General features: G+C 32.1%; 4 protein-coding genes across 7 annotated transcripts; 1 reads left to right on the top strand and 3 right to left on the bottom strand.

Moving 5' to 3' along the window:
* Positions 1 to 8096: 8096 nt before the first annotated feature.
* Positions 8097 to 12006, bottom strand: LOC143230539 (uncharacterized). The gene is made up of 3 exons (XM_076464287.1): positions 11803 to 12006; positions 10451 to 10574; positions 8097 to 9426 (listed from the first exon to the last, which is right to left on the bottom strand). Exons 2-3 carry the CDS (start codon positions 10554 to 10556, stop codon positions 8750 to 8752), a joined length of 783 nt encoding a protein of 260 aa, XP_076320402.1. The 5' UTR covers positions 10557 to 10574; positions 11803 to 12006; the 3' UTR covers positions 8097 to 8749.
* Positions 12007 to 17895: 5889 nt separating this feature from the next.
* Positions 17896 to 36817, top strand: LOC143230538 (type-1 angiotensin II receptor-associated protein-like). The gene is made up of 7 exons (XM_076464286.1): positions 17896 to 18509; positions 23502 to 23536; positions 24851 to 24962; positions 26776 to 26848; positions 28207 to 28243; positions 30445 to 30557; positions 33249 to 36817. Exons 1-7 carry the CDS (start codon positions 18483 to 18485, stop codon positions 33368 to 33370), a joined length of 519 nt encoding a protein of 172 aa, XP_076320401.1. The 5' UTR covers positions 17896 to 18482; the 3' UTR covers positions 33371 to 36817.
* Positions 36818 to 39013: 2196 nt separating this feature from the next.
* Pex5 (peroxisomal biogenesis factor 5) lies at positions 39014 to 86946 on the bottom strand. Of its 4 annotated transcripts, none has more exons than XM_076464281.1 (16): positions 86641 to 86943; positions 73062 to 73243; positions 68851 to 68895; positions 68278 to 68313; positions 66047 to 66176; positions 65765 to 65960; positions 61790 to 61919; positions 57234 to 57362; positions 53970 to 54106; positions 52987 to 53038; positions 52314 to 52460; positions 50396 to 50466; positions 49697 to 49900; positions 46831 to 46996; positions 44892 to 45049; positions 39014 to 44141 (listed from the first exon to the last, which is right to left on the bottom strand). In XM_076464281.1, the coding sequence occupies exons 2-16, from the start codon at positions 73155 to 73157 to the stop codon at positions 43934 to 43936; spliced, it is 1905 nt and encodes a 634-aa protein (XP_076320396.1). In that variant the 5' UTR covers positions 73158 to 73243; positions 86641 to 86943; the 3' UTR covers positions 39014 to 43933. The 4 variants fall into 4 exon arrangements, with proteins under 4 accessions (XP_076320396.1, XP_076320398.1, XP_076320397.1 ...); XM_076464283.1 differs by having other exon boundaries at positions 73062 to 73186; XM_076464282.1 differs by lacking the exon at positions 86641 to 86943 and adding an exon at positions 86445 to 86581.
* An 11243-nt stretch (positions 86947 to 98189) lies between these two features.
* On the bottom strand, positions 98190 to 105685 carry ND-SGDH (NADH dehydrogenase (ubiquinone) SGDH subunit). Its single transcript, XM_076464280.1, has 4 exons — positions 105524 to 105685; positions 102012 to 102223; positions 99377 to 99483; positions 98190 to 98547 (listed from the first exon to the last, which is right to left on the bottom strand). Exons 1-4 carry the CDS (start codon positions 105627 to 105629, stop codon positions 98409 to 98411), a joined length of 564 nt encoding a protein of 187 aa, XP_076320395.1. The 5' UTR covers positions 105630 to 105685; the 3' UTR covers positions 98190 to 98408.
* Between the last annotated feature and the right edge of the window lie 1341 nt (positions 105686 to 107026).

Here is a 107026-nt window from a genome sequence, read left to right as displayed (position 1 = left end):
TTGTACAAAAATTAAAAGGAAGAAATTAAGTAATTTGTTTTTGTTACGAGGACTGCGTTGAATTATTTTCACCAAATAATTTTAGAAGAACATGCCTACGAAAGAACAATGCTACTACTTTCGGTGTCAGAAAAGGGGTAATAATCTGATGAACCCGAAATGAAACGTTAAACACACTAAAGAACTTAACTTGTTAAAGATGTCAACCACGAGATCAAAGCGAGAGAACTATTACTTCAGAATAATAATTTATTACGACAAGATAAGAAGTAAGAAGATAAAACTTAAAGATGATTAAGAAGAGCCCAAAAATAAAAAAAACAACAAGAAAGTTGAATAATGATCAGGAAGTCCACGATAGAAATTTAAGAGAAAACGTATTTTTTTTTAAATGGGCTTAACTTTTTAAAGAGTTGAAATTCAAACTAAATCTGATTGAAAATAGGGTTAATTAAACTATTGGAGACGTACATAAATGTTGCAAAAGTAAGAATAAAAATGCCCTAATGGCAAAATTAACAGAGTCAAAAATGAAGTAAAAATATCTTTGAATTGGAAAATAACATCAATACAAGAATAAAAGATGTAGAGAATGAATCATTAGATGTCATGATTAAACCAGTCACAACTCTTCCTACCTTGGCTCAGGAGTTTCAACTTAGCATGTCATCTGCTACTAAATATGGAAAAAAAAAAACTTATCTGATCTACACCTGTTACTCAATTGCTGTGTCTGTTAGTGAAAGGCCTCACTGGACTGCTCCAGCTGTGACACAATCAAAGGCCTGGAATGGCTAGGTGGTTAGGGCGCTCGACTCATAATCTGAGTGTCGCGGATTCCCTTTCAGCCGTGGGGCCGTTACAATGGTACGATGAATCCCACTATTCGTTGGTAAAAGAGTTGCCGGTGGGTGGTGATGACTAGCTGCCTTTCCTCTAGTCTTACATTGCTAAATTAGGAATGGCTAGCACAGCTAGCCTTCGTGTATCTTTGCGCGAAAATTCAAAACAAACAAACACTACCAAATCCAGTTCCAGAATTCAGCCGGCCAATTCAACATTATCCCAAAGAAAAACAATGAATTATGATAGGAAGGTATCATGGGAGTCATAGAATGGTAATTGGAAATAATTTTCAGTGAATGGTCGGAATGGTGAATAACAAGCAATTCCTCTTGCTGCCTATCTGAAAAGACAAGCTTTGACAACGTTAAATAACTTTACAGCTTACAGTTGTAATAACTATCAAACATTAGTAAGCTACCTTGTATAACAGTTCAGAGTGTCATTACGGATAGCAGTAGCCACAAAAAAAGTGATTTTGAATATGATAATACTTAATAGTAAGAATTAACAAGGATTCCTTATAATTCACATACCGAAAAACCGCCCCATCGAATTCCTAAGCAAAAAAAAAAAAAACACCATTCAAAATATTGTTTATGATACATGCATATATACCAATAATGAACTCAAAGGGTCACTAACTTTTCCAGTGTAACAATAAAACATTTCTAAAACTTTTTCTTTTGCATAGTGCCCACCTACTCATCTGCTCACACCAGCAGTAGTCCTAGACAGCTCAGACTATCAGTAAAAGATTTCTACAGCTTGCCTAACTGGCCTGAGGATATTTCCTTTTGATATCCCGATGTAAATATATATATACACACACACATACAGGTACAAGTGGTAAACATATCATGCACGTACTTGAATATATTTTCAACCCAACAGATGGTGATACGTATCGATGGATAGAGATGTAAGTTTCTAAAGGTAAAGTATATGCTTGATACAGGTATAACATAAAAGTTTGTTTTGGAATTTCACACAAAGCTACTCGAGGGCTATCTGTGCTAGCCGTCCCTAATTTAGTAGTGTAAGACTAGAGGGAAGGCAGCTAGTCATCACCACCCACCGCCAACTCTTGGGCTACTCTTTTACCAACGAAAAGTGGGATTAACCATCACATTATAACGCCCCCACAGCTGGGAGGGCGAGCATGTTTAGCGCGACTGGGGCGCGAACCCGCGACCCTCAGATTACGAAGCGCACGCCTTAACGCGCTAGGCCATGCCTACATAAAAGTAAACAAACAAAAGTATTAAACATTAAAATGAAGTGGGGATTATGCTATAAAAACTAATAAAACTAGAATTGAAATTAAAATCACAAACTTATTAATTTAATCCCTAGTTTGGCAACTTTATATCTGTAGACCGAAGTAATAATTACATTTTAAAAATTTGTTATTGTAGTTTGAACTTTTGATTCATTACTTTTTGTAGCAAGGTCCCTATTTCATCTTAAAATTCATAATTTTTAATATTTTGTGGAATAAGGTCAAAGGAAAAAAATATATTAGCCACACTTGTTGAATACTTAGAAATGTTTACCCAATTATCTTACCGAAATACTTCTACGAAACAATGGGTGCTTTGGCGTGTGACCAATTTATAGATGCCATAGCAGATGAGGATATGAGAATCAGGCTGAAGTAAAGTAGGCATTTACATAGTTAAAGAAGGCTTTGATGGAAGTTGAATACATTAATTTCATGTACATAAAGGCATCATCTAAAAATTATTATAATGTAAGAATCTGAAGAATTTAAACATCAACTCTCCCCTGAATATAATGTGAGAGAATCGAAAAAATAAATTACAACACAGATGGTTATACCCAATGGAAAAAATATCCACAACTTTCAAGGATATATGGTCACAAACTGCAGGCAAAAACCAGCATGGAATAATAGTTCTCCTCAGAGGACACCAGAAATGTGTAACTGTTATAACTGTTTGGATGAATCGTCATTACAACCAAGACTATAAAGAATTAACTCTGATATCAAGCTAAATGAACAGCAAAGGGCTAATGAAGTATCACGAAAACATAATTAGTTGGATTTGTAGAGTTCTGATGGAAATACTCCATCTGCATATAACAAGAAAAAAAGTTCATTATTTGAGAAAAATAGTCACGTGTACGTGGGCTTATTAATGAAAAGTCTTACAGTATGCTGATGCTACAGGTACAGTTATGAAAACAAAGATTCCTCAAAGATGAAGAAAGAAGAATTGATGCAAAAATGAGATGGATATAAAGCTTCAGCACAAAGAAAGTTGGAACTTATTCTTATTGTAGAATGTTTCTCTGTGCCTCATAACGTGTGGGTAATTGATATTGAGAAAAAAAGTTTCGGAACTGATTTTAAGAATTGGCTTGGATGTGAGGTTAGGTTAGCTTCGCACAATGACGGATTGGTGGTTGGAATAATTCTCCTGGATGTATAAAACAAAAGTGTTATACACAACCTTTCCAAGGATAGACTCAAAATTTGCTTGGGATAAAGCAAATGGTACTGATAAAACTGGATTTCACTGAGGTGACACGGTATGACGAAAAGATCTCGTCGTGAAAGAGGACAAAATCTGAAGATAAATGTTTGGAGTGGTAATCTGAACCAAAGGTCATCCCCTATGATCATTTTTCAAAGTGCCCTGGTGAGAGAATAGCCAAGAAAAGAGCTTGTTAGCAGAAACAATCTGCTGAAAGAAAATAGAATTCCTATGAAGACTTAGAGAATCAGAAAACTTAAAGAATCGCCAGTGGATTCATCTCACCATCTACCTAGTAAGCACTCTCACAGTGACAAAATTAGATGCTTTAGAAGAGAAAACCACCAAAAATACTTTGTAAACGAGCAGGTTAGTATAGTATTTTATTTTTTGTTTGGAAAGCTTGAGAGATTTCACAATAAAGATAGAGAGTAGTATTATAAACTATATTTTCAACATTGTAATACAAGTGTTAACTAGAGGGAGCTGCAGGTTCTCATAATGATGTTCAGATCAAAACGATTAATAACATGGGTTTGTTTTTGAATTTCGCTCAAAGCTATACGAGGGCTATCTGCGCTCGATATTTGGTGCGACAGGGATTCGAACCCGCGACCCTCAGATTACGAGTCGAACACCTTAACCCATATGGCCATACTAAGCCAATAACATAGAACGAGAACACAGATAATGTTCTCAGAATACAAGATAGTTGATGAAGTTTGTTGAATTGTATTTGACTTTGTCTTAGTCCTAGTATTGTTGAAGTTCTGAATAAAATTTGTAACCTACAACATACAACTGTTAAAGGGAAAATATAATCTGTCCTTTTGCGTGGACTGAATGTTGAATTATTTTCACTACACAATTCTAATGGGCTGGTTTACTGCATAGTGGAGTTTATTAGTTCAAAGGAACGTGCGTATCTATACCAAACCACCAGTGTAAAAATAAAACCAAAAGATAGAACTTTGGTGAAAAGTAAAAACAAGTTAAAGGCTAAATAGTATCAAAAAGTCAGTAAGAAAATAAAATAGATTTTAAACACGATCAAGCTGAACAGTGTCACTATCGCTTATAACCCATTCCACATCAGGGACAAGTCTGTAGAAAGCATATGTCTAAAACGGTGAGTCTGCTCACGGTCGTAATGACGGCATGAAAGTAAAACGTGGGCTACTAGGACCTTAATGCCACCAAGACTACCTGTTCAAGGGTGAGTGTCAGATTTAAAACGAGTTATAAAACTGTGACAAATACGTAGATCAACCAAAACAGTCCTTCTGATCCTTACCAAAACAAGATGACCAGAGAGCAACAGGTTTAATCTGGAAAAGCTTGTTGTGATATAGTTCATCCCAAACATACGGCTAACTGGAACCTTGAATAGAGGCTCATAATCTACACAAAGGAAAGACACAGCATCAGAACAGACAGGCTTAAATGCAGCGTCAGCGAGTTAGTTTCCGTGAATACCAACATAGACAGCTTAGATCGATAAAGAAGACTAAAATGGTCCAGTCGTTGCTGAATATTGACGAAAACAGGGTGAGAACTAATCACTATGCAATTTCAGTACCAGTAGACAGCTAGGAGAGTCCACGTAATAGGTACAGCCAGTATACTATGTAGCATCTTTACGATCCAAGACAAGAGAAATAGCAAAAAAAAAATCGGAAATGAACACAAAATTGTAGATGTGATTCTGCAGAGACAGTTAAAACAATTGTATAATAATTAGAGAGAATCATCCCAAGATAAGAAAAAGGTAAGACAGACAATAGTTTTGTGCCAAGCATCAGAAAAAAAATATGTTCTCCTGTCAAATCTGGTTAAAAACAACCAGAAAAAGAGCAAGGTAGGAGTGTTATGGCACAGCATCTCATAGTGAATGTCATTGGGTCTGACCAATGTACTGTCAGACAGATAAAGAGCTAGCTTAAGTTCCATCAGTACAAAGGGTAATTATAATAACAGAGATGATCAGCCCAAAAGGAAAGAATTACTCTGCTTAAGACTTGATCATCAAGAAGGTGGGGGAAGGTAACAGAAATGCTAGAAAGATAAGCAAAGCACTCTCTGAGAGTACTGGGGATTTTCTGCACATCAATTTATTAGTCATTGAAGATTGATAAAGAGGATAGGAAGCACACCAACCACTGTCCTTGCGAATTATGCTTCACGTGACTTTGGAACTGGTAGCTGAAGAGATATTGTTTGTGAACTTAATCCAAGATTCCTTTTGAATTTGATATCAGAACTGCCAAGATCAGACATGCTGGAAAGCAATGTGGTTGGGAAAAGTGGGGTACTTGCAAAAGATATGCCAGGCATATTTATAATCATTACATGCCTGCTAACAGGCTGGAGATCACCATAAGTGACGATACCATGGGAAACTATAAAGGTTTTAAGTATAGTCTGAGCAGCTGTTTTAATGATACAATCCGTTACTACCTCCATACAATCGTTAATTAACAGATGAAAGATTAATGACAGCAAAATTAAATCCAAAGAGAAAGAGAACCAATCAGACTGGTCCAACTTCTACAGTGGAGCTCGGGTAGGATGAATTGGACGATGGCCAATCTCCGTCAAAATGATAGGAATATGGATCATTATCCTGTGGGTCACTGTCAACTTTCCAAAAAAAACAAGAGAAAAATGAAGGATAACAGATATAGATCAACAGCAGTAAAAGACTGGCTAGGTGCATGGAAATTGGTAAAAACCACTACTGAAAAAAAAGGTTATGATCTGAAAGTATATCCTCCACATAATGACCATTCCCATACATAGAAGCACCACCACAGAGAATTGTGTCCGTTAATGTCGCCCAAGATGAAAAATGGACAGGACAACTGCTCTATAAGAGCATCAAGGTCTGACTGATCATAAGTCTTTTCAGGAGATGGGTTAAGATGGTACAAATCAAGGAGATACAGATGGCTGCAGCCTCCAAGAATGTATATCCAGTGGTACAGACAAGGCAGATAAATGCTGGTCAGCCACCATTGTCACCCCTCCATCACACAACCTATCATTCTGTAACAAAAAACTGCCAAAAGGCAACAGCATTGGAAAATTTCAGGAATGTTTCCTGTAAAGAAATACATATGAGATGATAGAAATTGATCTAGGCCTTAATGTCATCCAAATTAGAATGAGGACTTTGACACATCCGCTATATCAAAATGAGTGGCTATTTTTATTTAGGTGGAGGAGAACTGGGAAGGAAACCTCTTTTCTTGCAACCATACCATTTTACTTCAGTACAAGGAGTACTGTAAACCTCCAAGGAACTGTCTTGGGTCAATCTCAGTCAGTTGAAGCAGACTCCAATAACTTAAGAGGTGAACGAATAGTAATTCTACATCTCAGGGCTAAAAAAGGATTAACCCAAGCAGACACTACAAACCACAGACAAAGAAGATGGACCCAAACAGTCAGTAAGAACAAAGATAATAATAGGCTTTGACTTGTCACTTCTTTTATCCATTGAGAGCAAAAAACTCTTTACATGGTGTAAGGAAGGCTGTTAAAATCACAAAGATCTGTCTGCACCCCCACTGTAGTAGTGGGATGTAGTACAGCAGTACATGTCCATGATGGAAAAGGTGACAACAAGTTCTGGTCTTCTGGAGAAGAAATGTTAATAGTTTTTAAAGCTGTACCTCCTTTTTCTCTACACAATTAGGATAAGGAGGAAAATAAGATGAATGAGAATCATCACAACTGACACTTGTAGGTATCATGGTCTTTGCCACCACAACAAGCATACATCACAGAACCATGACAAGTCTTCAAATGACTGAACTACTGACACTAAAAACATACAGGAGGGTTAGGAGTATATGATACCTAAAAATACAAATAACCTGCCTTCACAGTAACAATATGAATATCAACATAAGAATATTGGTAGGCAGCATAATTTCTCGTTTATTAGTAGAGATACACTGTTGGCCAAAATCTTAAGGCCAATGAACATAAAGAAAAAATATGCATTTTGCATTGTTAGACTCGACCACTTATTTTGAGTAGAGCTTTGAAAGATGAAAATAAGAAAAGGGAAAATAAAAAAAAAACTTTTTAGCATTTAATAGGGAAAATGTAAACACTATGAAATTTGCCTAAATACTAGCTGGTCAAAAGTTTAAGACCATACCAAAGTCTTAAACAAGGTTGGAAATGCCCAACAAGAGGTCTCAGTAGTGAGTTGCACGACCGTCATTGCGAATAACTTTAAACATTCGCTTTGGCACGGTCAATATAAGCGTTTGCAGAAGGCTGGCTGGAATGTTATTCTAAGTGTTGAAGATGGCTTCACAAAGATCATGCACTGTTTGGAAATGACATCCATTTCTATAGACTTCCCTTGCCATCCACCCCCAAACATGGAATAACATGTCCAAAGTTAATCACAAACTAGTTCTAGTTGTCCAAATATTTTATCAGTTTTCAAAAAAATTTGCAGTCAAATCACTAAACGTCTCACAATTTGACCTGAAGAGGGTGAGCCCAATATTTATGTATAGCTGGTTTAAAGACTTTCAAGTACTAGCTTCTCATGAACCTATTAATAATGTGACACTCAGTATGCACACAACTAACTAATTTAGATGTCTATTTCTCAGACCTTACCAACATGTGTTGGTTTATGCCTTTATTGGATCAAATATATTCCTTGACATGCCAAAAGTATTAAAATTTGTATACCTCAAAACAATGTTTACTTTTTGGAATCACGTCTTTGAACATAAATTCTTTATTCCAAAAACTGACATAAAGACAGAATTGAATTTTCTAATGCACTGTAGCTTCTAGAGCAATAATAATTATGGCTAACTTCATGTTTCGAAAACTACACTTGTGATTCTCTGTTCAACTTCCTTTTAGTTTAACATAAAGTTACACAATGCAAGTACAATCTGTGACTGCTACAAATTTGAATCCTGAATTCTAGCACTATAAGCCTTAAAACCCAATAATGAAACACCAGGTGACCATAACTAATATATAATATTAGACAAAAGTGAAATCAATTAAAACAATTCACTCCAAAATAATTTTTGTCTGCAGTGTATATCTAAAACCTGTCTCCTGTACCTATCTGTTAAAAGTCCATGTGAACAACTTTAAGAAAAGCTTAAGCAAAGTTGAAATTTCAGAATCAAATAAGTGCAAATGATATTTTACTTTCATTTTGAAATAGTCTCAAATCTACAACTTAAAGTTTACTGACAGAAAATATTCTGCTACAAATGCATCACTATTTATACACAATGTCTGAGTTTGAAACCAACTTAAACTTTTCCATACACAGATGTCTCAACTATTAGACAAAAAACACACACAAATATTTGCAGATGTGCACTGAAACTTTAATAGCTAATGTTAATAAACTAATCAAATTTTGGCTTGACGTAGTTAATCTCACCACGATTCTTTCTTATTAACTCTCTAATTCTCTCCTTTTTTTCTTCATAGGTTTCAGGTTTCGGTTTATTTTGGATTCGATGAAGAATGTCATGAACATATTCTTTAGCATTAAATGATTCTGCTTCACGAACTTGACTCAGAAGTTCTGCTTGAAACTGTTTCTCTTTACGCTTCTCTCTCTTCTGTCGAACTCTTGCCCAAACAAAGCGCATACGTTTGCGAAGCTTTTTCAACTTGTGCTTTTTCATTTTCCTTTTTCGTATTTGAATCATCACAGCTGCTCGTTTTACAACCTCTTGATGTGACAATGGTGGTTCTATCATATTTGAGGCTCTATCAGTTGGGGCTTCCTTTGGTATAATCTTCAGAAATGGGAGATCATGGTAAAAAATTACATCCTGGTTTTTCATAGATGGTAGAGAAAAGTTCTCATATCTGTGATTCCTGTACTCAGGTAAAATTAAGCAGGTTATTTTAGACTCAAGAGCTGAAATACCACAACAAGTTAAAGCACTGTCCATAACCAAGGCACTTTTGCTGGAATTGGTCTTTGACAGCTGAAGGTTTGACATAATGCTTGAAAACAGCAACCTATCTTTCACAAGATAGCTTTCATTATGTTGACCAAAGACATTAGAAACTGGAAAGAATTAAGAAAAAAAATTCAAATAATTTTTATGTATGTAACTTAAGCACAATTTTTAATTTGTTACATCAAAACAGACACAGAAATAATCACAATACAGATTTAAAAACAAAACAGACCTACGTTTGAACTTGATTTTCTTCCATTTATAATTCCCATATATGAACACCTGAAGAGAGAACTAACTTTGTAAAGTAAATATTCATTTTTTTTAATATCCTTTCAATAAAGATTCCATTGAAATTCAAATAGCAAATATGAGAACTTCATTCATCAAAAAATAAAATATCCAAAACAAAGAAAAATTAGTATGGTCTTTTTGTTTCTCATTGAATAATAACATGTGGTACAACATGATGAATAATCATACTTGTTTTAAAACATTTCTACATGTACATTCTTACCTTAGGCTGCTTAAAAAGGTATGAGTGAAATTGAAGCAACTGACCATAAGGTTTTTTTTTTTGTTGTTGTTGTTTGGACACACATTTCATCAAATTTTGATGAGGCTTTCCATAGCAAACTGAGATGTTTCACCAAATAACCCCCCCCCCAAAAAAAAGGAGACTATTTAATTTAACAAAGTATATATATAGCTTCATTTAAATTAGTACTTTTAAATCAACATAAGACATTACATAATACAAACACACTCACACATACCATGAAAAATATCTGAATTTTGTCTAAATCAAAAATATTTAATTTTCAGATAAGAGCATTTTAATCCAATTTTATTTTTTGAAACAACAAACACCACCACAAATCACAAACTTACTTATATTTTCTTTGTCTATAAAACAACTTCCCAATGAAAAATCTTAAAACAGACCTGTACAATTTTACTGTGATGAAAACAAGCACCACACCATCAGTTGATGCACTAATGAAAATATTTATTCTTTAACTCAGATATCACTTTGACAATAGTCAAAAAGAGTCAGCTAAATAAAGATATTTTGAGTGTATTTCTAAGTAGAATAACCTATCAAGCATGTCTCTGAAAGAATGGGTGTACCTCTTTGAGTGCTCATCTTGGCATTTCTTTCACCATTCCATACACAAGGTTTTGTAAAACACTGAGGAACTCCACGGCAAAACTTTAAAAGTCTTGAAATGATCATGTCAAACTAGAAGATTTCCTAAAAAATAATATTCTTATATAAGAATACATAAAAAGTGTTTATGTATTTTCTTACAGCAAATCCACATCAGGCTACCTGCTGTGTCTTGTAAGAAGAATCAAAGCTCTAATTTTAGCATTGTAAATCTGCAGACTGCCAGCTTTCCAGCTATGGAACATATAACAAAGAATAAACATTCATTATTAAACAGAGATCAGTATTAGAATGAAAATGCCCAATTTGACATAAGAAAACAAATCCAAGTGTGTAATGATTCTTGTTTTGCCTACTTGGGATTCAAAGTCCTGATAAATTGGTAAAGTATCACTTTAGACCACTAGTATAATATTAGCCTAAATGTGAATTTGTGACCCACTTGAAGTAAAAACGTATTCTCAAGGTGGTTGGTATGGTTATTGGTACTTTAGTTAAAATAAAGTACAAAACAATGTTTCAACCTTCTTGGGTCATTAATAAGGTCGAAACATTCTGTACTCTATTTTAATTGAAGTGCTAATAAATATCCATACCAGCCACCTGAATGCAATATTAAAGTATTCTTGAAATACAACTCTCAGCAGCAAAAGAAAAAAAAACTACAAATTTTTTGGTTATTACTAAGGAAATTGAACATGAACAGTTTCCTCCTGGTTTGTATTCATTTATTTTCAGAAATTAGGTTTCCAAACAAGCATTTTCACGTTTGAAATTTAAAACCAAATTATATTGTAACAACAAACAATAACAATGAATTAATAAACCCATTCAACTCATTTGTTTCTAACAAGCAAGAGATAATTTTGTTTCTCGAAATCAAAGTTTCAACTTCAAAGCTGTCTTCGATAAATTCCTGGAAAAATAATAGGTTGGTTGAAGCCTTTACTTTTTCTCAAAGTTGTACGTGCAGAATCAGCTCTTAAGACTAAAACCCAAATCGACATTTTTATCCGCATGCTGAATTTTGTAGGTAAACGGTGTAAAATTAATACGCCTAATTAGGCTTAGTCAACCTTTTTAACCTTCTTTAGTTTTGTTATACTTTACCATTTATACTGAATTACGGTAAACAGTATATGTATTGATACCAAATTATTGGAAATATACTAATATTATGAACAACGACAAATTTCAGATTCTAACTGTTATGCTTACGCTGAAACTACCATAACTAAAGCCAACTTAAAAAAAAATAGTCTTCAAGGGTTTTTCTCAAACGTTCGACACATCTCACTTTTACAGTACTTACCAATACTATTAGTAAGTATTACTACTTGGCTTAATTTAATAACGCCTTACTGTTTCAATTACTTCTTTTCTAAGTTACAATTTTAACATAGTATATTTATTTTCACAATTCCATATCAACTACAACTTCGAAATCATATTTTTGAAAATTTCAGTCACATCCCAATCTCCCACAAAAAAGTGACATCTGCACATCTTTCGTATAGGGAATAATTTAATTACTTGTTGCTATATAATATATATTTAATACATAATAAATTTTGGCTATTTATTCAAATAAATCTAATGTAAGAGCTGTTTTTATGCATATAAAGCAATTTAATAATTAACAATTTATAATCTAGAAAATTATGTCATTTTATTACTGAAAATTAAAAAAAAAAGTTATATTCCCTGTTAAACATTAGAAACTTGTTTAATGTGGATATTTAGAAACATAATGAACAAATTATAAATAGAAAATAATAATTTCATCTAAACTATTGGTTTTATCACTTCATTTGTAAAGAGAAGTAAACAAAAGCAAACCATTGCACAGTGACAAAACATATTCAATAGGTGACAGCACTTTAGAAACACTACCATAACAGCAACAAAACATATACAAAAAGAACCATTTGATCCTTTAAGGCTGTTCTACACACCTGCTATTGACTAAAAAAACTATAAACCCACCCTTTATTTTTCAGGAACTTATCAATTTTCCTTTTAAAGTCTCATAATACATCAGCCTTTATTACTTTTGAATGTAACTCATTCCGTAAGCCAACCATCCTGTTGAAAAAGTAAACCATTTTATCTGGAGTCTATCTTGTTCCTTTCAATTGTTAAACTTATTTGTATCCCTTTATTAACTTCAAAACATAGCATAGAGAGATCAGAATCCTTTGTCCTATCAATCTTCTGGCTAAACTTGTAAATTTCTATAGGTTCATCTTTTACCCATTTCTTCTCGAGAAAAAATAAGTTGGTCTGTCTGGTATGGCCTTATGGTTAGGACGTTCGATTCGTACTCTGAGGGTTGCGAATTCAAACCTCGTCACAGCAAACATGCTCGCCCTTTTAGCTGTTGGTAAGTTATAATGTTATGATTAGTCTCACTATTTGTTGGTAAAAGAGTAGCCCAAGAGTTTACAGTGTGTGATGATGACCAGCTGCCTTGTTTTTAGTCTTATACTACTAAATTAGGGACGCCTAGGGCAGATAGCCCTCATGTAGCTTTGCGCGAAATTAAAAAATCAAACAAATAAAACATAAGTTAAAAGACCTTCACAAGGCCTCATAAGAGAAACATTAAATCCCAGTAATCACCGTAGTAGTTTCCATCTGAACCTTGTTCAATAAGTCAATGATCTTTTCTAGATAAGGAGACTAATGTTGTGCATAATATTCCAACTGAAGATTTTATTTGTGTTTTAATTAGAAATATTGACTTCCTTTTAAAGGACTTATAATCAAAATGTCTACAGGTATGGCTTAAAATCCTACTAAATTACTGCTAGCAACAGAGCACTGATTCGATAGTTTGAATGATTTATATACAACTTTGCTCATATCCTTTTCTTTAGTCACGCTGTTGAATGAGTTACCATTTATACAAAAAGTATAACCAAAATTATAATAAACGAAATGCTATTGAAAATCGTTTGCCAGATATTTGTCCAACAAAGTAACAAATAATTTTGTAGTGCTTTGAAATCCTCCTTACAGTTAAAAATAACCAATAGTTTAATGTCATTCATAAATATTTTAATTATAACTTTTTTATATCATCAATTTAAAAAAAAAGCCAGGGTCAAAGAACGGACTTATGAACTACTCCACTAGTAGCAAGAGTGAGTTCAACCATCCTATAATCCACTTTTCTAGTCTTACCCCAAGCCAGCATGGCCAGGCGGTTAAGGCACTCGACTCGTAATCCGAGGGTCGGGGATTCGAATCCCTCTCACACTAAATATGCTCGCCCTTTCAACCGTGGGGCATTACAATTTGACGGTAAATTCCACTATTAGTTGATAAAAGAATAGCCCAAGAGTTGACGGTGAGTGGTGATGATTAGCTGCCTTCCCTCTAGTTTTACATTGCTAAATTAGGGACGGCTAGCGCAGATAGCCCTCCTGTAGCTTTGCGCGAAATTCAAAAAACAAATACGCTATTAAATTAGGAACGGCTAAAAACAGACGTATACTCCGCAGACAGTACATTCAAAATCGCAACCCCACACTTAAAACTCAGATAAACACAATAAGGAATAAAATACGAAACTTAATCAGACAACAGAAACAAGAAAACTGGGACACTTTCTGTTCCTATCTAAATCACAAAACTGATCCTAAACAATTCTGGACACATTTGAAAAGATTTACAAACACAGGAACAACAAACACAGTATATCCACCACTGGAACTGGATGGAGAAACAGCATACACTAACACAGAAAAAGCCGAGATATTTAAAAAACACCTAGAAAACACGTTCAAAACACATCATGAACCAGACATGAACAGATACTTTTATAATACAGTCACAAACTATATTGATCAAAACAGAAGCATTTTACACCTAAATTTCCAGTCAACACTATTACACACCAAGAAAAAACAAAAGACTGGAGCACTCATCAACTGGTAAAACATATCACTGTAACAGAAGTAGTAACTGCTATTAACAACACAAAAAACAAAGCCCCTGGAGAAGATGGTATTCAAGCTATCCTCCTAAAACAAGGCACTCGGAGATTATATGAACACCTAACAGCGTTATTTAATCTCTCATTATCAGCTGGATATATCCCCGTTTCTTGGAAGGAAGCAATAATATTAATGTTCCAGAAAGAAGGAAAGCCAGCGAATAAACCAAACAACTACCGCCCGATTAGCTTAACCAGTTGTATTGGCAAAGTATTAGAGAGGATAATTAGTAATCGTCTGTCAGTTTACTTAGAAGAAAATTCAAAATTACCAGAAATTCAAAACGGATTTCGAAAAAACCGTCAAACTACAGACCACCTGATTCGACTTACAGAATCAATTACCGACAGCTTCAACAAAAAAGAATGCACTGTAGCTTGCTTTCTCGACATTGAGAAAGCATTTGACACAGTGTGGCATAACGGCTTACGACATAGATTGCTTGAAATGGCATTACCCCAGGAAACTATTCGCTGGCTGTCCAACTTCCTGGATAACAGAATGTGTAAAGTAAATGTAAATGGGGCCCACTCAGGGTCCTTTTCACCCGAAGCAGGAGTCCCGCAGGGAGGGATTGTTAGCCCTATATTATTTATCATGTACGTGAGTAATATGCCTCTGTCGGACCTAAATTTAGGTTATGCATCACAGTTCGCTGACGAGGTAGCAGTATGGAAAAGTGCCCCCACTCCGTCAATAGCAGCAACGAACCTACAACCAGTCCTAAATAACATCGAAGAATACTGCCAGAAATACAGAATCAAAATTAATATTCCAAAAACCCAAGTCATAGTATTCAGCAGACTGTATAAGCTGAAAAAAGATCCACCAAAACTCTATATGAATGGATCACTTTTACTGACTGCTACTTCTGCTAAATTTCTAGGTCTAATCTATGACTCAAAATTAACGTGGCTACCACATATTAAAAATGTACTGATACGAATCTGGAAAAGAGCAAACTATGCAAGAAGTCTTTCAGATAAAATCCAAGGAACATCACCAGACAACATACTTAAAATCTACAAAACGTACATTAGACCAACAATAGAATATGCATCACCTGCCTGGATTAACATAGCACCCACACATGTACAGGAACTTCAACGTATACACAATTCTGTACTAACTTCAGCATATAAAGTACCACGTAGCACCTCAACCACATTCATGCACAAGTATGCAAACATAGATACAATAGCTGAAAGACTCTTGCATAATTCTCTAAAATATTTCAATAAGAATTGGCATAAAAATGACTTAATGTGTGATCTCGACAAATATCACGTACATGATGTAAATGGTCCTAAATACCTCTTCCCTTTTAACATATATTTAAGAAATGTAACACAAGCTGGCCACTATGCACCAGACACTTAGTCCTTGTTTCTTTTTATTTTTATAATTATTATTTTCTTTTTTAATCATTATTTTTTTATTATTTTATTTTATTTTTTTCTCTTTTTGAATTATTATTCAAGTATTGAATAATAATAGTTATTATTACTTTCTTTTCTGTGTGTGTGTTTGTGTTACTACAAGTAGTAGTAGCATTCTCTCAATCGAGAAAAAAAGGAGAAAAATACAAAATATATATATATATATGAAAATTCAAAAAAAAATATATGAAAAAAAAATTAAATGAAGAAAAAAAACCACAAAAACTTCTTGTTTGTCCATGCATGGACTGAGCCCTGAAATCGACCTGAGTATGATATACTTTTACTCTGGCCCAAAGCTCTAAAAAAAAACAAAAAAAAACCCTAAAGACAGACGCTATAATCGTTCGGGAGGGAGGAAGAGGTCAAATGTACCTGACCCTCCTGGGTATTTAACAACATCAATACCCAAATACCCACACAGTCAAACTAGGAACGGCTGGAAGAGGTCTAATGTACCTGACCCTCCTGGGTATTTAATATCAATACCCAAATACCGACACAGTGAAACTTAGGAACGGCTAGCGCAAATAACCCTCGTGTAGCTATACGCGAAATTTAAAAACAAACAAACAAGATCATAAGGTATAGGTCCGACTTTTCTTTACTCTAACGCAAAGTAAGTGAGTGATCGTTAAGAAGCACAAATCAACATATTTATTAATCACACTCTACTAAAAAATATAAATTGAACAAAAACAATTATTTATAGTATGTTGAAGAATTGGAGAAAGAGAAACCTTTATTAAGTCTCAAAACAACGAAGTCCGCAGTCAAGCTGTGAACCCAAAAGTATAAGCAACTAGAAAGATATCACAAGGCTAAACAAAATGCCAAAGTTCAAAATTAAACTTTGAACATATCAAGCTACACAAATTAATCTACTGAAAACATTAAAAACTAGCTATACCCAAACTGAAAGCTTACTAAGAACAGTTACACCTCAGCTAAAAATATAACCTTTTTTAAAACTCAAAATAAAAGTCAGATGTGGCAAAATATCCTTAAAATCTAAATAACAAAGGAAAACAGTAATATGTACAAACAAACACATTCTCTCTTTAAATGCCTGAGTCGTCCACTTGACTGGGGGTTGTTTTTAAATCAACTAGGTGTATTAAGCCTTCAAGGCATCACCCTGTTTGTTACGAGAAACAATCGCTGTCATTATCTACAAGGTATATCATAATCGCCAGATATCACCTACCCCACAAGTAGAAATATCGCTGTCCATCTTCACTTTGAATATACTATCTTACGCAGTCTCTCCCATTTAGAAAACTCATGAGAACTTAGTCATATTCCTTGACCAACGTTTTACTAGACACGTGGCTAGAGGCATACACTTGAAAATTCTGGGTGAACTTGAAAGCTGATCTTAGTAGCTAAAGAAGATAAGAAACAGTTAATAGTGGAATATAAAAGTATGTAAAGTTTTTTTTTTTTCTTCAAAAAGCTGTGTTATAAATGTGTAAAGTATATAAATTACCACACAACAGAAAAGTGAAGTTTGGAAACCTAGATGAAAATGTGTTTTACGAAAATTTTACTTTTCATGCCTCGAAACTTGTTATTTCTAAAAAATGCTGGTTCCTTAGTGAATTTTATTGAAAGTGCATGTAAATATATTTGTATCCGTTAGGTAAGAGTGATATTTAATTATTGAGAAACTTGATTTTTATATTATATATGTTAATTTATTTTTACTAGTATTATGTAAATGAATTTGTACGTTAAAATAACATGAATATAACTTTTGGAATTAAATATTTTATTAACACAAATTGTTTTTTTTTTATTAATGTATGCACTACTTAAACAATAAAATTTCTGTCTTGATAATCGTCCAATGGATCAACAGTAAGTTTACAGTCTTACGATATTAAAATACGAGGTTCGATTTTCCACGATCTCTAGAGTGCAGATAGCCCATGCCCTGAGAAAATAACAAAATATAAGAATAACTATGTAGACCACTGTTTAGCCTTGCACTTAACAAACAAACAAAAGACTTAATATAATTTTTTATAATGATTTTTGGTGTTATTATCGCCCTCTGTTGATCATACTTATTGTAGTCACAAGTTTTGATTATTTTAGGCAATGATTCGGTAATTTGTGAAAGTAAAGCAAGGGTTGTTTGTTTCGTTATAACATTTATTAAACTATACCAAGCTTATTCCTTTGCTAGTGGTTAAGAACTGTTTCAGCAATTGTATTATAAACAAATATAGCGTTTCTGTGGGTTGAAACTGTTTTATATCATTAGTGGTTAATGTGTTAAAATATACAGCGCAGTGGGTTTTCTCGTCATCAAGATTTGGACTTTGTTACAAAGTATTATTATTGCAGCCTTTCGGGTCATTCTAATTCAAGTTCTCCAACTACTACTGGATCATCGCACAGTGGTCTACTGAAAATAAGACTAACTTGTGAGTGTATTTTGTGTAAGAATCTTGAAAGAGATAACGTATTGAAATTTGAAGTTTAATTGGTAAATAAGACTCAAGCCGCGACTACCAAGCATTTTCTAGGATTTGAGTCGTTTCAAAATGAATATTCCTAATGCACCTCTGAAGGTAAGTTTCAATGTATTTCTGAAGTTAGTTATAAATAACAGTAAACAAAAAAAATCTATTTCGCTTTAACTTTGTTGGTTTATCTGTATAATGGGTAATTTTTTGTTGTACATTTTAAAACTTTCAAAAGGTAACCACTCATGAAGGCCAACATCCTGTGTACTTGTATGTGTTTGTTTCCACAAATGAATGAAATCAATTTTGTATTATTTTGAAAATGGTGATGCTACTCCAAGAATATTCAGCATAAATATTAATATAAGAAAATGGAAATTAAAGTAATTGAAAAAAAGTTTCTGTAAATTCTTTTTATCTGTTGCTTCTCAGCCTTGGTTATGCTGGCTGATTTTCTACTTATTACTTTAAAGAATTTATTTTTCTTGAATATCCAGTCCTGATTCCTAAAACAGTGTTTCAATCTATGATGGAACATTTAACACATTTGATGGACAAATTATTTCTGTTAGGGAAGAAATAGCACTTCCTTAACTGGAATGATGTTTGTGTATTCTATATCTTGAAAATGGATCCCTTAGTTTTCTACCTGCATATTTTTTGAAAGCTTTCTTTGGATTTATGAACTCAATTTCTAACAGACATAAAAACCTTTTCTTAATATTTTCTTTAGAAAACAAATGTTATTTTAACTTGTAACTCAGCAAAAATCGGTTTGAATCTAGTTCTTTAAAACTACTCCAATTATTTTATATTCTCTCTCTAATAAGGCAACCAGAACTTATAACATATATTTCTAATTAAATCTAACCAGCATCTTTTAAACTGAACTGATGAATTATTTCAATTTGTATACATTATATATCCATACAACATAAAATCTTGTTTTTATTATTACTAAATAATATACATTGTCTAGCAGGCTTTAGAGATTTTATATAGTGAGAAACTTTTGCATTGAGTATACTAGTAAAGGTCTTTGTAGCAGAAGTATGAAAAGTCTAGGAGAATAATTTCTTTGTCAGATACTAAAGTGCAGGATGTTATAATTCATATTGACAGTTTAGTTGTTACCAAGGTGTTTCCCTTTTTGTAGTGCAAATTAGAAGAGTTTAATATGCATAAAGAACCCATTCAGATATAGAAGTGTGGCCCTTTTGGGAATATTTCTTGTAGTCTCATGTATATTTTGGAGGCTATTGTCCATAACATAAATGAATGTCAAGTACTGGGGAATGAGAAGAGGAGGGGACATTGAATAGGTTTCTTTATTAGGCTTGTGGTGATAGTTTTAAGTTGGTTAAGTGTAGGGTGTTTGAGAAAGCTTTCAATATGTTAATAAATTGGCTGAACAGTCAGGGTAGTCAAAAACATGGAAGTAGGAAATTTAAAGCATAAGTGAAAGATTAGTTTTAAAGGTAAATATGTTTATAGATAAGCACAGTGAGATTAAGAATAATCTTAGTTGCTGTTGTTCTAATGTTAGTTTTATAAGAAACAAAATAATGTCCCAAGACTTAAAACTAGGTTTCAATACTCGTGGGGGTGCACATTACATATACATCATTCTTTGGCTCTACTTTACAAGAAAGAAAGAAACAAATGTTTTGGGGAAATTACTGTAACTTATTTATATTTGGGGAGTATATTTTGATATTGAGGTATTTCAGGTTACATAACAGTTTTAGACTTTAAAAAAGGGGTAAAGGAGCTCTTTGTATAAGGGATGAGTTACTTTTACAAATCAGTACATTGTAAAAGTTGCAATAATTGAGTATTTGAAGCAACATACTCTGATAAAATATTTGCAACATAGATTTCAACAAGGTTGTCACATATTGGTGTTTTTAATTGTTGCAGCTATCTCCAAACCACCAGTTCTTTGTTAGGACAGATGCTTACAGTGGTGAATAATGTCACCAACACATTTATAGAAACACAATAGAATCAGTAACATTTGTCAATAGTGTTCATTTGAAATGCAGGAAATGTTTGGAATCATCTGACATTTAGTGTAGCTATATAACTTAATGTTGTCACAGTAATTAGCACACCATCAAGCATTTGTTTTGTTATGATGTATTATGGGTATACACTTTAGTAAAATTTAAATTTTAAGTTTCTTACAATTTATATGCAGTAAAACCAAAAGGTTCATTATAAAAGAAGTCTATGTTAAAAAGGAGGTCACAAAAAAGGCTTAGCAGTAGTGTATTTTGTAATTATGGATAAAACATTTCATAGTAATCATCCCTTAGTAAATGACATCTTTTTTGACAAATTGTTTAAAATTAAGTAAAGTGATAGGTTATCTTTCAAGGACAGTCCTTCTAAGTATCACACTTCTAACTTGTGGTTTTTATTTTAAATGAAATTCTGAGTCCCTGTTCTACATCAGTTGTATTGATAGACAATCGTAAATTTATGGCAAACAACTGCTGTATGAAAATTCTCTACCTGCTGCTTGATAACAAACTGATTAATGCCCATAAATCTGCTAACTGTTAGTATTTTAAACTGATCAAGTTCACCTCCACAAGCTGTTCCACTAAAGGCCTCCAAACTTGTAAAATGATCTAACAGCCCACATGTTTCAGGCCTTCTATGGGGTTCAAAATCATTATCTTCACTGATTTAGGACTTGAGATTAAATACTTAGAAAAGATTTCAAGAAACCTTGCTGGTTTTAAATATAATTAATCAAATGAGATATCAAAGTTCTTTGTTTTTTGTTTTTACTTGTACAATAATTTATTTATAAAGATTAAAAAAAAAAGCCAAAGTAACTACACATGTTTTGGTGTAAATAATTCCACCATCTTCATAAATATAAACCACAAAGTGCACATGAAGTTTTTATAAACCATGTGTATATATAACTAGCATATTTTTACACCAGTGTCACTTACAACAACAACTTCTAAAAATTTACTTTCAGGGCTCATGGGCCTAAATCTTTATATTCATTTTGTTTTTCACAATTTTTAAGGATTCTCTTGTTTATTTCACCATTTCCAATCTCTGTTTAAATATTTTGATATTATCTCAGTGAATAAAATGTGCAGAATTTGTCATATGTTCTGTCAAAACTGACTCACCCATTTTTAATTTATCCACCACATTGATATTCTTTAATTCTAAACTTAATCCAGTTTTATCTTTTTATTTTGCACAAGAACTGTCTGTTTTATGTGGAGAACTTGTTGGTTTTCTCTAAATGAACCTTCTGACAGGTTCTTCACAAGTTGACCAAATATCATTTGCATGCACCCTTGTCCTTCCTTTCACCTTTACCACTAACTTTCGTTTTATGTTCCTCAGTTTTAAATTATAATAGCTCATTTTCATTACATATTAGAAATTCAAGCAAAGGGCTTTAAATTTAGAAAACACTCAATCTGGTTAAAGTTTGTTTGTCCGCTTTTCTTACCGTCATCCTCAGTAAGTATACAAAGAGATGATAAAATAACATGATCAATTCTCTCAACAATCCTGAACACCTTAATCAGCTCTCTCTCTTTAACCTGTCCTCACAACAAACTTTTCCATCACACATAACATAGACTTCATCTGAATCTGTTTTAGAAATCAGTGTTCTTCCCTTAGACCTTTACCCCAAGATTGAACACACTTTAAATGAGACTGAGTGAGTGATCTGTAAAATGAAAGTATAACATTTTTAGATGTAGATTCAATATTTTTGTAGATACAACTTAAAATCACTATTTTCCTTACCACTAGTAACACTATGTTGTTTGGATTGCTTAAGAGACTGATCAACCAAAAAACCAAGTTCATATTCTACTGACCTCAGCATGAACAGGTGGTTAAGGGGGCTTGACTCATAATCTTAGGGTTGCAGGTTTGAATCCCTATCACACCAAACATTCTCGCCCTTTCAGCTGTGGAGGCTTTATAATGTGATAGTCAATCCCACTATTCATTGGTAAAAGAGTAGCCCAAGAGTTGGCAGTAGGTGGTGATGACTAGCTGCCTTCCCTCTGATCTTACACTGCTAAATAAGGGATGGCTAGCACAGATAGCTCTCTTGTAGCTTTGCACAAAACTCAAAACAAAGAAATCATTCTACCATAATACTTGAGGTTATTTTAATCAAATTTTTACTTAAGTCAAATTTTAACCTATATGCGTCACCTTGCATTTATTATAATCATAAGCCATCTGCCATTTGTTTGCTCAACTCACCAAATATTCTGAACCCTTCTGTAAAGCAACAGATTCTTTATCTGAGCCAACAACATCCTTGACCTTTGATATCTTCAGAAAGTTTAAGCTATTTATTAACCAATATTTTGTCATTGTCATTGGTGTGAAACAGTCATTAATTTTAAATATATAATTTGCCTCCTTCATTTTCTTAGAGCTGTTTATGAGAATGTTGTATTTCTGTTTTGAGTAAATGAATAAACTCTGAGAAACTGAAAGAAATATTGAGTATTAACTATAATAACTGCTGTTTTATTTAGGAATCTAAATATTGGTTTTGTTCTGTGAATTACAACTGTCCTCTTAGCTCTCATGTTAACAGTATTTAAATAAATGTTTTTTGCAATAAGTGCAGTTTGTTATAGAAGCCTGCTACTAACATAACCATTAAAATGTATTGATAAGTGAGCAGTTAGTATGGTAATTGTTACAAGGTGTTTGAAGAAAGAATCTTCGGTTATCAATGTTAAGTAATTAATTATATTAGGCACTTTATGTTTAAAAAATTTACAGTTGTGTTAATGAAATACATTTACCATATGTCTAATGTTTCAAAATTTTCGAACTTGTGAACATGTTAGCAAAATATTTACACAAGTATCTAATGTTTAAAGGTTATTAAAAATTCACTACCATATTTGTTAACTATTTATTGCATATGCATAATACACCAAAATATTCTGGAATTCACCATAATGCTAGTACAATATTGTTAAAATAAATGTTTGATATTTGTTAGGGTTTCATCATTATGTTAGGGAAGTATTTATTACATGTCTGATACTTTTGTTTTATTTTTTTTCTGTTTAGGGAGTTTTTTTTATGCACTTCATCCTATCACTATGGTAAGTATTTTTTATAAATTTTTTTTGTTTTGTAAACAAACATTATTTTAGCTGTGATGTAGTGGATCATAGAACATTATTTTTATTTTTCAGTTTAAACTTTTAGCTTATAACTCTGTCATTTCTTGACCAATTTGAGATATAATTACAGTTTTGGACTCTGAAGTTGTGGATATAGGATAATAGTCATGGTAGTATTGGATCTTTGCCTGGTAGAAGTTGCAAATGTTTGTTTTTTCACATAAATAAAAGCTAATTCAGATTATTAGATATCAAGTCTTTTTGATGCACCTTGCAAATGATATGAAGTATGTGAGACAACATGAATGCTTGCAACTTGCAGTCTGGCAGGGCTTGCTAGTGACACATTAGGTATTTTCTATTTTTATCAAAATACACACTGATGTTACTATTGTAGAGTTTATATTTAGGCCTAACTTGAACTCATAAGCTGATTGAATCTCAGACACAGTATGGATTAAGACCAAGTGTGCAGTTAACAATGATAATGCTCAACTAGCAATTGCAGATTTTATATCATGATGGCCACCAGATATGGAAAATTTGATAGTGTCAGAAAAAATTACTCATAATTTGAGGTCAAATTGCTTGATTTATAGTTTTACACTATTTGAACTTAGAGAAAATGAAAGTTTGTTTTTTGTAGCCACCTTGTGTATAGTGTTAAGTATTTTTAGCCTGTTTTTTACATGAGATTGCCCTCCTTAACCCTTTCAGTATAATATACACATATGTACACATTAAGTATTTATACTATAACTTTTGATGGAGTGTAAGTATTTTCACAAAATTTGGAATATATTTAGTGAAGATTAGATTGTAAACAGAGAAAATTGTATTTTTAATAAGGTACTTTTACTAAGTATGTTTGTGAAAATATTGTTACTAGTCCAAATACAAAGTGATTTTTTAGTTAATAAACATTTTATATGTATATAGGTTATCACTATTTAGAAATAGGTTATTAAACTTACTTTTCTTAAAATATAGAACAGTAAGTAAAGAAGTAAACAATTACTTTTTCTAGTTATGACCTTTGAACTCAGTAGCTAAGTTTTTTTGAGACCCCCAGTTGCGAGAAACTGACCCAAATTTAAGAAAAATGTCAAAGCTGGAAAATGGATTGGAGGTGCCAGACTATCCAGTGTATCAAAGAGATAACTCAATTTGAATCAGAAGACTAGTGTATCATAAGTTTGTAGGAAATTGTCATTGATAATTTGAAAAACATACACTGTACTTGTAATAAAGACAAAAAACAGTATTACTTGATATAGAGATTTCCAATTGCAGGGCTTTGCAACATTCATGGCTTCCAATGTCATACATGTACTACAATTTGATCTTCATGGCAACGTTGCTGTGGAGTCTTCACTGTAAAGACTCTGAAGAACCTGTGTTTATGGTGAGAAAAATTTTGTTTTTAAAAGAATCTTGTAGCTTATTAAACTTGAGCTGTGAACCATTGAAAATGTTTATATGAACAATCTTCCAGATGAATTAACAAAGTCTGGATACCAATATTAACAGCACATTTAAAGTATTAGTTAACATACACATTATTTCTGTAGCTCAGTGCCCTAAATGAACAATGAAATTAATTCTGTTGGTTCTTCAGTTGAACAGTTACTTATGTGTAATATATCCATTTATAACTTACAACAATAAATTTACAAAAAACCTTTTTTAGTATAATATAGGCACATTTAAGTAAAATTTTCCAAAGAAAACGTTTTTTGATTTTTGCCATATTTTTTATACTATACAAAATTAACTTAACTTAAAGATGTTAGCAAACATTTGATAAACCAAGAACTATCACAAGGAAGGTTTACAGTGTAAAAAGTTTCAGGAAAGTGAGTTTTTTATATATTTTTTGTATCCTACATGTAAATCCTTTTCTTCATGGATTTGGATTGAAATAGTTCATTCCTGCATTCCAGAGGAATTTCATTGTTTTTAGTTGTTTTTTGCAATTAGGAATCCATAGTTCATACACAGTCCTTTAGTTATGGTTGCCAAAAGTGAAAGTTTCCTCATTTCTGAGGAAACATAACTTTACATGAGGGAATGTAATCTTCCCAATAGCTTCCCATCAAGTGAATGTTATTTTATTTTATTTTTCTTTCCCTGATCTTGTATACAAATATGTACTTTAACATGCACAAAAGCCATGGTACCTTAAATAGTGTATGTTAAAATTAAGGTTTTGATTGTGAATACACTTACATTGCCATACCTAAAAAACTTTGTAGCAGTCTCTTGGATTAATACTAGTTTTTTCTAAACAAGCTATTTCCATAATAGCCTATAGCTTTTACAATATAAAAAAGTTTTAAGAGTAACAATTTTTGGAATGGCATATATATTTTGGACCATTGATTGGTAGGTGCTAATTCTAATGTAAATGCTCAAGAAAGTTCTCAATTTTGATTTTGAAGACACATTGGAAAAAAAAGATTTATATTTGTGAAAAATTCCATTTATGCATTGTTTTTGAAGTTACAAGTTTAAAAAATCCTAATTTACAAGGTAACATACTTCTGAGACACATCTTGTTTTAGAACTGTAAAAGATCTGATCATGGAGTACGTGCAGCAATGTAAAACAAAATTGTATGTGTGTGTGTGTGTATATATATACACTGTATACAGGCACTAGCTAATTTGTATTCTTTGACTTTACATTCATATTAAATTAAATTTGTTATATATTCAGACTACAGATATTACCCACTTATTAGCATAGACTGATTTTAAAGTTGAATAAACATTCTTTCTGTGAAATTGAGAAAATATTTTTTCATAGAAGACATGAGATTTTGATGTTGGTTGCTACAAGTGTAATTTAAGTGTGGTGTATATTTAAAAAAAAAAAAAAAAAAAAAACAAAGTTGCCCATGTTTGTAAAAGTATTCAATTTGGTTGCAGAATATTATTATTACAATGAAACTTTGTTCCCAGTAGTTTTACTGCATGTATTACTTGCTTGGAAATTCTGATCAGAAATAAGATTTTTAGTGGAACAAACAAATCCAACAAATGGCATTAACTCATGTGACAATGTATATTAAAGCAATTGACCTTTATCATCAATAATTTTTACAGCATGTTTTCTGTATAGTACAAATGCTCATTGTGTCACTGAACAGCTTTGTTGTGAAGTATATTACTTTGTTTTTTAATGGTTCTTTACAAATGTTTCTTTGGATTACACAGGCCCTAGTGATTGATGGAGCTTCTGTTCTTTTGGACATCATTGTTATTTCCATTTATTATCCATTAACTCATGGTAAGTGTAGAACTTTGTTCATTATGACTGTTATGGTGGCTTTACAAAATTTATTTTGATATTTCATGGACAACTTTCAAGATGTTTCATCTGCTTGTTCTATCGTGCAGTATATACTGAAGGGTTAACATTTTTTTTAAGAATGATGTTTCAGATTCTGTGAAACATTTAAACTTCTTTCATCATTAATGATGGTCATATTGTTACCTGACATCATGATAGTTTTTATTGCAACAAGCTTTTGCAAAGGATGAGTCAGTTTTAAAATGTGTATTGAAAGACTTCAGAGACCATGACTAAACACACAAGTATTTATTTATTTTATTGGAGGACTTGACAAGGAGATAAAGGAATTGCTGTGATTCCAGTTTCTTCAGCCACCTTTTTCTTAACAAAAGAACACACACAGTTGTTTATTTTGAGATGTGGTTGGAAACTTGTGAAATTTTGGATTGTGAGCCTTTACCAAATTCAAATCTTTGTCTTCTGTCTTGTTAGTGACCTTTTGAATTGAAAGCTTCTCTTCTGTAACCATAACCTTTATTTGATAGCATTGCTTGAAAGTGATTTGAGGTTTGGTTTGAGAACCTGTTGCTTTCCTAACTACTGCTATGAAAGATTTTTGTGTCCACAGGGACCAGTGAATTGTCTTGCCACCTCATTAGCAATCTCACTCTGTGAATATCCATCTTTTGAAAGAATCATGATACCAGTTAATCTGCACCAGGATTTTAATCCAAATGGTTGGAAACCTGCAATTAACCAAACAAAAAGATAATACAAACTGCCAGAACTTGCATCTGTAGCTAGATGCTTTGTAAGAATGGAGCTTCTGTTCAAGTATCTCTGTGTTTGTAACAGAACTATAAGATTGTCCTCGAGACATTCACACCCTTCTTTATTTAAATGTGTGAACATGATTTGTTCACAAATCTATATTTAGTGTATATTTTCTAAACAAATACATGATTGTTAATGAGCATGCATCTACTAGATTGTAAATTAATGTAAGCTTTCTTCTTTTTCTGTTTGTTTGTTTACCAGATTATAAAATGCTTTATACATCATTAACTTTCAAGTTTATTTTGGTGAATGTTTTGTGTTTTTATTAGTTTTTCTTGTAACAATTGTAATTGTACTCCACTTATTCTCTTACTAGTTTCCTACATTAATTTGACTATATTTTCTTCACCAGCACTGTTTTTAAGATGGCTTTCAGGAGTGTGCAATTTGCCTATAATAATAATAATAATAATAAAAATTGATGGTCATTGAAATAATTCCTTACTGAACTAATTTCTTTAGAAAATTATAAAAAGTGTGTATTTTTTAAACTGTATTTTTTTTTGTCTCTCTAGATTATGATGATGGAGGCAATTTTCTCTTCTGTGCTGGGTATCTTTTTTGTGGAGATTTGTTTTCAAAAGTGACATAACTTGGTTTATTATATACCATTTGATTAACATTATTATGATAGTATATGAATGCAAGAAGTTTGGAAGAAATGTTCATTTGAAGCTACCAATGATTATTAAAACTTAAACTGTGCAGAATGAAAAGTTATTTTATTTTAGGCAACATCCTAGTGTATTTGTGAATATTAATCGTAACTGATGAAAATATATGAAAGGGAAACAAAGTGTCGCACAGTTAGAATCTGACTAGTTATGTTGTCCATTTTAACAACTGGCAATTGTTTGGTTTCTGCTAATTATTTTCTCATAAACAACGTTACACTAGATGATATATAAGGGAAAAAATACAATTAGATACAACCTAAAATCTTAATTGCCTTGCCACTAGCAACAACACACTGCTTGGCTGGCTCTGTGGATTGTGAACAACCAGAATGCTAAGATCTCTTTCTTCTATAACACCGTTAAAGTTTTTCTAATCAAAATTATACTCGTAATTCAAATTGTGATAACCAAGATTCATTATATTGCATTTATTATAATTATTAAGTTGTCCAGAAATAAATGTTTTTGAACTGCAGAGTTTAGAAGAGCATAAACCAGTGTTGTAAAACATGCTTTAATTAAAGCATGCACCATTTTATTTCAACACACTTGCCAATATGTACTGATGCTGTTTTTATGGTCAGTTAACACCCTGAAAGCATATTCTGCAGCTGCCTGGTTTTGAAAACTTTTATTGTTCAAAAAGTTGTCAACGTGCTTGAAAAAATTAAAATCTTTAGAGGAAAGGTCTTGGGAATAAGGTGGATGAAGCAGAACCTCGATTCCCAATTCATTCAATTTTTGGAGCATCATTCTTGACAGGTCTCATAATGCCAATTTTGTTGATCTTCAGTTAGCTCATGCAGAACCCACTTATCCAACTTTTTCTTATTTCCAAATGCACTTGGGTGATTGGCAATGCTGGATTTAATGTGTTTTCATCTAAGGATGGCTTCCTTCCATGACCTTTGTGGTCTTGAAGACTTTCATCTCCACGTCAAAACCTTTGGAACCAATGCTGAACTGCATGTTCAGTAACAGATCCATGGTCAAATGCCTGGTTTATGTTCCATGTAGTTTCGGTAACTTTTCATCCAAGTTTGAAGTTGTAGAGTAAAATCAGACAGAAGTCCTTCTTGTCCATGCTGCCTTGGGGCTTCAAAATTTACTCCAAGTAGAGTTGAAACAGCAAGCAATTACAACACCTTCTAAATGTCAAATGTTGGATTAAACCAACCAATCAATGATAAGTTACTCAGAATTCAGCTTCTAAATGTCATTGTGAGAATTTTGACATTTATTTCTGGACAACCTAATAAAATCCATCTACCACTTATTTGCCCAACTCACTAATTTATCTGAATCCTTTTATAAATCAGCAGCACCCTCTTCACAGCTATCAACACCCCAAACTGCAATATAATTTGTGAATTTAAGTAACTTACTGAACATTCCTTCATCTGTCCCATTTATTTCAATCAAAAAGTTGTTATAGTAAACTCAAATATTTTACAAAATTCTTACCATTTGTGTACTTTATTACTACACATACACACATAAATATACTGTTTTATTGTTTATTGTTGTTTTGGATTTTTGTAATATCAATTTCACCGATTCATTCTTTATTCCTAGTTGTCAAGAAACCACAAAGGTTGGCTGCTCAACAGTAATACTGCAACTGTAGTTAGAAGTCATGATAAAACTCATAGATGGCACTCCAGTAGATAGCCATTAAACTTTAAAAATTTTCGAGTTTGTAGGAAGAAAGTACGAATAAATTCTTTGCAAATTTATGAAAAATGAGTTATTAAAATAATATATAAAGCAAAACTAACCAGACCACATTAAAGAGAAATTGGTTGTACAACTTGCTTTCTTCTTTTCAAGTTGAAAATTTTAAATGTAGCTAAAAAAACTAAAAAAGATATTATAATTGAAGGTTAAAAAAAAAAAATAGTAATAAGCAGTTATGCCTAATGTGTGCAAATTTAGAAATTCCAGGTAATATTTGGTTGGAGTTTCAATGTTTCACATTTATATCATGCTTAAATTATAATTGTTTCTTTGCCAACTTAAGCTGAAAAGTCCAACCCAGAAGGTTTATTGCAAAAGTTCCTTAGCTTATGAATTTAGCATGTGCATCTTAAACCTCATTCTGAGGGTAGTGTCAATTTTTGTCTTGCTGAAGATCTTTCATGAAAGAGGTGGTCGCTACGATGACCTTGGTATTCCAGGATTACCATCAGGTTAGTGATTTATTTTTCATATTTGTTCATCTCCAGTGTCTTTAAAAATACAAAATAAACCCAGTATTAAAGAAAAAACACAATTATTACATTGGTTGTGATTTAACTTTGGTTGAATCATGAAACAAATTGCACAACACTTTTAGTATAATAGCAGTCTTTGTAAGTTTTCTTTATTTGTAGTTGTTTAACTCCTTATTTTTCTTGTCTGTAAATAAACAAACTGTTGAATTATTGAAAAAATACTTTTAGAATACAACTAATAATATAAAAAAATTGGCTCTTCAGATCATCCAGATGCAAGTCTGTTTTATATATTATAACCTGTATCCTGTGGATTGTCTCAATTGGTACAATGTTTATTTTTATTTGGGCTTGTTTTTGTTTGTAACAAATTATCATTAATCACAGGTTTGGATTTGCTGTTTTTCATGCAGTCCTTCCTTTTAATTTTGTTTTATTTGATTGTACGTAACTGTTCAATATCAACTCTCTCTGGATGATAAAAACTTGAAACGCGCAGAAAAAGTACCCACATGGAATAAGTTAATTGAATATACCTTGCCATGTATACATAATTATTAATGTTTGATTCTAGAGGTTTTATTCTTTAATGTGTACATGCATAATAGTATAATTCTAGTTCATTACTTCTTCACATGTACACATAGAAGATAAAGTTTAGTTATGGTTAATTATTTCTTGCTATATACACATTCATGTTAATCTTTAGTTCTTGTTTTTATTCTTTAACATAGGCACATGGAAGGTTTCTCAGAGGGGGCTATACAGTTTTTGTGCTAATGAAGATAATTGCTCACATCATATTTTCTGCTTTTAAATTTTTACAAATGGCTCTGTGTATTACAAGCTAGGGGGCTACCACTCCTATGATGTAAGCTTTGTTTCTCTTCTTGATGTTATTTTTGTTCTGGACATATGCTCTTGTACTGCCTAAGCTGGTGAGTATTTTGTCACATTTTTCCTCCATGTGGTTTCTCTCACTCTCTTCATATAACTGGGATGTTTCCTTCAGTTGGGGCCCCCCTTCTTACCCAATTACAGATTGTATCCACCAGCTCATATATGTTGTATAGTTCCTCCTGATGGCAGATGATTTATTCTCTTTTGAGTCTCCTTTCTTCAGCTTTCCCCTCTTATATGGGCTGCCATGTGGACTAACTTACAATCAATCATCTACTATTTGGCTGTGTCCTCTCCATTAGCATACAAGCTTCCACTAATGGCCATTCTTCAATAAATCCTACACCTGCAACAAATATGAGTATTCATTTTTAATTCCTTCCTCACTGCATCAGGTTCCACAACATCAGTGGAGTTATACTTGTGGTACTTATATATAACTTTTTCCACTCTGATCTAGACAATATCCATGGACTCTCAAGAAAAATTCCAACACTGGAGTTTTGCTTCTGTCCACTTCTCTGACTAGCACTTGCTGGCTTTCAAAATATGTTTACCCATTGCATTGTCTTCAGTAAAAGACCTTTTCAGACTGATGATCTGATGACAATCTGGGCTCATTCTGTGTGTTTTCCCTGTGTGAAATCCTCTCCTTCCCTCAATTAGAGCATGGGAAACCCTTGACACTCACCAGTTCCCAGTCACAATGGAAAATCTTCAGCATTTGGAATCTGAAAGGTGCTAAAACACAAAGCCCTTCAACACTGAGAATTGGGCCAGGGATATTTGTGTATGGACAATCCCAGTTTGTCTAGATACATCACAATATTCATTTGGATTTCAAACTCTTACTTACACTATTCTTCTTTACTTACTCCTTCAAACACATTATTCCATCAATTATGTTTGCACAGTTATTGATATTTCTTAGTATTCAATTGTGATGTATCACCTATTAATCCATTTCCCACAGCTTAAAATGGCTAATGGCTGAGCAGTAGTTTCAAAGTATCCTTATTTTGTGTTTACTCTAATGTCCTTGTCCTGAGACTTGCATGAACTTTTAGTATCTTATAGGTAAGGAGCTGTGCACAGATACTTCACACATCTCTCCTTCTTTTAGAGCTGGTATTGATCAATATGGTCATGGAGGTAAGTATACTTTGTAAGGTGTGTTTGTTCCCAAATTTCTCTACATGTGTACAAACTCTCAGATGGCTGTGTCCTCTTCATTAGCATACAGGCTTCCTCTAGTGGCCATTATTCAATAAATTCTACACCTGCAACAAATATGAGTATTCATTTCTAATTCCTTCCTCACTTTTCTTCTCTCTCTGGATTAATATCCCTAGAGCAAAGAGTATAACCTGATTGAAATAAAGATGCAATCTACCACAAATGTTCCCATATGGAGCACTTGCTATAGGGTTTTGCACCCCATGGGTTTCCTTTTGGTACTCTTCAAAGTAGTTTCATCCAGTTCCTGCAACATTTAAACATGAGATCCTAGCTAATGTATTCACAAAGGTGAGTTGTTGTGTCAAAGTTAACATTTTCCTTACATGATAATCTGTTTCCGATAGATATCTCAGTGTCATGTTCACACCCTTTCTCTTTACTTTCTTGGTGTACTTTGAATAAGGATTTTTCACTCATGGGTATAGAAGGAGCATTGATGAAGGGAGGTACTCCTTGTAAAAGTCACACAACAGTGATATCTTGAACCTTGACAGTTAGATTACAAATATAAATATTTTTCCTTTTCAGGAAATTACAATGACATTGATCAACATAACCAGCAGAGTGTACCTAAGACAACAGTCGATACCGGAAGTCCCACACATGATTACATGCCAGCCAGTATGCCACCTCCATACCAAAATCCTTAACTTGTGAATCTTTATGCAGCTTGCTTTGGGTTTGTTATTTGCATACATGTACTCTTTAAATACATTGTGCAAACCTAAGCTTTTCACATCATTATTATAAAGATATTGAAGTGGCAAAGGCTTCATTGATAACTATACTGATTTTATTTGGTTCAAACCATTTGATTATGTTAAAGATATTTAACTCAAACTTGTTATAAGATAAACATATTTCAAGAACATTATATGAAAAAAAATTGTAATCATAGACTTATCCAAAATTATTTGATTTCGTATTAGGCTTATCTCCATTACAAACAATAATTAGCTTTTTTTGATATTAATACTTAGGGTCAACATTGATTTGATATTATAATATGGTAAGCTGAAACTTGGTACAGTGTCACCATAATAGCACTACTGAGACCACTGCAGTAAGTAAGTAATATACTGTGAACAGAACTATTCAAGCTCTAATAGTGATCTTTGCAGCAAGCTTGTGATCTCACAAAATTTCTTCTGCAAATGAGTTTTTTTTTTAACATGTTTAAGAGGCTCTTGGTGTTAACACTTCTCAGAAATAACAGGATTTATTTTATCAACACTAAATAGTTGCTAGTTAGATCATAGAAATGTACAAGACTTGTGTTGTAGGTATTAATTACTGTTGCTTAATAACCAAAATTGCAAAATTGTCACTATGTAAGCACCTAGTCATGTATAAAAACTTCTTATATTGTAGGTATTAATTACTGTTGCTTAATAACCAAAAGTGCAAAATTGTCACTTTGTAAGCACATAGTCTAAGACTTTTTATATTGTAGGTATCAAGTATTGTTCTCTTCTGACCAAATTTTTCACTTTGTAAGCACCTAGTCTTGAATGACATTTATGTTGTAGGTATTAATTACTGTTGTCTGATGATAAAAATTACACAGTTGTCACTTGATACTGGTACACAGATACAGGACTAGGTGCTTACAATATTTTTGTGACATTAACATGTATGATGCCAGAAATCTACTTGTAAATTAATATTTTAATAGACGTCTGGAAGTGAAAAATGAAATTTCAGAGAATGAGCAAGTAAAGGCTTTTAGTTTGTGGAGAGAATTGAGAAATGATGGGGGTTGAATGGTATATTAAAACAATATCAATAGAAGTTGTGACTTTGGCATAGAAGTGTAGTAGTTTGTGTGTGTCCTGAGTTTTCCAAAAATATAAAGAAAGAGTGTTATAATATTGTGACTGAGAAAGTGATTTGAAGTAACATAAAAAGATAATATCTGGAGGGTTTGTTTCTAGTGAAGTGACAGGAAAAATGAATTTAGAAAGGATGACAAGTGTTTAGTAATCAATGTAAGTATGAAATAGACTGAAGAAGAAGTTATTATCAACATAAACAACCAAATATGATGGAAAATTATTAGGAAAGAATACATAAATAGAAAGTGTTTCACTCTTTTAGTGTTAATACATACTTCAGTTGCAATGTATTCTCTTACATTTACCTGTATTAAAACAGCACTTAACATTGGTGCTTAGAACAAAGTAAGGCAAGACGTATTTGCACGAGTTGGAAACATCTGAATTGAATGTGATAAAATTACTTATTTAATTTAATTAATCGTGAACAAGTAGTTACAGTTTAGATAGTTTTAATAATTCTATTTGTCAAACAGTTAAATTTGTAATTTGAGTTTATGTATTAGTAAAGCTTTTTTACCATAGAGAGCAACAATGACTGATTGAAGGAAGTTTTTTGCAAGCTTTAAAATAATTTAAACATGATTTCTTTTTACATGTGGTTTGATATTTAAAAAGATTCCCTTGACAAGCATTTGAGAAGTTCTGTCCATTGAAACTAAACATGGCAGAGTAATTTCATCAACATTTAAGATGGATATTTGCACAGGATGTAATAAAATATCCACCAAAATTATGTAGACACTGGAATGACATAGTACATTCATCATGCAGTACTACTGTATTTGCATGACTTTTGGGTATTGTCTTTTTGTCAGATATGCATGAGCTAGTATGTACCTGATAAAATGTACAATCAGAATATGTAAGGAAACAAGGCAAATATTCCATTTTCTCATTTGTTTTATTCTCTTTTCTGTTTTTTTTATTTGGATGTCTCGTACTGTTTTGTTTTTTTTATTTTATTCTCAAGTAGCACTTCATTAAAGATTTAGTTCAAAGTTTTAAGACAAGTTCCTTTATATTCTGAAATGAAAAACTACTTCAGACTGTTTGTTCTTTCAAAAATATAGCATAGTGTTTGAATTAACAAGTTTTTGAAATAATTTATTTTGTAATACTTAGAAGTGGTTGAAAAAGACCTGGATTTGTCGTGCAGAAATTGTAAACGTACAGCTAATGCGAGTTAACCAGTAATATTTTCTCGTTTTGTGATATGTGACTCTTTGTAAGTGTATACGTTAATGAGGGCAGTTACATTTTGCAGTTAATACATTTTTTAATAGTTTAAACTTTCTCTCACTTGATGTTTGATTAGTAATTTGTGTAAAAGGTTTAATTAAAAAATCAGAATATTGCAAATGTTTTATACATTGTGTCTAAGTGTGTAATGCTAAAGAAACAAGTACAGTTTCTTGGTATCCACAGAACTTGTGTCTACAATGGAATTTACACGTGGCCAAGGAATTGTGCAAAATCTTTAGTGTAAACCCTTCTCCTTTGATGTACATAACTTAAGAGAAGTTTTTATGAACTGTAACATTTTTACAGCATAAAGGAAAACACACACTGATGTTGCAAAAACTAGTGGTTCATCCCTTTGAGAAAACAAAACTTCCCAAGTTTAAATGAGTTTTTAATTTTCTAATCACAGCTACAATTATAACATCAAACCCATGATAGTAATATTTTTTCTAAAGATATGTTTGCACAGTTTTTCTTTATGCACAACAGAACTTAATAGGCTTATATTCAAGCATCTGTAGTCTAAAATTGTATTTGTTCTTCAGATATATTCCTAACAGTGACATGTTTGACTGTATTGTTTTAACATTCCATGCTTCAAGGTTATTCAAAGCGAATCAAGTATTGTACCCTTCCATAAGAAAATGATTTTTTTCTATATTTTATTCCAAGTGAAGTATTTTGTTTGATCAAAGAATGAATACACTGATGTCTTGTGGATATTTGAAATTTATTTCAATTTTCCCCTTTTTTGTGTTCTATAGGTTTTTCTAGTCTTGATCAATATTAAACATTGTATTATCTTAAATATTATTGGTCTACTGAGATCAGAACCCATGCTGTGCTAATTTTACATTATAAAATAAAAATACAAACCTACTTATCTCCAAATAAAGGTTTTGTGCATATATTTAGCTATCATTATGTTGATCTTTTTTGGCCTACTTTAATTTTTATTTTTGTTTATTCTTAAAATTTTGGTATATATTATAAAAATAAACATGTTTATAAAATCTTTTACTGTGCATCTGTGACAAACAATTCCTCAGGTAACTTGCTCTGGTCTGTTTCAGACAAAAGATTCTTGAATATACACCAACCTTGCATCTTCAACCACTTACAAAAGGCCATTTCCAAAACATCTAATGGTTAGTAATACTTGATGTGGGGAGCACTCTATACAGCCTCAAAGGGAGCTCATACACCATTCCCTTTTTATTCAAGAATGTGTTGGTCGGGTGGACATGATCATACATTAGGCTGAAGTTTGGCCTAATCGCTTAAGGACACAGCAACAGCATGTTATCTTTGGATAATGTTTATATTTTGTGGTCTCAGTAATACCATTTAACCTGATGTACCCCCAGTTTTGAATTTTGTCCACAAAAATGTATTGCAATTGTTTGCTCAGCAGGCTTATGACACTAACAGTCTGGTCTTTATCAGTGATGAGCAGAGCACTGATAAAATGTCATGTGACTCTGTGTTACTATTAGATAAACAGATGATTGTTTGATAGATCATTGGTTCACTGGTACCATTCATGGTATCATCACAGATGAGACATTTAGTGCTTTGTGGTAAGCAGGATAGAATATAAGCCAGTTATGTAATTGTCTTACTCAACAAAACATCCAGCTACAGCTGCAAACAGGTACACAACATTGTAGCAACAGTTGAAACCACTTCTACATCCTGTTAATGACAGTTTGAGAAATTTGTAACTGATTTGTTACAGTTTCCTGTAATTCACTTGCTTTCATTTGTAAACTGGATCTCCACTCAAAACTTCAAAATGTTTTCTTTAAGGTCTTTATCCCAGAAAGCCAGCATGGGGTCAGAGTGAACCCCATAGCAGCTGGTGTTAATGACTGAAAATTTAATGCTGACATTCTAGTGTTAACTATGGCTCAAGAATTTTAAAATGCTACATTCTTGACTCATTTCTACGTAACAATTGGGACGAGACTGTTACAACTCATTAGCATGAACTGATAACATACACCTCACATCAACCCAATGCTGTAATTAGCAATACTAATTGCCAGGTTGACTTTCACTACCATTGTACATGCATAGCTCTGACTAGAAGTTACTACTAATCAAGTATTGATTTTGAATAGCTTTGCCATGGTGATACTAATTCATATTCCATTTCTTGGCATTTGTATACATTTTAATTTCTTCACATAAGGTACAGTGTGATGAATCTGTACATAAATCTAACTTGATATGGAAATTTATAAGAACACACACAAACTTCTAATGTACAAAAATTAACTTCCAACATCTAGAGGAAAATATTTAACTATTTTTAAACTGGTAATGTAAAGAAAAATTGTTTAATGTAGCACAACTTATTAACACAATAATTGATAGATTTAACTTTATATGTTGCATGGTTAAGTCTTTTTTCTTCTTCTTCATAATTTTGTTTAAGACAGCTTGCTGGTAAAAAAGGAATTAAAGTTCCAGAAAATGTTTAGAACAGTTTGCTACATTATGATCAGTGGTGTCACTTAGTGAGCTTTAGTTTGTTGTTGAATTCTGAGCAAAGCTACTTAAGGGCTGTCTTCAGTAGTTGTCATCAACTAAAAAGTGACAGAGTAGAGGAAGGGCAGATAGTTAGGATCTCTCACTAAGAAATGCTTAGGTTACTCATTATGGAATGTGGGATTGGCCATAACCTATAACAGCCCCCTCTGGAAAGGGAAGTGGATTGGAACCTGTTTCTTCAAATTGCAAGTTGAGTGCCAAGTTCCATTTTTGAGAAACTACATAATACATTAAAGCATGAGATAAATTTTCCTTTGTAGATCAATAGTACAGTTTCTAAAGTTCTGTATTGTAAGATATTTACTTTTTTTAAACAGTTCTTTACTCAATACACTTTGTCACTTCTTCCAGACTATTTAGGCATATTAATGCAACCATTGTCAACCATTAAATTTCTACCTTATCTTTTTAAGAGTCAAAGTTACATGAGAACTGGATTAGCAACTTATGATAAATCAGTCACCATCTTAAGTATTTTTGAGAAATAAATCTATAACAATGCTTCATTCTTTGTGTTTTATTGAAACAAAAGGGAAATGACACCACTATGACAGTTTAGTTTACAAATTAACTTGCAACTGAATATTTCTAAAAAAAAAAAAGGGGTATTCACACACAGTTTTAAACATTTATGAAATAATATTCTAAATATTTGTAATATTGTTTCCAAAATTTATTAGACACTGAATGTGTTTGTTATACAGCCAAAGGTCCTGAACTGAGAAGCCCTTTTTAACAATGAGTACTTTTATAATGTTGCAAGTACAGAATTTGTCACTTTTAATAGGTGTACACTTTAAGAAATACAGCAATGAACTGTTTTCTTTGAATCTTAAACAGTTTTATATATATAAAAACCAACATGGACATGTAAAACAAGCAACAAAGTCTAAAATATGAAAAACTTAACAGCTTCCAATTACGTTTGCAGTTTTCATATGTGGAATTAAAGAAAATTAACCCTTTAACTTCAAATCATATGAAATTGTCCATTAGACACACATATGTAATTAATGCTTGGCAAAAACGTTTTTTTCTCTAAGTTTATCACATTAAAACAAAATTATCAGGTACATTTTATAATCTCCATTTTGGTTTTCTTTTATTCTTAGTGGTTTATACAGATTATATTCTTCCAAAACTTACATTTCTTTAAGTAATACATGTAAATGTATTTTATAATATACTCTTCAAAAAAAGAAATGCAAAAGGGATATTTTTGTTAATTTAAAGAGAAATATATGTAATAACGTTACAAGCTCAGAGTATGTGATGTTACACGTGTTAAGGCACTGATTTTTCACCAAAACGCATTCATGTCCAATAAATTTGAGAGATCCGCATGTTGTGCAAGTGCAACATGTGCAAAATCCCTATAACAGTGAGGGGTTCTCAGTTTCCATAGCTTAGTGTTAAGCCACCGACAAGCACAACGCAACAACGCCATTGGTCGCTTGAAAGCAGGCAAATCTCGATCAGATGTTGCCAGAAATGTGAATGTCCACCCAAGCACCATCACAAGGCTATGGAATCGTCACCAACAACATGGATCAACTTGTGACCGTTCGCAGACCTTGTGTGACCACTCCCGCACACGATCGCTACATCTGGTTACGCCTCCTTTGGGATAGGACCACCACTGTGACGTCTACTGCCTCAACCATACCAGGACTGCGTAGGATTTCGTATCAGACCGTACGCAACCATCAACGAAATTCTTAGGCCCCATGTGCAACCCAACATGACAACGCCCATCCTCACACAGCTCGACTCACCACTGTCTTCTTGAGACACCACAACATCAACGTTCTTACCTGGCCCTCCAGATCACCAGATTTAAACCCCATCGAACATCTTTGGGACGAGTTGGACTGATGTCTGCGACAACCTCAACCGCAGACTCTACCTCAGCTTGCAGCAGCTTTGCAGGCTGAGTGGACAGCCATTCCACAGGATGTGATTCGTCATCTCATCGCTTCCATGGGCAGGAGGTGCCAAGCAGTTATTGATGCTCACGGGGGGGCATACTCATTATTGACGTTGAGTGACGTTAAACTTCAACTAGTGAAGCGTGGACTTCGCCTTTGCAGACTTTGGATGTTCAGCAGTGAATGTGCAAAGTTTCACACATGTCATACAGAACTACCCGGAATAAACTTGTCAACAATATGTCTCAAATTATGCCTTTTGAGTTTCTTTTTTTTAAAGAGTATATTACAAATTTCTTTTTCAAATAACTTTTTACCTGCCAGCATGTAAGTTATTGCCTAATAAAGACCTGACATGAGTACAAGCTGGTTGAAATAATGTGCCCTAAGAATAAAACATTAGTATATGTTCATGTACAACTTCTAAATAACAAGGTATCAGAGTTATATAAATAAGCTATCAATGTTCCATTACAGGCAACGTAATCTAAACATTTATTGTATTTTAGAAATATACAAACAAGGAGGAACCTAGTTTGCTGAAGAAAACTTATTACTCCAAACATTTTTCAGCAGATCCTGCAGGGGGAGGGGATTCCAACATAGATGTGTATTTTTGTACTTTTTGTTTTTAACAATTTCATGTGTACAGTGTAGTAATACCAACTAAAACCCTGTCACCATGTTTATTCACACTAGATCTTCCTAGTCCAGAAGAAACATTATGGCTATTTATCTTTTGATGGTTTTACATGCACAGAGGGGAAATTAATTTGCTTTATTCAACCAATTCTTGAGGACTTGTACTAAAAGGGCCAACAAATGATTTATGGTTGTTTTTTTATTCAATTTATATTGACTTAAGTTTCATAAAGATAATACTAGACACACCAATGCCTAACTTGTACAAAAAACCTGTAATAGGGTATAATATTTTTATATACTTTATACTGCATCTCTAAATCCTGTCTGCATGTGATATGTTAAGCTTGTTACTGAAGTTTATGATGGTTGAAACTAACATTAACTTTGAACAGCAAGATCAGATTAATAAAAAATATATGTTACAAATTTTACAGTTATTGATGTAAAGAGCAGTTGAGCTATTTCATTTGACAACCACATGAGGCAGGTACATTTTCTTTTAAAAATTTTACAAAAATCCTTGGTATTTGTTTGATATCAATAAACCAAGTCTGAAAATGTTACAAACTTAAACTGAGTATTCATTAAAACCCATGCATGTATATAAAAAAATACTCATCACTAATATGCATGCAATCCAGTTATCCACCATCCAGCACAGTTTAAATATCAATTGACAAAAGCAATGCCTGCAGTCAAGTATGGCACACTTTAAACTGTACCTTTTTTACAGAGGGTTGAGAGTGTTATAATGATTTTAAGGATACAAGCCATACATTAACTGCAGGTGATATAGTTGCAGTGAAATGGCATGTACCAGGACTGCTTTTGGGATGGGAATGTAATAGCTCTTTACAACACCAAACACTTATCTATTCAAATTACATATTTAGGATTTCCAGAATAAGGATATCCTTTATACTTAATGGCAGTGAAAACAGTGGAATAAGGATCAAAGTGGGGATATCAGAACCATCCAGAAAGAGAACTGCAACAAATCTTCACCAAATGTAGCAAGAAAAGTGTATCATTTTGTAACAGGTAACAATTAACAACTCCAAAAGTTGTAAAGAAATCTGTGTTTCAAACAAAAGTATGCAACACAAGTGCTTTCATAATATGTCAGTTCAACTATCACATATATAAAGCAACTGAAGAATGAAGCAAGTCTTCATACTATTTCTCTGAAATATTTACAAGTTACTTGATGGGATACCTATGGATTTCTATGCAACTAGACAATAATGGGTATACTATAAACACATAATTTTAAGTCCGTTTTTTTTTAACATTTGGTGAGATTCCTGAATCAATTTATTTTATATTGGTGAGTACAAGCCATGCTTCTCCACAGGTGGCCCACAAAAAAATTGTAATAAAATACAATTGTGTATTAATTATACACTTATATAAAACCCAGAGAACCACTACTTAAACCTGAAAGCAGAAAAGCATCATGAAATTCTTCTAGTGACCATCTTTTTCCAAACATACCTTTATTTTTGACAGACATATGGTCAAAACCCTAAACATTTGTACTTTCACTGACTTGAGTCCTGCATATCTATAAGAACATATTTTTTTATTATTATTATTGTGAAAGCTGTTTGTATACATGTAAACAACCTCTCTCCCATGTTATGTATTGGGTAACTGAATATTTTGGTTGTTCTTAAAATATCTGCTAGTGCTAAGTTAAGCTGCCAAAAAACAAAAAATCTAGAGTTCCTTTTTCATAACTTAAGAAGCAATGGCTTTTGTACATAGATATTTCATATAGTATCTTTTAATGCTTGGATATCAATAAACTGTAACAAAATGAAAGGAAAAATGAGCAAATTACTTGCAATCCAGAATGAACAGTTGTTAAACAAATAAGCCTTACAATTTTAAAAATCACAAAACTGGTGATATATTAGAGCAACATATTTCATAATTTTATGTGATGTAGAAATGTGAAAAAAAGAAAGAAAAAGGAACTAGAATTAGCTGAACATTTTTGTCAGCAACAGGTACAAACTTTCCATACCATCTCGGATAGAGTTAGCACTGTTCTCAATTTGCATCCTCACAGAAAACTAATTTTCAAAATAGAATTAAGATGCCAAATTATAAAAGTAAACTCAAAGTACTGAGTTTACAATAAACATACAATGTGTAGTTTTGATTAACATGGTAGAGAAAACAATCATACATTTTAATTGTTAATAAACTAATCAAATTCAAAGCATGCTTAATTAGCAACAACTCATGTTTTTCTTTGTCTAGCATAACTGTATGTAATGCTTAGTTGTCAACAGAATGTGTACAAAAAACACTCGGCCACAACATCAACTTTTCTCTTTGTGAAATACAGTTCGATACAAATTTACTCAATTATCTTTGCCACTTAAATTTTTTTTTAGAGAAAACATAGTTTCATGGCTTTTTAAATTCATATAAAAGAATCCAGTTTTCCTTAGGTTTCCTTCTCATTAACTACAGTATCAATACTTATAATTTTTACGTTCTTACAATTTCATTTTCACAACTTTGTCTCGAGACAAGATTTAAACTTTTCTCTGTGCTAATTGTATAAAATAAAAACATATAGAAAAAGCCCCATTATTTGAGTTTACAACCTAAGACTAAAAAGCCACTATATGTGGGCTAAAGATTAATTCTTAGACAGAACAAGTGCATGCATCAAAGCTGTTAACTAGATATAAGCATTCACTTAGAACAGTTCTATATTATTTAATCACACTGAAAGCTCTTCAATATACAGCATGTTACATAATCATATATATAATTTTATATTAGTTGCCAGCTGCTTGCCCTCCATTTAAAATATATGTAAAAGAACCCTACCAGTTGAGAGTTCTTAAAGAAACGCAATTCTGGCAACCCACTGACTGAAGCAAGAAGCTTTATTGTCAAACCTCCCTAAGTCGACCCTCCACCAACCAACTCGCTGCTATGACTGATTGGCGAGACATTCACAGTGAATGTCTGGACGAGCTAGTCACCTGGATTCACTGAATTCCCTGTTCAAAGTGACCAGGTCTCTCCGATCTACAGCTTCACAGAGGTCAGGTCTGTTCAGGATGTTCATCACCATTCTTAACGTGGACCAAATATTGTTGGACATGGTGGTCCGTGGCTGTTTGCCTTGTGGTCCTCTGCCAGCATCTTGGAGGTTAAGAGATTCAAGGAAGTGTCCTGCAGCTTCTCTGTTAGAACAATATCGAGAGCCATTAACTAAAACAAAATGTTTCATAAATTCAGCAGAGCTGTTTTAATAAAACTTATTACTTACAGTTAGTCAGTTCAAGTTAACTTCTGTCATGCCTTTGCAAGGCATAGAGGGCCAGTGCTTTCAAACTCTGGTTTCAATAGCACAAGCAGATGGGAATTGCAATCAATCCATTGCATGTTAACCTCCAGCTAAAGGTTAGTACCCATAATACACCTTAGCATGCTAAAACTTGTGGGGTAAAACATCTTGCTTGTAGACACGAGAGCACAATGAGGGCCAACCTCAAACTCGTAACCATCTGACAACAAAGCCAGAGTCATACTGCCTCCTACTTACAGTTAAAAGACAATACAAAAGGACATTTCATTTCACTAGCAAATATTCTGAAGCATAAAATTAAAATATAAAAAAAACTTTATGCATTTCAATGAAATAAAACAACTTTACTTTGAGGCATTAACAACATTAAAAAAATATGTTAATAAAAAATATTCGCTGTGAAACTGTCATTACATCAATACAAATTTGTTTCCTCACTTGTGATTATACTGGTCTCATTAAAAATTACAATCCTACTGTTTATCTCATCACCCGATGATAAAAACCACATTTCTCACTTACAAGCACCCAATGATAAAAACCACATTTCCCACCTATAAACACTCAATGATAAAAATATGTTTCTCACCTGTAAACACCCAATGATAAAAATCACATTTCTCACCTGTAAGCACCTAGATTAATACAACTGATTCCCAAGTTAAAACGAGATCTGATGAATCCTGGGGAGATTTCTAGAGCTCTGCGATATGAGTTCACTGCTTCTTCAGATCGCCCTCCATTAGCAAGTGTGGCTCCAAACCTATTCCAGGTCAAACTGTCCTACATTGGAAAGAAAAAATGGATTCAACACACAAAGAAACAAGTGCTAAATAACTGTAACTAAACTAAACATCAGTAATTGTTCAAATATCTCAAAGAAACATAACATTAAATATTAAATTAAAATGTAATAAGTAGATTTGTAGCTAGTATTAATAATAAACACATCTCTAATTTTCTTGCTTGCAGAAAAACAAACTAGGTCTCATTTTAGAATTCCAAGGGATTAATTTTTGTGGTTTTAATTGGTGGTAAAAATCTTCATTTTTTCCTAGCAATGTTTAGATTCTGCACAATAGAGATAGTTGTAAAGTACACATCTTGCTCCACAGTATAATACAAGCCCATGTGCAAACGTGGAGGAAAAGGCAAAAGGGGGCATTTGCCCCCCATTACATTTCACAAAAAGAATTACATATATTATGATGCAAAATGAACAAACTCAAACTAAATATTTTCAGTAATTTCTATTAAAATCATAAATTAAGCACACACAACACATTATTTTAATCTGTTGACTTTACTGTAAAAGCTGATTTACATACATAGAGGCAACCTTCTTACCACGTCCAAATTACATCCACAGCAATGTGAACTTAATATCAAAAATGAGCCGTGCAAAGCTGGATTCCATATTAGCCATACTAAATTTTTAAGGTCCCCCATTTTGTTTGTATATGCAAGACACAGGTGTTTGTAACTTGCATGTTTCCATAACATGAAGTATTGTTGTCAACAAGATATCTCAGAGGATGGATTAGCCTTGCTCTTTTTATTATATTAGGTTGAGGAATAATTCGTGAGCATTTTTAAATAATTTCATTCAAGCATTACATGCAAGACTATACAATACTTCAATGCATGAACACATTACACCCAAAACATTTATTATGATACTTTATTTCATGTAATACCTAGGTATATAGTATGCATTGTTGTAAACGAAATTGCAAGAAATTGAATGCGAAAAGCAGATGGTGTCGAAAATGCTCGATTTTGTCCACTTCACATTCCATATAATGAGCTGAAAATGAAAGCAAAAATTAAAGACATATGAAAATCAAACACACCATTTATTAGAGCAAAAAATTATCTACCAAATGACATGAAATATTTTGCGAAAGCATTTCATTTATGAATATATTTTTTTAACTTGAAAAAACGCTTACGAATTATTCCTCAACCCAATAATTATTGGTCACAAAGTGTCCAAGTACTTCAGAGTCTGAACTGCTAAACATTTCCCATTTATTTTCTGTGTTTGATTGTCAATGACTGAAGTAGAATCTTGCTGAAAATAAAACAAATTACAGCTTGTGTCATTAAAACTGTTTAAGTGACATCATAATACAATACTCTTGAAAGCACATGCACAAAAATTAGCCAACTTGACCCCTTTTCTGAGAATATTATGTGTAAATTACATCAGCATACATATCTTGTGTGAAAACATTTATTACAGTATATTGTTTGGAACCAATCCAATAAACATCACAAGTGTTTGAATATTGGTCATCGTCCTGGGATGACTGGCATTTAGCAGTATACAGTACAAAGATAACTGCCGGCTTTATCAAGTGCTCCTATAGAGAACAAGGCTGAAGGCACTGTCCTTTATATGGAATACTGAGGTGCCCATTATTACAAAATTTATTTTGGTCATAAATAGTAGTAAAAAAGAGTCTTAAAAAGTCTGCCCTTAATAGCTTAAATTAACACAAAATATTTCTGTTTGTTTTTAGCATAATATACTGAAATAGAATGATAAAATAACTACTTACATCTGGTCTGACCTGAAGTGCAGCCTGAAAACAATCTGCAGCTTTGTCATATTCACCAGAAAGGTTAAACAGGACACCAAGTCCACACTGCACGTCAGGATCATGGTCAGTGGGGGAAATCCTTGCTGCTGCGATGTACAAGTCTCTTACTTCATCAAACTGTTCTCTGTTCATTAGAAATCCATTAAAATATCAAACTTTTTGATGTAACTAAAATATATATATATATATATATATATAGCTCATTGTGATTCATACTAAAATGTTTTATGTACAACTTATTGTGATTCTAATGAATTATAACTGACAGCAACCTTAAACCACACTATATTGTTTCATATAGAACTTATTGTGATTCAAACGTTATTAAAATTGATATAGAGGGTTTTGCTGCCCTCCAGGATATGCAAATGCTGATGATGTAACCCATGGATTGCTGTAGGAGTAACATAATCACGTGAGTTGTAATCAAATCACACCCACATTTTTACTGAATTTCCTTAGGAATCAACTGCCTGTCTGAATAACTTCAAAATTGGATTGGTTCAAATCCTTTTTGTAAGCTTGAGATCATGTATTTGGAAATGTAATATTATTTACACAAGTGCATTTACTTTGGTAGTAAAATAAATCCTGTTACTGCAGAAATGAATAAAGCTTCTTGTTGTGTATTTCAACAACAGTTTCTTTGTAGCAAAATATTCTACTGGTCAACGATGTTAATGCTATAGAAGTGTGAATGCAACAGTGATCATTACCGAAAGTGTCTTAGATCAAAAACATTTATGTTCTCAAAACATAAAGGAAAGACAACATTTGATTATTTGGGCCAGATTAAAAAAATTTGCAAAGGCTTTTCATTAAATCTATTGAACCTTTTTTTTTTATTCACTAAAGATTGAGATCACCAATATATTTCTTTAAAATATTAAAACAAAACTTTTACACATGGATAGATAATTTTGACAATTTTTGAAGGCCTAATATTAAGTGGCATCCAGCACTTACATCCTAGGGAAAAGAACTGTTGAATTACAAATAATTTATGTTCAGAGTTCTTGCTAGTGCTATTAACTTCTGAAGTAGCACTGTAATTTAACATAAAAATTAATTTAAAATTCTCAGATAAAGAAAATTGTATGTATCGTAAACAAACATCTCTAGATGTTGATGACAAAACAAAATTAAAATGTGTACTAGATTAAGACTCTGAGTCATCAAATGAATATCTGCAGCTACTTATCTTTGATTATTAGAATGCCAAATATTTTTGTAGTGGATTGCTGAACCTACAGAAAAGTCACAACATCTACAAAAACGTAATTAAAAAAGATTTTGTCAGCTAAGGTTTTAAGTATGTAGACATTTGTGTTACTGGCTACAGCATTCTAGAATAGATGTGATGCAATGAGCATGCTTAAACATCCAAAGAAATTGCAGATGGAACCATACCAATATATGTATGTGATGTGTGTGTATACAAACTAGATGTAATTCCTCAGGGTTCCTGAAAGTGTTCCATTTCAAGAGTAAATAAAACCAAAATTAAGAGTAAGAAATGTATTTCTTGCTTTACGAGTTTGTATTTCATTATTTGTTACAGCCTTCAAAATGTATAATTATTCTTGTGATTCATGGCAAGCACATGTTCTACTGACTGACTGACAGATGACATCTGTATATTGACACAAGTAGTTAAAACAGGTGACCCCTCGAAGCAGCCTTTAGTTCCCTTTCTGATAAATAAACAAATTAAGATTGTGGGAAAGTTCTTTGAGTTAGTCAGTATTAAAGAGTTTGTCGTGTTTTCTAACCAATACAAATTCAATTACATTAAAATTGGGAAAATATGTGTGTCAAAAATAAACAATAGCAAAAAGGAAAAAACAGAGCAAAATATCCTATGTATAGCTGCTGAACTATTGGTTTAAAAGAAATGAACAGAACAATGGGTGTGGGTATAAAATTTAAAATCACAATAAAGAACAGTAAAAAATACAGTTACAAGGAAGCATTACTTCTTCCCAAAAAGAGAATGGGTTCCTATAACATAAATACGGTTCAGTTCTTTGCTTTTACATGGGGAACATTCAACTAAAACAGACATTAAGACAACTAAATTGAGATGTGAAACACCATGTTTTGTCATTGAAGAAATGTTAGGAGACACATTTTGATATTATTATTAGCAGTGTTTCTTCCTTGTTCATGAAATATCTTAACTTAACAATCTGTATCACCAATATATAGAGGGTAAGGAAGGCCACGAATTATGCAGAAGATGACAGACGTGGGTAGACATGTAAAATACTTTCTTATCTAAGAACTTTTTCCATTTGCTCTTGCTTACTTGAGGGGATTAAAAAAACAACAAAAAACAAACAGGTTTACATTTGTGAGTGTGTAACTCAAGCAGATAAATGTTAAAAATATTTTCACACTGCAAATTAAAATAAGTAAAAAATGTTTGGAAAAGCTGTTGGTAATTTTTGAGTGTCTGAAAATACAAAAAGTTTAGCACTTTTTATTGTCAAACAAACTACAAGTTTTAGAGAAATTAATACAACCTCTTCTATTTTTACTAGGGTTTCTTTTGTCAGAGTTTAGGAGAACCTTACTGCCTTAACTTGGTTGAAAACCAAAACTCTGTAGACTTACCTTGACATGACCAAAAACCAAAAATTCTGAAATCTCACCTTAATACGACCAAAAACCAAAAATTCTGAAATCTCATCTTAATATGACCAAAAACCAAAAATTCTGAAATCTCTTCTTAATACGACCAAAAACCAAAAATTCTGAAATCTCATCTTAATACGACCAAAAATGAAAAAATCTGAAATCTCACCTTTACACGAAGACTTACCTTGACATGATTGAAGCCGCTACATGGGTGTTTGTAATGGTTGAAGCATGTCCATCTGTTACAGATACTAAGTGGCTGTACTTGGGGTTGTATTTTATCCAGTCACGTAGAATTCTACAAGCCTGGTTCTGCATAGATTCATTTGTTAAACTTACAGCCATTGCCATCAGTGCTGTAAGATTATCTGGTTGGAGCTCTAAACACCTACAGAGGAAATTAATCATCATATTATATGTCAATAACAACATTTTCTTTCAGAATACAAGATCAACCAAAATGACAACTTGTTAAGATGCACTGTGTGAGAGAAGAGTTAAATGACAGTGATGAATTTTTTAAAATTTCAATGTGTGTAGAATAAAAATATTAATATAAAAGTTTTTTGGAATATTTCAATGTACAGAACAAAACCAGGGGAAATAGTCTATAATAACAGCATAGGTAACAAACCCATTCACAAGCAAAAAAGTCATTTTGGTGGACTATCTCAGAAAATGGAATGAAAATGTGGAAAAAAAATTGATGAATAGCAATACCATAAGCAATTCTCAAACAGAATAGTCTGTCTCTATTTAAGAATATCCTTAAAAATACATTTTTCAATTTACTGCCTCAAGAAACAAACATTTTAAGAACACTACAAGATAAAACATCACTACATAAAAAAAATTATTTAAGCACATAAATGAATGCACACACCTTTTCAAGGCTGAAATTCCAGCTGGATCTTGTTCATTTTCTGCTTGGCTTGTTCCTAAGTACTGCCAAGCCTAATTAAAAAAAATTGCAAGTAAATTGTTTTACTGAAATAAAAGTACAGAAGTACATATACATAAAGCTTTAAAACATAGGGAGACAAAAGTTCTTTCAAGCACATACATATGTTTCAGATCATTTAATATAGTTATTTCTCAATAATATCATTCAGATCTTGGCATCATATTTTGATGAAATTCTAAAGAGAGTCAGCTCAAATTATAAAAACTCAAGATTTTCTTTTGCACTTTAGTGCACAGGTCTTTCAGATTATTTTTCTTTTTACAAGCAGCTTCTCAATATCACCTTGTTTTAAGAAATAAAAATGATGGATATAACGTTAATGAAACATCTGTGCTAAAGTCATATATACAGAGCACATTAAAGGGCTTAAACCCTTATTTAGGTAACATTTCCTCAAGTCATATATACCTGAATAAGGGATTTCCAGATGTATTCATTACAAGTTTGAAGGTTTGCATTTGTTATTTTGTTGCCATTTTCCATAAAAAAATTATGGGAAAAAAAATTGGTCCAAGACTATAGGATGGGTGGGGCTGGGTAATAGCTTCCCTATGACATGTTCATTGGTCCAAAGACCTTGAAGTAGTTTGCAGATAAACAAATTTGTTTTATGTAGATATACACAAGTTAAAGTCACTTCCACATTTCAGGTGACTGCAATAAGAAAACTGATAGATATACTGTTGTGAAAGTCAGTTTATTGGCTAATGTGATTGTTTGGAGACAATGTACAGAATTATGCACTGTGTTACAATAATGCAATACCTATAGGTCATCATACTAAAGAACTGTTGTACATGTGACTGCACTGTGTGGGCTGTTTTTGGATAGTAAAATTGGCCGATACGATGTATGTAGAGCTTGGAAATCCATCATTTTATAAATGCAGTTGCCTAAACAGTGGAAGTGACTTTTTTAAAACACCTTACATGTCCTAAATAGAGTTCTACCCTTTTTAAAAAATCAATACTTGGCAAAGCAGAAAGGATGAGATTTGTTTACAAGTCAAACAGTGGTGCAAACTCTAGCTCATAACCAAGAATACAGTGACTCCTTATTTAAAAAGATGGAATGTTACTTTATATGTCAAACAGTGGTACAAATGCTTGACACCAAGAATACAAGAACTATTTGCTTCACCTTTTTATATTAGAAAGAATCTTTTTAGATTCTGCTAACTATTTGATACTGCTAACCTTTGATAAATTGTTTATCTTCAGGAAATTTGACAGTCTGAATTAACATTTATAACAAGCCTTTAATGTACAAAAAAAAAAATTAATGAAGTATTTTTAATAAGCCAAAATAAAAATTGATCCTTAAATATGTAGTTTTCGTCTTATATTTCCATGCTCAAAATAATGTTCACGTTAAGATTAAAAGTACATTTATTCATCTGAAAATTCACAGATTTGCCTTGTTTAATCTCAAAAACTGAAATACATTTAAAATGTTTGTTTTCGGAAAAACTTATATTTCATCTGTTATTTTCACTACCCCAACCCTATATGGTCAATTTGACTGGGAATGCAGATGAGGTGGACTAATTAGAGATGAGAAGGTACCTAGAGAAAATGTGTCATGTTCCATGATAGGGAAAATTCAGGATTTTTTAAAAATATTGCCTTATTAAAATAAGAAATTAAAATTTGTGTACTATTAAAATATGGATTATTGACTAATATTTTATGCTATACTGCTTGGTATAAGATAAATAGTAGTTCAATAAAATTGTGAATATATGACACTAAAACCTTGTGTTATGTGCAGTAAAGAATACCCAGGACAAGAGGGTTAAAACTTGATTAAAATTTTAAAATATTAATAAAAATCTTACCAGTACATTTTTTGGATCTTTCTGAACAGCTGCTTCAAAAAGCAACACTGCACTTGGTAAATCTCCTTCCTTCAGTTTTTTTAATCCTTCCTCAAAAGGATGTGGATGTTCTAGCCATTCATTGTCCTCTGCAAACTTGTACGATTGCTTTAAAAAAAATGTAGAGAAATGGCAGCACAGAATTTATGAAACAGCAAATTATGTCTTCATTTTTGTAATTTAAAATTTGGTTTATTAAAATCTTATAAATTTCATCCAGCTAGATTCTAGTGCATGCCACTGTTATTTCCTTTGTTGTTGTTTTTTTCTTAGTATTTTATTCAGGTATATAATTTCACTGTCTAAAGGTTAGCTGAATTATTCATGTCTACAAAGTATTCCAATCAATCAAATTTAAATTCAGGGTGACAATGTACTTTTTAAGTTCCAGTGTAATACATAAAACTACATCATAAGCCTAAATTTTAATAAAATAAAAGTTTAAAGCACACAGGATGTTTTCACAAATATTGCTACTTCTAACAACTCCTTTCACTCATTACTCTTATCTTGTTTACAAAATAAAGAGGCTACTCTTCTTATTTACGGATTGTGGAAATTGCTAGCAGTTCAAACCAAAGATTAGTCCAAAAAACAAAGGTATCAACTTTTTGTATCAAACATTCTTCCTTACTTCATATGCACTTTCCACAAATTCTGAAATCCACGGATCCTTGCTTTCTCCCCTACCAAAAATCAAAATCTACCAATTAAACAGAAACAAAAAGTATAGTTAACCAAAATATGAACTTAGATATCCAGTAAATACATGAAAACCTCTCAGATCTTTTTTGAAAAACTTTGAATAAAATATTCTAAGCTGTTTGAATTTATTTGTTGTTAACATGAGGCTACAGAAAGAGTTATCAGTGTTGTGCCTACCACAAGCACCGAAACCTGGTTTTAAGTGCCATGAGCCATCTGACTTACTGCTGTGCCACTGAAGGGGTGGGGTGGGGGGGAATTTTACACCATGTTATAAATATAAAGCTGATTAATATTTTATGCTAGAGAAGCATAAAAAAAAATCTGTATTAGTTTTCAAAATTCGTATGTTAGGTTTTAAGCAGATGTATTACAAAACTGATAGATACATAAAAATTGTACTTCCTTATTTATGTTACTCAAATTTAAGCTGAATGCAGGAATCTTTTGATTTAGAAGTAGTGCTGTTTTGATACGAATCTCTTAAACTTAAACCTTGCTAAATAAACCAATGTCAATCAACCAACAAGAACACACATTATTCAGCTCCACTAATTAACATCTTACATCCCTCATGTAAGAACATTCATTAATTTTTGTTTTTATAATCAAAATTTTTTCATGCAAAATGCAAGCATTCTTTTTTTTTTAGTAACCAACACCTTCCATAGTATAACAATAGAACACATTAGCATGTTTCAAGTATCTTTCGCATAAAAGAAAATCATGTTAAACTATGCTCCTAGTATTTAATTCCACAGAAAAGAAAAACACGAATTAGCCTATGTTTCAAGCAATTGGTGTCTTTCATTCAAACATTAATCTATTCTTCCAATAATCTTATCAATTATTGAAATAGCTACAATCATGATAAAACAACAAGATATGAAAGGAATACAAAATAATAAAAACCTTGACATTTCTTCAAGGTCACTTTGGAGTTTTTCCCAAAAATCTTCATATTCTTTCTCATCTTGTTTCCTTTCAGATTCTTCAAACTCTCGATTCCACTCATCCAAAGTAGCATCAGTACCGTTTTGTTGTTGATACTGTTAACATTAATGTAAAGTAAATTTCAGTGTTCCTAACGAGAAAGTTGAGTCTAAAATTATAACTTCAAAATCAGGATAAAATACTGTCTGTCACAAATATGCTACTAGAATTCAGAATACGATTCAATGATGTCCTGTAACCTAAAACATGAAAATTCTAGCCAAAAATATTTATGCCTTACAAGTTACAGTTATCACCTCTATACTTCTTAGTTGATGTGGTTAATCTTGTAACCACCAGTTTCCAAAGCACAAGTTTTAATAGATTTTGTGTATCATCATGAAATTTTACAAGTTTTCAGTAATCATTACAAATCTTTTGTACACAAAAATGCAGTTTTTTTTAATTATGTTTTTTAATAAACATTTCTCTGTCAATATATGGAATCATTGTTAATGGTTCTGAGTACAAAAGAACTTTTGCTTTAAGATTAAAAATACTTTTCATCTTAAACTTGCCAGCTTATTTGTCCATTCTCTAAAATCTCCTAAATAACTATAATTTCTTTTTTGCGAAACTTCATATCTTATTTTCTCTACTATAAATCTATACACAATTAATTAACTTGACTGATCTTGTAACCATCATAAAAAATTATAAAATAAAGCTAAAATTACCTCTTTTTTAATTTCTAGAATGATGAAAATTGTAAATTGGTGCTTAAATTGTTTATTCTAAGCAAATTAAATCTTTCAACACAGGCCTGGTCAATTTGACCAATCACATGACCTCTTTTACTTGTTTGAAGTCTTTACAGTTTTGATACTACTAGCTTTTAATAAAGTATATACACAACACTGGACAGATTTTCAGTAAACATTATATACATCTTTCACATAAAAAAAAATCATATTCATTGTAAAATATTTTTTTACTACTAATCCACATGCAAAGTGATTTTCAAGCAAAGTTTAAAAATCCTTTTTATCTCAAAAATCTCAAATTTCATTTGCATAATCTCAAAGATTTCCTAAGGACATTTCAAAAATTTGTCTTGATAAAACTTTATATTTTATCCATTATTTTCTCTACCCTAACTCTGTACAAATTTGGTTAATTTTACTGACTTCCTAACCATCAAGAAAAAAAATCAAAATAAATCTAAATTACCCTTCCTTTCTTTCTAGACTGACTTCAAATTGTAACATGAAACTACATTTATTATCTCAAGTAGCTTTAAGCCTGTAACAACACAGACATTTATAATGAAATTTTGTTTTGATGCCCTATTATTGCCTTTTGACCCATGTCTAATTACTATTTGCACCAATGTAGGTTGCAAATCATTTGGGGAACATGGAGCTCATGTTACATTATTGAACTACACTACTCATAAACTACTACGAGCTGCTCATGGTTGTGCCTCATGAAACATTCTTATATTGTATATTTTACTAAATCTAATCTTAATTAATCTATATAGATTCTTATTTTTACATTTTAATTATTTTTATATTAATAAATAAAGATTAAACATAAAAAACAAAAAAATAAGTTATTACCTCTTGTTTTTCTTTTTTTTGCTCTCTACTACTGATGACACTTAACCCTAATTTTCTTTTTATACTAATGGTAGCAAAGGACTAAATTTTTATTTAATTAAACAATGCATCAAAAACAAAAAATAATATGCAAAAAAGCAGACAATTTTCCCTATCTATTGCATTTTTCTGACTTTCTAACTGTGACAAGAGCTATTACAAGTTCAACCAGGCTAGTCATTTATCTTTACTAGGGGAACAAAGCCTGTATTAACAGAGAATATTATAATTCAGAAAACACGTAACATAATAAATCATTCAATAGGTGAAAACCTTGGATTTCTATCGGTTATACATAATGTAGAATTAAACATAAGAGAGAACTATTAATAAATTCTCAAAGAAAGGATGTGACAGATGGGTGTGGCAAAAAGGGTCTCATTTTCTATTTGATGGCTTTGTAGCCAAACAAGATTAAAGGCCATAAAAACTATAGTCGGTCAGAGCAATGGTGATTTTACAGTGGGTACTTTGTGTTCAAATTTTAATTTATTAGAGTGGTGATAAATTAAATAAAGAGGAGGAGATATCAGGAGAAAATATCAATTTCTCACACTAGGGGAAATTCAGGATTTTGTACATATTGTCTTATAAACTTAAGATCTTAAAACTTATAATAGTATTAAAATATGCATTATTAGCTGTGATTTTATGATCTACTCTTTGGTGTAACAAACAAATAAGAAGTTTAAATTTTGAACATCGTGACATGCACAATAAAGGATGCCCATGCAGAAAGAATTAATGCATATATATAACATTATACATATGTTTATAGTTAATATTACTGCTCTTTGAACCACATCTGACTAATAATCCTGCCAGGTTCTAAATCACTTAGCTTACATGTAGTTCGTATTGGATGACATAGTGCACTATGTGATTTAGTTGTTTGTGATTTTTTTTTTCATTATCTTACCAAATTAACACTACCTAACCCAATACACTTCTAAATTTTTATATATATTTCAATTGCTTTTTAAATAGTAAATAAAGATTGTGGAAATGTAGTCAACACTTTTATGGTACAGGTCAAATCTATGAAACTAACCTTGTGTGTATTTGGTTAATGAAGTCTGAGTCAGAGTTTCAGATGATGTTCAAGTAATGAATACAAATATTTTAGTTACATAACCTTTGGAACCTTTGAAACCCATACCTATAGGTTTTTTTAGTACTCTTGTATGTTGTATTTAATACAATGTTACTAAAATGGAATAGAGTGAAATGAATATGTTATAGTTGACATCACAGACATAACACCAAGTTGAATGGCACTCTATAAAAGGTCATGACACATACACTTTGAACACCTCACCCATGCACAGAGTTAATCAACTACATTCAACAAACAGATTCTAATGACTTGAGAGAGTTTAATTGATAAAAAACAGTAACAACCAGAAACACTAAATTCTGTTAACTTATCAATAATATTAACTAATCAGTTTAATGATAATTCTAATTAACCCTCCAACTCACAACATTAGATATTTCACAAATGTTATATTTAAGTCTTCTATTTCTTTTTTAACTAACCACAACTTTAATCACTCTTTATATAAATCATGGGCAAACTTACAGATGGATTATCTTCTGAGAATTCTCGAGTCCAGATTTCAGCCTGTTTCTCTTCATCTGTTTTTTCAACAACACTGTTCCCTTCTACAGAAACTTCTCCATCTCCAATCTTCCTAATGAACTTCAGAAACTAAAATTTAATAAACTCACAGTTAGTTTTGGTTTAAGAACTCCTTGTAATATTCTTCAATTGTTATTTTTTTTAACAGGACAGTTCAGGTTTAACATTTGACAACTTACTGCCCAAAGAATAATGTGAAATAAAATCTGCAATCAACTTAGTTCTGAAGTTACTTTATATTTGAAAATAAAACATACTTTGTACATATGGCCCTAAAACAGATACAGAAAGTCAATTTTCTACCAGTTTTATTTATGGCTACAAACTGAAATCACATTAGCACACAATTCTTCTAAGGGTCTACTTTGGTTTATGTTAGTTCGATGGCTACAACACAAATCTGCAATCAATAAACACTGAAGCCATCTTTTATTAACTTCTTACCTACAACCTTGATCAATTTAGCAGAGTTCATAAGCTCAAAAACTGATATTTAGAATTTCAGAAAATATCACATATTTTGTAGAAAAAACAAAACAATTTGTAATAATGTATTTTTGCTAAAACATTTTCTGGGAAGGCATGGTATCAAAGTGTTGACTATTCTGAGTAAAAAGATTATTCTTATGCTAGGAATAAAGATACTTTTGTTCATCTAAAAATTGCCCAATTTCATATCCATAATTTCTAAAACCTCCAAAATAAATTTTAAAGGTTTTTTAGTAAAACTTTATATTTTATTTGTCATTTTCTCTACCCTAACTCTAGAGAGTCAGTCAATTTAACCAACCTCATAAAAATGATTACAAGAAAAATATATCTATATTACTATTTTTTGATATTTAGAACTACAAATTTTAACAGGAAACCACATTTGTTTATCCTAAATAGCTTAAAAGCTCTTTATGGTATACACGTTTCCACTTGATATTTATTGTTTTATTATGCTTTGAACTATGCCTAACTAATAATCTCATTACACAAGTTGTAAATTACTAGAAAAATTTGTTGCTCTTCTTACACTATTAAATTGCATAACACACATTACTCAAAAGAGCATCTCATGAAATTTTTTTAACCTAATTTAACCTTATAAATTCCTAATTTTTACACTTGGATTACTTTTGTAATACAATGAATAATGAATACACATAAATACAAAACATAATATATACCCAAGTCTTTTTTTTGCTGTCAATTGTCAATTAAATTTTTATACTAATGGTGCTACTACTACTAAACTAAATAACTTTATTTAATTTAGAATAATAACATGTAAAAAATCAATGTCCTATAATTATTAATTTTTGGCTTTCTAATTATACAAAACCTGAACTTGTGATGTATTTTCAATAAAGTTTTAACTGGAATCAAAATAGACAATTATTTGTGTAGACAACAATATGTCATTTGATAGATTAAAACTTGAGTTTTCTATGGGTTATAACATATAGTTTTAAACATCAGAGAAAACTATTAACAATTTGTGAAAGATAGGACATGACTAAACCCTATAAAATTTATGCTTTACGTGAGTAATAATAATAACTACATTATAATGAGTAATTTACATTAAATTCCACACTTCTCAGACAGGTGGTAAAATAAATCAGAAAAGAGCAAATGTCATAATTCTCATACTAAGTGAAAATTGAATGTTAAAAGAATAAACTCCAAGAACTTAACACTTATATAGCATAAAAAGTTTGTTTTTTTAACTATGTTTTTAATGTCAAGTATATATCATGATAATAAAACAGTAACTTTTTACCTTTAAATGCTTTTTTGCACAAGTTACTGTGTTACATTAAAAATTAATAAAACACTTTTAAAGTCAATGTATGTAGTATTACTGCATGTTATGATTCAAAGTCATACCTTACTCAAGTTTTAACTCTTTAACAGAATATAAACCTTCAAAAACTACTTTAAACTTTGGATGTAATGTCACATGATCAACAAGCTATGAAAAGTCTGTATTATGACTCTCTGTATCTTCAGTAATACAACAGTAATAAGGTATTGGTATACCTATTCACTATAATGATACAAGTAATAAATATTTTCAACCCTTGACAGCTGTCACATCAACCTCCAAAAAAATTGTTTGTGCTTTATCTTTCCATGTAAACATTATACACACGCTTACAAATTATAAAAAGCTCATTTTACAGTATAAACTAGCAACAGTTATTTTGAAGTTGGCACCAAGTCTTCATCAGAGCGCATGTGAAATTGACTATAGTATCGTATCTCAGAATGGCTGGTATGGGTTTAACACTTATTGATAAGCAGAGAACAACATTTCGACCTTCCGAGGTTAACTTGAAGATGACCTAGGAAGGTTGAAACACTGTTCTTTGCTTATCAATAAAAGTGTTAATGCCCATACCAACCGTTCTAAGATACATTTTTGTTTCAAGTGGGTTTCTCGTCATCAAGAATGAGCATAGTATTGTTGGCTGCTTGATTGACTTTAGCACTGATAGTTGTTTCTTACTTAACTATGTTATAGTCAGAAACAGTTTAATTGTACTTAGTTTGATACTATTATATTTTAGTTCATTATGTACTAGTTATGTTTTAAAATGGTTTAAACATTTTTTAAACATACATCATATTTTACCACTGTTCTCAAGGCTTACAATATTACATCCTAAACAAAAGTTTTGAGTACATATCCCAAATAAACTGTGATATGCCTCAAGGGCACTGTTGACTCATGCTGAGAACAATAAGTTGTAACAGACAAGATTGTAAAATAAAACAATAAATATTATTTACATGTGAAAAGGATGAAAGGTAAAGTTACAAATTTTGCAAAAGGAAACTTTAGAAACAATCACCAAACATTTCAGAAGATGTGTACTTTTGTTTTTTACTTTCTAAAATAATTTGTTGCTTGTATGTTGTTGATAACAGTTTGTTAGTGATATGGTCCAGAAAATGAAAAAATATAAAACTTTACTTTAAAACTTTTGATATTTTGAGGAGGTTCTAAAGAAATATGAAAACTATAAAATGAAGATAAATATTTTTATACTTAAAATGAAAATCACTTTGTACTCAATTTCTTAATAGTTTGAATGTGAGTAACTACAATAGCAATTAACACATTTTTAGTCAAAATAACGATAGAACCACTATCCACGTACAAGATACTTGTAATCTTTAACTCAATGTTATCAGTTTTTTAAAGGATACATTAAAAAAACCTGAGAGTTATCAGATATTTTGTTGCACAAGTGGAGTTTGTCACTTGATTTCTACAAATTGTGCAAGTCTGCCATGAAAGTGTTAAATAAACTTTAAATGTAACTCTCTGAAAAAAATCACAACATATCCACTTAAACTATAAAATATTTTTCTGTTTATTTTCAAAATTAACAGTTTATCATAATTCATTTTATTTTAATTTCAAGTTATTATTTAGATATGTTATCCAATTCACTTATTTTTCTGATAGATGAAAGCAAGCATCCCAATCCAGCAATGAAATGGTTTTAACAATGCTGGAAAGACAAAACACCTCATATGTTAAGAATTGAAATACATCGTTGAACGAGTACTTTCAATATGCAATACCATAATGAATTCATATAAAGTTGAAGATGGCACAATATTTAAAATTATACATCTTTACTGAAGGAACAAGACTTATTCAAACATCAAATGTCTCCTTACTGTTATTAAAAAATCTTTATTTGTATGACCTCAAGTGTTTTGACCAATTTCCAAGATAAACAAATGACAACTGATAGAAACTGTAAAAACTATTTTATCACTTACCTGGAAAATCTGATATTAGCTTGGTGCTAAAATATAAAATGGTACAGAAAATTTCTGATTTTATTGCTTAAGAAATAATTTTTGCAACACATTGTTGTACTAATAAAACTAAATACCACAAAGGTTAGTTATAGTCCTGAAAAATGTTTTAATTACCACCATGCTCAATAAAGACCTTAAAGTAGGTTTGATTTGTTTTAAATTTCTTTAGCATTTCAAATTTGGCAATTAAATACTAGATGGAATGCAGCTAGTCACCACCACCCACTGCCAACTGTTGATTTACTCTTTCACCAACAAACAGTGGGACTGACCATCTCTTTATTATGTTCACATTGCTGAAAGAGCAAGCACATTTGGTGGAATAGGGATTTGAACCTGTGAGTGGCAGACTAAGTTGACAGGCACCTTGAAGTACAAAAATAAAGTTTCTATAAAGTACTAAGTTCTTAAATCTCAAATTGTAGGCTTAGGAATGTAAAGCTTACAACACAACTTCACTATCCAATTTTCTTAAAATGCTCTATTATTATTATTATTATTATTATTTTACAATCATTACACTTCACCAATCACACATCATATCATATGTTTTGTTTTTATTTTACCATCACAAATGCTTACTTGACTATACTTTTCACAATATACTTTCATCCCTTAAAACTGTACAAAGCATTTTAAGACAGGCAGCTAAACATCTCATTCACCTCAGATTCAGAAAACTTTGGATCATCAATGGTTCCAAGCAGTTCATTGGCCACTTGTGCTAATTCTGTGTCTTCTTGTGTTTGGTATTCATTAGTCCACTGGTTTGCAACAAGGTCAAGGTTGTTTTCTCTGAAATAAACATAAAATAAAAAAATATTTGAATTCACCACAACTTATATTTTTCAATAATGCAACTTTAATGTTCATTATAACTTACCTGTTGTCAAGCAGTCCTATTGGCACAGGTGTCAAGAGCCAGCCCAGGCTCCAGGATCAGTAACATCATTGGGCCCTCCTTTCATTCCATTTACTAGCTTCTGATGATTTTTCATAAAAGAAATTTAGGTGACAAATTTCTTCATGAATCCATAATAAAGCAGTAGCTATTTCAGCTTATTAAGTAGTATGCATTTCTAGCGAACTTTGGAATGTCCCACAATCAAGCCCTGGTGCAGCTGCCCCCTACCCTCATCATCATTGCATAATGGATAAATTCTATCAACTGCACTTCTTTAAGGAATAAAATTATTTTTGTTTTGAACCACATACACTGTATTAATTATTATTTCATGTTACAAATCCATTCCTAAGGTAATTAAAACAATAATGGAAAAGTGGTACAACATTTAACAATGGTACTTTTAGCATGGAGTCAATACAAGTTACAATCAAAAATCACTAATCACTTTGTTTGGTAGGTCTGAAATTTTATTATAAAACATAAAACATTTAAGAACTTCAATTACAGCAAATTACTTTACTGGTATCTGGTAAATCAACAAGTATTAAACTTAGGAATGAGCATAGCTCTGCAACCTTCATGTCAGTGACTGGTAATGCCAAAACATTTAAGAAAAGAGAATTCAAAACTGATGCAAAATGACATAGTATTTACTATGTATAGATTTCAAAGAAAAATTTTAATATCTGAACTAAACTTAACTTTAACCATTATCAGAGTAAGAGAAACTTGTAATTTCCTTTAATACTAGCCCATTAGGTATAAAATTACCAAACACTTAACAGTACATTGTCTGTAATAATTCAACTCAATTTTAATTATACATAATTATTATGAATAAATATATAAATATATAATCAGCAATGATCATGAATAAGATAATTATTAATCCTGAAAGATAATAAAATCATAAAGAAAGAAATTATATAGAGTAGTGATATCAGCAAGTTTATTAATACACTTTGTAACAGAAATATAAGGTGTGTGAGAAGTAAGGAATCAAAAAGAATGTCTATTATTAAGCCCATAAGAAAGTACAAAATAGAATTAGAAGTGTTGAGACTTTAAAACAGTAAAAAAGGTTAAATAAGTTATTTTGCAGTCTCACATCTTTACCATAGGGTTCTGTCAAAAATATGGCTGTCAAGGACAAAGCTAACCACTCCTATCTGAAAGCCTTTCATAATTCATTTAATTTATGATGTTTCCCAGCACCTGTTTTTGCAATATGACCACAAAGCAACTTGACTGGTATGTCTTCTTATGGAATAGATTAAATACCCATTTTCCATATGCTTGAGATATACGACATTTGAACAAGTACAAATCTGGAAACTTTATCTCAGTGAATTTACACCCAACTTGCCTCTTTTCTACATAAAGCTAGTATTTATTCATACAGTTGATCTTCCTTCTCTCAATATGTCAAGGAAGCTCCTTGTGTATATGCGACTTGAGTGTTGCATATTTGTACCTGGGGCAAACTAGTAACTTTTGCCACAGGTCATTCTGTTTGTTGGTTCACACCTATTACAAAATGTTGCATTTTGCTTACAAGCAATTAGGGTATTACTTGTTGTATGCCTTTTTCTGAAAGGTACTGATGCTTCAAGTTCACTCAACTCTTTTTTTCAATTTCCTTAAAATACAAGAATGTACACATCTTAGAAATTCTAAATCATCTGAGAGTACAAGTTTTGTGTCAGAGAATGGTGTTACATACCCTTTCCAAACGTGGACAGTTTTTTAGCAGCATTACAGTATTCACAAACAGTGTAAAATGTATTTCACTTCACCAGAACTTTAGAGTGGTTCTTGTCATAATGTGACTTTCAATAGACAGAAGCATTATATAATTCAATACAAACTATAACTGTATATGAAACAAAACTATTATATTTGTAGTACAAAATATATGCAATTCAGTCTATAATTCTATATGTATCATCTTTTCTAACAGATATCATAAAAAGAAAATTAACAATATACTGAAAAGATGCAAGATTAAATTTAGGTCTCTTTCCAAGTATTCTCAATGAATAAATACAGACAGGATTAACACTTCATATTCAAAAGTGCAAAATATATGTATTTTAATTAAGGTAAGTACACTGATAATATTTAAAATAATATTGTACTTAAAGGTTTATTTCAATGCACCTTTCTAGATTGATAGTTAACTAAATTCATATTAGGTTTGGGTGAATTAATCTGTACTATCACTAGGGTTTATAACAATTTAAAATATAATGTTTCTAAATATTCTATGTGTTCTAAAATGTATGGATAATATATATAAATAAAAGCCACTCTCTATAGGTAACATTCAAATTAGTTCAGTGGTTTGTCTCAAACAGAAATACTTAGTTAAAGTCTCATTTAGGTGTTTTTTTTGTAACTGTTTAATTATTAATTCATCACATTTAGGAAAAACCACAAATAACATGATATTTTTACATTATGGATATGAATTATCAGTTAGTATTTGACTACAAAGGTTGAATATCACAACAGTCAAGGTTCTGGATTACCATGTGGAAGTGTTGTATTCAAATCCAGTTAGTCAGGATTTTGTTTTTTGTTTTTCTTATTATATTATCTACTTTTAGTATATTTATTACCATATATACAACTAGCTCTTTGAATATTCCAAACAATATGAATACAATTTGCTTTCAAGGCAGAGCTGGTATCATATTACATAGTAAACACAAGTGACTAGTTAAATATATTTTCAATCCAATACATTATTATGACTAATATTTTTCACCTTTGGCAAGAGACTTAAAAATTTACCAAAGCCATTTATAAGCATTTTTTTACGAAAAGTTATACCTTTAAGCATTTTCCCTTCACCCTTAAATTCTCTGCCATTGTCATCATAATAATCTCATGGATAGGTATTTGACCATGTAGAGATAATTCTTCAATAACCTTTTTTATGCATGGTTCAATCTATAAGGCTTCATCAAGAAATGGAATTGAACATAACAAAGATATACATAAGTCGAAATTCTAATCAAGGACCACTTACAGGAGAAGACCAAATATCAACAACAAATGTTTTTGTGAAAGATTAAACATTCTTTATATACACATACATAGTTACTGTAATATTATTATAGAAAATGTGTTAATAAAATATTTAACTAGATTTTATTTTCAGACGAAAAATGAATCACGATTTACTGTCATATGACAAGCTCTGAATTGATCACAAAATTTTCAAATTGTATTCTATGATAAAGACATCCAAATAAAGTGTGACATTAGACAGATATTGAAAAGCAAAACATATTGGTTTTCACACCAACAACCCTGGTGAGAACTGTATTTCTAAACTAACTCAGCTTTCATTAACCTTACTTGGTAGTAAGTAAGAGGAAGTAATCTGATGAAGCTTTGACTGTCGATAAGCAAATTTAAATTATGGTTTACATAGTTTCATAATTTTTTTATAGCAATGTACTATTGTGAGACTTTACAATCATTCCAGGTTGATCTAGTGCTCTGGTATTGTTTTTTCTTGAAGTGATTTTAACTTGATATAAAGCATCCCTTTTTCTAACACTCAGATTTTCCTTACTTTTAATCATGCTATAGAACAAGAATGGACACACTTTCTTTAGAAATCCCAAGTACCATTAATTTTCCACACAATCTTGATGCCATCTGGTATCTACAACTTTCATGCAAGCTGAAGAAATGTACTTCAAACAAAAAAAATGCTTACAAAGTTTTAGCTTCTGATGAAGTTATATACTCTTCAGTCCATCTGGTGTCAGTGATAATATCAGGGTTTAACATCTGTTGTTCTGGAAAAAATTCCTTGCTCCAGTCAGCCAATGGAGAGTCCTGAACAATATCTTCACTAGCAAGATACTCTTCAGCCCAGTTTCTGCTGGTTGCTAAATCAGCTACTCCTGGTCCTACAAAACAGACACAGACTTACTACTGCATACCCCAGTGATTTGTGCCATCAACAAGAATTACAATCAGCCAAGACAAGAATTACCTGGAAGAGGTGGCTGACAAGTTCTCTCAATCTCCCTCATTTCTTGCAGTAAGCTATCCATATTAAAAGTTTGAGGAGCAACATTATGATGAAGGTGGCGCTGTGTCTCCGAAATAAATTCCTCAACCATCTGCACAAGTTGGATAAATATAAACCAAGTTAGGATGATATTTTGTTTTGAATCTGATTAATATTTTATCAAACATATCACCTGATACTGTTATTCTTTAATATTTCAGTTTTTAAAAGTTTGAGACTTTACTGATAAAAATTATTCAAAGTTTAAAAAAAAGAAATTAAAGCTCAATACTACAAACTTATGATTTACTATAACTTTGTTTTTGCAATGTGATAATTAAATACATTATATGAAACACTTAAACTTAAAATTAGACAGGTTGTGCAAAATAAATGTTACAAAATTTGGTATTTTAATTATACATACACACATATAAATACATGAATATTTTTCTCAAATATCAACATCAAATTAAAGTAAGCTCTGTACTTACAGCAAAACTAAAAACTGGCTTGGCAATCGGTAATAGCTAATTAAATATAGTTTTCTTAAATTCCAACTTATAAAGATACGCATACGCTGTTTCATTGGTTGAGCATTCTTGCTGTTAACAAAATGTTTGGCCATAAACACCACAATATCTTACAAGGTTCAACCAGCTTCGGAGATTTGTGTTAATATTAAACAAACATATTAGGCTAATAGTGAAAAACACTCTATAATAAAAGTAATAATAAAAAAATAGCTTAAGAAAATAATATTTAATATATTAAAACAGTCTAACTAATACTGTAAATGAAAGTAACAATATATAAAAATGCCTAATTTAGGGAACACAGAAACTCTAGATACTGGCTTCAACAGCTATCATAAAATGAAACATAGCCCACAGTAACATTCCAAATTTTTCTCTAGTTCTCTCTGATGAACCTTTTGAGCAACGAAAACTTTTTAATTCACTCAACAAGTGTAACTTATAGGAGAGTAACATCTGCAACAAGTTTACTACTGGGTGTTTGAAAAGTCACTGTGCAGTTTTGAAAGCAGCGATAACAGCATTCATTCAGTCTATTTCAAGCCAGCAACTGGTAGCAGTGTTTAGAAACAAAATAAGAAGGATCCAAGCCTGTATTAATAACAATGGGGGTCACATTCAACATTGTTTATAATTGTCATTCATATTTACCTCCTGTATTCTATATTGAAACATGTCTGTTAATAAATATACAAGTGCACAGTGACTTTCTGAACACCCTGCATAAATTCTTTATCCTGGTCAATGAAGTGACTTTTCAGAGAGAGAATACAGAGGTTTTAGCTATTGGAAAAATATATTCTAGTTGATAGAATATCACATTAATATCCTAAAAGAAACCCCTTGATGCACAGTGACTTTCCAAACACCCTGTATAATGCATTACTATTTAAACTGTGTTAAATAAAAAACAATAATTTACCTACAATTAACCAAAAACTAATTTTGGTAATGTTTGTGAATATATTTGAAATAAAAAATAAATTAAAAGACACACCTGAATTGTCAACAAAAAAAACTGGTCTTTTACAAAAATAAAGTACCAATGATGTTAGGAATTAATAACTAGCTGGATATTATTTTGTGTATGGAAAGATACTAATAAATAAATTCCACAGAAATTTAAAAAGCAAAATGAGCTTTCATTTTATAATAGAATTGTAACATTTGTATTAAAAAAGAAAGGAAAATTTAACCTGAAACACTTGATAATAACCTCTACAATTTGGTTTGTTTTAAACTTCACACGAAACTACACAAAGGTTATTTCCACTAGCCAACCCTAATTCTAATTTAGCAGACAGACTAGAGGGAAGGCAGCTAGTCATCATCACCCACCACCACCTTTTGGGCTACTCTTTTACCAATCAATAGTAGAATTTACTATTATATTACAAGACTCCTACAGCTGCAAGGACGAGCATGTTTGGTACGACAGGGACTTGATCCAGCGATCTGCAGATTGAAAGTCAAGTTTTGTAACTTTTACATTGTAGATTTCATTTAAGTACTGTGAAATTTAGCTTATTTTTTATTTGTTAACAAAGTAGCATATAATTTTAGTATTTATAATGGATTTTTGTGAAAATATTTAAAATTTTTAAGACATATTTCTACATCTTAAGATGTCCTAAGTAAACATGTCTTTGAAAACAAAGAATAAAACGATTCTCTCACCTCTTCCTTGGTAATACTAGAAAGTGGTTTTTCCAGCTGAAATATTAAAATAACAAAAATCAAATCTAAGAACATGTTACCTAGAATACACTAGAAAATGTGATAAAAATTAAAAACATTGTCATGTCTTTCCTACCAGAAATATTATAAAAGTGTCTACAACTATATAATGACAAAAATAAATTTTCTGTATCATTAATATATTTAGAAAAAAACTGAAAATGTTGTAAAATAGCTTAATAAATACACATCCATAAAACTAAAAAAAATATTTAAATATCACTTTCTTAAAATAATAAGCAATGAATAATTAACCAAAGTAACAAAAACTATTCCATTCTCATAAGCACTTCATATCATTCTTAAACAAGAAAAAAATAGTTGAAACATATTTGTTAGAGACTGTAAATTTATTTTTATGAGTAACTTTGTACTTCCCTGTTTTATGTATGTGCTAAATTTCTTTTTATGTTTCTGCCATTTCATAATACTCGTGTATCATCAAAATAGAACTGAATAAACTTAGGAGGTGAAATCAGTTGTAATGTAATTGTAAATGATCAATATACTCACAAATGGTGCATGCTGTTGTCCAAAAATGGTGTTTTGGATACCTTCCTAAAATTTTAAAAATTATTTAAATTATACATAGAAAAGGAGACAATCTTCTTGGTATTAGTTATGGCAGTTCCTTTAATTATTTATTTAAATCTATCAGACTATACACTTACAGAAACTTATAAAACATTTCAATGGGAAAACTAACTAAACTACACCCAAAATCCATGCAAATACTTCATTTTTAATCGAGATAGTGAACTAGGACATTAACTTTACTCTATGATGTTGAAAAGTACATAAAAATTTTCTAGTAAATTAAAAAATTTCAAACACTTGAGTTGAATAATTACATTTGTGTAACAGTAGGCCACTTTCAGTTATCATATCCAGAAGTCAAATTAAAAGCTATACACCAGACTAGAATTAAAAGAGGGTCAAATCCCCCTGCCTAACACATGCAACTCCCCAGCTGATGCATTGCTTTGCAATTGGAAGGAATGAGGTTTACCACAGATCTTTGAAATACATATCGCTGAGGAGGTCAAACCCACCTGCTTTAACTACATAACCCTCCCAGCTGTTGCACTGTTTTTAAATTAGGAGAGGGAGAAATTAGGTTTATTTCACAGCTCTTTTAAAATAGACTTGAAAATAAAATACTAAATAAGTAATGACAAGAAACCCCATTTGAAGTAAAAATGTATCTCAAAACAGCTGGTACAGGTAATAAAATTAAGTAGAGAATAATGTTTCGAACTTCTTAGGTCATTTTCAGGTTAACAAAGAGTTTTCAACTGACCATTGCCAGGCATGTGTTATGGACTAGAGCGTAAATGGATGTGATATTGTAGGAGGCTTTGCAGTACGTGTTAGGTTATTAATTGGTATAGGTATAAAGCTGTTCCTTTATATTGGTTTAATTTTGGTTTGAGTTGATGTATAAGTTGGGCTTCTTTGATTTTGTTTTTTATATTTGTTTCCCTACTTAGCATCTCAGTGTTTTCTGTGGTTGTTGTGTTTATTTGATTTGCAGTGCTACAAAATATGTGAAGGTGTTTTTGGTGTTCTTAGAATCTAGCTTCCAGTTTTCTGCTTGTTTCTCCAATATAGAAGTTGTGGCAGTTGTTGCACTGTATTTTATAAATAATGTTAGTGTTGTGCTTGTCAGTGCAGTTTTTACATAGTATGGAGTTCAGTTTTGTACCTGGTTTTTGAATAAATTTGGTGTTTACTGGAGTGTTGTGTTTTGTAATAAGTTTTTTCCCTGATATCGAGAATGTATGGTATGCAGCAGTGTAAGCATTTGTAGTTCACTGTTTCTTGGGACTTATTACTGTTTGTTTGTTGTTGATCTAGGTGTGTGTGTAATTTTTTTGAATGGGTTTTGGAGGAAATTTGTTGTTGATAAAGTGTTGTTTCATTTTGTTGATTTCATTATTAATTTTGTTGGGTGAGCATAGTTTTGTGGCTGTGTTTATTTCGTTTCTTAATATGTTGAGTTTTTTGTTTCATGTGCTGAGCTCTGGGGAATGTATAGTCTAGTACGGGTGATTTTTCTGTAGATTTCTGTTTTGAATTGTGTATTGATTCTTGTGACCTTGAGAAATGCTATTTGGTTATTTTTTTTCCTGTTCACAGGTGAACTTAATGTTGGGGTGTATGGAGTTAACGTGGTTGATAAAAACTAGCCATTAAAGCTTTATGGTTCATTTGGTCAAGAATAGTTTTACAGTTAAAGTTTTTATAAAAGGAGCTGGCTGATGTTACATATTTAGAAAATGCCCACACTGTATTTACTATGACTGCAGTTGAATGGTTCATCGGTCAACATTATGGGTCGTAGTGGACAATTAGGTTTGTGAGGTTTGGGGAGCCTTATAGTCATGATGCGAGTGAGTTGGTCTTGCATAAATAAAAGTTTTCTGATATTATGTTGGCTTTTTTCATTTCTAGTAGTATTTTCTTTACTTATCCAGTTTTGATGTAATCTCCCTCTTCACAAAAGTCCCAACAACTGAAGCCTGCAAGACAGCTTTAGAACTTTACATCCAAGACCTCAACTCACTGATACACATCCCCAGCATCCCTTACACAATTCACTACTACCAAAAATAACTATGTTCAATGGCCAAAACTACCAACAAATAAATGGCTCAAGTATGGACAATCCTATGTCACCAATTCTAACCAACATTTTCATGACACTTATTGAATTTCAAGAAATCAACTCAGCCTTATATCCACTACTCTACTGGTACAAATATGTTGATGGCACAATTGCTGGATTAACATCTACAGAAAACAGTTTTTTTTTTCAACCATGTTAACTCTATACACCCCAATATTAAGTTTGCCTATGAACAGGAAAAAAAACTAACCAAACAGCATTTCTCAACCTCAAGGTCACAAAAACCAATAGACAATTAAAAACAGAGATCCACAGAAAAACCACCCATACAGGATTCCCCAAGGCTCAGCACATGAAGCAATACAAAAACTCAACATATTAAGAAACCAAATAAACACAACCACAAAACTATGTTCACCTAACAAAATTAATGCTAAAATCAACAAAATAAAACAACACTTCATTAACATCAATAAATTTCCTCCAAAACTCGTTCAAAAAATTATACACACACATACACACACCTAGATCAACAATAAACAAACAATAATAAATCTCAAGAAACAACAAGCCACAAAACCTTACACTGCTGTATACCATGCATTCCTGATATCAGGGAAAAGATAGCCAATATTTGGAAAAAAACTTAAAACACAACATTCCAGTAAACACCAAATTTATTCAAAAACCAAGTACAAAACTAAAGTCCATACTATATAAAAATACAATGATAAACACAACACCAACATCATATCTAAAATACAATGCAATAACTACCATGACTTCTATACTGGAGAAACAAACAGAAAAATGGATACCAGACTCAAAGAACACAAAAAAACACCTTCACACATCTTTGAACACTGCAAATCAAATAAACACAACATAACTGTAGAAAACATCCAGGTAATAAGTAGACAAACAAATATAAACAAATGCAAATCAAAGAAGCCCTACTTATTTAACAACTCAAACCAAAATTAAAATAAAATGAACAGAACATAACCATAGAAAACACCCAGATACTAAATAGGGAAACAAATATAAACAAATGCAAAATCAAAGCCATACTTATACAACAACTCAAACCAAATTTAAACCAATATAAACAAAACACCTTTCTACCTATACTTATTAAAAACCTAACATATACTGCAATGCCCCCTACAATCCCATACTTGTTTATGCTCTTGTCCCTAACACATGCCTGGCAACAGTCAGTTCCAAACGCTTTTCGTTAACCTGAAGATTACCTGTGAAAGTCAAAATATTGTTCTCTATTTTAATAAAAGATTTAATACCAATGTCAGCTGTCTTGAGATACAAAACATTAAATATTTTTAAGTGGAGGATGGTCCAAATTTAATTTCTGGTTATACACATTTCAAAGTAAATGTTATTCATATCCTGACAGCTGTGCTTAACAACTTACAAGAAACAGTGAGCAGCTAACAAATGCATATATAAAAAAAAAATATTAAAGTGCAAGAAATATGATAAAAACATTTCATTAAAGAAATTCCTCAAATATTTACATGCATTAAAATATGAACTAAAGCAGTTTTCTATTATACTGATTATCTCCTAGCATTTTGAAAAACAAGTACCTGACATTACATTCAGTTAAATATGTCAAGTTTATAACATCTTAATTTACTCTTGTAGCATTATACAAGGTTATTCAAAACCAATGTCTTATACAGAATTATACAGTGCATGGACAGTAGCCATTTGTAGTATCAGGAATGTTCTATGTTTACCCACTACCTCAAAGAACAACCATGAGCTATGGTTTGCAATCAACAGAAAAGAAATAAGTGAGCTTGCAGTATGCACTTTTCATTTGTTCCCATACAGGGTTTAATCTGAGTAACTCTGTAATCTTCCCAACCTTTCTTTACATCTTACAAATCATATACTAAAATCCTTTGAAGAAAGTGCATCAAAGACATTTTCAAAATTAAATAATTATATTAAACATAATTTTGATATTGAATATAAAATATAATTTCTGGCTTACACACACACACACGTGTATGTACATTGATTAAAAGGTCAATATTAGTTAAAATAATAGAATATATCAAGTACTAACCTGTTGTAAGGCTCTGTCTTGAGTAAAGTGTGAAGTCAACTTCATGAGGGGGTTAGACCCCCCACATTCTTGTTCCACTAGCTCTTTCATTGCCATTTTGAGTAAGTGATAATCCTTTTGTTACTCTTCAGAAATGCACAGAAAAATATTTATCAGCAACCCATGAAAGTCTGATGTTTATCCTAAGAATAGAGTACATAACTTATTGTTGCATGCAAGTGGCATGGTTGAATAAAACTTTAAAATTTTTAGAACTCTGTAACAAAAGTTATGAATAGTTTTAGTTGTAAAATAAGTATTTTTAAGAACTATTATTTCAGTATAATTTGTGCTTATTACGTTTCTAGTCAAAGTGAAAGTTTTTGTGTCAAACTGTTTCTTAGGAATTTTCTTAGAATAAATTGGGTAAACTTTAGTTAGGTTTAATGGGTATACTTTGTGACTGCAAAATATTCTAATAAATCAAACCTTTCTTTATAAAATTGTGATAAGGTTTTAACTCTGAAAAATGGTCTGGAAAGTGCTAATTGTAGATAAAATGCACCCATTATTCTCATTAATACTAGTAAGGGAAAGTTTTAATATTTACAATGAAATAATCAGCAGGTACTGAATTTTCATGGAAGAGGTAGAAGTAACAAAGACACTCAAGCTACATCTTGGACAAAACACAAATAGTTGAAATTATCAGTTGTCAATGAAATTTGCAGAGATTGGTTTAGATAGTGTAAACAAATGTAAACTTGGTTTGCCCAGTGTTCCACATGACAGAAGTATTTTTAATAGGCACATAGTTCTACTGAATAATTTCTTAACACTGTTTTAGTATCAGATGTATTAACAATGCATAAAAATGTAAGCTTTATTCATAGTAGAGGGAGGCAGAAAATAAAGACATGTATAATGAAAAATTTGCAAGTTGCACCAAACTTATAACTAAAATAATAAGCCTAAGAAATAAACCTGGAAACATTAATGAAGGCTAATGGTCAGGATGGCATTGTATGATCAATGTCAGCTCATGTGTAAGAAGCAGTAACAGCACCAGCCCTCACTCTTTCATGACGGTACTGTGTCTTCATAATAATCAGATAATGTAAAGAGTGATGAAACCAAGTTAGAAAATAAGTCACATTATCTATTGTCTAGCAGGGACAACACTGTCAACCCCAGAGAAACTGAGAGTCTCCAACTAGTATTATTTGGCATTTTCTTGCACCGTTAATAGAGCAATCAATGAAAATGGGGGTTGGGGGATGATGGTGAAGTGTTCTGTTGGGAGATAGAAACATGGAAATTGAATTATACTACCAGATGTTTTTAGATCCTCAGTGCATGCACAACATACTTAAATCAAAGAAAACTTTTCTGGAGGTTGGATCATTTTAAGGGTCCCCTGACCAACCACCATATCCAATGCTTCCATTATTATCTTGATGGCAACTTCATGATGATTCAGGTGCTCATGGGACAGCTCTTCCACCACTTCTATGACAGGAGTATGCAATCAATAAGGGAGCATCCATATATATATGTGGCAAGATTATCAGCTGCCTTAGAACAAATCCACAAATTGCCAGTGGTATTACCTTTAAACTGCATCATTATGCAACAGCCCATCAAGTGCAGTGCATTTAATTAGTCCAGCCATGCACGTCTTCAGCAATGACAAATTACTTTGATAATGGTAGATTCAGTTAGTGAAGATTGTGTCAGAGTGTCAAGGCTTCATTATGAGAAGAAAAAACAATTTGAATTTTGCTCTATATTCACTGAGCTGATGATGACATTTCTTTTTAGACTGGAAAACCAGAAAAGAAAAGGATATGTGACCATGGTATGAATACAATGTGGAATGTGGTTACTATCTCTTCATTTTCACCTACTTATCGATAAGTTTAATGGCATCCACACTTATAATAAATGTAGTTTGCTGGTAAAAGTAATTAGCTATATCATTATGTGTTAAGGTATGAAAATCACTCTAATTAATTAAATAAGTTTTTTTTGGTGGAGCAAGTAATTCAGTGTTTTTTTTTACAGCCATTTGATGCAGAATATTCAGTTTCGGCCAACAGTTTAACTGATTGTCACTTGAGTTGTGCTTACTTCTTTGAAATGGGTTCTTGTATCATAGAATGTCAACTGGTGAGCTAATTAGTATATCTGAAATCTATCAAGTTTGAATGCATTTCAACTAGGTAAAGTGAGATTTTGTTGGTTTACATAGGTCTATGTTGTGTGGTGCTAGTTAGTTAAATTGCATTTAATTTGAAAAATAAGGGGAATTGGAAACGATGTCCAAATATGCAACAACTTTATCCAAAATGGTAGTGTTAAAATTCATTTTGAATTGCTTTGTTCACATCAAATTCACAGGAATATACAATTTTTTTTTACTCATATATACATAGAATAAATGAAAAAATACAGGTGGACAACAAAAAACAATTCTTTCACAATATGTCATCCATCATTGTATATCAATATTGTATTATTAAGAGGAAGGTGTATGTGTGTGTACTATCTTGATTGTATTTCTCAATCAATTTTCATTTAATCTAAATTTTGCCTATGAACAATTGCAATTTGCAAGTAATGTGTATATTGTTAAAGTTCATTGATCATACACATGGCAGCTGTGTTGAGACTCAAAAGTTAAAATTAGTGCACAATGTTTTTTTAATTAAAAAATGAAACTGTAAAGTGGTTAGATATCAACCGTCTTAGCAGTCTTTCATATGGTAATTCAGTAAAAGGTCACACTTTAATGCTGAATTTTAAAAATTATAACCACTTTTACTTATTATTATATCCTATTAACACTCATGTTTAAATGAAAGCAAAGAATATCAACCAATAAAGGGTCAAATCCCAAGAAGAAATGCTGCTTTACATTCAAAGAGTGCATGGATGAAATGGTAAGAACAGAATCTCTGTAAAACAGAGGAAAGATTCTTGTATAACTGAGGGAATATTATAGTGCAGTGCTGATGTAGACTTGAATTGTAGAATTTGTGCTGAAGCTAGAATTTCCAGCAACTCTTCTACTGGCAAGAAATGAGAAGATGGATGGAAGTTGGACTAAAGGAAGACATGCAAAGAACATGAATTTGCTGTAGATGTTCTTATAATCATAAATTCACACTTACTTTAATTGTAAAGCATCCTATTAGAAACCACTAATGAAAGACAGAAAAGACAGGAACTAATGAATGGAATGTTTTGTTTGCAATACATATGAACAGCTTCATGGATCTTGTGCAAAACATGTATAATCACATGTACCAGTAAGTTGAATAGCAAAAACTGTAGTTTGAGTTTTGGGTGTCAATCAGTCAACAGTGTTGTCTATGCAGAAATCATATCACAGATTTGCCTGTTTTTCTATTATACACTTATTACTGATGAAAGCATAAATATTTCTGTTAGGAAGATGCTTATAATTCACCTTAAGTTTATAAATTCAGCACTTGTGGTACATAAGACTGTTTGGCAGAATTGTTAACTTACCAACTTGTGATGTACAAGTTATTACAATCACTATCAAGATTTCTACATTTTGAATAAGCTGGCCATGATGAAGAGTGATGCTTACTTCAGATGGTGCTTCTGTCAAGCTAGATAAACAATAGTGTTGCCATACAACTCAAGTAGTGATTCTACATTCAATAGAACAATACTAGGGAATAGTAGGAAACAGAGGTACTAAAGACCATTTAAGCAGTACCTCAGTCCAAAGAAAATAACTGTAGCAAATGTACCAGAAAATGAGACTACAATTTAACCTCTAAATGAAGTGAGGCAGTTATCAAGATGCTTCACTCTTAATGTTTTTACACACAGTTATGAGACCCTTCTTGCATACACTGAACATAAAATCTTAGAAAATAATGATAGCAAGAGCAAAATGATAGAACAGTATCTTGGAGAAACAGTGTTAAAAATCTAAAAATCAAGTAAAAAATGAACAACTCATCAGTGAATTCATTCTAAGTTTTATATACGGCTGTGTGATCATGAATAAAAGGTTTCCAAAAAAGGAACTAAATGAATGAGCAGTTTTCAACTTTGCTTTCATCACAGCAAATCAGTTTTGAATTAAGCACTGAAAACATCAGCAAGCTAGTGGACAAACCCAGAAAAGGTTTGGACTTGTATCTATTGAAGTAATCTGTCCAAACCACTATAAAGGAAAAGTTCATTGTAAACCAGTACAATGGCTACAAATATATGTAGCAAAACTGATGACAAATTATCAGGAAACAGTAACTTTCAGTCTACAAAATTCAAGACAATACGGGGTAGTTCCACAACTGGCGAATATAAATGCAATTTTTCAACTTTCCAGTGCTGATTGTGAGAATGGCTTTAGCCTCATAAATAATTTAAAAACTGAATCACAGAATAGATTGAAAGAAAATCACCTGGATATACTAATGAGGATCAAGTGGTGGAGAAGTAAACCTAAACACAGTACATAAACACTGCAAGAGTGATAAAGAGAAAATGTTCTTGACCAGGAATAAGTATATATCCCATCATCAAACCTACCAACTACTAGAGCTTGGGTTATTTTTCTAATGACAATAACTAGTGGTCTACTAAATAAAGAAAATGATATTTTTTTCATGTGTCAAACCAAGAGAATGTTTCATTTTATTTGCCAAAAAAGGTTTTTCATACATAAAAAGCAATAAAAAGAATACATTTTTCGTATTTTAAGAGATGTAATAATAATCTTTCATTACATACATAGAGAAAGCATAATTTTTCATACATTAATACTAATGATGAAATATTTTGTTCCATATGTCAAGAAAATGGATAATTTTGTTTTATTCTCCAAAGGAACAGAATGCCTCTTACATGCATCTGTTCAATAGATACATGTGAGATTTTAAAAGGCTACTGAAAAGTTCGCACAGTGATAATTCTATTTTTGATTCTATATTAAGCAGTATACCTTGTTAATTATCCCTTGTTTTAATATTCTTTCTACTTCTTGTATACCTATTAGAACTTTTTTTTAATAAATACATTTCATTCAGTTTTTTGTTTCTGTTATTTGTACATATTGCTTTGACATTGGTACACATAAGTCATCCTACACATGGATGGAAGAAATTAGAAGACTGACTGCCAGGGGGCAGAGTTCCCAATAAAACTACCCAATTTGTTAACTAGTCATCTCACACTAGAGATCAGCTACAGTGTAGGGTAATACCTCTTTCATGATTCAAAGATATGCACCATTTAAGGACCAAGGTGGCTGGCATCTAAAGGACCTGTTCCAAAGCTAGAGATGATCTACAAACTACCAATGCATTTAACTGCAAAACAATAGTGGCACTATAGAATTTGCTGGAAGGGTAAAGGCAAGGTGTTAGTATACAGTTATGCATTTCATTTTGTAACTATTACAGTTATTCATCATTATTTTAATTCTTATTTTATTGTGTCTAATATGTTCATTTTTCAGTGTCATTTGTAATGACATTTATTTTAATTTATCTTGAAAAGCATTATTCTTAGCACACACACATATTAATATACATAAAAGTGTCAGTTGGCTATACTCGATTTCTCTGCATTTCATGAGTTACAAGTGACCAATTGCACTTTTTCTCTTATACTTCCTCGTTTGGTTGCCATTCCAATTTTAGTTGAATTTAATTTTAAAATAGGCATAAATAACCCCTTAATGTTAGCACTTTTTCTGCTATATAAAAAAACCTGTCACGAGAGAAGTTTCCAAGACCACATCAGGCATATCATCATGTATGTGACATCACATCATTATGATGCTAAGCTAAGTAGGATCTGCAAAGGAAAGCCGTTCTGGAAAGACTTCTATGATCAAAGACTTGGAAGTGCATTCACACCCTATTAATGCCCATGAAAAATAAGTAAGAAATTAGTGCAAATCTATGCTTGGGATTTATTTTAAAAATGCCTTTGTTAAAACAGACTGAATATATCAATTAGCAATAGGGAATAGGACAACTTTTCCCCAGAAGAACAGATGTGTATGTAATCACATGGTCATCATGTTTTAATTTTTTATCCAAAAGCATCAATGTGTACTGTCTTTACTTTACATTTCTTTTGAGCATTGCTAGTCGTATCTAGAATAGTTTTGGTTTCCAGCAGTTTCCCATCATTTTTGATGGGCTTTTATGATAGTATACATGTAGGTTTATAGTACTCTTTGTAGCTTCTCATTAATTCTGCCAATTATTATTGTGTAGCTTCCATTATTTATCTAAATGATTCATTTGTTTGTTATTTTGTATCTTGTGTTTCACTGTAATGATATGTTTTTCATATTTTGTAATTATGATTTCATTACATTTGATTTGTGTTAAGTTTACATCAGTAGTATAACTCTGTTTAACAGTTTTAGTATTTTTGTGTAATTCAGAGTTGTATTTGAAATACTGTGTGTGGTTTCTTATAGCAAAGCCATATTGGTCCATCTGCTGAGTCCACTGAGGAGTTGGTTGATTAATGTTTTATGACACAAAGCAGCTAGGCTATCTGCACCAAACATCCGGTAAAAAGTTAAAAGTCAATTTACTAAAGTTCATAAAAGGAAATTAAGGTAAAACAAAACAAAGTTTAAAAGAAACAGATAAGTAGCATAAAATTAATATTTACATCCAGACTACAACATTTAAGAGAAAAACTACAGTAATTCAAGTTGTAAAGGACTTTCTGTAGCATAACTGTAATTATTATAACTCACCAGGAAGACTAACAAGTGAGTACAAAAACCACCATCAGTCACCTGAAGTTGGCCTTTCTAGTCCTGGTTCTGAGTTATTTGATGTAATGGCCATTTTCAGAAAATAATAAAAAGGTTTCAAAAGATGTGTAGCAAAATTATAAACATAACTCACCAGGATGACTAACGGATAGTTCAAACAGCAGCGTTAGTTTCCTGAAGTTGGCCTTTCCAGTCCTGGTTTTGAGTTATTTAATTTATGGCCAGTTACTAATTTCAAATCAAATAAGATGAACTGCAATTTTTAAAAGGGAGCCACATTAAAAGGGTGTAATGTATAAATTTAAAAACTTAAATGGCATTAAAAAGATTAATGGTCTTTAAAAAAACTAAAAACATTACCAAGGTGGACAGTGTCACCATCACCAATAACACTGTCTAACATTATGGACAAACGACAGCAAGAAAGTAAAGTGTGGCTTATTGTAATCTGAGTGTTACACAAACTACACTCTGGTGCATCAGTTCCAGATAAAGAAAATGATGAGTTAAAAAACTGTGACCAATGTGTAGTCTAGTTAGAACAACTTCCTCTTTCCAATCCTTACAAAAGCAAGATGGCTAAAGTCCAATATATGGTTTTATTTGGTAAAGCATGTTTATTCATTGCTCACTCCAAGTCGACTGCTTGCTGGCACTCAACTTGCCCAGCCTTGAACATAGGACCATAATCCATGTAAGAGACAGGTAGAGAAAACAAACAATGATGGTATGACGCAAGGAAACACTTATGGCTACGGCCTACAAGGGTGTGGAGTGGCAAAAACAGGGTAAACACATGCTGATCAACCAACAGTGCCACCCCTCCACGCACTCTTCCATCACACAGCCTGTCATTTCTGTACAAAGAAAACCACTGAAAGGTGACTGAATGAGCAGATTTCAGAAATGTTTCCTGTAAGGAAAGATATACAGGATGGTAAGAAGCAATCAGTGTTTTGATGTCATCCAGATTAGAATGTAAACCTCAACAGTTCCATTGTATCAGGGTGGCTATTTTTATTTATGTGTAGGTGAATTCGGTGGAGAACCTTTCTGTTTACGACCACGTCTTTTGTTCTTACTGTCTTTATTCGAGGAAGATCTATCAACCTCCACGGATCCTGCCCTGGATCGATTGGGCAGATCTTTGCTGTTGGAAGGTGATTCCAGTGACTAAGGACATGAACAAATGATTGTTTTGCATCTTGGGGTGAGAGAAGAAGATGTATCCAAGGAAATGCCTGTACCCAGAACCAAAGGATGTAGATCTTGAGGTTTGTTGAGATGTATGTAAGGGACAGAGATAGGTATTGAAGTTGATTCATCAACTTTTTTAACCACAGAGGTCAAAAGACTTTTTACTTGTTTGGAGAACGATTCATTTGGAGCCACAGAGAGATCTGTCTGCATTCCCACTGCAGTTGAGGAACAAAGTGCAGCAGTATATGTCCGAGATGAGGTGATGGACAGTAATATTCAAGCCTCAGGATAAGTAATGTAACAAACAGTTTTCAAACACTGCACCTCTTTTTCTTCCAACCATTTAGAGCAAGAACGAAAGTAGGATGGGTGAGAGCCATTGCAACTGATGCAATGAGTGTCCATTTCACACTTGTAGGCATCATGGTCCTTGCCACCAGAATGAGCACACACCAAGGAGCCACAACATAATGTCTTCTAGTGACTGAATCGCTGACACTGGAAACATCGGAAAGGGTTTGGAATGTATGGCCATACTCTGCAATTAAGATAACCTGCCTTGATGGTGACAGATGGATATGGTAGATGTAAATGCAAAAATGAGGACATTGGTGGGCATCATAATTCCATTTTTGCAAGTGGATATATGCCTCACTGCAGAAACTCCTTGGGTGAAGAAACCAGCAAGAATCTCTGGCTCTGGAATATTCTTCAAATCCCTCTCAACAATAATTCCTCATGATGAATTCAAAGTTGCATGAGGTGTAACCTCAATATGTATATCCCCAATTACCTTTGAATGCAAGAGGAGTTCATTGTGTTGAGATGTGGATGTTTCCACCAATATATCACCAGATTGAAGCTTCTTTACTGACTTTGGAGAGCCAGCAAGTCTCTCTAGTCCCTTCTTAATGAAAAAGGGAGATATTTGCCCTAAACATTTGTCTGAAAGTGAATGCAATATAAGAAAATGAGGTACAACAGGTGGTACAGATGGTGAAGATTACTGCTCAGAATCTTCAAGACGTGGTCATTTACCTATAGCCTGTTTTTTCACTATTTTATTAAGATTTTTAATTGGAGTATCCATAATAATGAAAAATTTCAGTGCCCACTGACACCACTCACCATGGTGCCCTACTAGGGGATGCACTACAGTATTAAACAACGACACTGCAGCAACGCCAGGGTTTTTTGAGCACTATACCCAAACATCAGCATCAGATACAATGTCCACAACACCTGTTGAGAACATCCAACACTGGTACTTGGTTGATCCTAGCCCGAGTGGACCAGCCGATTGACCCAAGAATGGCCACCTCAAGGCCGTTCATCTACAGGAATTCAAGGCCAAAGTGGTGTGTTAGGGTTGGACCCCTCAAACACCAGGATCCTCTCCTCCCCCTTCACAGGTTGCCACACATGGCAAACATGTGGGTGGGTGTTTAGATTCCAGAGGAGGTAAACTGAAAGAACACAGGAATCCACACTGAAGAGAATCAAACCCTTGATTTTAGCACTGTAAAACCATAGACTGGTAATGTATTCTTTATTTTATGTTTCATTATCTTGTTTCTTTCATATAGTTGTTTATATGTGTATTTTTACACACTAAGTTCATGTATAGTTTTATATTACCCTCTGCTTAAAGGGTAAGTAATATTTGTTAAATGGTTTATTTTTTTACAATGTATTTCTTTGTTAAAATTGTTTACTAGTGTCACCTATGGATGTGTTCACATCAATTTTGTTTAAAGGATTTTTCATTTCATTATTACAAGTGTATTTTAATACATAATGAATTGTAAAAGGGACTAGATTAAAAATATAGTTTAAAAATGTAATAGATCTAATACTAATGTGTTATGACAAATGTAATTGTAATACTTCTTCACCAAGTTGTAAAAGGCACACACTCTTAACAGTTATTGTAATAGGTACCTGCATGATGAGTAGATAGTTAAAACAATGATCTCCAGTACATGGCTTCTGTTTAACCAACTAAGGATTATAAAAATTATACATCATAGTAGTTTAGGTGAGAAAAAAACTGAATGCAGTAGGCTGATATAGCTGCTGAGAGCCATCATGATCCCCAAAAAATGTACCACCCCCTCAACTCAAGTAGCTTTTGGAGTGATGCTGTATAAATGAATAAGTGGTTAAAGGTGCAGTTAATGCTTGCTTAAACATTCTATACTGATATAATACACTTATTTGACTCTCTCATGGACTCTTTAGTGGGCAATGGGCTCCAGGTAAATAGCCCCAGCCTCCCTACTCTCTTAGAGGGCTGGCTTGACTGAGCTGTTGGCACTTGACCTAATGACTGTAAACTGTTTTTTAGTGTTGACAAATCTCATCAACAGCTGTTCATATCAATGAAAAAATTATTCACATTCTTTCACATACTCCTTAACTTTCCTATCAGTTGACAACATTTAATTTTCTTAATTTTTCTGTAACTGCTGATAAACAACTAAGGTTTTGAAGGCTGACAGTTTAGAAAAAATTAAATTTGTCATCTATTCAGTTGGATGATGACCTGCTTCACATCATCTGTCTGAAACAAAAAATCTAGACAAGGCAGATGTCAGTGTCTGTTAAAAAATAGTTAGTTTTTGAGGGTTTACAGAAGAACCATTAGATTATACTTGGTTTTAACACATGTTCACTGGAGAGAAGTATAGCTGAAGGGGAGGGGCATATTTGATGTTCATAAGATACAGTAGACATACATGCAGAGTTTGCTTACTTGAGAATAAGTAGAAGCAGATATTAGAGAGGAAGGGGAATAGCAGAAATGAAAGAAGCAAAACAAACAATGGTTTTAAAGTAGATAAAAGCTGCCTTGAGAGAAAGTAAAAATTAGTGTTGGATTTACAAGGTGGTGTAGCAGTTAAAAATTTTAAGGTCATAGAGGCAGGTTTTAGGTAGTATTCATGTACCAGTCTGTAATGGGTTTGAACCTTTGGTTGACTACAATAAAAGAGGAAGTGTACTTATGGGGACACACTCTCATTTTGATAATTATTTGTAGAGTAGTGCAGAGAAAGACTAGGCCTAAGTTGTTTATTATTTTTTTGCTAGAAAGTATAATATTAGACACTATAGCAAGTGTTGGCAGTTTATTTGTTAATACTTTCATAGTGCATGTAGGAGTGAATGATTTTAGAAACTGTAAACTCAAAAGAAACTCAAAAAAAAAAACTCCTTTGTGCTAAATAAAAGGATAAACTACTTTGTAGAAACCAAGGATTAAATTAAATACTAAAGGATATTCTTAAAAGAACAGGTGGGGAGTGATAGTCTTATAGATAGGTTTTAGGATATACTCCCTGATTTTTGTTTCTTTCTAAAAAGAAATTTCAGAGATTTTAGCCTGTCTTCATATAACAATCTTTCTACTCCAGGCATCATCCTAGCAGGCCTCCTGTGAACCCTTTCCAAAAATTCAATGTTTTCCCTACAGTGAGGCACCAAAGCCTGAACATAATACCCAAATGTGACCTAACCATGACCCATAAAATGAAATATAACTTATTTATGCTCCTATTCAATATTTCTGTACATACAACCTGCAATCCTATTTACCATGCCATTTTGAAAACAGTAGCATTCTCCTAATAGCCACAAACTTAAAATCTTACCATCAGCAAACTTAAATAATTTATTAACCATCCCAATGCAATTCAAAAAAAGAGCAAAAGTTCTAACACTGACCAAGTGTTACAGCATGATAAAATATTTTTAATGGGTATAAGAAAATATTTTACCAAACTGTAAAACCTGTAACTTGTAATAAAATAATACTTATAATCAGTAAGTAAACTCAAAATAAAAATACTGATCCAATTGGACTGAACTTGATTTATAACATCTTCTACATTCTTTAATCAAGCCAGTTTTCTATCCAATGATCCAACCTATCCCCACTCTGACAGAGATGATTATTTTTACAAGACTTTTATGTGGCACGTTGTCAAATACTTTCTGGAAATCCAAATGCAACATATCCATACAACTTGTTACTTGGTCCGACTTAGCCACCAGAAATTAACTTTTCTATGACCACTCATTCCATAATTCTTTGAATATGGGTGTTAAAGAACCTGTTCAAGAAGTATTTTGCTAAACAAGCAATTCTAGATGAATTTAAGTGAAAATTCCTCATAAAACCAGACAAACTGCTTTGTAACTGAAGTATAAATCAAAATGAGAAAAAAGATTTTTATCAAATAGAAGGATGATTTTCAAACAGGATATGATGATAAAAAGTTTAATGCAATGTTTTTTATGCAAAAATCATGATCCTTTTTTGATCCACAGATTTACAAGACTAAACACAATATTTCAAATGATGTTGAACCATACTTACAGGATTATCCGATTACTCTATGAATTTCTTTTCAGTATTTAAATGTGTATAACCTAATATCCATTTGCCTTATTAGTATTACTAGTTAATGTACATTACATAGAAAGCTTTTAAGACTTTTTTATAACAGCCATGTCTCATTTTCTTACTTCTTCCACTTTGATTCCCCTGCAATTTTATAATAAAATATAAAAACAGCAGATGGGACAAAATACTCTTTGATGTTGCATAATTCAAATAATGCTGGAACAATTTCTTTGCCTCTGTCAGAACATTGTAAACAGGCATTTTCTTGACACAAGTTTTTTCACAAACTTGCATTCAAATGATCAGACTCAACTGACTCATGTGAAACTCGCAAATGGGCTGTTAAACAATCATCTATACCAAAACAAGTAACTATGACCAGCCCTACTAATTACAGCAAAGTTATCACAAATATAAGGAAATAGCATTAAATGGTTTCTGAAACAGCAGCATTGTAAATATGGTAAAAGGGTATAAACAATATTGATCATAATAAGAGACAGAAGTCAAGATGCTTATTCAGTTTTCTCAGTTTACATGATAATGCTATGATGATTTTAAAAGGTTCTCATAATACAACAAAACTATTGACAACTGTTTAAGTTATAACTTCTAACGATGTACTAAGAGTTTTATGTACTACTACTTTTAGGTTATCAGAATAACGTCACATTTACAATACCATGAATATAATAGTATCCTTTAGAAATGCTAAACTGTTAATTATGAATTACATGAAAAAAGAGCTAATACTAGTCGTGATAGTAATATTAAGATTAATGCTAGCACTGAGTAGCCTTAGCAGTACTATTACTGTTTTTGCTAACATTATAAATTAAATTATTAAAGTAACTACTATAATTCTATTACTTATATAACCCCACACGTCAGACAATAAGACTAGTAATTACTAGTACTAATATTTAGTATAATTGAATGAAATTGCAATCATCCTAGTGTTATAACGTAGTCTTATTTCTTGAAGGTTAAGCCTATACCCTGAGTATACCGTAAAACAACTTGAAAAAATCAGCTGAGTTACATTTCCAAGTTCAAATTTCAAGTTATAACTATACTACAACTGTTATAAATAATGCTAGAAGCTGTCTCTTGTGAAAGCAACAATTGTTAATCATTCGGTTAATTTTTTCGCTAACACACTTGCAGATACAAAACTTACAAGATAATAAAAAATAAATCCTTACCGTGTTTAGTAAATTCACGTCAGTATCACCAGTACATTTACGACTACAGCGACCTCTCATACAAATAATGCTCAGACTACAGACTATACCACAAATACCTCTCTCCTCTTACTACTTTCGTAGTTCACGTATTTGATCATATAAATATGAATACAAAAAAATTAAAATCAATCACATTTCTGCTACAATAATAACTCTATGTCTATAAAAAGTAACTTGCATTTTTTTTTGTTTCTTCATAAATAGGCTTAGCTGTATCATGTTATAAGGCCTTGGCGTATTAAAAGATGTTAGAGCGGTGTTTTCAAAACTGTGGGACGCGCCCTCTAAAAGCGCTCTGGTAGGGAGGCGGCCTTTTGGCAGAAAAACCCACAAATAATAATGGAAGAAACAGAAATTTGGAGACGATGATTACCTTAGAAAGCTATGACTTTGTTCTAAAACCGTGTTATTTTTCTTTCATTTACTTACTCATTACAAGCATTTTTTTACAATTTAAATTTCTTTATTAAAGCAGTTAAAGAAATTACAGATTTTACTGTTATCACATGCGAAAATTATTTTAATATGAAGGGTTACTATTTAAAGTTAGTGTAGTGAAAGGTATAAAATAAATAATAATGTAACATTAAACATTTTCATTCAAAGATAAATCGAAGAACGCTTAAACAGTAACTAATTAAGCAAAGCCTAAATTTACAATTACAAGTAATAATGCAGAACCAACAAATATTTTTGTAATTATGATAAACTATTAAGGCTATCTGCCATCGTCTCTAATTTTGACTATTAACCAGAAGATGGCAGCCAATTAGTAGTACTCTAACACCCACTATTCACGGCAAGAGGTTGACTCTCACTTCTGTACCGTAGTTATGACATAAAATGCAGAAGATATCTGTGGTATTGCATGTTTACATAAGCTTTAAGACTCCAAAGCTCTACTATATGGTTAACGGGTAACCCTTGGCCATAGCCTTTGTTAAATATATTTATAACTAATTTTTCTTCTACATTTAATATCAAAGATGACATACAATTTTGTTAAACTTTATTTATTTTAGGAAAATATTATAACGTAATATGAAGAATATTTTGTATAATTACCGTATATTTACCATGTATTTACTGATAATAAGAATGGAGAAAATTCTAAGGAAATCATATCACCATTTCACAATAGAATATGTAATTCAATATTGTGATATCCAGGTATATTGTATATTTTCTACATGATTTTAGTAATAAAGGAAATTGAAATTTTTTTCACAGTTTCATTATTTCAAACTCTAAAAATCTGAGTCGAAATTTCAAATACAGATACTTCTATAGTTTTCCTGGTCGACCCTACTGTTATTAATGGATGTAACTGATACTTGTGCAGAAACCAGTTTTTGCCTGAAAGTGTCACAAGTAACTAGGAATGATCTTTTGTGAAGTTTCTGCTTTGACAATGTACCTACTAACCCTAAGTTAATCTTTTGTTGAAATAAGTTTAAAGGGATGCTTCTGCAAAACAGATGTATCAGGTCATCCCTTAAGTAATGTCCGATTTTAGGTTCAGAAAAATAGAAAGGATTTCAAAAGCTTTTAATGTTATTTAATCAATAATGTATGTTCCATTATTATTAATTACTTCCTGCCAATGATTCACAAGCTTCTGAATGCCACTTCTATAAAAATTCTTGGATCTTCAAGTCTTCCAAGCTCTTTTTAATCAAAATAGTTCTGCAAACTTCAGAATAAATGATATCAGATGGCACAAAGTCTGGAGAATAATTAGGATGTGGAAGTTTTCCCAGTCTAGCTCTTCAATCATTGGAGATGTGTTCCTTGCTGTATGGGACCATGCATTATCCTGGTGTAACATAACACCTTTATGATTGATTAAAGCAGACCTCTTTTCTTTCAGTGCAACATTCAAGCGCTCTAACTGTTGACAATAGAAGTCTGATGTAATCGTTACATTGAGTGGCAGCAACTCAAAATGGATCACACCAACAATATCCCATCAAATGTTTAACAATACTTTCCAAGGGTGGAGGTCCATTTTGGGCTGTGCTTTAACGACTTTACCTGCACTGAGACATTGTCTGCGGCGCTTAACATTTTTATAAAATATCCATTTTTTTTAATCTCCAGTAACTGACCTGTCCAAAAAAGGTGAGTTACGTCCACTCTTGCTCTAATGTTGGTTTCTGTCAAATCATGTGGACCTATTTTCCAAGTTTTGACACCTTTCCAAGCTGTTGCAGATGACGATAAGCTGTTGAATAGGTTAAATTAAGCTTCTGTGCTAGTTCTTCAACTGTTACAGTACAATCTTCTTCAAGTGCAGACAGCAGCAAGTCATCATTAAACTCAACAGAACGGTCTGAACGTGACGCATCACTTAAGCTGTAATCACCTGATCTGAACTTCTGAAATCACTTTCGACATTTTTGTATTGAGAGACTCTGCATCATAAACACCTTAAGTGTTTCGTGTAGTTTCTACTGCACTATTCCTTTTTTAAATTTATAAAGTATTATATGCCTAATGTACTCCTCAGACACATCCATTTTCATAAGGATTTACTTGATTAATGATTTGAAAAAGTGGAGTTGGGTTAGTTTCTTTTATTTGTCTGAACATTTGTATACATGTCCTACTACATTTTTAGTCATTAAAGCCTTCTACAAAGACAGAAATGATGATGTAATTTCAATATTACATTTTCGGACATTACTTATGGGATGACCTGATACTTATAATAAAAAAATGAGTGTTCACTCATGGAGTCAGCAGATAGCCCGATGTGGCTTTGCTATAAGAAAAACACACACGCCTGGAAAGAGATGACTGAAGAAAAGACATGTCAAGCAAAGTAGGCGATCTTTTCTGGACTGAGGAATTTCACTCATGAAGTGAAGACCCATAAATTAGGGAATTTGGAACATCCAGACCACTGGATTAAACTATACCACTGAGAGATGATCTCGGTGGAAGGAAAATGCAGATAACTGATAGTTGTCAGTGGAATGATGTCTGGTGAATTTAAGACTATGTGGGGAAGATTTGAACAAAACCCCTTAGCTGTTGCCAGTAATAGCACCAAGATCAAAGCTACGATCCATCCCACCGGTAACCAATGGAAAAAGACTGGATGTAAAGATGGTGGGTGATGTCTACCAATCAAAGTTGTTTCCTTAGAAAATGGAAAAATAAGCATTCAAGGGTAAAGACAACGTACCATTGAGGAGGTGTATCTTTCTGGACTGAAATAGTTCCACAAAACTTCAGTGGAAGCTTATTATACCTTTGGTCATTCAGAGTTGTATGAATTGCAACATCTTAGTAGGTTATCACCGTGTAGCCCTGTGCCAGGAACTGACTGCCTATCTGGGTGTTGGAGTCACTGTTAGTGGTTTGTAGTTATAGCTAAAAACACTGGTAGGGATTCCATAATGGAAAGACTTTGTCAATCTGCACAATTCCCTGTAAGCGAGGCCAAATATATCATACCTTAATGCTCAAGGGATTGGTGAAATGATACCTGGCCTGGTTCTTAAAGCATGTTAGGCAAACTGTTGATGGGAATGGATTAACTTGAGATCAATGTGTTCAATATCTGATCTCAAGCTTAGATGTTCTTGTTATCGATGCTCTCTGAGACATTCATATAAAACGTGTATTCACAGTTTGATGAAGTGAAAAATCAGGTAGGCCAAGTCCAAAAATTAGAATAGGCTCAGTACTGATGGACTGGTCGGTGATAACCTACGTGGATAAGTTATGCACAGAGACAGTTTTAACTGTTACATGAACTGAAGTTGTAACTTTAAATTATCAGTTACAGAGGAATCAACCTACAGTAGAAGCTGCATTAGTAATTCTGCTAGTGGATGATACTACACAGTTTTCTCCACAACATCAGGCTAAACGAAACTAAAAAGCTAATAATCACCCATCCACAAATCCTGGCATTCCAGTGCAGTCATACTGTTCTCCAGCAAGCGAACAGGTCTGCCCAGAGGTACACACTAAAGCAAATGCTGATTCCTCCAGCTTATTTACTTGTGAACTAATGGTGTACTGGCAAAGGAAATATCTGTACTTTTCTAAGGAGCAAAGACAGTAAGACTATCAATTTCAGCCAATACATCATTACATATGAGTCAACCCACAACATCAGCTCTATACAAAGTAGCAAAGTAGCAAGGTTAGTAGTACCAAACATCAGATCACCAGGTCCAGCATAATCATAGAACTGATGGATCCCAAGAAGGGCTTGACCATTAACTTAAGGAACACGATAAATTTCTTTCACAAAATGTGTTAGTAATCAGTTTATTTCTGTCAGGGTTGGGACGAACTTTGTACATGATAACGAGGGTAAAATGGAAATGAATGGAGTTCCTTACAGACACCAGAGAGGAAAGAGCTCTAATGAACCTCTCAAGGTCTTTAATTCCTTAGAGTGAGATCATCATTATAGTCAATGAATACTGGCTTCATTCTGGTAAATGATGATAAACTAAATGTTTATCATAGTGATTGATCTTTGGCTCAGTCTAAAAGATGTCACCCACAGAATTAAAGCAGTCATTTCCAATCTCGAATCTGCAGTCTACATCCTTAAATGATTGTATCGCAAAGCTTGTTCATCAGTTTTCCTGTGCAATGGATAGCTTATGTTCAACAGGAAAGATATCCAATGCCAATCAAATCAAGCTTAGAAACAGTGGACTGCACCAGTGTATGTAACAGAAGGAATAATAGTACCTTTATGTACACAGTTGATATTTCATAGTTTAATACAAACATCTAATGTGTCATTTATATAAAACGCAATTATAAAAAACACACACGAGATGAATTGCTTTCTGTCCAGAAACAGATAACATTGGCTAGAACAGTTCTTTCTCCAAGCTGATATATAAAGCTACGTTTGTGTCTGCTTGTTTGCACCTTTCAGTCATCTATTCCTTACAGATTTCAACATTTATTGATCAATTATCACCCAACTTGGCATAATAATACAAAACGACATAAGGGGAGGCCCATTTTATTTCATATTGACAGAATTATTGAAAACAGTATGTCTTTTTTTTTCAATGTTGGTAGCTTGATGTATTTTTATTGCGTTCTTAATGTTTACTATATGAAGAAAAATTTAAGAAGAACAATTTCCTATCCTTTGTTACAAACGAATAATTATTTAACCCATCCAACATACGAGTACTACAGCTAGTAAGGTATAAAGTCTCAGCATTGTTTCATAACTATTGATGATTATCCATCTAACTGAATGTTGGAAGAATTGTGAGCATAGTGAGTGAAATGAAAATAACTGATTCTAGTGGTAATGCTATGGTTTCATCCACCATTCTACAGCCAAAGGCAAATACGGAGTTGCCAATGCACCTGAGGTCAATTGTCGAGTACTATAGTAGTAACCTGAACCCAATACAGCAAAATCAACTCTGTACGTTCTTGACTGAATACCTTAATTTATTTGTGTAATGAGATAGCTAGTTCAGTCAAACAATAGCGATTCAGTGACACACAGAAATAGGCAATGCAACTCTTATGAAGCAATTTCTGTCCCAGCCTTCTTAGAGCAGTAGGGAGGTTGCAAGCATTGAAAAACAATGGATGCTGCAGGACAGTATCATGAAACCTCCAGAGCGTGCTTGGCCATTTCCAGTAATACTCGTCAGTAACAAAGAAAATATTTTAAGGTTCTGTGTTGTTTTAAACAGTTGAAAGTGGTAATTTGTATCAGTGGTCTTTCTTTGCTATTGGATATGCTAGATTTCATTTATCCAACACTAGATCTGACATCCAGAAGCTGACAGGTCGAGTTGAACAAAGAAAGCAGGTATAAACTTCTTTTAATACAAGAGACAGTTAGTATGAATACCATATCATGATACTTTGTATAAGAAATACAAAAACTACTTTTAGACAGTTAATGGATCTTACACTCAAAAGACATCAATGGGAACGATGTCTGGTCTACATTACTGACGTTTCAGCGTTTGGCTGGAGTTTTCTAGTCTGTATCTAATAATATGTAGATGGTTTTCCAGCACATACAAAAAGTATTAAAGTTGAAACTGAGACTAGAAAAATGTGAACAGAAGTGGAGTTTTTCAAACAAATTGTGAGGAAAGATGGAGTCTTGATGGAATTGGCTAAGATATACAGCGTCTTTCAAAAGTTTTCAACCCCCTGTGCTGGTTATAAGTTTTGTGAAAGACACAACTAAAATAGCCAAAATATTTGTTATATTACTCTCAGACTGGTTTATATTGATTAAAAATACAAAAGGTGCACTTTAATGACATTAAATATTAATATCTGATTGAAACTCTTTTGACAGTTATGACAGCTGAAAGTCGTTTTGGATGACACAGTATGCTAGAGGTACTTTTGCCCATTCCTGCTTGCAGATATCTTCCAGTTCTTGTAAATTGGAAGGATGTCTTTGAAGCACGCAAATTTTCACGTCTCTCTACATATTTTCAAACAGTTTTTTCACGTCTCTCTACATATTTTCAAACAGTTTTAGTCCTGAGCTTTGATGTGGTCAGACAAGTACTTTAATTTTACTTCTCCAAAACCACTCTTGGGTTGCCTTTGATCTGTGTTTGGGATCATTGTCATGTTGATATGTAAACCTTTGACCAAGTTTAAGTTTTTCAGCTGACTTCTACAGGTTTAACTCCTACATCTCTGTATATTTTCCAATATCCAAGAGCTCTTGAATGTGTACAAGTTCTCCAGCATTAGCTGTAAAAAATCATTCCCACAGCATTATGGATCCACCACCACCATGTTTGACAACTGAGAACAGTTTACTGGGTCATCAGCACTGTTGGGTTTCAGCCATACATACCATTTGTCATTAAACCCAAAATGTTCTGTTTTGGTCTCATCTGACCTCATCTGCCACCTTGTTGTAGAGTTATTGAAATGTTTACAGGCATACTAATTTTGCAATCCAAGATGCATCTTTGTCAGTAGTTATTTTTCTTACCACCCTAACATACAAGCCCTCTTGTGTAAGGTCCATGATGTTGTCGAGATGTCTACAGTAACTCCAGTTGCTGATATCTAAGTCTGCAGCACCTTTGGTGACAGTCACTCCTCTGATGATTTTTCTGCTTGTTCGAGAGCAGACTTTCTTAGGGTGACCTCGCCAAGGATGAGATGAGGTAGTGTGATATACTTTCATTACAACTGATGTTACAGTACTTAATATCAAGTTGGGAACCTTTGAACTTGATTTTAGACTTCTTCATAATTGCTTTTCTGAATAATCTCCTCTCTTAGATCTGTAAAAAAAGTTATTTTCTTCTCATTCTCAATAAATAACACTAAACCAAATCTTAACTTTCAAAATACTCTGCTTAAATCAGTACTTATGGCTGTATAATATACTTTGGTAGTTTTATAGAGCCAGTTCTATTTACTTTAGCAGGATAGTGATGTAAAGTTAAATCAACAATGGTAAATTCTGAAGGAGATAAAGACTTGTGCTACATGTGTTTTCAATATTTTTTGTGTTATGTCAGTAAAGTGAGTTACAACATACTTTTGTAATCTTTAACAACTGGCCTGAGATTAATAAAATAAATACTTTTGGCCATTTCAGCTATGTCTTTCACAAAAAAATTCCTAAAATTTATTACCAGCACAGAGAGATGAAGACATTGTATATGAACTAACTGACTGCCCTTGATTCATATATATGCAAAAATGGCTCGTTTGGGTTGAGAAAATATTTTACATAGAAGAACAAACAATGTTTCGACCTTCTTCGGTCATGGTCAGGTTCACAAAGAAAGAGGTAACTGACCACATGTTTGAAAGGGGTTGTGTAACTGAGTGTCAGAATGTAGAGGGCGGTGTTAGATGTTTGAATATATAATTTTATTTATTATATTAATATAGGTATAAAGACATTCCTTTATATTGGTTTATTTTGGGTTTAAGTTGTTGTATAAGTAAGGCTTCTTTAATTTTGCATTTGTTTATGTTTGTTATAACCAACATTTGGCAAAAACTAGTAACAAAATATGACATTCCAGTTAATACCAAATTTATTCAAAAACCAGGCACAAAACTGAGGTCTATACTATGTAAAAACTACACTGACAAACACCACACCAACATTATTTATAAAATACAATGTGATAACTACCACGACTTCTATATTGAAGAAACAAGTAGAAAAATGGAAACCAGATTCAAAGAACATAAAAAGTCACCTTCACATGTTTTTGAACAATGCAAGTCAAATAAACACAACATAAACATAGAAAACACTCAAATACTAAATAAACAAACATAAACAAACGCAAAATTAAAGAAGCCTTACTTATACAACAACTTAAACCCAAAATAAACCAATATAAAGGAACGCCTTTATACCTATATTAATATAATAAAATGAATAAAATTATATATTCAAACATCTAACACTGCCCTCTACATTCCGACACTCAGTTACACAACCCCTTTCAAACATGTGGTCAGCTTCCGGTCAGTTACCTCTTTCTTTGTGAACCTGAAGATGACCGATGAAGGTCGAAACGTTGTTCGCTCTTCTATGTAAAATATTTTCTCAACCCAAACGAGCCGTTTTTGCATATATATTTCTCTACAAGTGGGTTTTCTCGACATCACTGACCTTGATTCATTTTAATTGACACTAGTAGTATGTGAATGTTCCAAATTTGATGATGAAATGTTTAGCAGATAATGTATTTCTCATGGCAAAAACAGTTTTACCTGATACTTCATGTAAGTGCAAGAAATATTTTGACTTGAGCAAATCTAAATAGTGACGAGTGGGTGCAATTATCAACTCTATATGAAATTCACAAATAATGGAATAGATATAAGAAAAGCATATAAGTGGTGAACTCAATGTGTTATTTGGTTGTTATAAAAGATATTTTTACTTATGCAGGCTTAAGTAGTTTTTAATAAGCAAACAGAGTTTTACTGCTTATTTGCTTTGGGTTATTTCATTGCAAAATATAGTTTTGCAAATCATCACTATTACTCAACAGAAATTCCCAAACGAAAAACATTGAAAGCATTGATAAAGGCAAATAGACAACACCAAGTCACTTTGTGTAGGAACTTACAAACCTCAATCTCCATTCCTTTCTACAGGATCTAGGTGCTACCTACACAACAACCAGATGATAAGTAAGATATGATAGTTGTTACTGTGTATGGAGTGCATGTTTTCATTATCTAACAGGGAAAATGCAGAACAACACTGATATAAAGTAGCCAGTCAAGAAGTCCTCACATTTTCTACATATATACTTCAATGAGATTGGGCATGATATAATTTAAACCTGTAGATTTGTCCCTTGACCAATACAAAATGTCATATTTCAAGGTTTTTGGTATGTCAACAAGTTAAACCTGTAGATATGTCCCTTGACCAATACAAAATGTCATATTTCAAGGTTTTTGGTATGTCAACAAGTTAAACCTGTAGATTTGTCCCTTGACCAATACAAAATGTCATATTTCAAGGTTTTTGGGATGTCAACAAGTTAAACCTGTAGATTTGTCCCTTGACCAATACAAAATGTCATATTTCAAGGTTTTTGGGATGTCAACAAGTTAAACCTGTAGATATGTCCCTTGACCAATACAAAATGTCATATTTCAAGGTTTTTGGTATGTCAACAAGTTAAACCTGTAGATTTGTCCCTTGACCAATACAAAATGTCATATTTCAAGGTTTTTGGTATGTCAACAAGTTAAACCTGTAGATATGTCCCTTGATTAATACAAAATGTCTGTCTGTGTTTTTATTATAGCAAAGCCACATTGGGCTATATGCTGAGTCCACCAATGGGAATCAAACCCCTGATTTTGGTGTTGTAAATTTGCACACTTACAGCTGTGCCAGTGGGGGACTACAAAATGTCATATTTCATGGTTGTTGGCATGTGTACAACTTTAACCTGTAGATATGTTACTTAACTAGTACCTAATGTCATATTTCATGATTATTTCACATACAATCAGCCAAATCTTTAGCCTGATGGAATTCAATCAACTTTGCATTTGAATCTGGACATTCATTACTTAAGGTCAAGGTTTAGCCACAGTCAGTTTCATCTCAGTGGTTATTTTCTTGCCTTTACACTGTTGCTTAAGCAGTTTTTTTATTGAATTATGAAACCTCCAAGTTCTTCCAGTTAAGGAGCTACCAAGTTCTTGATGGATTTGATAAATTTCTTCCTTTGTGGGGAGCTCATGAAACCACCAAAGCTAGAATCACCAGACCTGATTACAAGGTACCAAAGTCCATGAATAGAAATTATTTGCCCACCAACAACTAATGTCATATCATAGACTTAACTGGAATGTTGAATCCTAGTATGGTATACATTGGCTTGAAGTAAGAGAAGGCCTTTCTGAATTCAGTGACATCACAAGACATTGGAAAGATTGCAAATAAAGTCAAGGAAGATGAATAAAACCACATGGCTACCTTTCTAAAAAAGTCAGTGTTGAATGGCCAAAGGATTTCAGCAAAATTTCAAGAAGGATGATCGAGACATCAGTTAGTATTAACGAAATGGACAAAGAGACGTATAATTTTGTGTATGGTTTGGTTACTGTATATCAAATCCTTGGTTGTGTTTCTTGAAGATGCCTTTAAATGCCATATTCATTGCAATATATGTAAAAACTATTAAATCCAATAACAATTCTCACTGAACTCTACATCATATCTTTAGAAAATGTAATAAAAAATTGGCTAAATTTCTAACAAGAATCACTAAGAATTTCTTGAAAGTAATTTAATAAAACTTCATATATCTCTTCTTCATTGTTAAGAATATGTAAACTTTAAAATTATTAGTTTTTTTTGCAATTAAGTACAAAGCTATACTATGGGCTATCTATGCTCTGCCCACCATGAATATTGTAACACGACTTCTAGAGTTGAAAGTCTGCAGACATATCTCTGAGCCACAGAGGGGGGTGTTATATAATATCACAAAGACTTGCAACTTTTCTTAGAATTTAAAAGTGGAAAAATTTTATGTTAAGTCAGACTTGAGAAATTGGCTATTTACAATGTTCAGAAAAACTTTATATATACAAATAAGAAGCCCAAAACAAACAGGAGGAAAAAACATTCAGGGGAAGCTAATAATAAGATATCCCTGTGCTAGTCTTTACTTTTAAACTCTGACAGTTTTTGGGAACCGTTTAAATATATGACATATTATTATGATTGTACATTTTTTTTTCACTTGCAGATATTTAAAATTAATTTATTACAGAAACATCTTATATTTATCTAACAGCTACTGTTATTATCTCCATCACATGTATTAGTGTAAAGTGTCATTTATATGTACCCAATTATTTATAGTGGTTAATTCCAATGAAGCTGGCAATGTTAAATGCAAAATATTGTACACACCCACATATAGGTTTATTACTTGTAATTTAAAAATTGGTGAATGTATTAATTTTTACAACCATAATTAAACCTCATCTGATTCTCCAACTTTTCAAAACACCATACTAATTTTATTTCAAACTGTACATTTCTAGTGTGAAAGATATGTTTTTTTCACACTCTCCATCAAAACTCTCTCTATATGATACCAGTTACTAATTTCAAAAAGGTCTGCTGTGAAAGAGTAAACTATCATCCTACAGAGGATATAATCTAGTCAGCCAAGAAGAAAATATTAAACTATACAAGCTTCTGAGAGACATTTCTCTCAGTAGCCTCGACTTTCGTGAAATTCCTCTGCCTCTTTTCTATCATATCTGTGATGTTTGCCTGGGGATGGTACGTAGTACCACGCTTTGTAGTCTCCCCTCTTTTCCATCAGATGACGTACCTTCTTCTCAAGTAATCTTAAACAGCAAATATATACAGATGAAGTTATGTGGGTTATAATGAGATTTCATACAGCAAGATGTTTAAGTTATAATCATTTGAGCTATGTGCAAAAATAGAAATTTTATCTATCTGTTATAAATCTACAAAAAGAAAGGGTCATACTGAAAATAATTTCAAACTTTTGGTCAAATAGTTTCAACAAAAATAATCTATTCTTAAAAAGCAACAGATCAATCAATGTATTCTTCTGTTAAGATTGACAAAACATTATTTATAACAAATGTTACCAATAAGCAAGCCATTTCAGCTATGAGCATAGTTTCTTTTCCAGAAAATAATAAATACCATCTAATATAAATGTAACTTTTAACTTCCATACAGCTATTTGCTCTAAACAGTAATAGCATCCAAACTATCAGCATATGCCATGTTATCAAATATGCTTTTCGACATTAACAGTAGAACACTTTTTCCTAAGAACAAAGTTAAGCCAAGATTTACAAAGTTAACAGTATAAAATTATACTTCCAGCACAACTTACTCTAACAATAAATATGTTGTTAAAGTATCATAAAAATGTAGCAACTAAAAGGCACTTTTTAAGGAAGTGCTGAAACTTTTGTTAACAAAAGTAACCCATTAAGGAACACTACGTGTATAAAGGTTACAAACATGAAACATCCAGTGATTTAAATGAAAAGATATGAATAACCTCAAGCTTTTACATTCATTCTTGGGCATTTTAGTGAAATTCAAGCTTTAAGTTGTCAAATGTCTAAGTCTAAACATTATATGCTAAAAATCCAGTAAATAACAAAGGTTTATTGCTTGGGTGATACTAACCTGAGATCAGCCTTTTCTTTTTCTTCATTTAAGAAATGTAGAGTTTTTTCATATTCCTGCTCAGGACTAGGATAAATATACCTTGCAAAAAACTGCTGAATTGGATGCTGTCCATAAATGATAACATAAAAATAAAATAGCACTCTTATTTCTTTCTAGTTTCTTGTAAAAATAAAACAAAAACAAAACTTTTGCAAAAAAACCAAAAACAAACAGAAATGGGTTACAAATAAATAAATAAATAAAAAACACAAGTTACTGTTCCCTAAACCATTTTTTTCTCAATTCAAGTAAAGAACAATTTCCAGTTTATGGACCTTGCCTCAGAAAAAACATGATACTGTTTTCAACTTTAATAAATTTAATGAAAGTCATGAAAAGTTTAAAATTTCTTCCAGAAAACCTGAACACAGTGTCATAATTGTGATGTCATTTAAAAAAAAAAAATTAGTGCAAGTAGCAAAGTTGAAAATATTTTCTCCTTCAATTTGTCCATAAAAATGTTAATAAAAAATTAGTTGCAAGTGGTCAGGAATTTGAATAATTTAGATTGGATATGACAGAGATAAAATATTCTTAGAGATCTGCCTTTTGTGTAAGGATTCTAGAGCAATGTAAGGTTTGTTAACAGGTACTTTAAGTTAACATACAATGGAGGTGAAAGAAGTCTTCTATAGCCATTTAACCGATAACACAGTAAACCTAGCATAGACATCAATAAAATTGAGATCTCTCTCTTGAAAAATTAAAATAGTTCATTCAAGTTCTAACAGGTGAGACCCCAGTTAAATGGATAATGTATCAAATTTTCTATCAAGAAATACCAGGATGGAATCCTGGCCAATACCAACACAGATTTAGTCTGTTTTTCTCAGGACTTTCCTGAAGATGGCAGCAGTTTAGCAGCCAAATAAAAGATAAAAAAATAATAATTAGTATTTAGTCACAAACAGACAAATAGATACATAAAATGTATTATTTACAAATTAACAATTAAACCTGTGTGACCATACATGCTCCTAACTACAAAAATGACTGACATCTGACTACCATAGTCTAACTGTAAGAAATTGATGATTTTCTCTTAGCTTCCTTTTTAGCACTTTCACAAAGAATTGTTTTTAAAAAGTATTGACTAGCATTACTTTCTTAAATAGTTTGAAACAATTTTTATTTTTTACAAGGCTCAAACTTTCTTTATGAGTTGGACTAGCAAAAGTTGCCTGTTAAATTGCATGTTCACCAGTAAGTGTGATATATGACTGAAAATACTTTAAATACATACAAAATACCTTGATCTTACCTATGCCTCATCTTGAGTCTGTTTTTTATGTAGCTATATGTTTTTAGTAAAAAACTATGTACCAAAAATAAATAAACAAGTTAACAAAATACAATATTTTCATCAAGATACTCACACTCACAAAACTATTCTCCTAGTTTAGTAAAATCATTGCTTTTACACCTGATTCACAATACCAATGTGGACATAAATAATAATAATAAAAAAAGTTCCACTTTGTTCATAAATATCTTTTCATTTTTTATCATCATTAAATACATGCAACATCATATCTACTGTATGTATCTGTCTTGTATAATCTGGTGCTTTTGTTGTATACCCCACTTCCACCCATCATATCCCATCTGACTGACAAGTTTCCTGTGGAAGTTTCAAAAAATTTAAAAACAAACAATAGAACTGGACATTTTTTATGCTTTCCGTAAACATTCTTTTCATCTGCAGAAATGTTTATGTGTTAAATTATATCTGTTTAAAAGCTATAGAACTTTTTTTCAATGAGAAGACGTGAGCTCAATTAGATTTAGTGATTATATGATGTCAAAATATTCTGACAACTCAAATCCTTATCTATTGAATATTTTCATATCTATCATATTCAAATAACATATGTATATAAATTAGCTCGTTGGCTACTCAATTACTTCTAACTGCAATAATGATATAAAGAAAATTATTACTTATATTAATAAGAGTAAAATAATTTTTCATTATTTAATATATATAAAAGCAATTGGGAGATACTACTGAATATTTTAAGAACAAATAAAACAGGTCAAGATCTGAAATTTGAATGGTTCTATGAAGCAAAAAACTGTATGCAGTTCTGTGTACTGTCCACTCAGTCTGCAGATTTGCTACATTCTATGTGATGTCACAAGAAAGTTATTTACAATCCAATAATATTGTGAACCTTATGTATAGATCTCTTTGTAGTCCAGTAAATTAAAGAAAAAAATTCAGGTAGTCTATAAACAAGAAAGTTGGAGAACCACTGATACAAAATTATAGTCACTTCCAATTACCATGCCTATCTGCCCCTTCCTTCAAATTAATGCCATAATTGAATACATTTTGATAGTAAACCTCAGTAATTAAATGGAAATATTTACTTTTATTGAAGAAATCCCATTACCTGTACTGTGCATGAAAATATTATTCTGAAATGTTTCTTTTGAAAAATACAAACTTCAAAAGAACTTTTGACCAAGTTAGCTCATATATATGTACAGCACAGATTAGATGACTAATAATAATAAAAAAAAAAACTATTAATGCTGTTCTTGATATCAATTTAAATGTTTACTTTTAGATTGAGGTAAAATGATTTACTCTGTAATATTCCCAGTGCTTGGGTTCATAGCCTTCTGGTATCTCTGCCAGTTCAGCTGGACCAATGAATACATTTACACAAAAAACTAGCAAACTTAGAGGTATTACTCCTAAAAGGATGTAGAAATGTACAGCATCCTTAAATTTGTTCCACTGGAAGCGAGAAGGATGGATAACCATATGTCTTTTATCTGATGAATGTCGAAGTTGATCTGGAAGAAATAAACAAAATTTTGAAAAGTCACTAATTCTACATAGCCATCAATAGAAATAATTCTTACCATCAGTATTTAAGCCAGAAGTTAATGCTTTGAGTTAAAGAAGCCCAACCCTTATATTTCTGAAAAACAATAGAATTTTTAATTTTCTTATACGTTACTTACTAACTGTAGTAATATTTCAACGTTTTCTACATTTCATTGGTTTATCTTCTATTTTCCTTTGCTTTTCTGCCAATAACCTCAGACAGTATAAAACAACGGTAGTGTATCTGAAGGAAGCAGCTTTACTCGTGATATTTCAAGCTTTAATTCAATACTTTACTTCATAACTTCTCCATTTGTTATTAAAACATCAATGTGGGATTAATCAGTGCCTGAACAGTTTAACTGCTTTTAATTTTTCATTTGATTTTACAGAATTCCAAATCTTTGTGTCTATTTTTCTAGTTTTAATTTATTAGCCACAACCTCGTCAGTTTGTCATCACCTTTTCTCAAATACAGAAAACTAAAACCAGACAATAACTTCATTAACATTGAACTCTTAATTTGTGCAATTAAAACCCATAACACTGAGTTTTTTCCACTAAAGTAAAAGTCACCAGAAGATTAAGCTTTCACAACTATTCATTTCTCACCCATCACTGTCCACACCAAAACATTAAAATCAAATACATTGTAACCCCTCACATTCTTGTGTGAAACTCTGAAAAGAAATTAAAGCATAAACACACACCAGATTACTACATAAACTATTCCAGCAGTTTATAAATATAATCAAAAGAAATTTTACAGACAACTCTCCTTCTCGGCTATCTAATCTTAAGCCCAGTACCCTGAATACTTTTTTTTTTCTCTTTCTTCAAAACATAATTGTTTTTAAATCTACATAGAACTCCTTAACCACTATTGGGGACCAAGTCCCTACTCCTACTCTACTCATACTTACCCATTATCTTGGTATCATTTGAAAATTTACCACCTTAAGAAAAATAACAGTGAAAGCCATTCACCTCTTAAATGCAATATGTATCTGACCACACTAACCTACCAACTTAAATATTACATACAAGACTTTCAAATCCATACATCTATTCAGTAAAAATAGTAAACATTTACAGCATACATCATCACATCAACAATTAAAACATTCCACAATTTTATAACTCTTTCCAAAGATGCTTTGATGTTCCAAAACTCAAATCTATTCCTGATGTTCAGGTTTACATGTAAACCTTTTCTTTTCTATAAGACTATCTACACCTCGACAATTTGTAAGATATCAATCAAGTCACCTCTAGTTCTTTAATGGTCCAAAGTAAAAAAAGTTCAATGAGAACAATGCATTCACACACACACAACTTGTTTGGAAACTGAGTGCAAGTCTGAAGCTATAAAAGGAGAAGGTTCTGTTTATGGTAAAGAAAAATACATCAGTTCTATTTCTTCTCAATCTTGTCTTAATAATCTCTTTGAAATTCTAGGAGAAAAATTTTATATGTACCTATCATAAGCTTTATTTCAGAATAAATTTTCATAAGGTCCTTTTTTTTTAAAGTACTTATACATAATAGTCAGTTGAAGAGATTTACAAGTAAATTACATATTATGTTACACAATGAAAAACAAAATTATTCACCTCCCTAACAAACAAGCATGGCATGCTTATTTATAATTTCAAAGTCAACTTAATTTCTATGCTTCAACCTTCACATCCAGTAATTACTCAATAATGGTGGTGCATAAACACAAAACTAAGAATAAGATAGGAATGTTGTTTTTAAATACTTAGTTGTATTTCTGGTAATCACTTTCACTCATAAGTTCTAACACTTACTGATATCAGGTGTGCAACCAACGTTTTTGTTTTTTTAAAGACAAGATCTCACTTTCAATCACCAACTAATATATGATTATTGTTACTATGTTCCTCAGAGTGAAAAATTAGGACCCTTTCTTTTTTGTCATACAGATGTATTGTAACAACACTTTTTTTTACTGTTTGCTAAATAATCCAGTATTTATCATAACACATTTTAAAAACCACAGAAAAAAACTGTTAAAAGCTTATCTGGTTTAAAAATTAAAAAATGTATCTCAACTATCATAAATTCATTGATAAAAATTTTCTCTTTTTCATAACTGGGTATGTTTTCAAATCTCACTTTTTCCAGCTGTCTGATGACAGGTTAAGAAAATAAATTCAAGAGGAAAAGAACAATTGATCATACGATATGTTTATCAGGTGATTCTCTGAGTAAAAGGAGCTATGTATAATGACAAACTGTATTATCACTCACATTCAGGAAGAACAAACTAACATAATTTTACATCTTAACTGCTTCCAATCAGGATAAAAAGTAGACTAAAAACTATGATGTCTGGTAACCTCACAAATCAATATTTCTCAACCAGCAATCTGTCAAAACAACTGTAATGGTCATTGGGATTTCACAGAAACTACCAGAATATTCACGTATAAGTTATAATGGTTTCTCATTGTACTTGCATTTTTCAGTCCACAACAGCTTAGGGAAGCATCAAATCAGTCCTGGTATACTAGTGATATTGAAAATGTTGAGAAACTGCTAAGAATGATAAAATGATACAACTTGTGTCTTTCATGTATATTATTATAACTGCTACTTATAGAATAACAAAATATAAGTTTTTCATTGTTTGAAACTAGTGCAAACGAGATAGAAATAATCTACTTAAATTACGTTTCCTACAGTATTACAAACACATTTTCATAAATTTTAAGTATACAAGCATCTCCCCCAAAACCCTCTCCACTGCACCACCAGTTTCACAGAAGTGCATCGCTCCATCTATCGTCCATACCATAATAATCAATAAACACTATTGTCATATCATTATTAATTAGTTTGAAACGTAAAGTCGTAGCAACTTCAATTTTAAAAAAAATATTAAAGACAGAAATTGTGAATTTAGATAGAACTTAAAAGTTATGATAAATAAACTTAATATTCCGAGAATTATTTGATTTCAAAGTTTTAAGTTCAATGGAAGTCCAGTTCAATCTACATTTTGATTAACGTGTTATTGTGTTGTACTTGTTTAGGAGAATTCTACTCCTCATCAGCAACCCTAAACATAAGTGTACCAAATGAAGATAAGCTGGACTTATAAAGTTATATCACTTATACTCCCATCGAAAAAAGGTCAGAAACGTTAGGTTTCTTAATATTTACAATTGAAAGAGTCGATTTAATGAATACTTATACTAACATTATTAATAAAAAAAATATCTAAATATGGGGTACGTTACCAAACAAAACAGCGGGTAACTTATTCTTTGATCTGATACCATTCAGAACCTTATTCGGAATTAAACTACAACCACCGAATTTCCTCAACACGCTCAACACAACCATTTTTGCCCTTCTTCTGATCCTAGAAAACACTTCTTGCAGTGACCTCTGTATTTTGGATGTAATTAAAATGCAAAAAGGATTATTATTACTTTTATTCTGTGAATGTATACTTATTTTACAAAAATGTGTGTTTTTATTTCTGTTTACCCATTTGTTGTTAAAACATGTTCTATTATTGAAATTTTAAAATTATTTTGTAAAAATAATGCAAGATCTAGTCTCCTCTCTTTTTTGTCTAAAAACCTTCTTCGGACAGAACGTGAACAACCATATCCGTCCGCAAAATTTTGTCCTTTGCTGTTTTCAATATTTATGTCCGTGTAACAATAACAGATTAGTTTATTTATTTCCTGACGCGTGCGACAAGCTACTTTCACTTGCCTAAGTGCGCAAATAATATTTCAACAGAAATTCCGAGACTAGTAGTCAATATACTTAACTTACAAATAAACTTATTGAAGTTTCTTGTTAATCATTAGGCCCGGAATTGCCAGGTGGTTAAGGTAATCGACTCGTAATCCGAGGGTCTCTGATTCGAATCCCTCTCACACTAAACATGCTCGCCCTTTCAGCCGTAGGGGCGTTATAATGTTACGGTCAATCCCAACTATTCGTTGGAAAAAGAGTAGCCCAAGAGTTGGCGGTGGATGGTGATGATTAGCTGCCCTCTCTATAGTCTTACACTGCTAAATTAGATAGTCATCGAGTAGCTTTGCACAAAATTCAAAATAAACTAAACCAATCGTTAATCATTCGAGTAACCGAATAAACAAAACAAATCTTACTTCTGAAACACAACCCATAAACTTATTGTTTATTGAAATGAGTTTTCACTGTATCTTCACACCTAATTATCTATAATATACTATCGTTTCTCAAAATTCCGTGAAATTTCCATGTTATTACATTGTCACAAACTTTCTAAGTATCCTAGGGCTACTTTTATAAATATTCTAGATCTAGCATCATCGTCATAATTAACAGATCTTTTCAGTACAGAATTAAATTATAACATTGTTATATAGGTTACATCTCTGTTCTTATATTTGGTTATGAAATCCCTTGAACAATCCTAACACACAAATAAAACATATTTTTGGTTTTTTTTCCCGATATTTATTGTATACATATAGGATGACTTCTTGTTATTTATCGTCACATATAAAGAGTTCTCCCTGGGTAGATAGTAGACTCTATCATTTAAGATTTTCTGAAAGTGATTTTGAAGGAACTGTGAGCTCTTCAACACTGATTTATTTCTGTCATATACTCTCTTTAGATTTCCCATTTGGTCTTTCTATCATCAACATACTTCCAAATACGGTTACAATTGATGCCTTTTTAGTGGGTCTACCTGACTTTCTAGATTCTATAAACTACACCATTGGTTATTTTCA

The sequence above is a fragment of the Tachypleus tridentatus genome, chromosome 10, assembly GCF_004210375.1.
Source record: "Tachypleus tridentatus isolate NWPU-2018 chromosome 10, ASM421037v1, whole genome shotgun sequence".
NCBI lineage: Eukaryota > Metazoa > Arthropoda > Merostomata > Xiphosura > Limulidae > Tachypleus > Tachypleus tridentatus.
The sequence above is the reverse complement of the archived record's forward strand: the minus strand, read 5'-3'. Positions and strand labels throughout refer to the sequence as shown.

What these genes read in the sequence shown, in the direction of transcription:
- ND-SGDH (XM_076464280.1), bottom strand. Translation starts at nt 105,629, where the DNA reads ATGGTTGTGTTGAGCGTGTTGAGGAAATTCGGTGGTTGTAGTTTAATT. An exon ending in GTTACCCGCTGTTTTGTTTG is followed by an intron (nt 102,224 to 105,523) that starts GTAACGTACCCC and finishes TATTTCTTCCAG; the next exon opens with ATCAACTTCGACATTCATCA. An exon ending in AGCACTGGGAATATTACAGA is followed by an intron (nt 99,484 to 102,011) that starts GTAAATCATTTT and finishes ATTTATGGACAG; the next exon opens with CATCCAATTCAGCAGTTTTT.
- LOC143230538 (XM_076464286.1), top strand. Translation starts at nt 18,483, where the DNA reads ATGAATATTCCTAATGCACCTCTGAAG. An exon ending in CTGAAGAACCTGTGTTTATG is followed by an intron (nt 24,963 to 26,775) that starts GTGAGAAAAATT and finishes TGGATTACACAG; the next exon opens with GCCCTAGTGATTGATGGAGC. An exon ending in TTATTATCCATTAACTCATG is followed by an intron (nt 26,849 to 28,206) that starts GTAAGTGTAGAA and finishes TTGTCTCTCTAG; the next exon opens with ATTATGATGATGGAGGCAAT.
- Pex5 (XM_076464281.1), bottom strand. Translation starts at nt 73,157, where the DNA reads ATGGCAATGAAAGAGCTAGTGGAACAAGAATGTGGGGGGTCTAACCCC. An exon ending in TCTCAGAAGATAATCCATCT is followed by an intron (nt 54,107 to 57,233) that starts GTAAGTTTGCCC and finishes TAATGTTAACAG; the next exon opens with TATCAACAACAAAACGGTAC. An exon ending in GGAATTTCAGCCTTGAAAAG is followed by an intron (nt 49,901 to 50,395) that starts GTGTGTGCATTC and finishes TTTCCTCTGTAG; the next exon opens with GTGTTTAGAGCTCCAACCAG.
- LOC143230539 (XM_076464287.1), bottom strand. Translation starts at nt 10,556, where the DNA reads ATGATCATTTCAAGACTTTTAAAGTTTTGCCGTGGAGTTCCTCAGTGT. An exon ending in CAAGATGAGCACTCAAAGAG is followed by an intron (nt 9,427 to 10,450) that starts GTACACCCATTC and finishes AATTCTTTCCAG; the next exon opens with TTTCTAATGTCTTTGGTCAA.